This window comes from Lontra canadensis, unplaced genomic scaffold, assembly GCF_010015895.1.
Source record: "Lontra canadensis isolate GAN:19392208 unplaced genomic scaffold, GSC_riverotter_1.0 scaffold38, whole genome shotgun sequence".
Classification (NCBI taxonomy): domain Eukaryota; kingdom Metazoa; phylum Chordata; class Mammalia; order Carnivora; family Mustelidae; genus Lontra; species Lontra canadensis.
This window is the reverse complement of record NW_022631032.1, coordinates 6886821-7021543: the sequence shown is the minus strand read 5'-3', so window position 1 is coordinate 7021543 and position 134723 is coordinate 6886821. Positions and strand designations below refer to the sequence as shown.

The following is a 134723-nucleotide window of genomic DNA, read 5'->3' as shown; positions in this document are numbered from 1 at the left end:
CTGCATGAATCCAATGAGCTGTATCTGTAATTAATATTCCTAACATCTAGTTTTATCTTTAAGAAAATGCTTCTGTTATAATAGTTCATGGACAATATAAACTGAAAAAAAAGTCACAGTCTGGTTAATAAAAGGCAGTATTATTGAGCTCCTTGCCCACCCTTGCCCACCCCACCGCCTTCACCTCCATGAGCTAAGACCAAGTGAGTCCCAGGGATCCAGAAATTCCCCTCATCCTGCCCCCAAGGCTTTCTGAAGCCGGATCCACACCTGACCCTGTGGAGAATAAGCTTCCAATCATTAGCCTCTACCAGTTGCTGGGGTAAGAAAGTGTGATTCCAAGAGATCTCTCATAGAACCTTAGCCTGGCACTCCCCCTCCACACACACACCAAATACCATACCTGTGTCCCCTCCAGAAATGGGGAGCTGCCTATGGGTCATTAAAGTGATTGAATGGCACAGCTTCTTCTGAGCATTCAGACTCTGGAGCCAGAGAGATCTGGGTTCAAGCCAGTCACTTACAAGTTGGGTGACCACAGGCAGGGAACCTTAATTTCACTAAGCCCCAATTTCTTTGTCTCTAAAATAAAGGTAATAATCATTCTTTCCCCACAGAGTGCTTATGTGAATTAAATGAGATAACGTATGTAAAGTACTTTAGCATGGTACCTAGCACATAATAAACACTCAATAAATATTAGTTAATATTATTACTGATATCGCAATTCTTTTTTTCACTTGCTTAGAATATAAAACAAACTTTATTTGTTTACCATTCAGATTTTAATGAAAAGTCCACTGATGATAAAAACTTCCTTCATAATAACCCCCAAGAATTCTGGGACCTGGTTCAAGGGATTGGGTCAGTCCTAGCAACACTGGTTCTGGGTGGCAAAGCCAAAAAGTCAGTCAGACCCCCAGAGGTCCCCATGCTCTGATTCTCTGGTTCCAGCACCAAGGGAAGACTGTCACCAGTTTGGCATAGTTTCTTAGATCACTCTAAATGCTGCTCTTAGGGAAAGCCAAAACATAGCAACTAAAGCTATGTGAGGCCTCAACTTCACAGCTCTTGATGACTTCTTCCTCTGACACATTCTAGGGCACCGTGTAGGTGCGTGTCTGGAATATGTTGGTGAGGTATCTGCTCCCCAAGCCAGGAAGGGCACCAGCCACAGGCCCCACCTGATGCTCCTGCCCTCATCATACCACTGAGCAAGGCACAGAGCTGAGTGAAGATTTACATACAACATTTTACTTCACCTTAAAACAAGAACAAAAACAAACAAACAAAGGTAACTGAAAAGTTTGAGGGCTTGGCTTTTATGCATCAAAATAGCCACGGAGAGACACACTTCGCTGTGCAAAATGTCACCCCTTCATCCTTCAACATGCAGCTCACCTATGTTGCTGATCTGGAGGGAGCTCATCAAGAAAACATGCAACATTTACATTAAGCTCCATTTCACCAAGTGCTTACAAATAAAACAGTATTTCCCAATATTCTTGTCAGAATGGTAGACTCGACATCATTGTCCCCATTTACATGCCGCAGGCACAACTCTCAGACAAAACAGTGGGGTAAAACATGAACTTTATTTTTCTGTAACAACCTAGTTTCTATCTCAAATTCCCATTCAGCCTAGTGACAGCCCAATTTATCTTAATTAAATTGGGGTTTTCTCAGTAACTTCAGAGTTTTCTGAATCGATTCAGAGGCCTCCCCCTTCCATGAGAAGTTTGCTATCATTGCAAAGAATGAGGTAGGGGTCAGGAATACAACAAGTACAGGGTTGGATGAGTCACGGAACAAAGGTGAATTCCAAGGACAGAGAGAAGAATTTTAGCCTTGAGGGGAGCTGCTCAGCTAGTGGTATAAGTGGAGAACAATTAGAAAAGACCAAATAGGGGCAGGAGACTGGGCAGAACAAGCAGAAAGTGTATTTAGGGACTAGCGGGACAACTGTGACCCAGGCATCAAATGGGCAAGGGGGACCACCTCCTGTGCTGAAATGACCACCATATTCGTCCTCTCCCCTGAATCATGCACAAGAGTGGGGAGAGTTTGGAATGGAGGTAAGGATACCTGTTTATATCAAGAGCTGAATTAGAGGAAGTGGGTGGGCGAGCAATAGAAATTATTACCAGCAATCTCCCTCTGAAACTGGGGCATTAGCTACCTGGATAACCACCTAGAGTAGGAGGCTAGAACTAATAAAGCAATTAACTCTACGACTGATTTCCCAGCAGATGGAGTGCAAATATTTGTGAGTATAATGGATCAAAGCCCAAGAATAACCCTCCGGGTTGGAACAGGATTTAATCCCTGATAGAATTATCAGGAAGCGTTTCTGGAAGAATGTGATTCTTGACATTAACCCAAAGATGTGGTTATTGCTCAAAATCTCCCAATTTTCTTTAAATGTTTTGTTTCTATCTGACCTATAAAAATATTCAGATGTTTTTAGACATTGCTGCTTGTGGTGGACCGATCATTTCTACCTCTTTAGAATTCTCTATAGTTCTCAAGTTTTGTATATTAAGCACAAAATTGTATCAGAAAAATTAAGAAAAGAATTTAAAATTGCCATGAGTGAAGTTTAAAGCAGATAAGCAAACTATATTAGATAAGAATTATCCAGTTAGGTCAATTGCCACCCTATAAAGTTTTGCTCAGGCTATAATTAGTTCAAGGAACTTCAGGACTATTTTTTATTGTTAGTCATGAATAGGTCGAGTACTGGAGTAGTGAAACACCAGGAGTGGAATTCTAAACAGCGTAACAGATAAACTATATATGTCCTTAGGCAAAGTATCCAATTCATTTGTCTCAGTTTCTTATGTAAAGAGGATACAATATTACCTGCCATAATTGTTTATTTGGCAAATAAAATAACTGACATAAAAGTATCCCTCCCCCCTTCAGGAGTATAGGAAAAAGATAGAAAATCATTAAAACCACAGATGACTGAAGTTTAGAAGTTTTGCTTTTAGAATCTCAAAGAGTTCAATAATGTCTTCTATCAAGTTTCTTAGTTGGACACAATAAAATTCATTCTAGCTAGTCTAAGCAAAAAAAAAAAAATCTGTTATAGGATATTAAAATGCTTATAAAATTATGGTCATCCAAGCTTGGATGCTACACAATCAGGAACAATGCAGCCAGGAGAAATACCTAATCCCTCCATGGGGTTCTTTTAGCAAAAGCCTATTTCCCCTGCCTTCCAGTTAGCACCCATGGCACAGAGAAGTGGACACTGGACTCTTCATTGCAGTTGGAGGAACCAAACTCTTCTACCACTGTGCTTGGCCCCATTCACCTCAACCTTCCAGGCCTCCCACTGGCTCTGGGAGTCTGGAAATGTGGCTTTTGCTGTCCAGCCTCTACAGTATAGGAAGACCTGCTAGGACAAGGTCAAGAGGATGATGGACAAGCCAATTTGCAGTACACCATGCTCACAAACAAGGCATTTTTAAGATCAAACAGAAAATGCAAAATACATTCTTCTGAGAAAAAGCAAGAAAAATAGGATTCCCTTTCATCTTAACAGCTATGATAGATAAAAAGTTACTACCCTGAAAATAGAGCTGCAGCTGGCATTTTGCCATTAGAGGCTGCCAGCAGATAAGAGAGAGCACGTGGGAAGTACTTCAGGTGGGGATACTGGAGGGGATGGGATGATGGGAATTATGTGCTTGATCCTAAGCCCATTAGTACTATTTGACTTTCTAAATGATAGGCATATTTTGTGTGTATCTGTCTGTGTGTATCTGTGTCTGTTTAATAGCCTGGAGAAAAATACATAATCGTTAAATAGTAATTGTGCTGGGTGTTAGAATTATGAGTGATTCTTATTTTCCTTTTAATATTTATCTGGGGTTTTCCATTAATTTCTTTCTAAAATCATGGTTTGTAGCAAAACTAGAAAAAAGTGTTCTTGGATTATCAGATGTGATATTATCATGGTCATGTTTTTGTTTGGCTGGGTTTTTTTTTCTTTCATTTGTTTTACTTTTTATTTAGAAATAATTTTTAAACTTAAGGAAAATGTGCAAAAGCAAGTACTACAAAACCACACATATAACTCTTTACCCAAATTCACTTACTGTTAATATTTTACTCTATTGGCTTTGCCATACATACTATGGTCAGTTAATAAGATGTGATGTAGGGTAAAGTATTTATGGGTGAAATCATATGATGTCAGGGATTTGCTCTAAAATATCATAATGTGTTGGGACACCTGGGTGGTGCAGTTCATTAAGCATCCAACCCACTGGTTGCAGCTCAGTTTGGATCTCAAGGTCATGAGATTAATCCCCTGCATTGGGCTCTGCACTCAGCACAGAGTCTGCTTAAGACTCTCTCTCCCTCTGCCCCTCCTCAGCCCCTACACTCATGTGCACTTTCTCTCCAAAATAAATCTTTAAAAATAAATAAATAAAATAAAATATCATAATGTAAGGAAAAAATAAGTATATAAGAAGAAAAGAAAGAACAACAGAAAGTTAATGGTTGGTGAAGCTGGGTAATGAGTACATGGGGCTCTATATTTCTACTCCTTTTACTTTTGTTACGTCTTTAAAATTTCCATAATAGAAGATGTTTTTAAAAATCATTCCAAAAAATGAGAATTCATCAGCCAAAAAGATTACACAATAGAAATTCAGTGATTTGACTGGTCCCAGTTTGTCACAAGAGAAATCAGTCCATCAAACACTCAAACAAGAACCTGGAAGTCTGCCAAGCAGCTAAAATGTTAGTTGAAAAGCAAAAATATTTAAATAAAATTAAGATATTTATAACAAATTTCAAAAAGTAATTCTTTGAAGCATATCAGAAAGGCTTTCTTGGAGGCTGATGAAGACCAGTCCCTCTGGATCTTCTGACGTCCTCTATTAGGATCTATCCTTAGGTAAATTAACTTCAGGCTGGTTTCATTTTCTGGATTGTCCTTTGGCAAAAAGTTTAAAGTTTTTATAAAGATCCTTCTCAGCCTTCGTGTCAATAGTTTCTCTTTTATGTATACACCCCTAAGAAAATAATCCAACAAGAAACAATTAATTAAGCAGCACCATATTCCAGCGATATGAGAACCCACCTGAGCCACATGCCGGGCTGCACCCAAGGGAGCACTAACACACTGCTGAGGTTCTGGGATACAAAGAAGAAAGAATCCAGATGCCCAACATCCAGGGCACGGCTAAAGAAATTACACTATAATCCCATTGCGGGAGAGCCCACAAACAACAGATAGGACAAGCGTGTATATATCAAAACACATCATCAAGTTTAGAAGTAAGGTTGGGGGGAGAGCAGAATAACACAAATGAAGTTTCATTGAAAAGGAAGAAGAGAAAATACAGGGAAGGAAAACAGAGTATTGTCTGCTTGCTTCTTTCTTTTTCAATGTTATATAACATCATTGAAAAGAGGGACAGAAAGAAAAAAGGAAGGAGGGAAATAGAAAAAAACGAGACTACATGTAGTATTTTATCTACAATTTAAGGATGAATAAACCCAAGATTATAGTGAACAGCAGATGAGAAGAAACCATTTGTGAGTTCTTGAGCTAAATCCATCAGAATTCTTGACTGGATAAGCTATGGACCATGTTAATCCATTTCCCTACATCCTGGCCCATATTAAGTGACCATAAATAAAGTGAAAGGTTGGAGTGCCTGAGTGGTGCAGTCTGTTAAGCGCCTGACTCTTGGTTTCAGCTTGGGTCATGATGTCAGGGTCATGGGATCAAGCCCCATGTCAGGCTCCATGTTCACTGCAGAGTCTGCTGGGCATCCTCTCTCCTTCTCCCTATGCCCTTCCTGTTTGTATGTGTGCTCTCTCTCTCTCTAAAGATAAATAAATAATTTCTTTTTAAAAAAGAAAAGAAAAACCTTCTAAGCTTTTTTTAAAAGTTTTAAGTGGAAGATAAAACATTCAAAAAATAATTTATTTTTTTTGAATGGCCTTTTCCATTCAATTTATTTCTGTATCAAAGAATAATTTTAAAACACACATCTTTGTTACAAAGATGTGGTAAGTAAATTTAACCCAAATATAAAACAAACAAAATATTATTAGCATCTCTCAATCTCTTTTCTAGTCTCTTGACCTTTCCTTTCTCCCTCAGCACGCTAATTATGGCACCAGACATCTATGTCCTGATATTTCACAACTCTAACAGTCCTATCAAAAAAGCAAAACTCAGGGGACATAATCCTAAAGTAACTTTATTTTTGTTTCCCTATCCACCTAAATCTGCTCCATGGGCCTAATTCTCTTTTCCCTAAGTGAAAAACTTGGGTATGACTTTTCTGGTAACTGTTAGGTGAGACAAGATCCTATTCAGTAATTCAAATGTCTAGTTTCTTGTTATAGTCAAACTCTTGGTTTAATTTAGTCCCCCTCCCATTCCCTCAGCTCCAGCTTCCTGCAGAGAGAAGCCATTAGTCAGGGAAGGGGCTCTGGTCAGCCATTTCCCTATTTATCCCACAAGTGCTCTGCCCTCTCCTCCTTACATATATGGCTATCCTCTCAAGGATGGGGCACAGAGAGAAAGAAAAAGTAAACTGGGCAGGAAAGTCCCCATACTGATTCATACCCAGCAGGTGTTTACAGATTACTCTTGCTCATGAGTATTTCCATGTGTTCCTTAGAGACCCCCTCCATTGCTGGGGTCTCCTCTCCTGCAGGTTCCTTAATGTGGGTGATGCAGTCTCCTCACTGCCAAATATTCCACAGTATCTCTAGTTTCTCTGTTTGCTCATGCAGGTGGCCCTCTTAGTCAGGATCTAAGAACATGCTGAAGATAAGCTCTAGGTTCCCATTGCCCTGAGATTCCTTCCTAAGTAGCAATGGCCACTGGGAAGAATAAATAACACAATGTGGATACACAAAAACACTAGTTTGCTAAAACTTGGCACAACCACATAGCTGAGGTTCCCAAGATGTTCTTAAGCTCACAGGCTTCTATAATAACTTTTATTTGGAATTCAAGACCATGCCTTCAAAAATCACTTCTTGGTCTACTGCACAAGCCCCTCCCAATCTCCTTCCAGACCTTCTCCAAGGTGGAGGTTGCAGATTTTCCCATTATAACATCATTAACTTAGAGTAGGCCTCAAGAGTAGAGATTTTGACTTAAACTGAAGCCTCTAATACACCTGGTTCAACTGTAGATATTTTCTTGGTTCAACAAACTGTTGTATACCCAAGATTCTGTAGTTTTTTCCTTCTTATTTTGTCTGACTGCCCCCAAAATCCATCTAAACTCACTAATTTAAAACATTTCACTCTACTAACTAAAACCTCATCATTTTTCTTTCCCTAGATCTCCCTACCTAATCAATAATATCCAACAATTTTCATTTGCCATTTCAGAAAACCCCACCAACATGAGTGGGACAGATTGTATTGTATTTAATGAGACACCAATAAGTCTGATTTTTCTTAAGTCTGAGAAAAATAGCTGAGCCAGAAACAATTTCCTTTGCATTAAGAGCTATAAAAATTATCAAAATAAGAAGTCAGCACCCAGAGAGGCCTGTAGATGCTAAGTGGCTGTACACCACACCAGAACTTCACATTTTTGTAAAGTATGAAGTCTTGACACTACATGAGTCTGGATGTTCTCATTTGAACAGATAACCCAGAACCAGGTATGTGTGACCCACCTATGTTTAAGGATTCTTTCACCATACCTTCAAGTGACAGAAAAAGAAAACTAGAATTTAAGAGGTTGAGTTGAGGTGAATTACAAGATTTGAGCCATTTAGATCCTCCAATTATAATCAGAGAAAACACTTAACTTCCTTACCAAAATAAAATAAAACTAGCAAATGAAACTATCTGACTTCAGATATATCAGGGTTCAATACAGCATCGCCTTTTATTGAATTCCAATGCAAAACAAACATATAAGGTTGAGTGTTTTGGAAAGACTCTTGAGAGTAACTAAAAATTCTTGTCAGGTCACCACCTGTCACAGAATTGTGGCCCCAAATAATGTCTTCGTCCTAACCCCTGGAACCTTTGAATATGTTATGTTACATAGCAAGAAAGAATTGTTATATATGGAACTAAGATTCTTATTAGCCGACCTTGAAAAAGGAAGAATATCCTGGATTATATTCAGGTGGACCCAGTGTAATCACAGTAGTTTTTAAAAATGGAAGAGGGAAGCAGGAAAGTCAGGGTCAGTGTCAGAGAGATATCTGAAGATGTTACACTACTGGTAACATCTTGAAGATGAAGGAAGGGACCAGAAGCCAAGGGATGCCCTAGAGAAGCTGGAAAAAGTGAGCAATAAAGCTTCCCTTAGTCTTCAGAAAGGAATTCAGTCCTGCCAACACCTTGATTTTAGCCAAGACCCATGTTGGACTTCTGACCTCCAGAACTGTAAGGTAACAAATCTGTGCTGTTTGAAGCCACCATATTTGTGGTAACTTGTTACAGGAGCAATAGAAGTCTATTATATTTAGCCTTTTTAACATGTCAGTTGGGACTGGCTCTCCTGCTCTGACATTCTCTGGTTACAAGGCTTCCAGAGTGATAGAAGAGACAGTAAAATCATTTTGTGGCTTCAAACCACTGCAACTTCTGAAAACTTTCACATGATAATAGGAATTGGTTGTCATCAAATTAATTTGACTATATACTCTTAAATTCAAGTGACACTATAAAGAAAAGTTAGACAAATTGAAAATATTGGACATTCTGTAAGACAACTGTCCTGGTCTCTTCAAAACATTAGTATCATTATTTTAAAAAAAGTTTTAGGGATGTGACAAGATGGTGAAGGAGTAGGGGACCCTATTTCAACTGGTCCCTTGAATTGAGCTGGATATCTACCAGACCACTCTGAACACCCACAAAATTAACCTGAGCTATAAGAAGGTATATCTGGATCTCTACAAACAGAATATCTCCGGCAGTTGGTTTCAATGTATGAAGCGGGGAGCCATAATTCTGAAGGCAGATATTGGAAGATAAATGGAAAGGGGAGAGAGCCTCTAGGATCCTGCACTCCTGGAGGGCAAAGTCTCCCATGCTGGGGACTGGGTACAGACTCACAGATGGGTAGTAGCAGGGAAAGGACTTTAGGGCAGCTCCCCAGACTGAAACCGGAAGCTGCAGGGGTATGTGTGTGAACTGGGGGCAGCTGGTGGTTTTAGAAGCACAAAAGGCAGAGATGTGCCTGGACCTAGAAGCAAGGGCTGGGAGTGCTGCCATGGGGTGCACAACCCAGGACACTGCAGTTTTTAGCAGCACAGACAAAAGCAGAGACAGTGAGGCTTGTAGTGCTTACTGAAGAACAGGCTGTGATCTCTCTGTTCTGAGACAGAGGTTTGGATATGGTCATTTCTGCTCTGACTCTCAGAAGAGACGTGGAAAGCCACCAGGAAAAGCTGCCAGAGAACAAAAGTCCCCCCAAACCGGTTTTCACTGAGCTCATCCCCCCCCCCCCCCGCCCGGCGACAACAGGGGCAGGGCAACTCTGCCCAAACAAGGTTGCCTGAGCAACAGCACGGCAGACCCCTCCCCCAGAAGACAGACTGAAAGAATAAGAGGCCAACAACCCCAAGGTCCTTATAAAACTTATAAAAGTTTTATAAGTCCTTATAAAAGTTGTGGTCAATAATTTGTAATCTGTAATCTGTACATTTCCTCAACCACCCCTCAAAAGAATGGCTAAAAGGAGGAACCCCAACACAGGAAAAATTCAGAGACTGTGACCTCTGCCACAGAACTAACAGATATGGATATAAGCAAGATGTCAGAAATAGACTTCAGGGTAACAGTTATGCAGCAACAATAGCTAGGATGGAGAAAACCATAAACAGCAACATAGATTCTCTAAGGGCAGAGAGCTGATCCAGCAGACCTTAAAAATGCTATCAATGAGATCCAATCTAATCTAGTTACTCTAACAGCTAGGATAAATGAGGCAGAGCAACAAATTAGGGATCCAGAAGACAAACTGATAGAAAAGAAGGAACAGGAGGAGGCCTGAAACAAACAGTTTAGAATCCATGAAAACAGAATTAGAGAAATGAATGACACCATGAAATAATCCAATGTCAGAACTGTTGGGATCTCTGGGGCGGGGGGGTAGGGCTGTCTAGAATATATGTTTGAGCAAATCCTAGCTGAGAACTTCCCTAATCTGGGGAATGAAACAAGCATTCGTGTCCTGGAGGCAGAGAGAACCCCTCCCAAGATGAAGGAGAATAAACCAATGCCCTGGCATGTAGTAGTAAAACTCGTGAATTTTAAAACCAAAGAAACCATCTTAAGGGCAGTTAGGGGGAAGAGATTCCTTATGTACAGAGGGAGGAACATCAGAATAATGTCAGATCTGTCCACAGAGACCTGGCAAGCCAGAAAGGGCTGGCAAGACATATTCAGGGCACTAAATGAGAAGAACATGCAGCCAAGAATACTTTATTGGCAACACTCTCATTTAGAATGGACAGAGATAAAAAAGCTTCCAAGACTGGCAAAAACTGAAAGAATATATGACCACTAAAACACCCCTGCAAGAAATATTAAGGGGGGGTTCTATACAAGGAGAAAAACCCCAAGAGTGATGCTGAACAGAAATTTACAGAGACAATCTATAGAAACAAGGATTTTACAAGCAACATGATGACAATAAAATCGTATCTTTCAATAATCACTTTCAATATCAATGGCCTAAATCCTCCCATAAAAGGACACAGGTTGGGGCGCCTGGGTGGCTCAGTGGGTTAAGCCGCTGCCTTCGGCTCAGGTCATGATCTCGGGGTCCTGGGATCGAGTCCCGCATCGGGCTCTCTGCTCATCAGGGAGCCTGCTTCCCTCTCTCTCTCTGCCTGCCTCTCTGTCTACTTGTGATCTCTGTCAAATAAATAAATAAAATCTTAAAAAAAAAAAAAAAAGGACACAGGTTTCCAGATTGGATAAAAAGACTGAACCCATCTATATACTGTCTACAAGAGACTCATTCTGAACCTAAGGATACATCCAGACTGAAAGTGAAGGGATGGAGAACGATCTTTTGTGCCAACAGACCACAAAAGAAAGCTGGGGTAGAAATTTTCATATCAGACAAATTAGATTTTAAGCCAAAGATTGTAGTCAGAGATACAGAAGGATACTATATCATTCTTTTTTTTTGGGGGGGGGGATACTATATCATTCTTAAAGAGTATACCCAACAAGAAGATCTAACAATTATTAATACTATGCCCCCAACATGGGAGCAGCCAACTACATAAGCCAACAATATTAACCAAAATAGAGACATATTGATAATAATACATTAATTGTAGGAGACCTCAACACTCCACTCTCAGCAATGGACAGATCACTTAAGCAGAAAATCAACAAAGAAACAGCTTTGAATGACACACTGAACCAGATGGACCTCATAGACATATACAGAACATTCCACTCTAAAATAATAGAATACTCATTCTTCTTGAGTGCACATGGAACTGTCTCCAGAATAGTCCACGTACTGGGTCACAAATCAGGTCTCAACTGATACCAAAAGATTGAGATTATTCCCTGCATATTCTCAGACCACAATGCTTTGAAACTAAAACTCAATCACAAGAAAAAGTTTGGAAGAAATTCAAACACTTGAAATCTAAAGACCATTCTGGTCAAGAATGTTTGGGTCAACCAGGAAATCAAAGATGAACTTAAACAATTCATGGAAACCAATGAGAACCAAAACACATTGGTCCAAAACCTATGGGATACTGCAAAGGCGGTCCTAAGGGGGAAATACATAGCCATCCAAGCCTCACTCAAATAAATAGAACAATCCCAAATACACTAACTAACTTTATACCTTAAAGAACTGGAGAATCAACAACAAATTAAGCCTAACCCATGCATGAGAAGGGAAATAATTAAGATTGGAGCAGAGATCAAAGAATTAGAAACCAGAAATACAAAAAAAAAAAAAAAGAAAGAAAAGAAAGAAAGAAACCAGAAATACAGTAGAACACATCAACAAAACTAGAAGTTGGTTCTTTGAAAGAATTAATAATATTGATAAACCACTGGCTAGACGTACCCAATAGAAAAGAGAAAGGACCCAAATTAATAAAATTATGAATGAAAGTGGAGAAATAACTACTAACATTAAGGATACAGAAACAATCATCAGAAATTATTATCAACAATTATATGCCAATAAGTTAAGCAGCCTAGAAGAAATGGATGCCTTCTTGGAAACCTATAAACTTTTAAGTCTGAAAGACGAAGAAACTGACAACCTGAATAGACCAATACCCAGTAATGAGATTGAAGCAATGATTAAAAACAACAACAACAACAACAAAAACCTCCCAAAAAACAAAAGTCCTGGGCCTGATGGATTCCCTGGGGAATTCTACCAAACATTCGAAGAAGAAATAATACTTGTTTTCCTGAAGCTGTTTCAAAAATTAGAAACAGAAGGAAAACTTCCAGACTCTTTCTATGAGGTCTGCATTACCTTGATCCCCAAACCAGGCAAAGACCCCAGCAAAAAGGAGAATTTCCTTGGTGAATATGGATGTCAAATTCTCAAAAAGTTCCTAGCTAACAGGATCCAACAGTACATTAAAAAGATTATCCACCACAACCAGGTGGGATTTATTCCTGGAACGCAAGCATGATTCAACATTTGCAAATCAATCAATGTGGTAGAACACATTAGTAAGAGAAGAGAGAAGAACCACATGGTCCTCTCAATTGATGCAGAAAAAGCATTAGACAAAAACACAGCATCCTTTCCTGATTAAAACTCTTCAGAGTATAGGGATAGAAGGAACATTCTCAATTTCATAAAATCCATCTATGAAAAACCCACAGCAAATACCATTCTCAATGGGGAAAAGCTGAAAGCCTTTCTCTTAAGATCAGGAACACAACAAGGATGCCCACTCTCACCACTATTATTCAACATAGTACTACAAGTCCTAGCAACAGCAATCAGGCAACAAAAAGAACTAAAACGTATTCAAACTGGCAAAGAAGAAATCAAATTTTTCTCTTCATAGGTGACATGATACTTTTTTTTTTAAAGATTTTATTTATTTATTTGTCAGAGACAGAGGGAGAGAGAGTGAGCGAGCACAGGCAGACAGAGGCAGAGGGAGAAGCAGGCTCCCTGCCGAGCAACGAGCCCGATGTGGGACTCAATCCCAGGACGCTGGGATCATGACCTGAGCCGAAGGCAGCCGCTTAACCAACTGAGCCACCCAGGCGTCCCGGTGACATGATACTTTATGTGGAAAACCCAAAAGACTCCAGCCCCAAATTATTAGACCTCATACAGCAATTCAGTAATGTGGCAGGATACACACTCAATGCACAGAAATCAGTTGTTTTCTTATACACCAACAATGTAACTATAGAAAGAGAAATTAGAGAATCGATTCCATTTACAATAGCACCAAAAACCATAAGATACCCTAGAATAAACCTAACCAGAGAGGTAAAGGATCCATACTCTAGGAACCACAGAACACTCATGAAAGAAATGGAAGAAGACAAAAAAGATGGAAAAATATTCCATGCTCATGGATCAGAAGAATAAACATTGTTAAAATGTCTATGCTTCCCAGAACAATCTACACTTTCAACGTCACCCTGATCAAAACACCACTGGCATTTTTCAAAGTGCTGGAACAAACAATCTTAAAATTTGTATGGAACCAAAAAAGACCCCGAATCGCCAAGGAAATGTTGAAGAAAGAAAAACAAAGTTGGGGGCATCACATTACCTGATTTCAAGCTCTATTACAAAGCTATGATCACCAAGACTGCATGGTACTGGCACAAAAACAGACACATACATCCATGGAACAGAATCGACAGCCCAGATATGGACTCTCAACGCTTTGGTCAACTAATCTTCGACAAGGCGGGAAAAAATATCCAATGAAAAAGACAGTCTCTTCAATAAATGGTGCTGGGAAAATTGGACAGCTATATGCAGAAGAATGAAACTGGACCGTTCTCTTACACCATACTCAAAGATTAACCCAAAATGGATTTAAGACCTCAGTGTGAGACAGGGAATCCATCAAAATCCTAGGGGAAAACATAGGCAGTAACCTCTTCGACACTGGCCACAGAAACTTCTTTCAAGACACGTCTCCAAAAGCAAGGGAAACAAAAGTAAAAATGAACTTTCAGGACTTCATCAAGATAAAAACCTTCTGCACAGCAAAGGAAACAATCAACAAAACAAAGAGGCAACGCACTGAATGGGAGAAGATATTTGCAACTGACACTACAAAGGGCTGATATCCAAGATCTATAAAGAACTTCTCAAACTCTACACCCAAAAAACAAATATTCAGGTAAAAAAAATGGGCAGAAGACATGAAGAGACACTTTTCCGAAGAAGACACACAAAAGGCTGATAGACATATGAAAAAATGTTCATCATCATTAGCCATTAGGGAAATTCAAAGCAAAACCACATTGAGATGCCACCTTATACCAGTTAGAATGGCAAAAATTGACAAGGCAAGAAACAACAAATGTTAGAGAAGCTGTGGAGAAAAAGAATTCTCTTACACTGCTAGTGGGAATGTAAGTTGGTATAGCTTCTTTGGAAAACAATGTGGAGGTTCCTCAAAAAATTAAAAATGGAGGTAACCTATGACCCAGAAATTGCACTACTGGATATTAACCCCAGAGATACAGATGTAGTGGAAAAAAGGGCCATATGCACCCCAATGTTCACAGCAGCAATGTCCACAATAGCCAAACTGTGGAAAGACCCAAGATGTTCTTCAACAGATGAATGGATAAAGATATGCTCCATATATACAATGAAATATTTCTCAGCCATTAGAAAGGATGAATACCCAGCTTTTGCATCAACATGAATGGGACTGGAGGAGATTATGCTAGGTGAAATAAGTCAAGCAGAGAAAGCCAATTATCATGTGGTTTCACTTATTTGTATAACATAAGGAATAGCATGGAGGACATTAGGAGAAGGAAGGGGAAAATGATGGGGAAGAATTCGGAGGGGGAGAGGAACCATGAGAGACTATGGGCTCCGAGAAACAAAATGAGGGTTTTAGAGGGGCAGGGTTGGGGGATGGGTTAGCCCGGTGAGCGGTATTAAGGAGGGCATATATTGCATGGAGCTCTGGGTGTTATACACAAACAATGAACCATGGAACATTGCATCAAAAACTATACTGTATGGTCACTAACATAAATAAATAAATAAATAAAACTTTATCTTACACACACACAAATTTTTTAAATCTTTCTAAATTATAATTATAATTTAGAAAGATTTTAAAAATTAAATTATATTAAAAAATTAAATTATAATCTAAATTATAATTATATAATATTCTAAACAGCACCTAAAGTAAGTGTTAAATTTGAACTTGAGGGAAATTTGGGAAGTATAAATATGGACTGGTTATAAGATAAAATTAAGGAAGTACTGTTAATTTTCTCAGGGATAATAATACAGTTATGTCAGAGAATGTCCTCTTTTTTAGGGATACTCTTTAGGGGTAAGTAAATGATCACAGTATCTGTAATTTTAAAATGTTTCAGCAAAAAGAAATATATATTTAAATATGTGGCAAAATATTAATTATTTAATCTGAGTGGTGGTATACAAGTAATTTATTGCACAATTTTCCTGTATGTTTAACAACTTTGTAATAAAAAGCTGGGAATGTTTTTTGAAATTTATTTTTTAGAACTGCTTTTAAATGTTTGTTGAACTATTGCTCAGAAACTTTACATTTTATCTTAACATGCCTTTTGTGTATAGAACTTTCTAAAATTATTTGTAGGAACTTAGATTTGTGGCGAGGCTATGGCAAGATAAGTACTATCATATGTAAAGTAGTTTAAATGAGTTTCCAGTTAGAAAGCTGATGGGAAAAAAGTGATGTCATTCTATGAATCAGTGGAAAATTACTGCCCTGTAATTGAAGAAAGTAACCTGGTAGAATGGGGATTTTTGGTCTCAGTAGTTCAGAGATTTTCATTTCTTGCTTTTGCCAAGACAAGGGATAAAAATGAAACTCTGAAAATAAGAAATGGAAACTTATGGAAAGTTAAAAAAAAAAAAAAAGACAAACACAAAAATTATTCCCTAAACCCAACATCCTAAAACCAGTAGCAGAGGGAAACTACAATAAATTTGTGTTATTCAATTTAGCTAAAGTCTCAGAACTGTGCCAGCCATTTCCTATTGACATATTACTATAAAACGACATCAGAGAGAATTAAGAAATACCATTCTAGTCAGTATAGAGATAAGTACAGGATTAGTTAGCAATACAATAAAAAATACTTCTATGTAGTTTGTCTTTTACACTTTATTTAAAAATACGATTGATAAACATTTCCTTTTTGTATTAAAGCAATAAAACTTTTTATTGAAATTCTCAAATGAGGGGTACCAGGATGGCTCAGTTGGTTAAATGGCTACCTTCAGCTTGGCTCGGGTCATGATCCCGAAGTCCTGGGATCGAGCCCCATATCCAGCTCCCTTCTCTGGGGAGTCTGCTTCTCCCTCTCCCTCTGCTGCTCTCTCACGTGTGCTCTCTCTCTCTCCAAATAAATGAATAAAATCTTTAAAAAAAAAAAAAAAAAGGTCTTTCCTAAAAAAAAATATTCAAATGATGTTGTTAATTTTTTTTTAAAGATTTTATTTATTTATTTGACAGAGATCACAAGTAGGCAGAGAAGCAGGCAGAGAGAGAGGAAGGGAAGCAGGCTCTCTGCCAAGCAGAGAGCCTGACGCGGGGCTCAATCCCAGAACCCTGGGATCACAACCTGAGCCGAAGGCAGAGGCGTTAACCCACTGAACTACCCAGGCGCCCCATGGTGTTGTTAATTTTTATTTGAAAAATGTACAGCTAAAATCTACAATGAAATCTGAGCAGAAAATTAAAATTTGAGCTCATGGATAGCATAACCAAGATATCTGGTGTCACCTAGTGGAGAAATGACTGAATTACAGGAAAACCCTGCGATAGGTACGTAGGGGAGATTACCAATATCTAGTTTAAAGCATGAAAAATCCTTCTAAATTTTCTATTCCAGAATCTCTGTTTCTTATATTGACGCACAAAAAAATTTAACTTCTCCCATTATGTTTACCAAACAGACCCGGTTTATTGCACATTCTAAACACAATAGGCCACATACTCAAATAGCTTTGCTTTTCTCCCATCCCTCACTATCTTTGACCAGGCTTTGCTGAATCTTTTTTTCCCGTCCCTTAACAACATTTTGGACAGAATCTGTATTTCCAGTCACTTTTACTTATTAAAAATTCTAGTATTAGTAACATTTGAATTTCACATCCAATTTAATGATCACACATTTTCCTCATCCCATCAGCAGGCCAACCTTGGCTTGAGAGATTCAGAATGAGAAATAGCTATGGTCTGTTCTTTCACTCCTACCCTTCTCCCTCTTCTTGATCTGAAAAGTGAAAAGTAACAAGTGTCTCTAACTTATCTGGCCACTCGTATCATCCTCTCTTGGCTGCCTTCACTTATCTGGCTAAAGTGACTGTCAATGTCAATAAGTGGATAATATATACCAATAGCATTTAGAGCCATCAGCTGTCCTCAGAGGCAGGCCATTGTCTTTGCCCCTGCATAGGTAAAGAGGAGTCAGAAATTTAAGAGAGCCGGTGATTCATTAAAGTTCATACGACCCATAGAGTGAGCATGAGTCCCCAGGTCTTCCATCTTGTTGGTACCAGGGCCCTTTTTATATAGTTTTTGTGGTAAGTACAATCTGACTACAAGGGTATCTAAGTGGCTCAGTTGGTTAAGCGTCCAACTCTTGATTTCAACTCAAGTCATGATCTCAAGGTCATGAGAGCAAGAACCCCATAGGGTTCTACACTCTGTTTGGGATTCTCTCTCTCCCTCTGCTCCTTCCACCTGAACACTCTAAATAGATAGATAGATAGATAAATAAAATCTTTTTAAAAATCTGACTACATGAGGAAGATAATAGGCAAGATATAATAATGTTACTTTAAATAACTATAGATTATTTCTTAGCTCTGATATTTAAAAAACAAGCCTAATTAAACACCATTAGCTTAAACAATATAAAAACATTAATTAAATAATGTATGTCATTAATGTATACCATTAGTAATGAACCAATATATCATTTTAGAAAGATTAAAAATGAAAACATAAAGAAAAGCTTATAGAAAAATGGTTGATTCCAGGTCTGTGGTAGAAAATATACAAGATCAATCTATGACATCTTTTTGTGCCAAAAAAGCAAAGAAACTATTAAAGACTACTGAAATTCCATCAAAAAGATATATGTGGCATAACACAAGCACCAATAAAAAGATAATGATGGTTACTGACTGAAACATTTCAGATACATAAAAATGCATAAGTTCATAATAATACCCTTCCAACCTCCCCCCCCCCCAAAAAAGGCATTGGGGAAAAAAAAACTAATTGTTACCAGTGGAAGTTTCCAGGGCATCAAATCATTATCTGTTAACTGATAAATTAAGGGAAAGAATCAAGCATTTAGTTTGACTTTTCCTATATGAACCAACCGAATTTCAGGGTAATCTAATAGTGAAAAATAGTTACTGAAAAATTCTTCTTTATAAAACAATTTAGTTATCAATATATAATAATGCATTATATAATCATCAGTGTAAGTATATAAGTACATCAAAACTAATTAAATTGTATACCTCAAAAATGTACATTTTATGATATATCAATTAGACATCAATAAAGTTATCAAAAAATAAACATAATCACGACCAAAAATAGCAAAAGAAATGAGAAGAAAATCATCGTTTTCCTACACCCAATAAATTAATAGGTCAAGGGTACAACATCAGTGAATGTTAAAACTATTACACTAAAGCTTGATAGATTTCTAATGGAGAACCAGGCTTACTCACCTAAACCCAGAGAATAATGTCTGTATCACGAAGTGGAACAAGACATTACATGTTTCATGATCTATTGCAATGGGAAGTATATAGCATCCCCATGAAGTATTACTGCATAAAACATTGAGCCCAATCTAATCAAGACTGAGGTGTAATTAGCAATTTACAGAAAATATGGAATATAAGAAAGTAGGTTAAATGACAATATGAGGCAGCGAGCAGCCAAATCCTAGATATGTAACATCATATGAGATAAATAACCTGGTTTCTCCAATAAATCAATGGAGAAAAAGAAGGATACTATTTGAAAAGAGATTTAAAATAATCACAATGTAAGTGCCTCATTAGCGCAGTAGGTAGCGCATCAGTCTCATAAAATAATCACAATGTAAAAAAACTAGACATTAATGACAAAACCAAATATAAAAAGGCCATTCCACCTTGAAGTTAAGAAGCCTTTTATTAAACAGAGCAGAAAGAGAAATTAACAAACCCATTTACAACTGTACCAAAAATAATAAAATACTTAGGAATAAACTTATCCAAGGAAGGGAAAGGCCTGTACTCCAAAAATCATAAAACAGTGATGAAGGACAATGAAGATGGATATAAACAAATAGAAAGATATACTATGTTCATAGATTAGAAGAACCAATATTGATAAAATGTCCATAATACCCAAAGCAATCTACAGAGTCAAAACAACAATTTTGCACAGAACTAAAACAAAGAATAATAAAATTTATATGGAACCACAAAAGACTCCAAACAGCCAAAGCAATTTTGACAAAGAAGAACACAGCTGGATGTATTACACTCCAAGATCTCAAGGCATACTACAAAGCTGTAATAACCAAAAAATCATGGTACTGGCACAACAGACACACAGGTCAATAGAAGAGAATAGAGAGCCCAGAAATAAACTCACTCTCATGGTCAATTTATCTATGACAAAGGAGGCAAGACTATACAATAAGGAAAAGATAGTCTCTTCAACAAATGGTGCTGGGAAAACTGGATAGCTACATGCAAAACAATGAAACTTGATTACTTTCTTACACCATACACACAAATACACTCAAAATTAATTAAAGACCTAAATTCAAGACCTGAAGCCATAAAACATTCAGAAGAAAGCAGAGGCAATAATTTCTTTAACATTGGTCGTAGAAACATTTTTCTAGATGTCTCCTTGAGGAAAGGAAACAAAAGCAAAATTAAACTATTGGAACTACACCAAAATAAAAAGCTTTTGCACAGCAAAAGAAACCATTAAGAAAACAAAATGGGAGAAGATATTTGCAAATGATAAATCTGATAAGGGATTAATATCCAAAGCATATAAAAGAACTTACAAACTCAACACCAAAAAAAACACAAATAATCTGATTAAAATGAGCAGAAAACATGAATAAATACTTCTCCAAAGAAGACATCCAGATGACCAACAGCCACATGAAAAGATATTCAAGGGGTGCCTGGGTGGCTCAGTGGGTTAAAGCCTCTGCCTTTGGCTTGGGTCATGATCCCAGGGTCCTGGGATCAAGCCCTGCATCAGGCTCTCTGCTTGGCAGGGAGCCTGCTTCCTCCTCTCTCTCTCTCTCTCTCTGTCTACTTGTGATCTCTGTCTGTCAAATAAATAAATAAAATCTTTTTTAAAAAAATACTCAATATCACTTATCCAGGAAATGCAAATCAAAACCACAGTGAGATATCACCTTACATCTGTCAGAATGGCTAAAATAAGAAGGACAAGGAGTAAGAAGTGTTGGTGAGGATGTGGAGAAAAAGAAATCTTTGTGCACTGTTGGTGGGAACGCAAACTGGTATAGCCACTGTGGAAAACAGTATGGCATTTCTTCAAAAAATTAAAAAGAGAATTACCATATGATTAAATAATTCCATTACTGGGTATTTACCCAAAGAAAACAGAAACACTAATTTGAAAAGATATGTACCCCTATGTTTACTGTAGCATTATTTACAATAGCCAAGATACAGAAGCAACCCAAGTGTCAATGAGTAGATGAAGATAATGTGTCATACACACACACACACACACACACACACATATATATATGTATAGATACACATATTCAGCCATTAAAAAAAATGAATGCAGTCTTGCCATTTGCAGCAACATGGCTAGGGCTAGAGCTAGAGAGTATAATGCTAATGAAATAACGCATTCAGAGAAAGACAAATACCATATGATTTCATTCATATGTGGAATCTAAGAAACAAATTTACAAAGAAAAAAGGAGACAAACAAAAAACTCCTAAATACAGAAAACAAACTGGTCGTTGCCAGAGGCAAGGTGGGTGGGGAAAAGAGTGAAATAGATAAAGGACATCAAGAATACACTAACCTTGAGCACTAAGTAATGTGTAGAATTGTTGAATTATTATGTTGTATACCTGAAACTGATATAACGCTGTATGTTTGAAAAAAGAAAAGAAACTTTCTATTAAACACCTTTTGGGTGGAAGGAAAAATATTAATAGTTTTCCCTGAAATTTGCTGAGTTTGCAAAAAATAACGAGACTGAAACACTACATATTAGTATCTATGAGATCCACTTAAAAGTGATCTGAGGAAAATTCATAGTCTTAAACACTTACAGTAATTACAATTAAAGAATGACAATAAGTGAATTAAATTCACACTCAAAAAACTAGAAAAATATAAACAGTAACCAAAAGAAAGGATAAAGAAGGAACTAATAAATCTAAAAACCAAAATTAATAAAGTAAAGAACAAAAAAACTGCAGAACTAATAAACCAAAATTCTGGTTCTCTGAAAATTTTTAAAAATCAGAAAAAGTAAAAATAAATTACCAGAAGGGAAATAACCATTAAAATAGAAAATATTTTAAATCGTAAGCTATATTTTGTACCTCACTATGCAAATACATTTCAAAAGCTGGATGAAATGGAGAATTTCCTACTAAAATACCGTCTATCAAAATTGACTCCAGCAGAGATAAAAAGCTTTAACAGACCAATGTCCATATTTTAAAAAAGAGAAAGTTGCCAAAGAACTACTCACAAAAAAAGTACTAGGTTCTGTTTCTCTTTTTCTTTCTTTAGTATTTATTTTAATTGCAGTTAGTTAACATACAGTGTAATGTTAGTTTCAAGTGTACAATATAGTGATTCAATACTTCCATACATCACCCAGTGCTCATCACAGTAAGTGCCCTCCTCAATACCCATTACCTATTTAACCCACTCCCCCATCACCTCCCCTCTAGTAACCATCAGTTAGTTTGTTCTCAATAATTAATAATCTGTTTCTTAGTTTGCCTTTCTCTTGTTTTCCCCTATAATCTGTTGTTTTGCTTCTTAAATTCCACATGAATGAAATCATGTTGTTTCTTTCTCTGACTTATTTCACTTAGCATAACACTCTCTAGCTCTAACCATGTTCCTGCAAATGGTAAGATTTCATTCTTTTTATAGCTGAGTAATATTCCACTGTGTGTTTGGAATATTATCCATTCATCAGTCAATGGACATTTGGGCTCTTTCCGTAATTTAGCTATTGTTGATAATGCTGCTATAAACATCAGAGTGCATGTACCCCCTTCAAATTAGTGTTTCTGTATCCTCTGGGTAAATACCTAGTAGTGTAATTGCAGGACGACAGGGTAGTTCTATTTTTAACTTTCTGAGGAGCCTCCACACTGTTTTCCAGAGTGGCTGCACCAGTTTACATTCCCAGCAACAGTATAAGAGGGTTCCCCTTTGTCCACATCCTCACCAACGCTTGTTTCCTGTGTTGTTAATTTTAGCCATTCTGACTGGTGTGAGGTAATCTCCTTGTAGTTTTGATTTGCATTTCCCTGATGATGAGTGATGTTGAGCACCTTTTCATGTGGCTGTTGGTCATCTGCATATCTTCTTTTAAAAGTCACCAGCTTGGCCAGGGCAGAGCCCAGAGGGCACTGTGCTGCTCCTACAGAAATGCTGGCAAACACCTCAGACCAAGAAACAGCAATCTGAAAATTACCTGGGACACACATGGGGAGATTATTTGTTTTTCTCAAAGTGCTTCGCTGAGAGGCAGTGTACATGGAGATGCCTTGGGCCAGACACAAGGGAGTTGGGTGGCACCATTTCTCTCTCCCACCCCTCGGGATCAGTTTCAAAGAAAAATTATATCGGTCTTCTAAGACCAAATAATCTTAATACAACATAAATTGTTCTAAAGAAGAAAAACATCCAAATTATTTTCGTGAGCTGAAGCATAACATTGACTCCTAAACCTGACAAAAAATTGCATAAAGAAAATGACAGTTGCACCTGGGTGGCTCGGTTGTTTAAGCATCTGCCTTCAGCTCAGGTCATGATCCCAGGGTCCTGGGACTGAGTTTTGCCTTGGCCTCCCTGCTCAGCAGAGAGCCTGCTTCTCCTTCTCACTCTGCCCCTCCCTGCTTGCGTCCTCTCTTGCTCGCTCTCTCACTCTCTCTCTCAAATAAATAAATAAAATCTTTATTTTTAAAAAATGAAAGAACTGGGCGCCTAACTGGTTTAGTGGCTAGAGCATGTGACTCTTGATCTCGGGGTTGTAGGTTTGAGCCCCATGTTGGGTATACAGATTACTTAAAAATAAAAATTTTTTAAATCTTAAAAAAAAGAAAATGACAGAAATATACAACTTATGTATATTGATGCAAAAATTCTAAAATAAAGAATCTAATGCCACATTAAGAAAATAACATACCATGTCCAGTGGATTTATTTCAGGAACTACAAGAGTGGTTCATTATTAGAAAATCAATTACTATAGTTAACCATATTAATAGATCTAAGAAGGAAAATCATATGATGATCCCACAAAAGCCAAAAAAAAATTTGACAAAACTCAAAGTCTATTCCTTAAATTAAAAAACACCTGAAAATATAGGAATTAATGGATATTTCCTTCAGATAATAAAATGTATACACCTCAGTCCTGAGCCCAGCATCCTACAGGTGACATTATTACATATGCACAAAATTTTACAGAATCCATGGTAAAACTAACCAAATAATAAAAGAATTCTAAAGTTAGCAAGATATAAAACTAACATACAGATATACTAGCAATAGATATACTAGCAATAATCAGTTTCAAGACATAATTGAAGGAAAAAGTCTTTATTTACAACAGCAACCAAAAAAGATAAATTCTAAAGTATAAACATAACAAAAAATATGCAAAATCAACATGAGGATATACTTTAGATATACTAACAATAATCAGTTTCAAGATATAATTGAGGGGGAAAAGGCTCTATTTACAACAGCAATCAAAAAAGATAAATTTGTAAAATCAACATGAGGAGAACTTTGAAACATTCTTGAAACACCCACAAATAGACTTGAACTAATGGAAAGACATTTTATATCCTTAAATATGATCACTCATATTAAAAAGATGTCTGTTCTTCCTAAGATAACTTAAAAATTAAATAAGATTCTTCATAAGTATACTAATAAGCTTTTTTCTAGAATTAGAAAGCTGATACTAAATTTCATGTGGAAAAATAAATATGCAAGAATAGCTTTTTTAAAAAATGAAAAAGAGGAGCTAAAAGGGAAAAGTAACTATACTAGATAACAAAATATAAAATTTCTATAATTATAGTTTGGTACTGGCACATAAATAGATCTATGTTATGGAACACAAAGTCCAGAACATATGGAAATTTGGAATGTGATCAAAGTGGTATCAAAAAAATCACTGGGGCATATATAGGGTGTGAGAACAACTTGATAACCATTTTGAAAAAGATAAAATTGACCCATACCTCAAATCATACACAAAAATAACTACAAATGGATCAGAAGTTCTAAAACTAAGAAACAAGATCAGGCGAGCCTGGGTGGCTCAGTGGGTCAAGAGTCTGCCTTCGACTCAGGTCATGAACCCAGGGTCCTGGGATCAAGCCCCACATTGAGTTCCCTGCTCGGGGGGAGCCTGTTTCTCCCTCTCCCCTGGCCTTGCTGATGTTCTCTCTCAGATTTAAATCTTATTTAAAAAGGGGGGGGGTCATATAAATACTATATGAAATCAGTGGTAAATTCCTTTATAACTTCAATATGGGAAAAGGCTTTTTCTGATTCAAAATCCAGATTCAGTAAAAGAAAATACTGATAAAGTTGACTACAAAAAAACTAAAGACTGTCATAAGAGAACACCAAAAGTAAAGTCAAATGACAAATAACTCACTGCAAGAAAAATATCTGCAACATGTATCACAGATAATGGGCAATACTCCTTACATGTAAATTATTTTTATAAATCAAAGGAAACAGACCAAAAACCCAATATAAAAATGCGCAAAAAGTATGAATACATAATTCACCATCATGTCCTAGAGGAAAAGGCTGTGAAGGTGAACAGGTTCCTGTTCTGTTGGCCATACGCAGTTACAGAAGCCACCAACTTCACTTTTAAAAGAGGGATAAATACTAGCAAGCCACAAGGGTTGCTTTAAATATCAGGCTGTTTTAAAACACCTCTGAGGGCCATTTAATTAAAAATAATAGAATGAATTAGAAAGTTGTCATTAGTCTAACAGCAGGGTCAGTTTTATCTATGATTAATGACAACTGAGGACTGAGGATAGCACCAAAGTACATCTGCATTTTGCAAGTCTTTATATCTGGCTTTAAAAGTGAGTAAGTAGGGGCGCCTGGGTGGCTCAGGGGGTTAAGCCTCTGCCTTCGGCTCAGGTCATGATTCTAGGGTCTTGGGATCGAGCCCCACATCGGGCTCCCTACTTAGCAGGGAGCCTGCTTCCCCCATCTCTCTCTGCCTGCCTCTCTGCCTACTTGTGATCTCTGTCTGTCAAATAAATAAATAAAATCTTTTTTTTTAAAAGTGAGTAAGTAAAAATAAATAAATAAACAAAATTTTAAAAATATAAAAAATTTATTTAAAAAGTGAGTAAGTATGTATGCTTACCTTTTTTAAAAAACTACTTTTATTTCTAACAGTTGACTAGACAGCGTTATGATCTCCTTAACAATTTATTGCTAAGTGGTTGGAATTTCAGGTCTCCTCCAGCCATGAGAACCTGTGACACTGATAATTCTATGATTGCTCAGTTTGGCAAGCATAATCAATATGCCATTGGCCACTTGGTGGCAACAGACTCCTAACTGCCTGAAAAGTTCTTAAAAGGTACAAACAGCTTTCTAATTGATTTAGAAACTAATTTATAAAGACATTTCAGGCAGGTCACAAATTGACTTAGTTGGAGAGGTCAGCTGAATGCTGAATATCCTTTAAAAGGGCATTAGAAGCAAAGCAAAACATGTCCTGTCTTTGTCAAAAATATAGTTGTGGATATGACCTAGAAAATTCTGTTAGGAAAGATCTTTGGAGGTAGAAAAGGGTAAGAGGAGGAGAAGTGTTGACATAGTAATGATAACTAAAAAGATATGCTGAAAAGAGATATGAGGAATATTAAGAACCTACTACTGTTTAACCATCTGAGTTTGAGCAAGCCAGTTACTTTTACAGAGATTTAATTTCTTTCTGAGCAAGATCAAGAGGATCAGCAAATATTTTCTGTGAGATGTCAGATAATAAATGCTTTAAGCTTCATGGGCTATACATTGTCACAACTACTCAACTCTGTCCCTGCAGCATAAAAGCAGCAAATAAGAATACATAAATAATTAAGCTTTGTTCTGTTCCAATAAAACTTTATGGACACTGAAATTTTAATTTCGCATACTTCTGACATGTCATGAAATATTCTTCTTTTGTTTTCAACCATTTAAGAATGTTAAAACCATTATTAGCTAGCAGGTCATTAAAAAATCACCTGCCAGCCTGGACTTGGCTCCTGGAGCTATGGTTTTGGCAATCCCTGTGCTGGATGGTCTATCCCTCAGGTCTGGCTAGGTCTCTATTAATTAAACTTCTATTGATTCCCTATTTTAACCTAACTCTGGGGTTAAACTTCGTTTACACCTTTTGGCACCTTCTTTTACAGCCTAAAGCATTTTCTCAAGCTGTATTTACTCACATACCCATTAAATAAGAATTAATTAAGGAAGGCACGTATTGCATGGAGCACTGGGTGTGGTGCACAGACAATGAGTCTTGGAACACTGAAAAAAAGATTATAAAAAAAAATACTACCTCTCTTATGAAACTCATATTATTTAAAATAGTAATGCTTGGTGTTCCAAACATATATACAAACATGGGTTTTCAAACTTTACATGTCCTTCTCCTCCTCTTACCACAAAGAGATTCCCAGACTTGTCTTCACACATCTGAAGATCACTGCCTTTTAGATGCTTAGACTTGAAAATTCCAAGTTGGAAAGCCCTCCAAAAACCTCACTTCTCTTTTCTGCTAGTAAAGAACATCAGTTTTCCACGAACACTAAAGAATGGTGCTAAACGTAACACTTACTTCGTGGAACTACCAATTTCAGGTATGACCTCCACTTGACTTCCTCTCAGTCCTTTCTTCCATTGGTCAGAATCCAAAGTATGAGAGGGAATAAGAATTCCTGTATTTGTCCTTCTCCCCTATCCACCAAAGATCATGAGACCAGATATGATCAACTTCAAACTATATAATTGGTTACAATAGCTCCAAGAACAAAACTTAGGGAACCTTCAGTATGGTCAGTCTGTGCAAAACATCTTGAAACTGGCGGTGCCTGCGTGGCTCAGTCGTTAAGCGTCTGACTTCGGATCAGCTCATGATCTCAAGGTCCTGCAATCAGCCACCTTGGGCTCTGGGCTCAGCAAGAGTCTGCTTCTCCCTGCCCTTCTCCCTTTACACACCCCCCCCCCATGCTGTCTCCTTCTTTCTCAAATAAATAAAATCTTTAAAAACCATATCTCCAAACTGTATAGAGAAGGAAAGAAAGAAGCTACCTGCTTTTAAATCCATACATGACTAGAAGAAGCCTTGAAACGTCTCCGGAGGAACAGCAATGGTCCCTGGGCCACAGCGGGGTGCCTGAGCGGCCGGGAATGCCCGTGAAGCACACCCAAGCCATGCAGAGCAGCATACGTCTGCGGGGAACCAGAAAGGCTCTGTCTGGCCCACGTGACACACGTGCGTAGCTCTGAAAGGCGCTGTGCGCCTGCGCACCTCCTTCACTGCGCCACACTTGTACAAGAAGGTCATCAGGAAGGACGTCATCCACACTGCAGGCTGGGGCACACTTGATGCTAAAGGGGGTCCTCCAGGATCCCTACCCTGTGAGAAACAGAGCTGTTCTTCCCGGCTGAGGGCATCCACGTTAGCTAGTTCGTGTCCTGCGGCAAGAAGGCCCAGCTCAGCATGGGCCATGTGCCCCCAGTGGACACCATTCCTAAATGCACGATTCGCCATTATGTGTTGTCTGGAGGAGAAGCCTGTAACAGAGGCAAGCTGGCCCAAGCCTTCATGAACGACACCATTGTCACCTACCCAACCTGAAACCAAGGAGACCCAAATGAAGCTGCCCTCGGGCTCCAAGAAGGTCATCTCCTCAGCCAGCAGAGCTGTGGTCTGTGTAGTGGCTGCACTTAAAAGCCCATCCTGAAGGCCACTGTGCCTACCACAAGTGTAAGGATGCACCACGCATGTAGGATGTGACCATGAACCCTGTGGAGAGTCTCTTCAGAGGTGGTAACTACCAGCTCATGAACAAACCTGGTACCATCCTCAGAGACACCCCCACCAGCTGCGAAGTGGATCTCCTCACTGCCCAGGGGACTGGGCATCTCAGAGAAACCAAGACAATGCAGGAGAACATGAATAGGATTGAGGAGGCTCAATAAAGTATCTTTCTGCCACATAAAAAAAAAAAAAGAAAAATAACAACAAAAAACACACTTCTGGGAGGAGACAGGGATTATAAAATCGCCCATCTACCATGTAGAAGTATTTCCCTGATAAGGAGCCTTAGAAGAAAAAAGAAAGTTCCTATTCATCCTCTGAAGTCACTAGAGACTATTCACACCCTTGGGGTATATGAGGAATTGGGGCCTAGAAGTTTAATCCACTTACCCCAGGTCTCTTAAGTCCCTTAGATACCAAGGTAAAGCTAGGACTCTAATTCAGACCTCCCGAAAAGCAGTTATCCATTTATCAGTTCATTCTGTTTGTCTGTCTCTCCGCCTCTCCTATCTATCTCTATTTCTCACTTCCAGATCTCTCTCCCTATAAAGCATTAGGTCACTTATGTTTGAATAATTAAAGTCCCCTGAGAGTCAGTTCGCCAATCAAATCAGATTGAAAGGCTTGAAAGTGAAAGGCTTGCCCACTGAGAATTTACTAGGTAAAATAACCTGCAGTGTTTTCTGCCTAATCCTTAGCACAAATCCAGTTATGAGAAATGTGATTTTTGAAGGATAACCAGAGATAATAGAGCTCATGCTCTAAATACCACAACCTTAACTCTTAGATTAAGATTAATTAACTCTTAGATCTAAGATTAATTAACTCTTAGATCTAAGATTAACCTAACTCTTAGATTAGAGACTCAGCCTCTGTTTGACTTTTCTGAATTGTAAAACATGTGACGTCATTAATCTGCCCTGAAAGCTAATATAAAAAGCTAAAGTCTACTTTTAAAGTTCTCAAGCAAAATCTAAAGTTCCTAAATACTGTAAATCAATTCCTAAAGTGCTCAATTCACTACTTCGTTCCTTTGAAACAGTATGAAGAAATTTCAGGTATTTCTAAATAATTCCATGATACTATCAGAATTTACATGAATTATATCCTACAACTCTGCTCCATAAAGCTTTATGCCTCATAAAAATATATACCTTAATTTGAAGCAATGTAACTAAGAATGATACTGTTTCCCATTAGTACTCTTGTAAGGATTTTTGAAAATTTTATTAATTTCTACAGAAATTAGAGAAATTCTAGTGGGTATAAATCTCAAACTATAAGCACAGGATGACCACTAGCTTGAATAGGCAGGGGAAAAGTATAAGAAAAGTAAAAATATAAGTAAGTACCTGAAATATTATCTGGCCACACTTTTATTTTTCAGTATTTACATGGGTTCTCAGATATCTTCCAAAACATTTTTGTATCTGTTATTAGCATCCCTATTAAAATAAATAAATTCATTTTTACCTCTAACCCCACTTTCCTCAATTGAGTATTTCTCTGCTGTGTCCCTATGTTTCCATAATACTGAGAATCATAGGACTTGAAAAGATAAATTAAACCTGACCCACAAAATCAGGGCATCTGATCATCTGCACTAAGGAAACTGGGAATAGTAACATCTTCTAATCATTTATTGATTTATCATATAGGTGGGCAGGAGCCTAGATAGAATGATGTTTTTGCTCCATTATTTATATTAGCAAAAAATTAGAAACAACCTGAATGTCCAATTATAGAGAATTGTGGTTTGTTGGTTTTTTTATTAGGATTTTATTTATTTGACAGAGCCAGAGAGCCTAAGGAAGGGGAGCAGTAGAGTGAAAGGGAGAAGTATGCTCCACACCGAGCAGGGAGCCCGATGTGGGGCTCAATGGGGGGCTCAATCCCAGAACCCTGGCTTCATGACATGAGCCTTAAAGGCAGATGCTTAACCATTTGAGCTACCCAGGCACCCCAGGAATTGCTTAAATAGTGTAAGATCACAAGATAAAGTTTAATGCAGCTGTTAAATGTCAAAATGTGGAAGACTATCTGATGATATAGGAAAATATTCACAATAAAAATAATAAAGCTAGTACAATCAATGCAATTACAACTTTATATAAAGTACATACTTGAATAGCACCTATAGAAAAAGGTTGGAAATTTCCTTACCAGAATGTTAAAAATGATCCTTGTGTGTTGGTATTATGAGTGAGATTATTAATGATAATTATTTTCTTTCCATATCTTAAAATATCTCTAAAATGTGCATATATTTTTTCATAATCAGAGAAATAATGTTATTTGAAAAACCAAAAGCATTTATTGAGCTTATTATTTGTGCACCATCTATATGCTATATATCAACAAAAGGAATTTTTTTTAAGATTTTATTTGAGAGAGAGAGTGAGCAAGAGAGAGGGCACATGAGCAGGGGCAGAGGGAGAGGAAGAGGGAGAAGCAGACTCCCCAGCTGAGCAGGGAGCCTGACTTGGGACTCAATCCCAGGACCACGAGATCATGTCCTGAGCTGAAGGCAGATGCTTAACTGACTGAGCCACCCAGGTGCCCCTACAAAAAGATTTAAAAAAAAAAATAAAATAAAATAAGAGTAGGGGCATCCAACTCTTTGATTTCAGCTCAGGTCATCGTCTCAGGATCGTGGGATCAAACCTGGGGCTCTGCACTCAGCACAGCATCTGCTTGTCGCTCTCCCTCTGCTCCTTCCCAACTCATGCACTCTTTCTCTCTCAAATAAATATATTTATAAAAATAAATAAATAAACAAGAGCAGAGATCTTCAACAACAAGAGTAAGAAAGAAAAGAAACATTTGCTGAGATAATCTTAGCCCTGGTTAGGTTCCTTGCTCACTAAAGAAATGTTTTACAATAATTAAATTTCTTAGCTAGCCCATAGAAAATATAGTACTGATTTTTTAAAATTCTCAGATATTAATATGCTTAGTAAAACCATTCTGCAATTCGTGGGCACACTAACTGCTGATCCAAAGAGACTGTACTACAAGAGTACTGTCTCTCCACAGTTCACTTCAGAACTAGGAAGTAACTTGAATATGTCATACAGATTTCCAGTGTGCTGGTTCACAGGTTAAGTGAGTCATCAAGAATCCGTTGAGTAAAATTCTGGTCTGACGACTTGTCTTGGACTTCATAACTCCTGACTCCACCCTTTGTTTCCAGGCTCTGCTCTGGCTGTTCCACAGCCCCACCTACTCACATAGGCTTGCAGGTTAGATGAGGAGGAGCAATGGTATTTAGAAGGAGGATTGGAATTTGATCCAAGCATGTCTAGTGAAGAATTATGAATGTGAAGGATAAGAACCCACCTGTCACCCTGAATCTGGGTCTGATTTCAACCTACAGCCACTTTATTTTCTTCTTATATCTGAATTAGTTATCTTTAGCTCCCTTTGAAGTTATTAAGTGGTTTGCTTCATTCAGCGATGTCATCTTCCGCTGTCTTGTTTGATTTTAGCATTGCTTTGTAACTAGAGTGGTAGAAAGGGGATGGTTTCTATCTTTGTGCTGAGAACTGTACCATGGTTAACATTCTTTTAATCAACTCCAACACTCAAAATTACATCCCAGGTATTTAGGTCTAGTTGACCTTTGGTTAACATTAGTTTAACCTCCAGGATTTTGATTATCCTCAATTCATTCATTCCTTTCATTCACCTATGTATTGAATGCCAGGAAGTTTAAGACTATGTGAGGCACCAGGGAAAAAATCTTGAACAAAGCGGACACAGTTCCTGCCTATGAAGCTTTTAGTTTAGACGGTACAGACCAAAAACATAAAAGCAACATAAATGATTTAAAAAACAAAAAAGAAAGGAAAAACACTGTATTATAATACATTATAATACACTGTAGTAAAAGATCTGATAGAGAAATTACAGAGTGCTACAGGAGTAGGTAATAGTTTGGAGGTTTGAGATCAAGGTGTCAGCAGGGTTGATTTCTACTGAGGCCTCCGTCCTTGGCTTTTCTATGGTCATCTTCTCGGTTTGTCTTTCCATGGTCTTCTGTCAGTATGTTTGTGTCCTAATTTCCTATTCTTGTAAGGACACCAGTCATATTGAATTAGGGCCCACCCTAGTGAACTCATTTTAAATTAATCACATCTTTAAATGCCCAATCTTCAAATACATTCCCATTCTGAGGTACTGGGGATTAGGGCTTCAACATGAATTGGGAGGAAGGGACATAATGTAGCCCATAATAGGCCTGACAGATAAAGAGGAGTCAGACAGGCAAATGGAAGCACAGAGGGGGGTTCCCAGCATAAGCAAAGAGGCAAAGAGAAGGGTACCTTAGGAGAATATAGCAAGAACCAAATCAGAAAGTTCGTATAAGCCATGTTAAAGGGAGACAAGTGTACCCTGAGAACAATAGAATGTTATTGAAGGGTTTTAACTAAGGAAAAAATATGATCAGATTTGTTTTTTAGAAGACATATTTGGCTATTGTGTAAGAATGGAGCATTGTCAAAAGGGGAAGACTGGAGAAGCTACTGCAGTTATTCCAGAGAGACATAATCATGGCCTGAATGTGGGTGGTGCAATCCAGATGGAAAGAAGTAGATGGAGTCCATTGTAACCGACAGTAGATGGTGATCACTTCAAGAGGGGGCTGAGTGTGGGCAAAGAGTGAAGAGTGACACCCATCTTTCCAAGTTGGGAAATGAGAGGACCAAGACATAGGACACAGAAAGAGAAGAAACAGAAAATGAAGGGGGTCATCGGAGGTAGATAGACCCTGCAACCAAGAGACCATCCATCATTACCTACCCAATCGCTCCACTAAGGACCACACATTATATCAGAAAAAGAAAGAAAAAAAATACTTAGGTACTCAGCCTGATATGGTTAATGATAATGATGAGGCTTTTTATTTTTTTTATTTATTTTTTTTTAAAGATTTTATTTATTTGTCAGAGAGAGAGAGGGAGAGAGAACGAGCACAGGCAGACAGAATGGCAGGCAGAGGCAGAGGGACAAGCAGGCTCCCCGCCGAGCAAGGAGCCCGATGTGGGACTCGATCCCAGGTCGCTGGGATCATGACCTGAGCCGAAGGCAGCTGCTTAACCAACTGAGCCACCCAGGCGTCCCATGATGAGGCTTTTTAATCTCACCAATCTCAAATATAAAAAATTAATCCAAAACCCAAATGCATTATTCTAATATGTTTTATTTTCTTTATCTCTCTGTATATTTCTAGATCCTTCAAAGATGCAGTTGAGGATGCAAAATGTAAGGATGCTTGCTAGGCTATCTGGAAATGAAAATATAACTAGCTTCCATTTATGGGACACTACATGCCAGACACAGGGTGAAATGCTCCACACACATTCTCTATTGAACCTTCACAGCCCTGTGAGGTGGTTATGATTATTTATATTTCATAGACAATTAAACTGGTGCTCAAAAGGGCAAAGTCACATGCCCAGGGTTACAGAACCAGACAGATTCTTGAGCCCAGCCATCTCTGACTCCAAAGCCCATTGTATTAACCACTATGCTTTCTACCTCAGTGACTTCTCCCTTGAAAACACGAATGACTTTTTTTTTAAAGATTTTATTTTTTTATTTGAAAACATGAATGACTTTAAAGCCATCTCATAAAAGCCTTCTTGCCCACTATGTACATTTTTACTGAAAAATAGGAAACTGTCCTTAGTAAAAACATCCCACAGACTAGAGCTCCACTTTAGAATATAGTGCAAAGAATGCCCCTGGAATTGTGTAACCAAATATCTTCATATCTGTACCAGCTTAGATCAAACTACAAGGCCTTCAGCTTAAATTCAGAACAGGCATACAGACTGCCAAGCAACTCATTTATAAGAACAGATTAGATGAGTGACTGAGCAAACTGTCGAAACATCTGGACCAGCCCTTGGCCAGCAAAGCAGAGAATCTGAAGCCCAGCTGATTGTCAAGGCTGCCCATTTGTGAAAAATGATTATGGAAGAATGTTTAAAGGAGATCCAATGAATCTAGTGTTCTGGATACTTTAGATTTTAACTTTGAATTAAGTGAGCTTAAGGGATTTTCATGTTGATCATTTTTTTACTCAAAATTGATTTTGCTGAACTGCCCTTCAGCCAATATAAAAGAAACAGAATTTCTAAGTCTTGTGGAACTTGCATGTGCCATAGTGATATGTTGAAGGCAGCTCTGTCACTGCTTTCCATCTCTCCTCTTGTAGGACTTTGGAAGAAATGTCCATCAGGCCTTGCCATCAGGGAATAGATGTGCTAATCAAAAGAAACTGGTTTGTTTTTATTTTCTCTTCTGCATGAATTGTTTAACTAATCTTGTTTTCCCTCTCTGCTTTGGCTTCAAGGACCTTAAAATCCAAATCTGTAGCTTGCCTCTGACAACTAGCCCTACCTTAGAAAAGCCACCATTTAGTGTAAAAACGATACCTTGGTTTCAATTTTTTTTCTTCTTACTTTTATTTTCCTTCTCTCCTCCATTCCAGATTTCCCCAATTACATACGGTACAAGTTCATTTTGTTGCTGTGTTTGAAGTACCTAGGCATGCTGATTCAAATCCTTTTTAGAATATTGCAGGGTAAAAATAGAAAATGCTTTCAAGACAGAAAGTCTAGGTTGTGTGAATTATATTTAAACCCAGACATTAAAGAAAATAACCAGAGCCAAATAATGATTCTGTTTGCAACTATAAACCCCTCTTTAGTTGTTTCACAGGTTTCTCAATTCTGGCCTGGTCCCTGGCTTGTCCACAGTTGTTGCCCATAACAGAGATTGCCAAGGTTCTGGCTACCCACCATTGGCAGGGATGCCCTGTTTTTCTTGGCAGGAAGCTGCTTGTCTCTCTGGAGCACAGCCATTTTCTGTCTGAAAATACAAGAAAATATTTCTCAACTTATCTGAAAAATATAAGCCCAGGTATCTGTAGAAAGAAAAGGAAAGCGGGGAAAGAAAAGAAAAATGTGACCCTTACCATTCTCCCATCTGTGAAATTGTATTTTATCATTAGAGAGACGCAAATATGCAGATGGACTCCAGAAGGAGTTCCAACCTATTGGCAAAGTGATTGGGTAAACCACGGGAAGTTCCCAAGTTGTGCAGCAACAATTTTTTTTTTTAAGTATTTGAGAAAGAGTTTGGTTTTCTGGAGGAGCTGGAAGGGTGGGATCCAATCAGGAAGTGTCAGCAATAATCTGGTAAGAGTGTGATGAAAGCTTTGTTGAAGTGGCACCTGTGAAACAGCAAGGAAGGGTGAATTTGAGAGACTTACGAAATCAGAACTGCAGTATATTTGAGCAATATTGCCCCTGGATTTCTATACACTGAGCCTTGAGGTTAGAGTTTTCTAGTGTTTCCAAAGTATAATGCCAAGACCTCATTTATTCAGTTTAATGTAAGTTTTATATTACTAATATTCTATTTCAGTCTTTAGAAGGTTATATAAATAGAGTATTTCCAAATTATCCATGAATGTGACATAAGAGTTTTAAAGTTTAACTCTGCCTTCCCTTCCTTCCCAGGGTGGCTGGTTCCGTGGAAGGGAAAAGGAACACAGGAAAGGTTAAAATGGTGTAATTTAAGCCCAAGGTAGGTTTTTCTTTTCTGTAGTGCAAATGCATGACAGAAGCTTTGATTGCCGGGACATCTACTTCAAAGAAGCATCCACTTCAGAGATGGCTATCTTGAATAAACTCATTGCCAGCCACAGGAGTAGATAAAGAGCCAGGCCACTCCTCCCCCTCTCACCCACACCAAGGCTCCTCTGTTTTAGAGATCTTGGTCGGTTTCAACAACTGAGCGTTTGGGCTATTTATTTTTTTCTCTTACCACACTTTAAATTCCTGCTCTTATGTTTTAAATTCACTAATAAAGAATGACTCTGTAAAACCTCACCCTCGACCTTAATAAAAGCAGATCCGCAGGCACATGCTTGCACTCTCTCAGGCTCCCTCTCCTACCTCTCTACCTGTGACTTCGCTGTGTGGCCCCACGTGCATCGTGTAATTTCCAGGACATGTAAATAGTATACTCCCCCCCGTTCAAAATATACTGTTGCTGAAGGTGTCTTGCAATCATAATAAAAACCACAGGCTGAAAAAAAAGAAAAGAAAAAAGAAAAAGAAAACCAAGCACAAGGCTGGTCCAGCCACACATTGGTTATCTATAGGGCACAAAAACAAATGGAAATGACACAGAAAGCAAAGGGACTCCACAGGTTGTGTAGAAATATTGATCAGCTTGGTTTTCAATAGATGATGTTGTAGTGTTATACTTACCATCTGTCCCCTTCTGATTAAAGAGCTCCACCTGCCCAGGCACAGAATCCTCAGCTACAACAGGGGGTGTGGTCACTGAGCTAAGACAAACACTTTTAAGTACCAGCCCATTACATGGTCCGCATTGGATGTTCCACAACACAAACACAGAACCCATGCATGTAATTGAAGTAAATACCACGTGTTACCAGCATTTGCTTTAACTTTCCTTGGGCTGTTTTCATTTGTTTTCTCTTTGTAAAAATGGCTGCCTTCTAGCAACGAACTGCTCTTCCAGACTTCCAATTGCACCTCCCTAATTTATCCATAAACTCAGGACTCCAACATTATAAGTTGCTAAGCCTCTAAATTTAGTAGTGCAAGAATCATCTAGGGAGCTTCTTTAAAATGCAGTTTCTAAGACTCACCCCCATGGGATGTGAATTTAATAAATATGGGATAGAGCTCAGAAAGCATCCCAGGGGATTCAGATCATATGTTGGGAAGTACTGCTAAGTTGAACCCAGCAATACAATCCACAAAGCTAAAACTCATAAATTACCATTTCCCAAGAATCCTTTGAGAGCATGGCCCTATGCTTATGCATGAGTCGATTTTTCCCAGGGTGTAAACTGACACAAAGTCATGTTGGGAGATGCCTGTGATCCCAGTTTGTGTTTGGGCAGGGGCAGAATTTTCTCCCTAGGGAGAGGTGCAGCAACACTGATTGCTTAATATTACTCCACCCTGGCATTTATTATTAGTCATATAAATTAACTGAGCCAACTCCAGTATTGCCAGTTTGTTTTACAAGCATTCTCAGTGGGTAGACCCTACAATTCACTTCCCTCTCCACTCCGAGTAAACGTGCAACCCAACTCATAGACCAGGCTACTGAGCTAAAGTCTGAATGATCCCTAAGGTCATACAAGCTTTTCTGCATTGTTTTGGAGACTACCCAAAAGCCACCAGGGTTGCTGAGAACACCAGTTACTTTATCAGGTAGAGTAGGAGGCGAATGATTGCTGTTACACTCACTTTAGAATTGAGAAAAACTGTAGGTTCCTGAAAGATTTATTCTTGAAGGATGACAACCTGGTTGTTTCTACAACCCTCCAAACTATGTTCCCAACCTCACCTAGTGTCCTGGCACCAAGAGGGGTGTCCTGGGGCCAGCATGGCACCCAGACTTATTGGCTTTAAGTACATTAGTCCCACCTTCAGTCTCAGTATACATGGATAAATCTCCTCAAAGTTAGGCAAGTCAGGGACCATTAAAGCAGCTGTGGGTTAAAAACCACCTTATATCCCCATCCCAGCCTTCCCTACCCCTAGTGCGTCTCCATGCCTAACCACCGCAAGGTACGCACCTCTAGCTCATGAAGTTCAGAACTCACCTTTTGGGAACATCATGAACATGCTATGAAGGCACACACATGAGTTGTGTCTCTCCACAATGTCTCCTTTATTTAGTCATGAAGCAAAGTTGACAGAATGATTAAGCAGGTCAGGATTCTAAACTCAGGGACATTTCACTACGTGTTTAACTTGGCTTCCTACATGTCGCACAAAGCAAAGCACAAGACAAGTCACACAACAAACAAGATAGAACAGAGGGTAGGAGGTTAACAAATCAAACGCAGTCAGTCTGTGAACATGCAGTTGAGGTAATAAGACCTCAGTCCCGTACGGATCAGGTCTTGGCCCTTACTGCTTCTTACGTTCAGGCCGTGAAAGATCTTTGTTCTTTTCAGAGATTGATCAGGCAGAGCCTTTGGCAGCATCTCCCTTTCTGAAGTGGTCAGACACAGAGGGATCAGTGTCTGAGGAGTCTGACTTGTAAAAATCCTCTCTTTTTATTTTTTTAAAGGGACTTAATCAGTCTTGGGCCTTTGCAGACCTCCTCTGTTTCTGCTGGTTATCAGTTCTGAGAGTATCATCAGCTGATGCTGGTCTCAGAGATATCTGGTGTTAGCTGCAATGCCCTTAGCTGCCTGAGTCATTGCTTGACACAGGTCCCTGCTTGACCATAGTGACTCCATCTAGCTCTCTACAGGGGATCTCCTTGGGGGCTTCACTCTCTGCTCATTACTGGCAATCACCCCAATGGAAAGCCAAAGCCCTCTGTGGCCAGAGGTTTTTTTTTTTTTTCCTTTGCCTTGTCTTGGCTAGAATTTTTGTTACCTTTTGCAATGGAATGATTTTTCTTGCAGTTTCAAGAATTTTCCATGGACAGAGAAGACAGGGATGTCAAGGAAACTCCAAGAAGCTAGAATCCCATGAATCCAATAATTAGGATGTGGTTGGCTAAAGAATGCTTTCATATGTACCTTCTACTTTTTAAAAAAAATATTTATTTATTTGAAAGAGTGATTGAGCAAGAGAGAGCAGGGGGAGGAGCAGAGAGAAAGGGAGAAGCAGACTCCCTTGCTGACCAGGGAGCCTGATGATCCTCAGACTTGATCCTGGGACTCCAGGATCATGACCTGAGCCAAAGGCAGACGCTTAACTGACTGAGCCACCCAGGTGCCCCTGTACCTTCTAGTTTTTAAAGGAATTACTATCAGCTCAATTAATGATAATCCTTTAACATCATACTTAGTGGTGAAAAGCTGAAAGCTTTCCCTCTAAGATCAGGAATAAGACAAGGGTATGTACTCTCACCAATTTTTATTCAATATAATCTTGGAAGTCCTAACCAAAGAAATTAGCGGGGTGGTGGGCAGAAGGCCTCCAAATTGGAATGGAAGAAGTAAAATTGTCTCTCTTTGAGAATGAGCAGATGATAGGATATATAGGGAAAATTCTTAAAACCCCATCAAAAAATGTGTTACAATTAATAAATTCAGAAAAGTTGCCGGATTTAGCATCAATATACAAAAATCAGTTGCATTTCTATACACTACCAATGAACTCTCAGAGAATTTAAGGAAACAATCTCATTTACAATAATATCACACAGAATAAAATACTCAGGTAATGATTTAACCAAGGAAGTGAAAGAGCTGCACCCTGAAATGTATAAAACATTGATGAAAGAAATTGAGGAAGACACAAATGGAAAGATATCTTATTTTGATGGACTGGAAGAATTAATATTGTTAAAATGCCCATGCTATCCAAAGTAATCCACAGATTCAATGCAACCCCTGTCAATATTCCAATGGCATTTTTCACAGAATTTTTTTAATCCTAAAATTTGTATGGAACCACAAAAGACCCCAAATTGCCAAAGCAATCTTGAAAAAGAAGAACAAAGCTGGAGGCATCATATTTCCTAATTAAAGACTATATTGCAAGGCTAATAATCAAAACAGTATGGGATTGGCATAAAAACAGACACACAAATCAATGGAACAGAATAGAGAGCTCAGAAATAAACCCATACAAATATGCTCAATTTGTTTTTTAATTTTTTATTAATCCTAGTTATTTAACATACAGTATAATATTAGTTTCAGATGTATATGGTCAATTAATTTTTGACAAAGGATCCAAAATATACAATGGGAAAAAATATTCTCTTCAATAAATGGTGTTGGAAAAACTGGAGAGCCACATGCAAAAGAATGAAATTGGATCCCTATCTCTTACCATATGTGAAAATCAAATCAAAATGTGTTAAAGTCTTGAATATAAGACGTGAAGCTATAAAACTTCCAGAAGAAAACACAGTGGGTAAACTCCTTGACATTGGTCTGAGTGATGATTTTTTTAGATTTCACACCAAAAACAAAGGTTAAAAAAGCAAAAATAAACAAGTAAGACTGCACCAGATTAAAAAGCTTCTGCACAGCGAACAAAACCATTATCAAAATGAAAAGGTAACCTGTAGAATGAGAGAAAATATTTGCAAACCACATATCCAGTAAGCAGCTAATAACCAAAATACACAAGGAACTCATACAACTTAATAGCAAAAAAGGGCAAATGACCAAAGAAGACATAGAAATAGCTGACAGGTACTCAAAAAGGTACTCAAGATCACAAATCATGAGAGAAATTCAAATCAAAACTACAATGAGAACATCTCACACCTGTTAAGATGTCTACTATCCAAAAAAAAAAAAAAAAAAAGAGAGAGAGGTACCTGGCTGGCTCAGTCAGTAGAGCATGTGACTCCTGATCTTGGGGTCATGAGTTCAAGCCCCATGTTGGTCATAGAGCTTATTTTTAAAAAATTTTTAAAGACAACATATACAATAGAAAAGCCATAAAAAAGAAGGAAATCCTGCCATTTGTGACAACATGGATGGATTTCAAGAGCATTATTTCACTAAGTGAAATAAGTCAGACAGAGAGAGACAATATATGTGTAAACTTAAAAAAATAGAACTCATTAGAAACAGTGAATTAGTGGTTGCTGGGGGGAGGAGTGGATGGATGGGTGAGAGTAGTTAAAAGGTATAAAATTCCAGTTATGAGATTAGTAAGTTCTGGGAATGTAATGTACAGCATGGTGACTATAGTTAATAATATATTTGAAAGTTGCTGAGAGTAAATGTTTAAAATTGTCACCATAAAAAAGAAGTAACTATGAGAGGTTTTGGTTGTGTTAACCTTACTGTGATACTCAATTTGAAATATGTATATATGTCAAATCATCACACCTTAAACTTACACAATATTATATGTCAATAATATCTCAATAAAGCTGAGAGAAAAAAGAGAAACAATAACAAATCCTGTCTAGGATGTGAAGAAAAGGAACCCTGTACAGTTGGTAGGAAGGTAAGCTATCAGTTGGTAGGAAGGCACAGCCACTATGGAAAACAGTAGGAGGTTCCTCAGGAGATTAAAAATAGAACCACCGTATCATTCTGCAATCCAACTTCTAAATATATATCCAAAGAAAACAAATCACTATCTTGAAGAGATACCTATGTTCCCATGTTCATTGCAATAATACTCACAATAGCCAAAGTATGGAAAAAATCTGTGCTGGTTGACAACTGAATGAACAAAGAAAATGTGAACACACACAGGAATATTATTCTGCCTTAAAAAAGAAGAAAACCCTGCACATGGCTGAATTTGGAAGGCATTGTGGTAAATGAAATAAGCCAGCAGAGAAAAACAGATACTGCAGAGTATCACCTATATGTGGAATCTAACAACAACAAAAAGTCTAATGTGCAAAAACAGAGCAAAAGGATGGTGGCTCAGTTGGTTAAGTATCCAGCTCTTGATTTAGGCTCAGGTCATGATCTCAAGGTTGTAGGACCAGGCCCTGAGCCCAATAATTAGTGGCAAGTCTGCTTGAGATTCTCTCTCTTCCTCTCCCTCTGCCCCCCACCCCTGCTCGATCTGTCTCTCCTCTCGCTAAAAGAAATAAGCAAATCTTTTTTTTTAAATGATGGTTGTTGGAATTTGGGACTGGGAAAAATAGGGAAAGGCTGGTAAAGGGTATAAATTTTCAGTTATAATATGAATAAGATCTGAGGATCTAATGAATAACATGGTAACTATAGTTGATCATTCTATACTGTATAATTGAAATTTGCTAAGAGAGTAGAACTTAAGACTTGTCATACACACAAAGGTAACTATGTGAGGTGATGGAGAGATAGATGTATTCATTACCTCTGTGAGAATTCTTTCACAATGTATACATACATCAAATCATAGTGATATATACTTTTTATTTATTTAAATTCAATTAGGCAACATACAATGCATCATGAGTTTCAGATGTAGTGTTCCATAATTCATCAGTTGCATATAACACCCAGTACTCTTCACATCACATGCCCTCCTTAATGCCCACCCACCAGTTTATCCCATCTCCCCACTCATCTCCCCTTCAGCAACCCTCAGTTTGTTTCCCAGAGTTAAGAGTCTCTCATGGTTTGTCTCCCTTTCTGATTTCTTCCCATTCAGTTTCTTTCCCTTCCCTTATGATCCTCTGTGCTCTTTCTTATATTTCATATATGAGTGAAACCATATAACTGTCTTCCTCTGACTGACTTATTTCACTTAGCTTAATACTCTCCAGTTCCAACCACGTTGATGTAAAGGGTAAGTATTCATCCTTTCTGATGTCCATTGTATATATGGACCACATCTTCTCTATCCATTCATTTGTCAATGGACATCTTGGCTCCTTCCACAGTTTGGCTATTGTGGACATTGCTGATATGAACATTGGGGTGCAGGTGCCCCTTCTTTTCACTACATCTGTATCTTTGAAGTAAATACCTAGTAGTATAATTGCTGGGTCATAGGATAGCTCTATTTTTTAACTTCTTGAGGAATCTCCATACTGTTTTCCAGAGTGGCTGCACCAACTTGCATTCCCACTAACAGTGTAAGAGGGTTCTCCTTTCTCCACATCCTCACCAATAATTTGTTGTTTCCTGTTCTTGTTCATTTTAGCCATTCTGACTTGTGTAAAGTGGTATCTCTTTGTGGTTTTGATTTGTATTTCCTTGATGACAAATGATCCAGTCATGAAGTAGGTAGAAGACATGAACAGACATTTATCCAAAGAAGACACACAAATGGCTACCAGACAAGTGAAAAATGCTCAATATCACGTCATCAGGGAAATACAAATCAAAGCCACAATGCGATGTACACTTTAAATATATTATAATTTTGTCAATTACACCTCCACAAGGCTAAAAGAATCATTAAAGAAGATTTAGTGCAGACACTTACCAGTCATTAAAGTGTATATTTAAATAAAGTTTATAATCTAGAGAATATGTAAGTAAATATAAACACCTGGGTACAATTAGATACATTTTTCATTAAGTTTTCAACTATTCTATAAAATTATTTAATCCAACATTGTTTTTTTTTCCRTAATATAAACCTACCTCCTTCCTTGTGAGCAACTTTTGCCAACTTTAGACTGTTGGAATGGATAGAGATGGGTCCTTGAGGAAGGATGGAGGTAGAAGAAACACTTGGGGTCTAACAAAGTTAGAACAAGTTTTTGAAGCAAGGCAACACCAGCTTTAACATGTCAACAGGTAGGTGAACACCAAACTGGTGTGATCGATAGGTACTATGAACACTCTACTTCCTATAATTTATTTGTTCATTGCATGCATAAAACTTCACCATTACATTTCTTCATCTCAGCCAAATGTCAACACTCATGGGTGATTTTTGTTAGTCATCTATACTTTTCTGTGAAAGATTTGCAGATTCTTTTGTAAGAGTAAGTTTTAATAGATGAGATAGGAAAAATAGGTGAGTACAGTAACCCCTAAGGGTATTGGGGGAGGGACGGAAATCTGAGAGCCTCACAATTTTGGCTACAGCTCTTCTTAATTTAAGCTCATGTAACTGGTTACAAGCAGCTGGCATTTAGGGCCTTTACCAACAGCAGACATATATACACAATAGGAACATTGTTCTTAGGGGCAATAGAACAAAGTTAACAGCCATATACCATTTCCTTCCACATTTCTTACTCTTTGGATCTAGATTTCCTTGGCAAGATACCTGATATTTGCTGTCCTTCCCCATTCTCTTGGCTTACCAGACCCTGACAGGGAAAAGGCCTTAATAATATGTGCATAAACCCATGTTTACATAGTCAACTTATTTGCATAAGATCTCAAGAAAATTCAATGTGAAAGAAAGATGGATTTTTCCCCCAATAAGTGATATTGGAACAACTAGCTATCCATAAAGAAAAACAAAGGAAATTTGACCTCCCTCACACACCATACAAAAATAACTTTGAGATGGATCATACATTTAAATGTAAAAGCTAAAATCATAAAATATCTAAAAGAAAATGTAGGAAGATATATTACTGAACCTTAATGTCAGTGAATATTTTTTAAACATGACATAGGCAATAACCATGAAAAAAGTGGACTTCATCAAAATTAAAAATGTCTACTCATCAAAAAACATCCATTATGAAAGTAAAAAAGACAAGCTATAGACTGGAAGAAAATTAACAATATAAATATATACATGTGTGATGAAGAACTCACATCCAAAATACATAAAGAACTTTTCCATAGAGAAAAAAAGGAGGAGGCAAGACTTGAAGAGAGGCGTCATGAAAGAAAATATCGAAATGATTCTTACACCACATACAAAATAGATGGAAGACCTAAATGTGAAACAGAATGCTGTAAAAATCCTGGAAGAGAGGACAGGCAGAAACCTTTTGACATCAGCTGTAGCAACTTTTTTTTTTTTTGATATGTCTCTTAAGGCAAGGGAAACAAAAGCAAAAATAAACTATTGGGACTATCTAAAAATAAAAAGCTTCTGTATAGCAAAGGAAACAATCAACAAAACTAAAAGGCACCCTACAGAATGGGAGAAGATATTTGCAAATGACATTATCTGATAAAGGGTTAGTATCCAAAATGTATAAAGAACTTATACAGCTCAACATTCAAAATACACATAATCCAATTAAAAAATGGGCAGAAGACATGAACTGACATTTCTCCAAAGAAGACATCCAGATGCCAATAGACACATGAAAATATGTTCATCATCACTTACCATGAGGGAAATGCAAATCAAAACTACAATGAGATATCACCTCACACCTGTCAGAATGGCTAAAATTACCAACACAGGAAACAACAGGTGTTACCAAGGATGTGGAGAAAGGGGAACTCTCATGCGCTGTTGGTGGGAACACAAACTGGGGTAGCTACTCTGGAATACAATACAGAGGTGCCTCAAAAAGTTAAAAATAGAACTACCCTACAATCATAGTAGTACTGGTACTACTTGGTATTTACCCAAAGAATACAAAAACACTAATTCAAAGGCATTTGGAAGTAGCCCAGTGTCCACTGATTGATGAATGGATAAAGAAGATGTGGTATATATATGATAGAAGATTATTCACCCATAAAAAAGAATGAAATCTCTCCATTTGCAACAACATGAATGGAGCTAGAGAGTATTGTGCTATGCAAAATCGGTTAGTCAGAGTAAGACAAATGCCATATAATTTCATTCATATGTGGACTTAGAAACAAAACAAATGAGCAAGGGGGAAAAAAGGGAGAGAGAGAGAAATAAAGAAAAAGACTCTAAATTATAGGGAACAAAGTGATGTTTACCAGAAACATCACTTAAATAGGTGATGGGAATTAAGGAGTGCACTTGTCATGATGCATACTGGGTGATGTATGGAACTGTTGAATCACTATATCATACAAAGGAAACTAACATAACACTGTATGTTAACTAAATGGAATTAAAATATAAAAAGGAAATATCCAAGTGATTGCTAAGCACATGAAAAGGTGCTAAAAATTATTACTCATCAAGGAGATGCCAATTAAAATCACAGGGAGATACACTATATACTCACAGAAATGTCTTAAATTAAAAAGACTAACATAACAATACCAATTTTTGAAGTGGATGATGAAACCAGAACTTTCATGAATTGTTGATTGGAGTTTGAAATGGTAAAACGACATTGGAAACTTTTTGGCAGTTTCTAATAAAGTTAAACATACACCTTCCTTATATCCCAGGATTTCCACTCCTAGGTATATACTCAAGAGAAATGACTTATTTATAGTAGATTTATTCAAAATAAGCAAAAATAGAAATAACCCAAGTGCTCATCAGTAGAATAAACAAACATGGCATATGCATATAATGGAATACCATACAGAAATAAAGGAGTAAACTATTTGATAAAAGCAACAGCATGGGTGAATGTCAAAATCATTTTGCTGAGCTAAAGAAGCCAAACACAAAAGAATATCTATAGTATGAGATTTCTCTCATATGTGGAATTTAAGAAACAAGACAGATGAACAAAGGGGAAGGGAAGGAAAATAAAATAAGGTAAAAACACGGAGGAAGGCAAACCGGAAGAGACTCATAACTATAGAGAACAAACTGAAAGTTGCTGGATGGGAGGTGAGTAAGGGGAAGGGATAATTGGGTGATGGGCATTAAGGAGGGCACGTGATATAAGGAGCATTGGGTGTTATATGCAACTGACGAGTCACTAAATTCTATCTCTGAAACTAATAATATTCTACATGTTAACTAAATTGAATTTAAATTTTAAAAAAGAAAATCTATAGTATGGCCCACTCATATAAAATTTAAAAACTGGAAGAGTACTGGTTGAGCAGGCTGTAGTGACTGGGAAGGGATATGAGGGAACTTTCTGAAATGATGAAAATATTCTATAACATTATGTGGGTGTATACAACTATAAAAACTTAAGCACCTATTATTGAGGTAGACATTAAAAATGTGTTCATCTTGTCACATATAAATTGTACTTCAATTTAAAAGAAGTGTGGGAGGGGGGAAGAATCCCACATGGAACCCCAAATATATGCAATCCAGATGGGAACTAGGAACTACCCAGCCAAAGAGATCAGTTTGGAGAGGAGGAAACTCTATGCCTCCCCAGGAGTTTGGCTGAGCTCTAAAGGCTCACTCTCCTTATTCCCTTCTGTCCGCTCTATTTTGCTACACAGCAACTCAGGCATGAAACTCTGACAACGAGTTCCCTTAAAAAAAAAAAAAAAAAAATTCACTCCTACCAAGCATTTTGTAAGTTTAGTCAACTTTTTTAAGCTTGAGGTTCAAAGTCACAGAGAACAGTCTCATCTTAAAGACCAGGCTGGCCCTCTTGAAACCTGGCTAGCTGAACTGTCTCCCCTTCTCTCCAAATGCAGAATAAAAACTGCTTTTCTCGAGACAAGATGCCAGCCTTCACACCCAGATCACAGAGCCACAGCTTTCTCCCCAAAGGCCTGGACAAGGAAGTTCTTTCATAAGAACAGAGCACTCCTTCTGAAAGGAATTCTTTCAGAGAACTCCTTCTTCTCTGTGCTTAGCCATACCACTCTGGCTGAAGCAAAGAACGGAGGCAAAGCTTTGCAGCTAAGTCCTCTTTCCCCCTCCCCCATTTCTTCTCCCCCTCCCCTCCAAGCCCTGGGGGAGCTCTGAGAAACCTTTAGAGCCCTTGAGGGCAATTTGAAAACTACTGTACTAACATGGGGGGAGGAAAGACTGACAAAAGTTGAGTTTGAGAAAGGAGCCCTTTGTCCCGTGTATGGAGTTGGAGTAGAGCGAGAGCAGAGATTCTAGTTCCATGAGTGTTGATGGCACTGGGCCCTTTGAGGTCTGCCATGGTCACAGGCTGCCACCCACCAACTGGCTCAACAGCCCACGTGCATCTCTAACATAATATCTGCTGAACAGGGGCTGTTGACCCCCAACTCTCCTCTCCTCCACTGATGCTTCCTCACCTTCCTCTGGGCTCTTCCTCCCACCTCCCACGGTCTTAGCCCCTCCCCCAGGTCTACCATGATTTTAGTTGGCAGGACTGACATGGCTTTCCTCAGTTCCAGTGTTGGCCAACACCTCCTTGAAGGCTGGTTCTGCAGTTCTCTGCAGTTCTCCGCAAGGCCCTTGTCCAGCGCTAATGATGACAAGGGAAGCCCGAGCTTCGTAGTCCTCTGAAAAGTATGAGAAACTTATTCATATCTTTTATAAAAAGTAGCTATTTTATGAGAAAATAATTGGGTTTGCCAAACAAGTCTTACCCCTGTCAAAGTTCATCAGAAATTTGTTTAAGTATGTTATCAAGAAAGGTACTTTCTTCTCAGAAAGAGATTACAAATTATATAATACAAAAAGAGTTCTGTCCTAGACCATATTTGAAAAATAATTGTATTTCATGGAAGCTAACATCTGACTTCTACAGGAGAGACTCTTGTGCTTCTTAGTGAAGTAACAAGACAGAAGTTTAAATTATTGGTGACTAAGATGGAATAAATTCAAATTAAGCAAGATCTTCATATACCCAGCACTCCTGTTTTGTGCCAGAGATCATTGGTATGTTAATGTTCCCTACTCTTCTCTCCTTTCTCATTTTCACAGATTTAGAATGTCCCGTCTAGCTTTCTTTTTTATTCCACAAGACTTTTTATGAAATATGATTGAAAATCAAATTTTTATAACTAAGGCCTCTGAAATATCAAGACTCACTATTTCTAATTTCTGCATTACATTAGCAATCCTTTGGCTAAATTCTTTTTTTTTTTTAATTTTATTTATTTATTTGACAGACAGAGATCACAAGCAGGCAGAGAGGCAGGCAGAGGGAGAGGGAGAAGCAGGGTCCCCGCTGAGCAGAGAGTCCGACATGGGGCTCGATCCCAGGACTCTTGGATCATGACCTGAGCCTAAGGCAGAGGCTTTAATCCACTGAGCCACCCAGGTGCCCCTGACTAAATTCTTTTGCCAAGGTCTTCATTCTCCCTAGGATTTGCCTGGGAAAGGGGGAGAGGTGGTTTTCTTTTCCCAGTTATACATTTATATATTCAGTATTGACCAACTTGTTTAAATATGTTTTCATTCCTATATATCCAAATTCTATTTAATGGTACAGTTATCTTCCTGGTCATCCAAACAAAATATCTCCATCAAACACTGATTCCCTTTTTTCTTGTCTCTGCTTCCCTCCCAATACTCTTTTTATAAATTGTCATACCCATTCCTCTCCAATTCACTTGACACAACATTGGATCAGGATTAACTTTTCATTGTTCCACTTCGAAAACTCCCTGATCAATCTTTCTGTCTTTAAGATCTTGTCCCTCAATCCAGCCTACACATTGCTTCCAATTTTATCTTTCTAAAGCACACACGGTTTCTGTACAGCTCAAAAATTTTAGTGAACGCTGTTACCTGACAATTAAAGTTTAAAATCTTTCACCTGTTTTTATGACCGATCTTCAATCAACCTTACCTCTTACTTTTCGCCTCACCATGAGCATTGCCAGGAGGAATAACTTTGTACTCCTTTGGGGCACACACTTCAAATGGGGTCTTTACAACCATTTTTAAGGCAATGTGTTGATGCAGTGATAGCTGAGACTCTAATGGAAGATATTAGAGGAAGCAGTATAAAATATAAAAGCAAGGGGCACCTGGGTGGCTCAGTCATTATGCATCTTCTTTGGTTCAGGTCATGATCCCAGGGTCCTGGGATCAAGCACCACGTCAGGCTCCCTGCTCAGCGAGAAGCCTGCTTCTCCCTCTTCCACTCCCCCTGCTTGTGTTCCCTCTCTCACTGTGTCTCTCTCTGTCAAATAAATAAATAAAATATTTAAGAATATATATATATATATATATATATATATATATATATATATAAGCAAGAATAAGAGACATATAAACAAGGTGTTTAAAAGGTAGTGCTTTTTTTACCTCAGCTTTTTTTTGGGGGGGGTGTAACTTACATACAATAAAGTCCACCCATTTTAAGTGTACAATTTCATTAATTTGGATAATTGTATACCATTGCATAACCACCACCACCATCCAGATATAGAACAGTACCATCTCCTGAAAATATTTCCTGTGCCTTTTTGTATTAGATCCTTTCTCCCACTTCCAGCAGAGGCAACCTCTGATCTGTTTTTGTCACTTTAATTTTTAGTAACAGAGATATTAATTTTTGTGCTTTCCTTTTCTGCACTTCCGTGTGTGTGACTCTTCCCTATCAGAGGCATCCATACTACCTTGAGAAGAGCTAGGACATAGTAGAAATGTAAAGACAAAAGCAATATTTACTTTGTGTCAGTTTTTGCTTCTAAAAGAAATTTTTGAGACTCAACAGGGAATACCCAAGAGTAACAGGCATAGACTCTAGAAAGAGAACAGAAGATATGCTGCTTACCCATGCCTGACCACTGGGGAGATTAGGTAAGTATCACCTGAACTAGTTGGTAAACAGAAAGGCAGAAATGGACATGGCCTTGAGAAAAAGTTGAAGGCCTAGATATGAGAGGACCTGACTTAGAAAGGTCACAAGAAGATGTGAAGGATTATCTATGGCCAGAGCTAAGTCTTCAGATGAACCGTGGCCTCTTGAGTGAGCACCATGTCATTCACATTTGCTCTTTCTCTCAATACATGGATGAGGGCATTCCATGGACATCCATCTGCATAGCAAGCCTTAGATTATCCTGTAAGACACCCACCTACCTCCAAAAATTTGTCAAGCACCTGCCAAACTTTATAAAGAATGAAGCACCTTTCTAATATATAATTCATATAATATATTACACATCAATTATAATATGAAAGTATTAATGTATAATATAATAATATAATACAACCTCCAAAATATATTGTTAGGGATAAAGCAAAGCATATAATAGATTATGCGGTAGGGTACCATTTGTACCATTTATAGAAGAAAAGCATATACACACATATATGTATGTGTGTAGTTAATTATTTACATATTCGTACATATAAAGAATATCTCTGAAAGATACAGAAGCTGATCACAGAAAATAGAAGGGTGGCTGAGGAATAGAGTGGGTGAAGAATTCCTTATACTGGAAACTCTTGTGTTCCTTTTGAACATTTTTATCATGTGTGTGTTATATACTCTAAAAACTGAATAAAATAATGCAGATAAATATTCACCCAAAACAGCAATTTTGCTTCAAGATAATTTCCCTCCAGAAGCTGTCACATATGTACAAAAGGGAAAGATGCAATATTGGGTGTTTTTTAAAAGATTTTATTTATTTATTTGACAGACAGAGATCACACATAGGCAGAGAGGCAGGCAGAGAGAGAGGAAGGGAAGCAGGCTCAACGCTGAGCAGAGAGCTCGACGAGGGGCTCGATCCCAGGACCCTGGGATCATGACCTGAGCCGAAGGCAGAGGCTTTAACCCACTGAGCCACCCAGGCGCCCTGCAATATTGTTTATAAGGGTAAAAAACTAGAAACAACCCAAGTCTTCATCAGTAGGGGAGTAAGTATGTAAAATGTGGAATAGCATATAGCAGTTAGATAGAATAAATGATGGTAGATAGGTAGGTAGATAGATAGAGATCGATCAATCATCAAGTAACAATTAAAGGAAATAAGCCAAATTGATCTACCTGTGTGTCAACACGGAACATCTCAAAAACATGCTGGACAGAAAAAAGTATATATAGAGTACATGTTTATCATATAACAGAAGTAAATATTTTTAAAAACACACTAAGTAAATGTATTAAATGGTCTAGAAGGATACCAAACTCACAGTGTAGTTTATCTCTGCAGAGGGCAAAGTTGGGGAGTCAGGGGTGGGAATGGGAGACTGGTAATACTGTATTTCTTAACAACAACTACGAAAGAAGAAGGAAGGAAGGAAGGAAGGAAGGAAGGAAGGGAGGGAGAAAGAGAGAGAGAAGAAGGAAGAGAAGGAAGGAAAGAAAACAGGGAAAGTAGGTAAGATAAAATGTTAAAAGTTTTAAATCTGGGTGATAGGAATACAGGTGATTGTTGTTTTACTCTTTGTGCTTTTCTATAGTTCTAGAAGTATAAAACAAACACAAAAACAAACAGTAAAATTCAAGTATCCAGCCAAGGTTCTCCACACAGACCCTTTTACTTTCTTTATAAAGTCAAGTAAATTCTAAACAATCAACCTTGACATTATTAATACATATACCTTTAAAGTATAAAACTTTGTATTAGAGGTTTTACACATTGGGAAACTCTGGTCGTGGCTCCAGATTTCATTCTTCAGATGCAATAGGATGGAACCAACGTCAAAGAGAACGCGGGGAAGTCTGACTCTCTGTGAGGACGTGACTCGCCGGGCACACCCATTTGTTCATCCTCAGCCCTCAATCTCCCCAATTCCTACTGGCATATTCTGTTGAGGAAGCAGCATGGCTTGCTTTGAGAAATATTCATTTTCCCTGTGCCTTTTTGCTCTTTGTGAAAAAGAGAACCTTCTGGAGGCGGAGCTTGTTGAGCAACACCCTCTTTATAAACCAGAGTCTCCACGGTTCCTTGATCACTTCAGTTCCAGCATCCTGCCTAGCAAAGAAGCAATTAGCCAAAATGATACCTGGAGGCTTAACTGAAGCCAAACCGGCCACTCCAGAAATCCAGGAGATTGCTAATGAGGTGAGTTGGTATATCTCATGAAGAGGATTGATCCAAAATCTTGGTTCCTAGGGGGGCCGTGTTAAATGTGTGGGTGAACATGAAAACCAGCAGAACACTGGGAAATGTGCGGTTTTGTTCAGGCTTCCTTACAACTAAAAACCTTTTCAGCTGAAACCTCTAATAATCCCAACCATGAGAGTGATCTTGAACATGCAACATCCCTTCTCAGAGCCTCAGTTTCCCCATTTATAAAAGAATTTATATTGGGTCATTTTATAGGCTTACAATGTATGATTCTAGGATTACTAATTCAGTTTCTGATGAAGCTTCTAATCTTACCAAATGGAGCCAACATGTAATTAAATCAGCTTTTTAACAATTTGACAAACTAGACTTCACACGCTCTGCAGGGAAATTTTTTTAAATGGGTTAAATGAAGAACAACATTGCAAAGACAATCTACTTACACACTTCCTGCCAATTTGACTACATAGAAAAAATTATAGTCTCATCATATTTAGAATATGATTAAACTAGAAGGGAGGAGAAGTGGCATAGTCTATGATGATTCTGAAACTGATGATGGTGAAAACAGAACTCAATGTTTTTAGCAAGTTGATACCTTTTTTAAGTTTTTGATTAGCTATCATCTATATGATAAAATTTTATTATACTGCTTATTTTATGAAAAGGAAATACATATAAATTACCATTTTAGGTTTGTAAATTGTTTCCCCATTTTCTTGTATCATTCCTTGTTTTTTTCTCTCTGAAACTTCTTTCTATGACCCTGGCAAATAAGACTGGCTTCTTGTGTAAGTGAAAGAGATAGGATTTCTATGTAAGGGCTCTGGAATGCTCTCTAGAGATCCGATGCCTGGATTTCTGTCAACTCATTCTTTGGGGATAAATGTTTCCCTTTCAAGAGTTCTTTTTGAAAATAAATACTTTTGTAGCTTTTCTTCTTCCAGAAGGTAATGTTAAGTCATTAGTACCTTTATTTGAGATCAGAATTCTCAATCTTCAATGTATAGGTCAGTATTCACAAACTTCAGTGTATACATATATTACCTGGGGGTCTTGTTAAAATGGAGATTCTGACTCAGAATCTGGGGTAGGGTGGGTCTGAGAGCCTGAATTTCTAGCCTGCTCCCTTGTGATACCCAGGCTGTTGTCCATGACCTCACTGGCTACAGATCTGGAGATACATATATCCAAGAGGCCTATGGGAGATGGGTTTTCTAAAAGCAGAACACTGGGGGCACCTGGGTGGTGCAGTCTGTAGAGCCTCTGAATCTTGGTTTCAGCTCAGGTCATGATCGCAGGGTCTGAGATCGAGCCCTGCGTCAGGCTTTGTGCTCAGCACATAGTCTACTTAAGACTCTCTCCCTCTCCCTCTGCCCCACTCCCTGCTCTCTCTCTCTTAAATAAATAGATAAATCTTTTTAAAAAAATAAATAAAAAACAAAAGCAGAGCACTGCAAAAAAAAATTCTTAATTCTATTTGTGAGATGAAGATCACACCTCTTGCTCTGCTGATCTCAGAGCTATAAGGACTGCATAAGGTGATGTGCATAAAATGACCTAAAAACAAGAAAAAAATATGCATAGGTGAGGCTTCACGGTTATTTGCTTCAAATCTTTGCCCAAAGTTACCCGTGACCTTGGAAAATCCCCCTGAGACTTTCCAGGAAACAGAGCTATAAGGGAAATGGGGGAATAACAGAGATTCCACATAGAGAGAGTATGCAGAAAATTTCAATGATTTTTAAAAAGCCTATCTTGGTTAGTAAGAATAATTTTTTTAGTAAGAAGCTATAAGAAGGCCTTGCATTAAAAAAACCCATCTGTGAGCCACATCTTAAATTATGAAATTAATTTGGAAGTGTGTTTCTTGCTGCTTACCTCAGGCTCCAGCCCTGTCAAGGAGGCAGAATGAGAGATAGGTATGTACAATAGTTATATCACTCTAGAAAGGTGCACTGTGGTTTTAAAAGCCTTGTCCTCTATTTGACCTCTCATTTGGTCTTTATAACCCCTGGCACAGGGAAGGAAATCATCATGTCCATATCTCAGATGAGATTCCAAACTGAGATTCAAAGAGGTTAATATCTGCCTAGTTAAGAAGCTAGCCTATCTTCAGATTTTTGACCATTTGCCTTTTCCACTATACAGTGGCAGGAGCATGGAGAAGCATGGGGGTTGAGGGAAATATGTGGTATGGCAAATTGCCTTATCTGTGTGAGCAGCCAGCCTCAGATTTCAATCAATTTGAGAAATGAATATCAATGAATCATTTCTTGACTATCTCTTAGGTGTCCAGCATTGTGTTAAATGTTACAGAAGATACATAAGGACTTTAAGACATGGCCTCTGTCCTCAAGGGGTTTAGAGTCCATTTAGAGAAGCCAAGATAACTGGAACATAATAAAACAATCTCCAATTAGGAACATTGTTTAAATCATAGGTTTGGGACCAGGAAGGACATTGGAGTTTGCTCATCAAAGCTCCTAACTTTCAAGTGAATAATTACTGTGTAGTAGTTCAGCTTCTCAGGTATTAAGCTCCAGTTATCATTTGGCTTCCCTCTCCCAGAAGAACCTTAGGGTGCAATTCCCAAATAACTATTAGAAGGCAGAAGAATGGGCAGTTTAGGAAGCACTTTCCCATGAAGGATAAAATTAATCTCCCCACACACAACCCCAAGAGGCAGGTGTTACCAAAACCACCTGTAGGTGAAGAAATATAATCAAACACCTTCTCCAAGACTGCAGTTAGCTAGGTGCCCAGTCAGAGTCAGGCAAATGAGCAAGTGTTGGGAGTCATATGCTTAGTATGATCTGAGGTGGTCCAGGAAGACCACCACTACCTGTCGTTTCCCTTGTAATTTTATCCCTTTGTTTTTTAACGTATTCTAATTTTTTTAAAAATCATTTTTTAAAATGCAGGTATTCTTAGAGGAGCTTAAGTTTATCAGCTCTCGCTCTCCTTAACAGAGAGTTTTCTTAGTGGAATGCCAGCTGAAGGAAGAACTCCATTTGGTAGAGAAGGGAAGGATGGGGAGGCCATCTCACAGAGAGGCGAAAGCATCAAAGGAAAAATGAGAACTGCAGGTTTAAGGAATTGACGTCAAAATGAAAAAGGGAGGGATGCCTGCATGGCTCAGTCAGTTAAGTGTCTGCCTTCAGCTCTGGTCATGGGATCGAGTCCCACATCAGGCTCCCTGCTCAGCGGGAAGCCTGTTTCTCCTCTGCCTGCCATTTCAATTCCCCTGCTTGTGCTCCCACTTGCTCTCTCTCTCTGATAATTAATTAATTAATTAATTAAATAGCTTATTTTTTAAAAAATTGAAAGAGGGATGTTGGTTGAGGTCAGAAAGAGAAGAAAATCAAACAAAGAGTTCCAGGTTGAGGAGATTTGAACATTTCTGAAGGCAGGAGAAAAGAGTCCCCATTCTGAAGATGAAGGAGACTGAATGGTAGTTATGTATCACGTATCACTACGGGATGCAAATAGAGCTTAGGTCCCAAGTACACATGGAAGAAATCCCCTTTCCCAGGATTCTCTGTATTAGTTGAGCGTCTCTGCTATCCCCTTCTATCCTCTTATCCTTTCTAAGACGACAAGGTGCCATGAAGAAAAACAGCCCTGGTTTCTTCATTCAGAAAACATTATGTACACAGTACTGTGTGAATTGCTATAGGGACAAAAGGGACACAAAGATGGTTCTTGCCTTCAGAGAAATTTAGAAAGGGGATACACTCGAGGCAATAAGGGCTATATTTGACCTGAGAATTGGGATGGGAATTCTGAGTATGTTTATTTCAGGAAAGAACTGTTATTTCAATAATTACTCTTGGAAATGAAGGCTATTGTTACGCACTCACAGGTAGATACGGACACACACACGCACACGCACACATACACACACCCTTACGTCAAACCTAATTGCTGAATGCCATTCCTGGCATCCACACAGACCATAATACCATACAAACACCCCCTCTGCATACCATCATGGATACCACACCCCAGAGCTTAGCATGTCACCACTGTCACTCACCCACACATTTGTGTTCTCCTCTCTGACCGCAGCCTCCCCATCAATCACCTCTCCCACTGCCCCACACCCAGAGAACCTGCCATTCAGCCACACCACAATCTTTCAGGCCCTCACCCTCCCATCTTCATCATCAGAACATGCTCAGGCCCACTTGAGTGCTCATCCAGCCTGGACCGTGATTGGCTTCAGGCCTTCTTCCACCCTTGATTGTCCCTGTGAAATTCTGGCATTCCAGTCCTCAATTAGAGATCACTCCCATTGCCACCACTTCCTCTTCAGCTTCTGCTCCAGGTTCAGAGAACTTTGCTCAAGGAAGTTGCAGAACCACAGAAACTCGCTCAGTACAAATTTATGAATGTATGCCAGCAAACAACTGCAACAGGAAACTAGGGCTGCCGGAACATCCTTTCAGTCACATCCTGTTGGCCCTTTTCTAGATCCCCAGAGAGGCTTGGCTTCTCTTCTCTTCTCTTCTTGGCTTCTCAATCTCTCCCATCCCCATGGCTCCTCTAGCCTGTGTCTCAGTTCTGTCTCCTAAAGATTGCAGTCAACTGGTACAAGAACACTCTCAATTTCCATATCCCTTGTTGGATCTCATTCCTCCCTCTAGTCAAAGACTGCCCTTCCTCTCTTATCCTACCATCATTTCTTGCATACTAGGTGCCTTGCCCCATGCTTGCCCTTCCCTCAAAAACAGTTAGATGACAAATGTCTGTAGGTCATTTCTCATCAGCCCTGCTATACTTTCATGCTATACCCAAACTCTCCTTCCTTCTCTGTAAAACATGCCAAAATATGGCCTACCCATGTTGCCACTATTAACTTTCTATCCATTCTTCCCTATTTTATGCATAGTCCAAAGTTTCTGCAGAATGATTATAGATAGGGAAAATGCCTAGGTGTGTTGGGTGCAACATGGCTCAAATCCTCAGATCCCAGAGGACTAACAAATCACCAAGATTCATTCTCTACAACAATAAAAATATATGAACAACCTTAAGGTAATTGTATTTTACCAGCCACTCCTCCCTGAGAGCATCCTTCTCCGGGCTGGGGCCCGAGTGACAGTGGCTGGGCCCATACTGTTTCTTCCATCATCTCAGCCACAATTGTGTATGGCAGGCTGGGGAAGGAGAACACCAACTGTGTTCAGCTCAAGGTCTGTCTGTGTTCCAGCAGGTCCCAGACCACCACTCCCAGCTGACATCCACCCTCCCATCCACCCATCCCTGGAGGGTCTTTCAGTACAAAGCTTGCCTTCTGAAAATTAAGGTTTCACTGACCAGTTCCTTCTTATTCTGCCCCTTTCCTGCTCCTCAGCTTAGACCTCAACCTCCACCCCTCCCAACCCTGGTTCATAGCATCCAACATTAGAAGAATACCAGCCTGTTCTACTGGGAAGAAAGAGCAAGGCTACAGGCTCTAAGTACCGTAAAGCTGAAATCACGGCACACGGTCTGACAGGTGCCCGTGCACTTACCAAAACAAACCAGGACACTGGAAATCAGCTCTCTTATGGAAAACTCTGGACTTGTAAACTGCACAGATGCAGTGAAAATGTTATAGATTTTGTACGTTTTTTAAGACAAATAGAAATAAAATTTTCTGATATGTGGTTAAAAAAAACAATGGCCAAAAGACTGGAAACCAGAAGGAATACAGATCATTACAACAGGTAAATCAGATACTTAAGCTGTCAGGCAAGGGATTGAAAACCTTAAGTAACTGTAATTAATAATTTTTCAGCCTTAAGCAGTCATGGTCTCCTCATAGCCTCAGGTCCCTCATTTGTAAAATGAGATTTAACTTGATAGTTTTGGGTTTGGAGATTAACCCTTTCCAACTCAGCTTCTAACTTGACCAGTATGCAGCATTGACTCAGAAGTGTTAGATAGGAAAAGCAAGAAAACAGTAACTCTTCTCCTTACTTGACTTCTCTCTGCACTTCTGTCTACCTTTTCCCCCCTCTCTCTTGCACCCTGCCTCTTCCCATTTCTGATTTTTTTCCCCCTCACAATTTGTCTTCTTCCTTTCTCCACTCTGAAGCTTCATTTTCCATCTCAAGAAAGCAATAACACATTCTTCCCATCTATTCTGAAGGTCACAGGAGAAATGGGTGGTGGTCCATGAAGTGTTTTACCCTCAAAAGTGGTCTAAGAACTCAAAAAGTTGGGAAACATTTACATCTTTGAAAACCAATTCTGGCACCCAAACCAAGGGGCTGATAGAAAAGGAATTCAATATGTCCGCACACTGAAGGGAAGTCCTGAATGGCCTTGGGAGAACCTAGATGCGTGGGAGACCTGCCTGAAACATGTAAAATGCTTTAGTGAAGAGCAGGGAGGCAACTTTCCAATAAACAAGGTATATTGAACATACACATCTATTTTCTTTTCCCTCTAGATGACAGGAAATAATAAGGGGGAAAAGAGCACAAACCTACACATAGAAAGACAATGGAGATAGGCAAACACCACCTCAAAGATACTGACCAAACCTTGGAAGATGGGAAACAGATGAACAATGGAAAATGACTGGCCACCTAGATGGAGCCCAACCCCAGATGGAAGTGATGAGCCAGCAGCAAGCAGATTCGTGGTGCAGAATTCCAAAATGGCTCAAACATGAGCAATGCCAGAAATGTATGACAATGAGAGTGAGGCATGGGGCTAAAGCCAGGAAAACTGAGAGCAGATCTGTATGAGGAGCAGTTAGGCCACCCCCAGATCTTTCCCTTTCATTTATCTCAAGCTCTGGCAGAATTCTGGAGCCCTACTCTTCACAGAAAGTGAGTCAGAGAGAACACAGTGGAAACTAGCATATCAGGCTCAGCTGAGAGAAGGAATGAAGGACCAATACTGAAAACTGGTAAATCCAGTAAAAGTTCACATATTGAATTTGAGACACACCATTTCCTTGTCATGTCAGGTTTAGGCATGCTGCCACCAAAGTTTATAATCCCTCTGTGGTAGACAGAATGGTGGCCAACATCTTAATCCCTGAGTCTTGTAAATGTGCGATCTTACATGGCAAAGGAAATTACAGATGTGATTAGATCAAGGATCTTGAGGAATACTATACTATTTTTGTAACTTTAGAGTCTGAAATTACTTCAAAATAAAAAAAAATCAGGTGAAATAGTAATTATTGCTCTCCCATTTTTATTAATCAAAGACATATATATCAGAGTTCTACTAGTGAAAATATTACCATGTTGCCATATTACCACACTGACTTGATGCAAATTCAGCCGAAAGCCACAAAATTTAACATTTTAGTTAGCTCATGTAATCTTATTAAAGGCAGATCTTTTCTTTTCCTTGAAATACTGAAAATAGCTCTTATTATGATGTTTGAGGACCTTTAGAAGCATGAGTTTCCCAGACTTGAAAATCACATAAGTGGAGTCCATTATAGCTTTGATATAATGTGTTTCCTTTTTTCTCCTCCTAAGGTTAAACCACAGCTTGAAGAAAAAACAAATGAGATTTACGAAGAATTTGAAGCTATAGAGTATAAAACTCAAGTAGTTGCTGGAATAAATTACTACATTAAGGTTAGAGTTCAACATCCTTACTGGGTTCACATCAGTACTAAAAGACACTGCATTTCCCACTTTGTGTGATGTTCCCTGTTACCCCGACCATATATTTTGTCCCTTCTGGTTGTCCTAAATGAAATTTCCCAAGTGTTAGACTCTCAAATTTGGCAGATGATGATATATTTCCACCATCTGTTTCCTGTGAATTTAGAAAGCTTTCCAAATTGACTCCTTCCAAATTACAATTAGAATTTACAAATTACAAGTTTTGGAAATTGTATAGAAAGAAATTTCATAACGTTTCCAAGGATGCTTAGTTTGTGGCCGTGGTGCTTTTTGTGTGAAATGAGAGGATATCTTGGTTGCCTGAAGGCCTGGAGCTGGACCAGATGCTATCTTGAAACTTATTCCACTCTTTATGGAATCCTTGTGAATCTATGTGTCTAAATTAAATGGATTTTAGGAATGATTTAAAGTAATTTTAGGTGGGAAAATAACTGAAGCTACTGTTGTTCTTTACACAACATTTTGATTAATAAAATTAAAATAATTTGGCAATTCAAGTAAGTGGATTCGATTTGTGACACTGTAGGTATAGTTTAAAACAGTGGAGCATTTAAAATAATTTTAAGATTAATTTTATAACTATATCATTAAACTAAATGATGCACTATCCAGTTCTATTTGAAGAAAATGGTTGTGAAGTTGAGAGGGAAACAATTCAACTAGTCAACCATCGATATTTGAGACCCATCTTCATGCTTTCACACTGAGATGATAATTCTGATTTAATAAATCAGATAAATAAATAATAACAACAGACATTCAAACATATGTACTTGAGATTTACAAAACCATTTGACCAAGGCACAGTCTGGCTTATTCCTCTTTAACAATTAGCTACTTAAGAAATTAAATGTTAAAAAAATGTTTTCAGGGACGCCTGGGTGGCTCACGTCTGCTGTTGGCATCTGCCATGGTCTCCGGTCATGATCTCAGGGTCCTAAGATCAATCCTGCATCAGGCTCCTTGCTCAGTGGGGAGCCTGCTTCTCCCTCTGCCTGTTGCTCCCCCTGCTTGTGCTCTCTCTTTCCCTCTCTCTCTCAGACAAATAAATAAATAAATAAAATCTTTTTTTTTTTAATGTTTTCTGCAAAAAATAAAGTAAAATACAATAAAGTAAGAGGTCCTAACCACCTCAGCATAGGAAAATTACAACACTGGGTCATGTAAACGGATCAGCCCAGTCCTACCAAATTTGAGCTCCTAGTATATGCCAGGTCCTGGGGTGGCTCACATGAATGAGATCCTGCCTGATACTCAGAAAGCAGCAACATTGTTTCCCCCTTTCTCAATCTGCTTTCTTCACAGCTGAAAAACATTTTTCCAGTTAAGAATGATTTTGTTCAAAGACAAGAAACATTCCATCAAAATTGGGATCATTATTTTAATAATTTACAATTAGTCCAAGTTCATAAATTTCATATAGTAACCAGCTGATGCATTTCTTTAAAAACTCGTCAGAAAACTTAAAAATTTCATCCCTTAAGACCACCTGCCTGAAAGGATTTAAAAAAAGAGAGAGAGAGAGACCACCTGCCTCGTCAAATTTCTCCTACTGGATTACAACTCCTAACTCCTCCAGTTGCCTCATTATTTCCTGGCTGTCTAGTTGATCTCTGCTCTGAACCGCTCTCTACATTTAAGGTCTTTCTGGTGAAGTGACCTTCTGTGTTCTTTCCCAAGTATCTATCTATCAAGAGGCAGGTGGAGGAATGGAAGGGCTGCAGGCTTTCTGATGTCAGACAGTTCCAGGTTGAAACCCTTATTCAACTTGTTCCACTAGGCAGTGCCCGTGTGATCACAGTGCCTCATCTTCTCTGAGCCACAATGCCCTTATCTCACGATGCAGATAAAAACCTACTTTGCGGTGTGCCTGGGTGGCTCAGTGGGTTAAAGCCTCTGCCTTCGGCTCAGGTCATGATCCCAGGGTCCTGGGATTGAGCCCCCCATCGGGCTCTCTGCTCAGCAGGGAACCTGCTTCCTCCTCTCTCTCTGCCTGCCTCTCAGCCTACTTGTGATCTCTGTCTGTCAAATAAATACATAAAATATCTTAAAAAAATAAAAATTAAAAATAAACCTATTTTGCCAGGTGTTGTGTGAAATAAAAGAGCTAGAAATTTACTGAGCACTTAACAACGTGCCAGACTCTAAGAGCTGAGCGTGTATTATCTCTTTTAATCTTCTCAACAAATCTATGAGATAAGTATGATCATTTCCCTTGTGTTACTGATGAGAAAATGGAGCCTCAGGGAGATGAAGTAACTAACAAAGGTCATACAATTATAAGAGCGGAATCAGGATTTAAACCCAGGTGGTCTGATTCTTATCTATTGGCTGTGCTGCTTCTAATAATGTCTGCAAAGACTGATGTCCTGTCCAAACGCAAAATACTTTTAAAACATTAAACTGTAGGGGAATCTGGGTGGCTCAGTTTGTTGAGCATCCAACTCTTGCTCTCAGCTCGGGTCTTGATCTCAGGGTTGTGAGTTCAGGCCCCGCACTGGGTTCCATGCTGGGTGTGGAACCTACATGAAAAAAAAGTGGTTACACTATAGAGTGAAAAGAACATCGATGTTGGACTCTAGATTTAGGTTTTGACTCTGTTGCTTACTAGCTGAGAGATTTATGGAAAATTATTTAATCTCTCATAATCTGCTTCTCCATCTGTAAAACTGTTATTTTTCTACCTTTGTTCAGGCCTATAGTAAGAAGTATATACAATGTTCATCATAGCCTTTGAATCATAGTAAACATTTGCTGAATGGCAATTGGTAATTAGGAAGGGACATCAGAACATAAAAAATATTATTCTAAGACAAAATTTTTATTATCCCAACCAAAATCAAAAGTAGAAATTCTCACCATGATTTTCTAGGTTTCAGATTCATGCCCTTACTACCATTTCAATTTTCACACCAATGACTAGCCAGCAAGATCTCTTTACTTTAAAGGGACACTATAGACTGTCCATCCCCTGCTGTCCGCTCAGTCCTATCAGTGGGCTTTTATAATGTAGGTGCTAATATAGATATGGGAATCACACCTCCCAAATTTTCTAGGACAATTCTGATTTTCTCCTCCCTTTTCAAATCATGTGGCTAATAAAGTACCCCAGTTTGGAAGTCAGAAAACAGAATCAATAAGGAGACTGTCACTTGTTTTCTTGCTTTGTGCATCTTTGAAAATGAAATGCACTTTCATTGTGCCCAAGCAATAGGAAATTATAAAATAAAATAATGAAATAAAATAAAGGCTTATGCCTCTTGCCATGCCTTTAGCCTGTCCTTTCTCATAAAATAAGGTGGTAGGTTTATGAAAATCAAGGTCTAAGAATTCTGATCTAGAAATACTGTTCCTGAAAAGCTTATTTCACTTGGCATAGATCCATCTGAATGAATCTCCTTTTCATTTTTTTCTTTTTTTATCTTTTAGGTGCGAGTAGGTGATAATAGTTATATTCACATGAAAGTATTCAAAGGCCTTCCTCAACAAAATTCAACTTTGACACTTACTGCTTACCAGACTGACAAAAGCAAAGACGATGAGATCACAGGCTTTTAGCAGCATGTTCCTGAAGTGGTCTGATATTTTCCACTGGCTACTGATTAATGTTCCCTGCTAATAAATGTAACTATCAATAAAGAAGCATTCCTTTTCAAATAAATTGATTTCTTCAACCATATCTCTTTTATTGTACTAAATAGTATTTACCTTTTCTTTCTCAAAGTCAATGTTATTGTTTTAGAGAAGAAATTCCATACAACTTAATGTCAATTGGAAATCTTACAGAAATTGGTCAGGCCCAATGCAAACTGCTAAAGGATAAGACCACCACCATGACCATTCCCACACACCATAGGCAGGCTAGATCATGCGCTAGCAGTGCCCCGCAGTTGAGGAGAATCCAATATTCCATCCCCTAGCCTCACATTTTAAAATTAAATCAGGAATTTTACAAAATATATTTATATTTTGAAATGCCTTCAAACTTACAGATAAGTCGCAAAAAAACTTTTTTCCCAGACATTGAGAGTAAGTTACCTACAGTGATGACCCATCACTAACAAATACTTCAGAGTGCATTTCCTACAAACCAGCATTTTCTCCTGAGTAGCTGAAATACAACCATCAAAATCAGGAAGTTAACACTGATACATTTACTAACATTTAGTCCCCAGACACCATTCAGTTTCCCAGTCATCCCCAAAATGTCTTTAATTGCTAAGAGCTCCAGTCCAAAACATGTTTCATTTAATTGCTATTTTTCTTTTTTCTAACACTCCATTGAGAAATAATTTATATACCATATAATTCACCCAATTAAACTATACCATTCAAAAGTTTTTATATTTAAAAATGTGTGCGACTGCCACTTAGCTAATTTGATAACATTTCCATCACCTCAAAAAGAAACCCCATACCTTATAGCTATCATCCCCCATCCTCCTCCACATCTTCACCCCTAAGCAACCACTAATTTACTTACTTTCTATGTGTCTCTGTAAATTTGCCTATTCTAGGCATTCCATATGTATGAAATCACATATGGGTTTTTGCAACTGGCTTCTTCCACTTGGCATGTTTTGGAGATTCATCTATGTTGAAGCATGTGCCTATATTTTATTCCATTTTATGGTAAATAATATTCAGTTTTATGGATATTTTGCTCATTCACTTATCAGTTGGTGGCCATTTGGTTTGCTTTCACCCTTTGACTATTATGGACAATGTATAAACATTTGCATACTTTTCTTTTTTGCCCGTACATGTTTTCATTTCTCTTGGGCTGATACCTAAGAGTGAAATTGCTGTTTCATATGGCAACTCTGTATGTTTAATTTTTCAAGGAACTTACAGACTGTTTTCCAAAGTAGCTGCACCATTTTACATTCCCACCAGCAGTGTAGGAGGGTTTGGATTTCTCCCCATCCTGAACACTTGTTATTATCTGCCTTTCTGAGTCTAGCCATCAAAGTGGGCATGAAGTGCTATCATAATATGGTTTTGATTTGTATTTCCCTGATGACAAATGATGTCAAGTACCCTTCATGATCTTAATATCCATTTGCTTATCTTCCTAGTTGGAGAAAGGTCTATTCAGATCCTTTGCCCATTTTTAAATCATTTTGTCTTTATTATCGAGTTATAAGATTTCTTTGCATATTTGGGATACAAGTCCCTCATCAGATATATGATTTGTAATTATTTTCTTCTCTTCTGTGGTTCTTTTTACTTTTTGATGCTGTCCTTTGAAGTGTAAAAGTTTTTGATTTTAATGAAATCCAAATTATGTTTTTTTCTCTTAAGTTGTGCTTTTGGTGTCAGATCTAAGGATCCTTTACCAAATCCAAGCACATAATGATTTACTCCTATGTTTTCTTAAGAGTTGTATAGTTTTATTTTTTTAAGAAAACTTAGATAGTTGTTTATCTTTTTTTTTCACTTTTAAAAACATTTTAATTTTTTTAAATTAACATATAATGTACTATTTGCCCCAGGGGGACAGGTCTGTGAATCATCAGGAGTTGTGTAGTTTTAATATTTACCTTTAGGCACTTGATCCCTTTTGAGTTAATTTTTTATCATTGAGTTAATTTTTTTGAGTTAATTTTTATAAATAGTATGAGGTAAAGATCCAACCTGATATTTTGTAAGTGGCTATCTAGTTGTTTGTGTGGCTATCCATTTGTTGAAAAGGCTATTCATTTCCACATTGAATGGTCTTGGCACCCTTGTCAAAACATCACAGTCACATAAATTCATTTCTGGACCCTCATTTCTATTCCATTAATCTACATGTCTTTCTTTAGCCTGTACCACACTTTTTTTTTTTTTTTTTGAGAGAGAGCACAAGCATGAGCAGGGGGGAGGGGCAGAGGAAGAGGGAGAAGCAGACTCTCCACTGAGCAGGGAGCCCAATTTTCGACTTGATCCCAGGACCCTGGGAATATGACCTGAACATGACCTAGGCAGATGTTTAATTGAGTGAGCCACCCAGGTGCCCAGTACCACACTTTTCTTGATTACTGTTGCTTCTTAGTAAGTTTTGAAATCAACAAGTTGGAATCCTCCAACTTTGTTCTTCTTTTTCTAGAATGTTTCGGTTCTTCTGGCCCTTTGAAATTCTGTATGAATTTTAGAATCAGCTTCTAAGCTTCTACAAAGAAGTCAGCGAGGATTCTGATAGGGATTATGTTGAATCTGTAGATTTGAGGAATAATGCCATTTTAACACCATTAAACCTTCCAATCCATGAATATGGGATATTTCCTCAAATATTTACATTTTCTGTAATTTCTTTCGACAGTGTTCTTTACTTTTCAGAGTATGTTTTGCACATATTTGTTAACCTTATTTCTAATGATTTTATTCTTATGGATGCTATTGTAAATGAAATCATTTTCTTAATTTCATTTGGCTTGTTAATTGCATATGTATAGAAAGGCAATCAATTTTTGTATATTGGCCTTGTATTCTTCAATCTTGCTGAACTTGTTTATTGGTAGATTTCTCAGGATTTTCCTATACAACAAGGTCATGCATCTACAAAGAGAGATAGTTTTGCTTCTTCCTTTCCAATCTGGATATCTTTTATTTTGTCTTTACTATCTAGAACCTCTGGTATAAAGTTAAATAGAAGTGGTGAGAGTGTGCATTGTTGTCTTGTTCCTGATCTTAGGGATCAGGATCACTAAGGGAATTCTTAGAGAACAGGATCTTAGCATCCAGTCTTTCACTATTTAGTATGATACTAGCTGTGGGGTTTTTGTAGATGCCCTTTATCAAGTTGATGACATTTTCTTTTAGGTTTTTTTTTTTTATCATTATTATGAAAGACTATTGGATTTTTTAAAAGATTTTTTTAAAAGATTTTATTTATTTATTGGACAGAGAGAGAGATCACAAGTAGGCAGAGCAGCAGGCAGAGAGAGAGGGGGAAGCAGGCTCCCCGCTGAGCAGAGAGCCCAATGCGGGACTCGATCCCAGGACCCTGAGATCATGACCTGAGCTGAATTCAGGCAGAGACCCAACCCACTGAGCCACCCAGGTACCGAAGGCTATTGGATTTTGTCAAATGCCTTTTTTTTTTCTGTGTCTTGTAAGATGTTCATGTGGTTTTGTTTTTATTCTTTCACCATAGTGCTTTATGTTAATTGGTTTTTGAATGTTAAACCAACTTCACATTCCTAAAATGAATCCCATGTGGTCATGGTGTGTAATTATTTTTTATGTGCTAGATTTGGTTTGCTAGCATTTTGTTGAGGATTTTTACATCCATATTCATGAGAGATATTGATCTGTAGTTTCCTTATGATGTCTTTGGCTTTGGTATCTATGTAATACTGGTCTCATTGAATGAGTAGGAAAGTCTTCTTCTTCTACTTTTTGGAAGAGTTTGTGTAGAATTGGTATTTATTCTTCTTTAAATGTTTGGTAGAATTCAGCAGTGGAGCTATCTGGGCCTGGGCTTTTCTTTATGGGAAGTTTTTGATTACTAATTTAATCTCTTCACTTGTTGTAGGTCTATTTAGATTCTTAAGATGGTTTTGGTATTGTCTTTCTAAAAATTTATCCATTTCATCTGTATTATCTAATTTATTGGCATATAATTGTTCATTGTATTCCTTCCTTGGGCCTACCTAATGGATTTTGGACTGAATTGTTAGGAAGGAGTATAAGGAAGAAGTAGAAGGAATGGGACAGAGAAATGAGAGGAGGGCAAAGAAATTCGTTTTAAAGATGCCCTAAATAGGGGCGCCTGGGTGGCTCAGTGGGTTAAAGCCTCTGCCTTCGGCTCAGGTCATGATCTCAGGGTCCTGGGATCGAGCCCCGCATCGGGCTCTCTGCTTGGTGGGGAGCCTGCTTCCTCCTCTCTCTCTCTCTGCCTGCCTCTCTGCCTCCTTGTGATCTCTGTCTGTCAAATAAATAAATAAAATCTTTTAAAAAAATAAAATAAAGATGCCCTAAATAATGTCTCCCTCTGTGTTCTGCACTATGATCATCACCCTATTAGTGCCACTTGTTAATTCCCATCCCCAAATAATAATAGTATATATTAAGTGCTTATTATATACAAGGTAGTATTCTAAAGACTTTACACCTACAACTCATTTAATTCCCATAACAACCTCATGTTATTATTCCCTCTTTACAGAAGACTGAGTGTAGAAAGGTTAAGTTTCTGCCCAGGGCCTCATGGCTAGTTAATAAAGTGAAGATATAATCCCAAGCTATTTGCCTCCAGGACCAATGTTCTTCACTCCTACACTCTACTAACACAAGCTCAGAATTCATTTGCTCAGCTTTTCTGACCCCTGGAGGAGGCAAGGGAGAGCTTGAAATAGTGTAGTGATATATATGTATGTAATGACCCCTGCTAGATACTTCATAATAAAGAAACTGTCTTATTCATCTGCCTTCAGCTCCTAGCACATAGATATTAAGATCAATCAATGAACTAAAAGATCTCTACTGGCTGGCTAATATTAATGCCATAGGGCTCTTAGGTAACAGAGACTACCAGAAATTATCTCACTGCCTAATAATAAGAATCCTTTTTTGAGCAATGCAAACATGGACACAAACATCTGTAGTTATAAACTCAGAGCAGGATACACAAAACTCTATAATCAGATTGATTAGATTTATTTGTACTTTATCCTGATTTTGGTATAGAAGACTGAATATAACACATGTTTAAGAATTAATCTAATAAGGGACATACAGAACCTATGCAAAGACAATTACAGCACTTCACTGTCAGAAATAAAAGACTTGAATAAATGGATAAACATATCCCATCACTGGTTAAGTAGACTTCCTGTTAGCGAGAACATAGTAGCAAATAGGAATAAGTAGGAAAGAAGATCAAGTAATGTGTGCAGTGATTCTCAATCATCCCTGCATATTAGGGTCACTTAATTTATAAATTTTTTAGAGGTCCCAAGTCAGGGGGCATCTGGGTGACTCCATCCGTTAAGCATTTGCCTTTGGCTCAGGTTATGATCCAGGAGTCCCAGAATGGAGCCCAGAGTTGGGCTCCCTGCTCAGTGGGGAGTCTGCTTCTCCCTCTCTCTGCGCCCGCCCCCACCCCTGCTTATGCTCTCTCTCTCCCAAAGAAATAAATAAAATCTTTAAAATAAAATAAAATAAAAGTCCCAAGTCAGGCCCCACGCAGATTTTTTTTTAAAGATTTTATTTATTTATTTGTCAGAGGGAGAGAGAACACAAGCAAAGGGATCAGCAGGCAGAAGGAGAAGCAGACTCCCCACTGAGCAAGGAGCCTGATGTGGGACTTGATCCCAGGACCCCAGGATCATAATACGAGCCTAAAGCAGACGCCCAACCAACTGAGCCACCCAGGCGTCCCAGGCCTCATGCAGATTAATTGAATAAGAATCTGAAATAGATTCCAGATGATTCTAATATCACCCAGGGTTGAGTACTAGAGTGATAGAAAGGAAAGGGGAAAAGGTTTAATGGAAATACTTCCCCTAATAGAATTGAAAATATATTTCAAAGCTTAAAATATTACAAAAAAATTCTGATAGGTTAAAAACAGAATAGGTGTGTAGGGTAAACCCAGTTATTTGTTTTGCTTTTGTAATACAAGTGCCTCATTTAAGCTTTGGTGAGGCATCCACTTCAAAGACCTACCCTCTTTGCAGGTAACTATCTCAAATAAACACAGTGCCACCCACAGACCAAGTGAAGAACCAAGCCACCTCCCCCAAATGTGGGCTCCCTTGTTTTAGAGATCTTGGTTAATTTAAGTAACTAACCATCTGGGCCACTTCCTTTTTTTCTCTCTTCCCATGCTTTAAATTTCCACTCTTACATTTTAAATTCACCAATAAAGAGTGAGCCTGCAAAACCCTAGGTTCCCCCACCCTCTACCCAATAAAAGCAGAACTCCTGGCCAGTACAATCTCTTTCTCTCTCCTTGTGACTTCACTTTGTGGCCTCGGGTGTGCTTTGTAATGTCCAGGTCTGGTAAGTAATAATGCCCTTCCAACATTTCTTGATAGTTATTGCTGAAGGGCTGAAGGGTGTCTTGCATTCATAATAAGAACCTCAAGTGCTGATCCAGCCACATTGGTTATTTATAGGCTGAAACCAGCCTAAAACAAGATGATGAAAACAAAATAAAACAAAAAATGCATGTCAGAAAATGTAACCCAAATCTGTTTAGTCCTGGTAAAATATAAAGTGTGAAAATAATTTTTCATTTACTAAATGTTATTGAAAACTACACTATTGTTGAAGATTTACACTATGTTGAAAAATTAAATTATTCCTTTTAAAAACAATTTTAACATGGAAGACAACTTTTTAAAGGGAGTGACTTATTTTAAAAAATAAGGAAGTGGTATTTGAACAATTAGACTTGTTTTCTAAGAACTGTTGGGATTCCAAGAAAAACAAAAAATAGATCTAGAACTGGATAATTGTAGGCCATCCTGTTGATGGAAAGGGTGTTTAAAAGTTCGTTGGTCATTGAGGGCTTATCCAGATAAAGGAGCAATTTCTCCAAAAAAAAACAAACAAAAAATCCTTGCCTTCCTTTACAGTACCATTGCAACCAAAGGCAAAATTGCATTTCTGAAGCATTCCCCCCCCCCATCAAATTTGAAATGGAATCTGGGAGCAAGAATTGTACTCTACTGCAAAAATTGTCTTGTTTAACCCAAGAGAAAAACTGGAAGAATGTACCCTTGCCTTGCAAGGGTGAAGGACTCAACCCCAGCGTCTGTCAAGCCCTCCCAAATTCTCTGCCACAGACTGTTTCTAAATGAGCAGTATTGGGCCAAGTGACAACTCAGAGGGTGTGATTCTGCTCAGCGTTGTAGGCAAGGCCTTTTCTGTTCTGTCTTGGGAAACAGGTTTCTTCACTTGCCTGAGGGACTGAATCTATGATTTTCTGCCTGGTTTCTTATTTTAGGAGAGAGCCAAAGACTCATCCTGGACCGTGGAGGCTTCTGAGGCTTCCTGCTGGAACTTGGTTCAGACACAGTGGGGAGTTTTTCCCAAGGAACTATCCAAGCACATACCTGGTGCTTTAAATGACATGAGGAGGTATTGGATGAGGAAAAATGTCCTAATGTCAATGGATAGTTTAAATAGGGAGATACTGCTTGGTCACCTGACTCATTGGGAATGTTCTTGATAGACTCCTCTGGTTGAAGAGAACTTATTTTACATACTGCACAGATTTATCACAAAGACGCATCTGCTTAGGAATCTAGGAAATGTCCAACAACCAGGCCTTGCCAAGGCCATACAGACGTGGGTCTCACAGCTGGAGACCCAAGTACCAGAATGCAAGGCAGCTCTAAGAACCTGAGGAATTGTGGGTGTGGGTTTTTACTCTAGAGCTCTATTATTAATGGACTCAGCTATTCCCCCAAGCAGCTATCTGCATCTCTATTTCTGCCCACTTTTGTGCCAGCTCCAACTGGCATTCTTTCTTCTGTATAATTTTCACTGCTTCATGGTGTGTCCTTGTGGGTCCTGCTTTCTCAGAACATTGGACTGTCATGGTCCCCTATTGCATCTCATTGGCACTTTCCTTCAAGCGTCACTTTCCACTGCTAATTATGTCATTTCCTCAGTATTTCTCGGTTCAAAGCCTTAAAGAGTTTGATTGTCCAGATTATCTTCTTGCCGCAGGACATGTCCTAAGACACTGGCCAACTTAAGGCTAGCAGTTCTCGGGCAGTTGCCCAGGCTGGTTGAATGAGCATAGTACAAATGGGCTACCAAGGGGTGTTTTTTCAGTAGGAGCTGTGAGCCAAAGAATCTTTCCTAGAAAGAGCTGTGGTATGGCCGGTATCTGATCCACATGACAAACATATGGATGGAGGAATGGGTAGATGGATGGACAGATAGGAATATTGTGCCCTTAGAGAAGTAGGGCATGATTGATTAGGAGGGAAAGATTTAATGTAGGTTTCACAACTGAGCAAAAAAACCAAAACAAAACAAAAACCCTCTGCATTTTTTCATTGCAATATTTGAATGAGATATGATCCACATTCTTAGGAGCCAAGAAATGAAAAAAAAATCCTAGCTGACTAGCTCTTAAAGCTAAGTCATTTTTGGAGAAAGATGAATCTCCCCCAAATTCCTTCATACCCTTCTGGCCTGGTCTTCTCTAGCCTTTGCCTATTAGACTTTCCCAAATTTCAACTCCCAAATATGGCAATCACGCAAATACTTAGAATGTTACCTAATTTGTAATAAGCCCTGAAAAAATGAGCTATTAGTAGTATACTGTTCATTGAACACATCATTTGGCTCCATGTAACAGAATCCTAAACATACAGGCTTAACCAAACGAGTGAAACAGTCCTACTATATCCCTGAATGAATAAATTAAAAATCCCTGCCCTCACTTAATAACAAGTTTGGAGACAGATAGCCCAGGGCTGGGATGGCAAACCTCAATGCCATCAAGGGTCCAGTCTCCTCCTGTCTTTCTGTTCAGTCATCCTCAACATGTGGTTTTTGTCTCAGTGAGCAAACAATCCGCATCCTTCTTGTTCCTAGCAACCCTAATCACTCCAGGGAGAAAGGAGGAAAGGACAATGCCCGTACCAGGAAAGTTTCCCCAAAATGCCCCAACAGTCTCCTGCTTATATCTCATTATCAAAAACTACCTCACTGCTAATCTGGGGCTGCAAGGGAAGCTGGGCACACTGCTACTATAGACAAAATCAGGGATTCTATTGACCAGGAAGAGGAAAATGGATATAGGGTAGAAAATTAGCAGTGTCTCAGACTTAACTATCCCAAACACTGAGTACCCCATAGTGCCAGCCCTCAAAACCTGGTGGGGTAAAGGGAAACCAACAATTGAACAGCATGATAAAGAACATGAAAGAGGTGTTTATCATGTGGGCACATAAGGACATCTAATTTGTATTTGAAAAGTCAGGAAAGGCTTGCTGAAGAAGTAATAGCTGAGATGTGAAGGATGGGTAGGAGTTGGCCAGGGAAGAGACTGCATGTGCTGAAGTTCCGAGGTAATGCTGGGTCTTTTAGGAAACAGAACTAGTTTCCTAGTGGGGAGCAGAGTACTTTGTAGAGAGTGATGAGGTTGGCGGTAAGCAGGAGCCAGAGCACAAAGGACTTCAAACATCATTTTAAGAACTCGGTACTTATCCTTGGGGAGAAGCCAGCAGGAGTCAAATTTTGCCTGCTAGTTTTTACAATTAGAGTGGAAAAGCCACTCCATCTGCAGCAACTAAGTGTCAGTGGATTTGCTATCCTTTCTTAATGCATCAGGAGATCCACAAACTCACCTCAGCTAAGTCCTCTTCCCTCTTATAGGGATTACCCTCAGCAGGCCACTGCATTCAGAACCTGGGAGCTATCTTCGCTTAAACCTCACTAACATTGCATTTCTTCCCCCCAAAATAATTCCGTGGGGACAAATTAGGCTTCTCCTAGTAATGCTGCCCTCATCAGAAGAATCACTTTTTTTTTTTTTAAGATTTTATTTATTTATTGGATAGAGAGAGATCACAAGTAGGCAGAGAGGCAGGCAGAGAGAGAGGAGGAAGCAGGCTCCCTGCTGAGCAGAGAGCCTGATGCGGGGCTCCATCCCAGCACCCTGGGATCATGACCTGAGCTGAAGGCAGAGGCTTTAACCCACTGAGCCACCCAGGTGCCCCAGAAGAATCACTTTTTGACTACTTTCTTTATTCTTCAACATTCATGCTCAACTATGTAAGAAGTAGTTTTTTGGTGTTTTTTTTTAAGGAACAATCAAGGCTTAACTTTTAGGCTAAGTATACAGAGATATCATGAGTAACCTAAGTAATCTCTAACATTTGATTAGTTCACATAACTCCAGGCAGAATATTCATTTTTCTTGGTTTGCAGTGAGACCACATGTTGGACTAATCCTCCAGTTTACAAGTTATCCCTGGATGATCTTAAATAGGTAGCATGGCACAGAAGAGACTACCATACGGCACTGGGTACAATATTGCACCATTTCCTAAACTGGTATCTTTGAAGCACGACTTAGAAAAAGAGAATGACCAGAGCGCCTTGCTGACTCAGTTGGTAGACCATGTGGCTCTTGATCTTGGGGTTTTGAGCCCCACGTTGGGTATACCGACTACTTTAAAAAAAAGAGAGAGAGAGAGAGAGAATGACTTACTAGGACACTTCCTTTTTATTACTGCATTTATTTTGTATATTTGTCTCTGTTTAGGGTTTTTCAAAGGTGAGGGCATTATAATATTCTCTAATCAGCTGAAATTAGTCATTTGCCACCCACTCTCCAGTCCCCATTCCAGATTCTCTTTTTGGAGTGTAGCTTTATTACCTTTTAGCATACTATATGCTTTACTTCTTTACGACTGTCTCTCTTCACCACATATAAGTTCTTCAAGAGTAGATTTTTTTTTTTTTATGTTTTGTTTAGTGATGTATTAGTATTGGGTAACAGTGCCTAGAATATGGGAGACACTCAAACGCTTGTTAAAAATCAGTATTTCTTCTATGGCTATCTTCTGCCCTGCCAAGGAAGAGCCAAACTCACCTGTGAACTTTTGTATTCTTCTTCTTCTCCCTCTCCCTGACTGTCCTTCAAGCCAACAAAATCAACAATTATTGTTAAGGCAGCAAGTATATGCAAGACACTTTCCAGAATCAACTTTCAATAGTATGCCCTCCCCTTCTCTTCATATGTGAGGATTTAAATGCTATTGATCACAAACTAAATATATTAATATTCATTATACTAAAAGTCATTGATTGCCACAATCGCACCTTTTTCATGTTACATTGGGATGATTCAGGCATCCTACTACCATAATTGGATTAGCTAGATAGTATTTTAGCAGACCTGAAATTGTGGAAAAGCTATTACAAATCCTTTCCAACGACTGTTTTTCAATTTCCTCCTGTTCATCAGGAAGATTTTTATTTATTTAGTCTTTTTTTTTTTATTGAGTCCTTTCAACTGAAAGGACACATGCAAGAAAAAAAATATCAACTTTCTGTCAGGCACCATTCACTTTAAGTCCTATAGAAAATCTTTTTTACTGCTCACCCTAAGAGATTTTTCCTTTTTTAAGAAGACTAAATTATAATCTCCACAGAAGTAGGTTTTATGTACCAATATCCCCAACAACTAAGACAGTACTTGACCACAGTAAGTGCTCAGAAGATCTGTTGAAAGAACGGTGTACATTTTATACTTTTATTGCTCACTTCTAAATGCATAATCTGGTGAGGGTTCACATACTGAAACATAGGCCAACCTATGACCCAGTTGGTCAATCTAACTGTGCCAGAGCCAGGTGGCTTGTTTAAATCATCATGGTAGGCAGAATCCTAAAATGTCCCACTGTAATCCCTTAGACTGTGACTAGGAGACATTTTATCTCTGATGTTACCTTACCTGGCAAAAGGGATTTGCAGATGTAATTAAGGCTATCATCATTTGACTTTGAGTTCATCAAAAGGAAGACTGTCATGGTAGGCCTAATCTGATCACACAGATTGTTTGAAAGCAGAATTTGTCTGGTTTATAGCAGAAAAGGAAGTCAGATACCAAGCATGAGAAGAATCCAATACACTGTTGCTAGCTAGAAGGAGGGGGCCATGCGCCAAGAAATGTGAGTAGCTTCTAATTTAGAGTGGCCTCTGATTAACAGCAAGGGAATGGGCACATCAGTCCTACAACCACAAGGATCTGAATTCTGCCAACAAACTGAATAAGCCAAGAAGCACATTTTTTCTATTGAGGCGCCAGACAAGAGCCCAGCCTCGCTGACCTGATTTCAGCTTATGAGACCCCAAACAGAGAACCCAGTCTTGGACTTCTGACCTACAGAACTGTAAAACAATAAATGTGTGATTTTAAGCTGCTCAACTGTGGTAATCTGTTAAGAAGCAATAGAAAACTAATATGATCATCCTGTACTAGAAAGTACTTTCTCTGCAATGACAGAATTCTGCAATATGTTTTTTACTGACTCATTTGAATACTATCATCAAGCCCTCCTCTGCCTTTCCCAAATTTATTTTACTGTTTTCTTTTTCACTGTCCATGGAAACATTGTCCAGGAAAATTCCACCCAAAATTGGTTTTTGCATATGAAAATAAGATAAATTAAGGTACCAAGAGAAAGTTTCTTTGGACAGTATTCAGCTTATATTATTACCCTCCTACTTATTAGGATCAATAAACCCCACAAAGATAAATAAAAGGATAAAATCATCAGTGACCCAAAAAGGTCCACGTTCCTACCAATAAATCTGTAAAAATCAGTAAGATGTGATACAAATCAAATCAGATACTGAAACTATATTCGAATTTTGTTATAAGAACTTATTATCTCAACTTGGAAAACAATCAAATAAATATGTACACTGAGTCAGAAAATTATTTTAATAGTTACAAAACATCTTTTTTTTTTACAGAATCAGTATAAAATAGCAGTTGATTTCTCCATAATTATCAGAATTATTTGTACTTAAGGTCTTGGCTAAGTGGGGCTGAAATCAACAAAAGGTCTTGGACTGTTGGCTCAGAAATCATCCTAGGAAGCCCACCTTGTTGATGTCTGTCATGCTTAGCTCTTATGAGATGTCCCGGTCCTTTTTTTTTTTTTTTTTTTAAGTATCTTTTTATTCATTCTTTGGAGGCTTGAAGTGAATTCGACAGCGTTCATTAAACACCTAAGGTATTTGAACAGAAATAAATGTTGTTGAGTCATCTTATATAAATCGAGCCTGGAACTAAACTAAATTTAGCATGGATCAGGAGGATATAATCATTTTTATCCCAAGTCAACAGATTTAGGGAACAGAGATTTTTCCTCAGGAGTTCAAACTGACTTATAGGCACTAAGAATAAAGAAGACTTTGATATCCATTTATAAGACAATTTTGATTTTTCTAATAAGATTTATATTATTCAAGGAAAAAATCATCACAAGCTAGCTTATTTAGTAATAGGAACTAACAAACATTTTCATTATATAGTCTGGAGAGTTAGACAAAAATATCTAAAATGGTTTAAGATAAAGCTTTTTTCCCTCTTTTTATAATGTGGATTTTATTTAGATACCTGTTGTGATTTTCTAAATGATTACTGGATCCTTTTCACAAGTAGGTATAGTTGAAGAGAGATCAGGTCTTTGCTAAACTGTGTAAATTTATAAAATGTTTTGTGCTATATATCTTGCTTCCTAAAAATCTAAACAAATAACACATTATAAATGTTAAAAGAACATTCTATTATTCAGTGTCTGTCAGTATGGGACTGTGTTAAATAAATATTTTGATATAGCCCTTCAATGGAATATAATGTAAACATAAAAGAATAAGGAAGCTCTGCATGTTCTGATTTGGAAAGTTCTCCAAGATATATTAAAGAAAAAAAAAAAGTGTGGATAGTATACTTTCACAGATGTGATAAATGGGAAACACACATACATAAAATCAGAAAAGGTGCAAATATCTAAAAAAGCATGTACCATCATTTTAGAAGTAAGGGGAAGGAGGTAGCTGAAAGGGAGGAGTAAGAAGTAGAATTTTTACATTTTAATATTAAAAAAAATTTTAATCATTCCTAAAAAATTTTAAGTGTTCAAAATAAAAATCTGAAAGTATTTCTTCTTAGAATTTACCCTCATACTTCACTGACATAAGGAACAAACCATTTTTAAGGTTAAAAAACAAAACACAAAAAACAACCTATATTGGCCACTGTGAACTATCATAAGAAAATAAAAGAAAAATCTACACAGGGAGCTTAATATTCCTTAAATTCGATATGTTGCATACTCTTTGATATGTGCTATCTCATAATTAAAAGAAAAAAGTGTAGAAATTATACAAGACTCTTTCTGGCCCTTCTATCTTATAGCTCATCTCTTGTCAGTTCCTAGCCCTGATATCTCCCTTAAGTTCCCAATGCTCAAATTGGGGAAGGCTTCAGATTAGTGGCCTTGGAACCCTGGGTGGCATGATACATATGACTTGGCCGAACTTCTCCAAATCCTTTTCCTAAACGGCTTCCTAACCACTTTTGCTGACCTACTGTACCACAGTCACATTTTCTTTTTATAATATCAGGTAGGAAACCTGAGTTTTTGTAGACTGGATGAAGCATATTTTCTTTAAAACTAGATCAAATCTAAAAATGCTTCCCTTGGGGTGCCTGGGTGGCTGAGTCAGTTAAGCGGCCAACTCTTAATTTCAGCTCAGGTCCTTAGTTCAGGGCTGTGAGTTCAAGCCCCACTTTGGGCTCCACACTAGTCACAGAGCCTCCTTAAAAATATTTTTTAAAAATAATAATAATAATAAAATAAAAATGCTTCCCTTGTCCCACTACATTTGACATGTGTCAACCTCTCCATTGGGCTTTTTTCTTTTTTTTTTTTTTAAAGATTTATTTATTTATTTATTTGACAGGCAGAGATCACAAGTAGGCAGAGAGGCAGGCAGAGAGAGAGGAGGGAAGCAGGCTCCCTGCTAAGTAGGGAGCCCGATGCGGAGCTCGATTCCCAGGACACTGAGATCATGACCTGAGCTGAAGGCAGAGGCGTAACCCACTGAGCCACCCAGGCGCCCTCCACTGGGCTTTTCAAACCAGATATTCATTGTACTCCTCCCCTATCCCATCCCATGAGTAAATATTCTCTCTCTGGAGAACATAAATGAACAAGTAACACCAGAATCTTTCAAGTAGCAAACACCTCCTCACAATGGTAGAAAGGGCAGGAACAGGAAACACTGGCAAAGTGGACAGAATAAAGAAAAGTGATAAGGCAAAGAAAATCAATTTGTACCTTGCAATTTATTCATAGCTCTGCAAGTTGAGTCATTCTAGTTTGTGTTCAATTAACCTCTCTCTGTGTTTAACCTCATTCCATTGGTCAATTTCAAAGGATGAAACAGAATTTTCTGTTCATTCCTTCAGATTTAATAGATTATTTCCCTTCAGAAATCTCTTAACTTTTAGAGAAGGGTATAAAAATACACCATTTCATACAACTAAAGTCAGCATTTTATGATTTTTAACTACAGGTAAAGTCCTGGAATCCTGGTCCCCCAATCTCATTCCTATTCAGAACTATGCAGGTGGTAATAAGGAACATGTGAACCTGGGAGCCATAAGAAGCCCTATTGTCAGATATGAGAAAAGTTATATGCAAACAAGTCTCATGATCAATGTTAGAAAGCAAGCAACTGCAAAGGGTAGCTAATGATATGAAAATTTATGCAAAGTAATAGGGCTCAAAAAGTTTAATTTTAACAAGTAACACAACTGAAGGTTCTAAGTTAACTAGTAATAACCCTAATAACAAATAAGCCCATAATTAGTATTAAGAAACATACAGAATGTCTCCAGTTCTGTTACCATGACAGGTCATACAATCTACCATATGACTGTAAAGCTGGTTTTTATAAACTGGCTCTCTTCGGATGCCAAGTGCGCTCCTTCTCAAAGTTAAAGCCTTCAGTTACTTATAAATGAAACGTGTCTTTTCTTAAGAGGCCCAAGGCACTCCTTACTCCCCCTCCCTTGGTTTCCCTTTGCTAATTCACTTTCCTTCATAGTTCTCTCCAAGAACCGGCATTATTTTATACCTTCCAGCTCCTGTCATTTACAACTTCTTCAACATTCAGTTCTGACTGCATCCATTTCAACTGTAAAAAGGAAAAGAAAAAAGTCAGAGTAAGGAAAATTCAAATTAAAGAACTAAAACCAAATTCTATTTATAGTTTCCTAATAAAAGAACTCCTGCCGCTACACTCTTTGTTAATGGTATCACCTGGGCTGGATCTTGGATATAGCCCATTCTCCCCATATCTAATCAGCTGTTAAACCTTCTGAAGCCATGGTTCTCAAGCATATTATAATCACCTTGAAGGGTCATTAAAAAGAAATCAGATGTCCAGGAAGTTCACAAAAAGAATACAAATGGCCAATAAACGTTTTTTAAAATGTACAATCTTACTCGTATATAAAGAAACACAAATTAAGCCACAATATGACAAAAATTTTAAAAAATGAGTACATCTGATAAAACCTACTACCAGTGAGGGTATGGAAAAAGATACACATACACATTTTTAGCATGGAAGGCAATTTGGTAAGATTTATAAAAACATAAATTCACATGTCCTTGAACTCAATAATTTCAGTTGTAGTTACTGATTCTATAATAGCGATTTGCAAAGACAGCACAGAGGAATAAAAAGAAGGAGGTGGCAATCTAATTTGGATGAAGAAAAAAAGAATCAGGAAGAAAAACAGAGAAGAGAAGGGGAGAACATAAGGCCTAAAAGATCTAGAAAGGCATGAGCTTTCCACACCTTGAGCATACAGGCAGAGGTCTGAGACTAAAGATGCTAAAGTCTTTCTAACTTTCTTGATAACTGCCAACCTAATTACACCACCAGAAAAGTAGCCAATTCCACTGCCAGGCCCAGATGGCAGGGCCCATCATACTCATAGTCTCTTCTAGTCACAAAAACTTAAAAGAAGCTAGCTAGTTCCAGGAAGGAGGCTTGAAAATATTCAGGAAAATAAGGAGGAAAAAAGCATGAGCTATAGGTCAAAGCAGCCAAGAGATTAAAACTAGGATGATCTCCTTAGGCTCAACTCTCAGGCCAGGAGACTTGGGAACAAAATGCCAGAGAAATAGATAAGATCTAGGCAACCATGAGTTAGGCACCCAGACCAAAGGACCTGACAAGTCAGGAGCAGAGCCCAGGGGATGTTTAAGCAATGAGCATATAACACTAATTAGACAGGAACTTGGTATTGTTCCAGTGGCTCTTTGTAAACACCCTTGCTAGACTCAAAAGCAGTGCCGGGGTATAGACAGGCATAAAAGACTCAAACGAGAATGAGAGGAAGAACTGCATTTCTGACAACCAGTATCATGCTATAAAATATTAACACACCTGAAGAAGCCCCCCTGCTTATATCAAAGCAACTGCAGTTTCAGACTGTGATCAGCTACATGCACCAGAAATCAGTAAAGTTTCACTGCTTTCTGTCAAAGCCCGAACTGAATGCAAAAAAAAAAAAAAAAAAAAAAAAAAATTAACAAGCTCAGTCAAAAAACAGGGTCATGAGACGCCTGGGTGGCATAGTTGGTTAAGCCTCCTCTGACTCTTGGTTTTGGCTCAGGTCATGAAGTAAGGGGTGTGAGATCGAGCTCCACATCAGGCTCTGCACTCAGCGCAGAGTCTGCTTGGGATTCTCTCTCCCTCTCTCTCCCTGCCCCTCCTACTCATGCTCTTTCTCTCAAATAAATAACAAAATAAATCTTAAAAAAAAAAAAAAAGTTTACAACATGCCACTAGGGCAGTCTTCATAACTGCTCTCAAATATTTAAAGGGAGGTCATGCAGAAATGGGTTTCAACTTATCCTATATACCCGCAGAGGGCAGATTAAGGAGCAGTAATCACATGTTACAGGGAGGCAGATTTTCACAATACATACGAAAATCTCTGAATAATTACAACCATCCAAAAAGAGAATACACTGCTACAGAAGATTCCAGTATTCCTCCTCCCCTGCCCCCTTAAGTAGTAGCTAAACAAAAGGTAGAAACCACTGGTTGGGAGATACTGTAAGGAGGATTAATGTAACAAACATGGATCCCAGAGACTAAAAAAGGAAAGGAAAGCAACTACTAAGTATATCAGGGATATGCGAGCTCTTACACACATTATATAATTTAATCCTAAACCCTAAAAATGAAAGTGTAAAAGTCTCGATTCCATTTTACAAACTAAAAATCCAATTACTTCAGGGCAATTAATTAATAAGCGTACAAAGCCACCACGTGGTGGATGGGATTTATTTCCTTTGAGCTAGCTATCTGCCTTTATAACCCATGTTTTCTCTATTCTTGAATGCTGCAGATATTACAACCAACATCTAATGCAATTTCAGTGCTACTGACAAAATGTTACCTCTGAGATGATTGTTTTTGAGGCTCTAGGTCTTAAACTGGTAAACCTCCTTTCAAAGGCCACTAATAGGTGACAACAGTAACAGAGTTTCAGCAAGGAATGTTATTTTTTCTGCATTAAGAACTCAGGGAAAGAACTGGGACTTTTAGACTGGTGTTTCTGCACATAAATATGTTCACTTAAGAATCAGAATTTGACTATCAGTAACAATTTAATGTACAAACACTGAATCCAGAGTCAGAAGAGATGGGTTAAAGTCCCAGCTCTATCACTTCAGGTATGTCAGTATCTCTGAGTCTCAGTTTCCCCATTCAGAAAAGGAAGAGGTAGAGCTGGATCATCTCTAAGAGTTCTCTTTCTGATTCCTTAAGCTTCATGACAAACTTGAAAATTTAAAAAAATAATTCAACTTCCTTACTTGGCTAAGTACTATTCATAGTCATCCTCCAGTTCTATAAAGTATCAGTCTAGAAAGCTACCTTTTATAACTTGCTAACTGATTTTTAAAATTACTCCTTGCAATGGTCATCCTGGTGATTCTCTCTGGGCACTAAAGGTTAAAGGGCAGAAATGACGGTGGACCAAATTATTTGATATGTCACTCCCAAGTACTCAATGGTTTCTGAACTTTGCTCTCCACTAATAAGAGTCATTCTAGTCTTTGTTGGACTTAACATGCAAATAGTGAGTTTTCCGTTTCAGATATAATATGCCTGCCCTGCTGTTTCCTTTGTCAATACCTTCAAAAGTCTGTTAAAATACAAAATCCAAAATAACTAGATTTTATCCCGCTTTATATAAATTATCTATAAGACTTCATAAACACTGAGTAAGATGACCATTACAGCGTAAGTTCACATGAGGAACCCTCCACTGACTGGTGAATGGAATACAGGACTGAAGCAGACATCATGAACAAAGAACAGTGAAGACTGGGGATGAATCCCACACCCAGCAAGACATGCTGTATCAGTCGGACGACTGAGCAAGCGCGCATACTCACTGGTGGGCAGTTACAAGAATAAAGGCTTAAGAGAGAAGATAAGGTCCCCTTTTCAAAGTTTGGCTACATTACTAAACAAGGGGCAGACTTCATGACTGTTTAGTAATGATAAATACTGGATTTTCAATCACGTGAAAGGTGACTACATGCAAGGATCAGTAAGTCACCTATTGTGCCATTTAAAACACAGACATCATTTTGATAATTGCTCAGTGGTCATGTAGAAAAAAAGCCCCTCTTCTTAGGTAATGACAAACATATGTAAGGGGCAAAGGAACATGTATCCAACATTCTTGCCAAACGGTTCAGGAAAAAAAATGCCTACCTGTAGTAGGAAGTGGCGGAAAACAGGGAAAGGACAGAAAAAGGAGGGAGAAGGAGGGGTAGAGAGAATATACTGCAAAGCAGGGGGGGGGCAAAATGTAAACAATGGGTGAATATAGGTAAAGGGTACATGTGAGTTCCTTGTACTATTCCTGCAACTTTTCTGTAAGTTTGAAATTATACCAAAATAAAAAGTTACTCTTTAAGCACCACCCCCAAAAGGAAGACAGCAATGCATTCCACTTAATAAAATATGGTACGCATCTCAACTGTTTTGATATGTCACCATTAGGAGCTATAAACAAACCGTTCTTTTCCATTTATCATACTCTAAGGTCTGTCTACACCCTATCTACATTAGCTGACTTTGGGAAAATACGGCTTCCTCTGACACATCACTCAGTGGACACCTGTTTTCTTAAAAGCAAAAACTGCACGGATGGGAGATGAAGTGGAAACAAAAAAGTGTCCAAAAAGGGCCAACAACCCACAGCAACTTCTCTGCAGTAGGGAAATAAATTATAATGAGGTTCTAGTGTATCTGGTTATATTCGAATAGTACTGTATTTTTATGGCTGAAGAGGGTACTATTCTGAAATATCTGTATTGCATTTCAGCAAATTCCTACACATGAAACCTCAAAACTATCTCAAAATGTAAATATATTTTTAAAAGTTTATTCTCAAGTCAAGCCTTTAAACATTGATACAGATGTATTTCCCTAGATTTTCTGATGTAGTGTTGGGTCAATACTAATCCTTTTATCTTTAACAGTATAACATATAAAGAAATGGAAAGAAAATATGACTACATGCTTCTTTAAGCTAAAGCTACTACACTGCATATATGCATGAAATGCACATTAACTTACCAACTAATATCTAAATGTAATAAAATAGAGCCCACTAAAAATAAAGTATTACTCTCCCGGTCACTTTTGAAAAAAAAGTAATGACCATTTCTTACTCTAAAATTTTCATTTTAAAAACCGCCTTTATAGAATCTTAAAAAAAACCTGACTTCATTAAATTTGGAAATCTTTGGTTCAGAAATATAAATCTTGTTCAACTTACCTTTGTCTGTTCTTTTCTAAGTTGCTTTAATAACGTTAAATCATCCAAATTCTTTTCTCTCTCTTCTCGGAGCTGTTTTACTACTGATGAGGTCTGAGCTATACAATTTTTTATGACTCTGTCCCTGCTGGCATGAGCCTCCCTCAACTAAAAGAACAAAGGAACAAAAGAGAAAAATCACACCAATTTTTTACATTTTAGTTTTTTTTAAAAAATCCTATTTTTAGGTTACAGAAATGTAATACTTTCTAAGCAATTTTTAAAAATTCAATCTTTGGAAGCGAAGATTTTGCTGAACCAGCTAAACACCTAAAAACAGATCAAAGGAAGCACCTCTCCTGGTGGAAAGTATGTGGTTATGTTGCCTTCTTCCTCAATATGCTTCCGGGACTTATCACTCCCCAAAGGGCTTTTCATGTCAGTCCTTTCTCCCTATATTTCATGTCAGTCCTTTCTCCCTACATTTCTCTCCCCAGTTATCCAACCCTGTGTTGTGTTGTTCTACCCTCCATCCACCCCCACACACTTCCAGGGCCATTACTGCTATTCTTCCTCTCTTTTTTTGTCCCTTCGTGGTTTTTTTCAGCCCCACATTGTCACTAGGTTTAAGAAATTATACAGTAAGTGATGTAGAGAAGCAATTCACTACAATGAAGAAAAACAAAGAATGCTACATTTACCTATGCAAGACAGAGCCCTTTCCAAGATTTCAAAGTTCAAGTATTAATATGGAAAAATTGTGTACGAGTGACAGACTACTGGTTCCGTGAAAGGACATCTGGCAGGGCAAGTCTTTACTAAACTTTCATCTTTATATAACAAATCCAATACAACAATTTGCATCTATTTTCTTCCTTGATTCACAAAATATGATGGCCATGACTCAAATACATTCCCATGATCATAACCAAATTCTGATGACAACACCCCAATAATCTGTAGGGGCGGAGGAATAAAAAACTACTAAAATATATGTAACGGCCATTATAACTAATGGAGCATTAAAAAAGGTGATTCACCACCAACTAAAATTTAGGTATTAACTTGCTCCAAGTAATCATGTTAAATCATTCCTCCTTCCCTCTTAAGAGAGAGTATCTTAATGCTACCCTAGTGACAGTTATACTAGGGATAACCTAACCATTATGCATATATTTATACAAAATTTAGGACTAAACCATTCTATAAGCATTCTTCATAAGTTAGCTGAAACACATCTCTTAAATGATCATCTCAGGACCCTGAAGGTAAGAATTACTGGTCTAATATGCACCAGGAAAAAAAACACCTTTGCATTTCTAGAGTGCAATACTACTAAAAGTGCATTGGTTATAAACCATACTTATGTGAAGAGAAGGAAATTAAAACAATAGACATTAGCCCCACTTACAGTACATTTCTCTAATATGCTAATTTTTTTCATCATAATAGTTAGGATTCACAAGGACAGCCCAAGGCCTGTATTTCATTGGCTAATATGCTGCTTCTGTTACTTGTTTCCTCCTTCAGGTATAATTCCAGAAAATGGAAGGAGCCACTGAGGGTAGGAAACTTCCCTAAATAGAGTAAAAACCATCATTACAGTTAAGAGCTCTCCCTGTGTGAGACTGGCTAAATAATTAGTATTTCCAGGCTTCAGCTTCCTCTTTTGCAAAACTATGGATTATGAGTAAATCATCGCTAACATCTTTTCTACCCCTAAAATTTAAGGGTAATTCAACTCAATGCACTGCTCACATGACTGATATTTTGTCCAAACCCCCAACAATTGGTGAAGTCACATTAACACCAACTAGGAGTCTGTCACAGTATTTTCATTTTTTTATCTGCATTTTAAAATCAAATTCAAATTGTGTACATTTTGTTAGAATGTTCAAGGTTTTCCTTCTAGTCTTTCTCACCACAGAGCTTCCTCCCTTAGCTGGGCTTTCATCCACTGTTCCCCTCTTTAACTTGGCCCCTTTCCTGTGGATACACTTCTAGCTAAAGACCACCCTCCTACCCTCGCCTGCATAGTTTTCCTTCAGATTAGCTCCACTGTGAACCCAGAAGTTACTGATCAAATCATCTTTTACTCAGTATTATCAATTATTTTAGTCTAGCGGTCATGACCATCCTTCAACAAAATTCAGAATTAAGAGCCATTGGCAAGAGGATTATGCATGGACTTTTGTGCACATATGTCAAAGAAATGAGGACGCTTGATAACTAGTAATAAGACTGTGTGACATAAACCTACCAGAGAAAAACAGCACAAAATCAGACTTACTAGCTCATCAGTAATTCAGATGTTTCAGAAGTTGGGTCACAGGAGAATTGTTTCTGTTATACAAAGTGCTTGTCAAAGGAATGAAGATAAAATTTATCAAGAAACTTGGTAAGGTAAAAGGCAAGGCCTTTGGTTAGAGGAGAAAATTCCTGAATGATAACCATTATCATAACCAAACTTCCTTTGATTTGGGGTAAGCAATCTGAAATGAAGGCATTTGGGATGGGGCAGGAAAATGATTCAAAACTAGTCTAACAGGGGTCTATCTAGGACTTCCCAGTTTTATTTTACTTTACCAAAATGCTAAGAACTTCTTTTAGTCAAATTTTCACCTATTTTATCTTTTAACCACTATTTTAAAACAATGCCTTTTGCCTTTAAGGGAAACAATGCCTAGAGTTTTTCTGACTGTAGTTTTTTTGGTGCTTTTCTTTCCAGAACAAAGGTTGATTCTAAATTAACTCTGCACTAAATTCTAATTTCCCAAACATCATTTGTTTTAGAACCCTGACAATGATCCTTGGTTTAACTATCATTAAAAACAAAATAAAAGGGGCGACTGGGTGGCTTAGTGGGTTAAAGCCTCTGCCTTCGGCTCAGGTCATGATCCCAGGGTCCTGGGATCTAGCTCCACATCGGGCTCTCTGCTCAGCGGGGAGCCTGCTTCCCCCTCTCTCTCTGCCTGCCTCTCTGCCTACATGTGATCTCTGTCAAATAAATAAATAAAATCTTTAAAAAAAAATAAAAACTACTAAGTTTTGGTCATGGCACTTTGTTTTAAATCTTCCTCTAGAACTTCTGACAAAAAGATGCAAGAGGAAACATACCATTTAAACATAGTTCCAAAAATTCATTATATTAAAGAGATACCTTTAAGAATTACCCTAAATCAATCACTGTGACACCAATAATAGTTTTGCATTTGTAAAGCACTGTTCCAAGTTCATAGACTTTTTAAGGCTCAGTACTGAATTTTATATTTAACTTGAGAATAAACAATAAACAATGTACAACTAGGAAAACTTCATAGATTCAAGGGAATATGCTCTATTAGGGGTGTCTCACTAAAATTATTTTTATTAAGAGTATACTTTTAAGATGTGGAATTTCTACAATTAGTGCTTCATAATAACTTTGCTGATCATCTGCTATGAAGAAGTATTATCATTAGAAAGTACAAATATTCCTTCCTTAGCTATGGAAGGAAGGGTTGGGGCTAAAGAAAGTCAAGGTAACCTTAAGTAACCTGGACATTTCACAGAGTTCAAACTCTTAACTGCAACAATATTTAAGGGAACTCAGTGAGACTTCTTAGCATGGGCATTCTGCTACAGGCTCGATCACAGGCACAAAACTACTAGACAAACAATCCTTTCTCTGATGGTCATGTCACTGGAGGCCTTTAGGGTTCAGACAGAGCAAAATCCAAACACATACATAATATCCAAGACAGAAAGATCCTAAATATCCAAAACAAAAGGTTCTAGTGTGCAAGATTATCCTCATCCAACAAAGCGAAAAGAAATAACAACAACAGTAACAGAAGCAGCAAACATTTATATGTAAGACATTTAGTACAGTAAGCACTTCACATTACCTCAGTTAGGCCTCTAACAACCCTATGAACTAGGGACTATTATGATATTATTTTACAAATAAGGAAGCTGAGGCAAAAAGTTTTGTAACATGTTTAAGGTTACCAGCTAGGAAGTAGCAGAGCTAGGATTTAATCTAGATGCAGAATCCATGTTGTTAATCTCTACACTACAAAATTTTCAAGTTAATAAAAAGATTGTAAATGGAAACAACTGAATAGATTATAGAGATTATATAGTTAGCGAGATCATAAATTTCCTGTTCTTCAGACAGAGCTACCCAAAGAAACTAAGTGAAATGTCAAAACAATCTCAAAATAAACCAGGGTTTGGACTCTGGCTCCCTACTTCCAATACTGGATTCTACTCATTAAAGCCTACAACCCTGGAATTTTCAAGCCACAAGAATTACCTGACTACTCAATGAAGTAACATACTTTCACATAAAAGCAGAATAAAAATATCAGCAATTATTAACGCTTTGAATTTAACTGATATGAATAAGCTTATCCAAAACTTTTTTTTCATAACCGACAAATTAAAAATGTACGTTTATATAATATCTTCTTTACAAGAATCCAAATAGTAATCTTGTGCTAAAGAAGCAAATGCCATTTGAACATTAGCTTCCGAGTTAACTAAAAGATGTACGTAAATTACAAAAAAAAAAAAAAAACAAAAAAAAAACTTAGCTACATTACTATTTCCTTCTGCTTTTGGAAATTATAAAGAGACATAAAGGGGATCTTTAAGAGGCACTGAAAAAATATGTACTTGAGAAACCAAAGCCTCAGGAAAGGACAATTTATCTGTGGCTTCTCTCCCAACTGCTAAGTGCTTCTATTCCCCTTCCTGATGATTGAGGGAAGAAAAAAGATATGGAAAATGTGAAACCTTTTAATTCCTCATTGTATCAGGTGTCTGGGTTCCTAGGATTGATTCACTCGAAGCCCTTGCTCTTGTTTCACTGTTTTACTTGACTATTTCACTCTCTCCTTCATTGCCTGGTGCATAAGATTTCCTTAAGTTAAAGGCCACCCTGGATGGAGCCAAAACAACTACTGCTCTCATTCCTTAGAATGGTCTCTTCACAGACTTGTGCATAAGATCACATATTTTCTTTAAGTTTGTAGCAACCAGATCAAAATTTATACACACCCCTAGATGCAGGCAAGAAAACATGAAGATGTCATACTTTTATCCAGTTTAACTGTATGTCAGTTGGTTTATGATTTTGCCTGCAAAGAAAGGCATAAAGGAAGCACAAAAGACTCAAAAGATACACTTACAGACTCATAAAGTTGTTTACAGGTTTGGCTTGCATCAATTTTCCCTGCAAAGGAAGCTGTTGGAACCGTAGTGTTTAATTCATGTACTATTCTGTCATCAATCGTCCTCATCACCTTGAGTAATTCCTATATATGTTTAAAATAAAAGAATAATAACCTGAATGGAAAGTTAAGTGATTAAAAAAAGAAACATGTAAACAAAAAAAATTATAAAGCTCTTGGATATTTTACAACTTTCTAAGTTAGGAATACAGAAACCATGCTAAATTTAGTGCAACCATAGGAAAATCTTTATTACAAGAATAGGTACGTTATGTAATAGTAATTCTAAGAATGGGCACCAACACTGTTTCCTCAGCTCAAATGTGACCATCTCAAGGGTCAAGAATGTTTTATTCACTTTTAAACCCCACCTGCTAACACAGTGCTTCCCAAACTGTGTGTGCTCTTTCCATTCCCAGCACACAGAAAATAAAGGGTTCTACTGAACTCAATTACCTCAAATTGTCCCAGACAATCCAGCATAATTGCTTGCTTTGTCTATTGTTCTTTGTCTATTGTTCTAAAATGTGGTGGTAGATAGAAAAATTCTGTAAAGATATACAAGAAAACTCAGTTGTGGTTCACTTGTAGAAATTAACCTATAACCTTTTAGACTTTTTGTTTTTCTTAATTTTTTACTATGATTGTGCATTATTTTTGTAACAAAAATAAGTAAAACAAAGCATACTGCTTGAGAATGAATCAAATCTCTTCATGGCTTTCTTGTTCTTAGAACAAACAGCAATTAGTTTTACCTTTTCTTAATGACCCTACTCAGATTTCCCAAGGATCTGCCACTCCTGAAAAGGCTCCAATTCTCAAAAAACCAACCAAAAGAAAAATAATACCAAAAGGGCAGAGGACTTGGAAAGACTCTGGTAAGTATACCTACATAGGCTAGCCCCTTTGCTCTCTACATTTTGATTAGGGTACTTCTTTTCACTCGTCACTAGAGAAAGGCTGGGCATCAGCTACACTGTCTCCAGAAAACACAAATTCTACAACCAGTTTCTACGAGTATACCATTTTCTTTTCTTTTTGTTTCTTAAATTCTCCTCTCTGCCTCCGAGCCCAGCAAAACATAATGACTGAAAAATCTTAAGGAAAACTGAAGTATATAATGCTAGGAATATATCTATTAAAAAGCCCCAACAAGTTAACAGTCAATATTGAAGTGTATTAAAAGCCACTTTGCTTGAACCTCTGCCTCGCCTCCTTCAACATACCAAACCATTTCTTTCCTTTGCCAAACTGAAATCCATGACTGAAACCAACTTCTTCATTTCTTTCTTCATCCGTTTGTTAAAATAAACCCTTTTATTATGATTAAACTATTACACAGTCATTTTAGGAAAATTAGAAAACTTACAAATAAAAATCATCCACAGTTAACCACTATTAATATTATAAGATGTACCTTTAGTTTTTTCTGTACATATCTATCTTTTTATAAACTTGAGGTCCTTTGTAACACTCTAAAGTCCTGCTTAATGACATTATGCCATTAGCATTTTGCCTTTCTTACTAAAAGTGCCGTGAAGACATTTTTAACAGTTGCATGAACATCCTGTGGAGGTGTCACAACCTGTAAGACCACTTCCCCAATAATGAATACTTAAGTGTTTCCAATTATAATAACTATTTAAGCCAGCCAGTCTAAATCTGCAGTTTAGATTCTGTTCCTATTGGTCTATTAATCTTTAATTAGTAATTTAATGGCCTTTTTTAGATCTCAATCTAGAAGTTAAACAGCTTATAGAAGGCTCATAATTTAGACTAACAAACATATGCAAATGTCAGGTCTAAAACCAATTTCACTATCTTACCCCCTCTTCCTGTATCCTTCTATTTTTGTCAATAGTAGTATTATTCTCTATAAATTGGAATTCTTAAGGGCTAATCTCAACATACTCCTTAAGAAACCACATTAATTGTATTTTGTACAGTGGAGGATATGTGTCTGAGTGGCAAATTCCAAACAAACAGTGGCAGCACCACCATTTGGTGTCAAAAACCAGGTAAGTAGCGGTATTAGCAGACAGGGACCTTCCTTGAAACTTCAGCACCTACAACCTGACTATTCAAAAAGCAGCAGCAGCAGCAGCAGAAGCTGCTGCACCACCTCTTTTAAAAATCTCTTTTCCCCTATCTAAATAGAAATGATCTTCTGAGACTGAGGCTTAAGTTACACTTTCCAGATAAAGCTTTCCTTGGCTGAGTCCTCGCAATCTTTCTTTAAACATATGCAGCAGTTAGAACATAGCACAATTCGTGTACTAACTCACACTTCATTCAAAAAACATTTGGTACTGTCTAGTATGTGTCAGGCACCCTTCTAAACACCAGGGCCACAGTGGTGACTAAAACAGAAAAGGTCCTTACTCTCTGGGAACAAAATTCTCATATGGGGAGACAGACAACAAGCAAGTACCTCAATAAACAAGATAGTTTTAGTACTGAATAATACTATGAAAAAGAAAACAAACTGAGGTAATGGGATAAAGAATGACAGTGGGGCTGAGAGGCCAGCACTTAAGACAAGGAGATCAAGAAAGGCCTGAGGATGCAGCATCTGAGCCGAGAACTGAATGAGAGGAATGAGCCAACTTAGAAGAACACCTGGGGAAATAAGTCACAATGAGGCAAGAACAAACTGGAGTCTATGAAGAACTAAAACAAGGCAAGTGGACTGGGAGTGAATCTGGGAGAAAGTGGTGTTAGGTGAGGTCAGAAAGACCAGAAAATGAGGAACAACAGACACCAGGAAAACAATTAAGGATTCTGTTCTAAAGGAAACGGGGTTTTAGGCAAGGGAATGCTGTTAACAAGATTAATTCTTTAAAAAGATAACTTCGCCTCTATGTGGAGAATGGACTATAGAGAGGAGAATGGAAATATGGTGACTATATTACTATGGTGCTCTAGGCAAGAGATAAAGATAGTTTGGGAGGTAGCAGTAGAGTTAGGGAGAGGAAGCTGGATTCTGGATGTATTTTGAAAATAAGAGTAGATAGGACTTGCTGATGAACTGGTGGTGGGGAATGAGAAAAGAAAACAAGATGACTGTTAGGTATGAGGCCTGAGCAACTGAATGGACGGTAGTGCCATTAACATCTGTTGGGGAGAGACTGGAGGAGGAAAAGATTTGTAAGGAAAGAGAAGATCAAGGTTGTCATGATGCACAGGATATTTGATGATACTTACGATTACTGTTAATTGTATGTGATACTGGTATTGTGTTCAAAATTACAATCTTTTAGAGATACAGACTAAAACTATTTACAGAAAAAAGATAAGATATCTGGGGTGTGCTGCAAAATAATCTGGATAGAATGGGGTGAGTGGCAGAATATAAATGAAAACAACTGTGGCCATGAATTGATTGTTGAAGCTAAGGGTTGGGTACATAGCAATTCATGGCAGGAACTCTCCTTTTGGACAGGACTGAAATTTTGCACACAAAAAAGTTTTTGTTTCTCTTTTTAAAGGTTCAGTTCTGGACATGTTAAGTTTGAGATGCTTATTAAATATCTGGTTGACAAGTTGAAGAGAAAGTTGAAAATACCGGTGTGACACTGAACCAGGTTAGAGTTACATTAACACACTGATATTATTAAAAGCCACGTGATGAGAAGAGATCACTGAGGGAGACTGTAGGGACTGGGAGGGGGGTATCAAGAAAGAACTCTAGCAATTAAAGTACAGGAGAAAAACTGTGATATCGAACAAGTCAGAAGAAAGGCTGCAAGGAGGGAATGGTCACTTGTGTTGAATATTACTAGGAAGTCAAAGAATAATGAGAACAAGAATTAACTTTCAGATTTAGCAGCACGGAAACCTGGGTGATCGTAATAAGAGTCATCTGAATAGAATGTTTAATGGACTGAAAGTTAATGTGGCTTATGTACAGACAGTAAGAGGAAACAGGGTATAAAATGAAGCCCACCATTACAGTCACATTATAGGATTTTAATCTTTTTTCTGAGAGAATGGAGAACCAAATAAATGTTTAAGTATGGTGGGGTTACATGATCAAGTTGGTACTCTGAAATGATTGCTTAGGTTAAAGTATTAAAATACAGAAAATGAATAAGAGTAAACGCAAAAGGACCAGTTAGGAGATGAATACAGCAATCCAGGTAAAAGATTATAAAGCTTGACATTCCATGGGATTTTTATTTACTCAGAACTTTAACCAGTTTTGAGTCTGAACACTGGCTATATAGCCAAATTCCTCTACGTTAAAACAATGTGGACATAACTGTTATGTTACTTTAACATAACAGTTTAAGATAAATTTAAGATAAATTATGAACTTATCTGCATTAAACTAGGTAATTTCACAGTCATACCAATGGAACCTACAACTGTGGATTTTCAAATATACCAATTCTCAGTGTTCTAGAGAATCATCAATATATGATCTAGAGATTGACTTTTAATATGACAGACACTAGCTATGAGGTTATTTTAATTAAAATTAAATAAATTAAAATTTAGTTCCTCAGTTGCACTTGCCACATTTCAAGTGCTCAAGAGCCATATATTGCTGGTGGATGGCACAAATTTCCACCACCACAGTTCTAGTGGACAGTGCAGAATTCAAGAAAATAGAATGACAATTTCTGAACTGATAATGCACGTGTCCAGGGATTGCTGAAAACTATAAGCTATTCTTAAATGTCTCAGAGAAGATAAAATAAATATAAAGGGGAAAATAAAGATAAAGGGGAAAAGGGGGGAGGTAAGATTCAGAAAGGAATTTCTTTCAAAACCACTAAGGGAAAAGGAAAAGAACTATAAACCACTTCACTAGGTACACATTTTTTAACAGTGTAAAAAGTGCCAGAGCTCTTAAGGCAGCTGCAGAAGGGTCTAAAGAAAAGCTTGAGTGGCCCTCACAGACTGAGAGCGAATGAAAGTTAACGCTGACACCACAATGCCGCCATTAAATCACGTGTTATTATTCATAAGGAATTACTGACTACCTATCTGATGCCTGGCTCCAATGGCACCCACCCCTCCCTTTCTCTCACAAATTCACTAAGAAAATATACAGAAAAAACCCCTGAGTAGACACCATACACAGTAAACCAGGTTCTGATAAATCATGAATCTCTAATTTTAGGCTGGCCCTTAAAAATTATTCAGACACTTATCTTAGAATTGCATTTTATGTCTTATCTGTCATTGTGGGGTGAAAATCTCACCCACGAGAAGCCAATTTTGGTATCAAAGGAATGTCCATATTTAGTAGGGAGGGATACAGAAAACTTTCTATTGCCCCTATAATTATACTACAGCACTACCCCTAGGGTTAATCCTCCGGAAAATACCTTTTGTTATTTGGGGCAGCTTTTAGGGTATACAGGGAGTGGTAAAAGGTCTATTACATGACAGTAAAATAAAAATGTACTTCAAAGAATGCCCCAAATACATAAAATACATAAAATTTTCTGCCTACATACTACTATTCCTTCTACCTAGAATTCCCCTGGTCCTGCCCACCTAAGGCCCAACTTAATTGCCACCTCTAGATTTATTTCTCCCTGACCTGTTAGAGCACTTTATTCACATTCTCAGTATCTTCTGCATGTTTTGCATCCTTGCTTGCATTACATTCCTTATTTTATATTCTGTCCGCTCCGTCTTCCCAAGTGCCTGGTACCTAACAGTATCTATTATGAACAGACATGTGTCCTCCCACATACCAGATTCATATATTGAAGCCCTAACCCCCAAAATGATTGTGTTTGGAGATAGGGCCTATAGGAAGGTAATTAAGGTTAAATGAGGTCATAAGGGTGGAGCCCTAATCCTACAGAACTGGTGTCCTTATAAGAGGAAGAGACACCAGCCAACTCTCTCTCTCTCTGTGCACAGAGGCCATATGAGAACACAGCAATGAGGCTGCAATATGCAAGCCAGGAAGAGACGGTGAACCAGAAACCAACTCTGAAAGGACTTTGATCTTGGACTTTGAGCCTCTGGAACGGAAGTGTGAAAAAACGAATTTGTTGTTTAAACCACCCAGTTTGTGGAATTTCTTATGGCAGCCCTAGCAGACTAATATAATATCCAATAAATTCTTGCTAAATGAGTGTTCAAATGGAATCCTAGAAACTCAATTTTAAACAACATTTTATGGATTTTATGTCATTTTAGAAACAGTATGTTTTCCAGGAGTATTAAGTCCAACTTTTATAACAGAAAAATAAAAATTGTAAAAACTTAAAATAACTTAAAAATTCTTAAGCTTTAAAACATGCACATGGAAAGAAATCAGGAAAGTAGTTCTAAGAAGGGAGGAGGAGGGATATATGGACAGGGATTGACTGGGAAAGGGCATGAGAAACTTTTGAGGGTGACGGTATTACTCTCTCTGTTGATGGAGGTATATGCAAATGTCAAAAGAATGGTGTCCATAAGATTAGTGCATTTCACTGCATACAAATTTTATAGAATGAATGTGAACAAATATTGAACTACAGTAAATGATATGAATAGTGACATGTTTAGGAGTAATATGGATGTTTGCAACCTATTTTGAAATGCATCAAAAAAATAAAAAGGCGGGGGCATGGTGGCTCAGTTGGTTAAGTGTTTGTCTTGGGCTTAGGTCGTGATCCTAGGGTCCTAGGATCTAGTCCTGCATCAGGCTCCCTGCTGCATGGAGAGCCTGCTTCTCCCTCTGCCTCTACCTCCCTCATGAATGAAAATAAATCTTAAAAATCTTAAAAATAAAAAAAAATCTTTTAAAATTAATAAAATAAAAAGGCAGGGCGCCTCGGTGGCTCAGTCAGCTAAGCCTCTGCCTATGGTTCAGGTCATGATTCCAGGGTCCAGGGATCGAGCCCCCTATAGGCTCCCTGCTCAGCGGGGAGTCTGCTTCTCCCTCTCCTCCTACCTGCCCTTCATCAGCCCTTCACCCATGATGTCTCTCTCTCTCTCTCTAATAAATAAATAAAATCTTAAAAAAAAAAAGTGTGAATTGATGACTATATTGAGAGAGGGATATGTGGTAACGGTAAATACAGCAAATCACTGATTATAGAATCTAGATGTACAGAGGTGTTCATTGCAAGATTCTTTCAAGTTTTCTATAGCGTTTGAACATCTTCAAAATAAAATTCTAAAATACCTAAATCTTTATAATAAAAATACATGATTTCCTGTTTCTCTTCCACAGTATTCAGTGCACTGCTTTTCACATTTAGGGTACTTACATACAAAATGTAATGGTTTCATAGCTTTAAAAAAATACTAACTTTAGGGCGCCTGGGTGGCTCAGTGGGTTAAAGCCTCTGCCTTCCGCTCAGGTCATGATCTCAGGGTCTCGGGATCGAGCATCATCGGGCTCTCTGCTCAGCAGGGAAGCCTGCTTCCTCTTCTCTTTCTCTGCCTGCCTCTCTGCCTACTTGTGATCTCTCTCTGTCAAATAAATAAATAAAATCTTTAAAAAAATACTAACTTTAATTGATAATCTGTGAGTATGTCAGTTAACCACAGCTTATAATTTTACCCAATTCACCTAAACCTATATGTTATACTAAATTTTTAAGTTTTACAGCACCTTCACTTATGTTCACGTGTGTCTGACATAGTTGGGGCAAATATTCTTATACTTATTTACAATGAGATTAAATGATATGCCAAGGCAGCTCTGGAAAACCAGATCTGACTTTTAACCCATGTTATTCTCCATTATAAACCATGAAACTCACTTTATGATCTTTTTATTTACATTTTTCTGTGAATGGAATGGTTCTACAATCAGAGTTTAGCTTTTCTTCCCCTTATATCTTATGTGACTTCCAAACGAAAAATACAAGTGTTTTTTAAGCACTGCTGGGTATTTTAGCAGAGATCCTTTTTTTAAAAATGTATTTGACAGAGATCACAGAGAGAGAGGAGGAAGCAGGCTCCCCTTGAGCAGGGAGCCCGATGCGGGGCTCGATCCCAGGACCCTGAGATCATGACCTGAGCTGAAGGCAGAGGCTGAACCCACTGAGCCACCCAGGCGCCCCAACAGAGATCCTTTGAAATTTAGTTTTAGAGGGGCATCTGGGTGACTCAGTTGCTTAAGTGTCCATCTTAGATCAGGTCATGATCAAGATTTCGGGTCATGATCTCCGGGGGGTGGGACTGAGCTTCCCCATTGGCCAAAGCTTGTGCTTAGCGCATAGCCTGTTTGTCCCTCTCCCTCTGCTCCTTCCCCCACTTGTGCACAATCTCTCTCTCTCTAATAAATAAATAAAATCTTAAATTCAGTTTTAGAGATTCAAATAATTATAGAGATGGAAGCAGTTTTAAATGTTACACAACAAAATCTTATTTTACAGATTCAAAAATTCCTAAATGTTAAGCAATTAGCTCAAAGTTCCAAAGCTGTTAAAGACAGAAGCAGTACTAGAACCCAGATCATCTAACTCCCTAACTAGTGTTCATTCTAATAAACCTTAAAGCTATCACTGCTCAGTTATCTGAGCTCATTAACTCAAATCAATTCATAGTACTAATGTGAAAAACCAAGGCCACAGACGGGCCTGTGAACCTTAAATATTCCATACACTTTATACTCTAATGGTCTTTTTCCATTTCATTTAAGATTTTTACAAGTATCTGTATTTGTAAGGCACTTTGATCACATGTGAAGGTGGCTGCTGTTGTCCTGATCTAATCTGAGGAGCAGCTGAAGGGTGAAGAGGGTGCAAGTAATGGTGGAAAGACCCCATATAAATTTCTTTGGCCAAACAGTATCTGTCAAATAATTCGGTCTGTTGAGGTTATCTTCAAGAATACCACTCTCTACAAAATGGCTCACATCACAAAACTTCCTACAGATAGATCAGCGTTACTTTAAATTATTTTTCATTATCTTTAATTAAACATACATTTTAAGGTCTTTTTTTTTAAATTCAAGTCTTTATCTAGACAGTAGCACATTTATGCCTACATTGGAACAGAAAACTTTTATAGCAACTTAGAATCTAGACCCTTGTTCTTTAATTTATAGCCTGATCTTAGCCCTAGTCCTCTGGTATTTGAATATAAAAAATAAGCCTTTTCCTTACATGTTACATTTCCTCTAATTGTTAAGAAGGCAGAAGCACTACGGCAGGTACTAAAATTAATCGCCCTTCCAAGGCTCCAAACGTTCTGCCCCACTAAAATAGTAAAACTTTTACCAAGTTCGTTTTGTTTTATCAAGCAAGTAAGTTCTTCACTTTCCTCTCTCCTACCAATGCTCAACTTAAGTAGGAAGGGTACCGAAGAGGCTAGGAACTGGGTTCAGGGGGTGGCTTAAAAGGTGGTTACAATCCCTACCACCTGGCCCAAGCTCGGTTTACCACCTCGGAACGTTACTCAAGGCCTGGGCGCTGCAAAAAGAACCATGACCCCCACGGAGCTGCCTCGCTCTCTACGGCCAAGCCCGCGCCCCCGTGACCTCCAATGGCTGGAAAAAGGAGCCTTGAACTGCCCGCTTCTTCCACAACTGGTCCGCACTCCCTCCCAGGCCACAGCAGGGAATAGAGTACGGGGACAAACGGAGGGACACGCCTGCCACATGAGGAAAACCCCATCACCTGGAACTCGGCGAACTCCTCACAGTTCACACCGCCACTGGGCGCCGCCATATTGGACAAACGCGAGGCCCCCGCCGCGAACCAATCACCACTGAGCAAGGGTGTCCGCGCGGCCGCCTAACAAAATTTATTCCGAAGGCAATCAGCGAGGAACCTAAATAAAGTAAGCTTAAACTAAGGTTTGTCTCTCCCTTGGTCCTTATCTACATCCAAACCTGTAACCCTGCTGTCCTTCCTTTCGCTCCTACCCCTTTAACACGGCCTTCTGGAACCGGCCTAGATGTATCGGAGAGTCTTAGAACTTGAAGGAAAGTTTTACTCCAATCCCATTTTTTTTTTTTTTCTTTTACACAAAGGGAAACGGTTTCTTGGACGCAGCTACCTGGTCCTTCGGGTAGCAAATCTAGAGTAGAAGGGAGATTTTCTTAACCCTCCCACTTCATTATTTACCAAGCCTTTGTTCGTCAAGAACTTGGGACAACTAAAAGTTTTTAGAAAAGACTTTGGGGTAAGAGTTGAATAAGGTGTTCAGGTGTGGAAATAAAATGTTTGGTTTATAAAAATAGGCAAATTAAAGAAATAGGAAAGCATGTGTGAGAATTTCTCAGATAGAATGAGAAATACTCTCAAAGCCAGTAAGACGTGGGGCCGCTCAGTTACTAGGAGCCCGACTGTGTGGTTTTGATAAAACTGATACATATCCATTGAAAATGCTGGAAAAACAGTATTGAAATACTGGTTTTCTAGGCAGTGCGATTCCAGGGTCTACAGTTCACAAAAGCTCTACAGAGAGCACATTTCTTCTATTTTAAAAGGGCGCTTTCTGAGATGCAGGGAATGACTGCAAAGGCCGGGATACCCACATCCCACAAAGGCATTCTTAAAGACTCATCAGGCACTGTGCGGGGCTGAACCGGGCTCACCGCCCGCATAGTTCGCGCGTCACGCACGTCCCACACGCTCCGCGCCACGCAGGCCCCGCCCACACGCCCCGCCCACACGCCCCTCCGCGTCACGCCCGACCCGCTCGGTCCGCCCTCAAGTAGCCCAAGTCCTGCCCGCCTGCTCCCGCCGCCTCTTGCCCGTTGCGGGCGTTTGGTGACATTGAATGCGCCCGCCCTGTCACCGCCCGGGAGGCGCTGTCGGGTCAGCGGAGTAGGCGGCCATGGGGAGCCTGCGCGGCCTGCGCCAGGCAGCGGGTGAGACGCGAGCCGGGCTTGGGGAGGTTGGGAAGCCAGTTTGGCTGCTGGAGATTGAGGAATCCTGCAGCTTCCCCAGGTCTGGTAGTTGGTCGGTTTTACCGCACACTCCGAAGTTGTTCGGAGTGACGGGAGAAAGCAAAGGCTGAGCGAGCAACTGCTAAGCAGGTAGTAGGGGGTGGCCCAGAGTGACCGTCGCGCCGGGCCCTCCATCCACCCACCTCCCACCAACTTAACGAGCCCTTGCTCCCCGATCCTTATCGACCCCCCATCCCCACTGTCCTCTGAGCTCAGTGCTTAATGCACCTGCCATCCCTAGAACTCCCCCGTTTCCTGATTGATTCAGCTTTCCACCCTGATTTCTCCTGTCCGTAGCTCTACTTGAGTCTTGAGTCTCCCCTACCCCCACCATCTCAAGAGCTTCTTATACCTGCTCTCAGAGAAAACTTAGAGTCTAGAATGTCCTACTCAGTATCTGATTAGGAAAGGGATTTAAAGTATTACCGAATAGTACTAATTGTTTTCCTAAAATGGGGGATACATTTCTTTTAAACAATTCGACAGTTAAGTGTTATGTAGAATCTGCAGTTTATTTTTCTAGTAGACATTGGTATAATGAGTATTTGGAGTCCGAGCTTAATTTGTCTTCTTGGGGAACCAGCAGAGCCTTTGCTTAGTAGGGGCTGAGAAATCAGAATGTTTGCCGCTTGGCTCTTTTCTAGGCACCTGGGCGAATCACTTTTGGTCACCTTTATGAACTTTGGTAAGGAGTAATGACTCATCTTCTATTTCTGGGTAACAAATTATTAAAAAGTTGTTTATTTCAAATTTTAAAGGAAGAATCACCCCATACTTGCCTATTGAAATAATGTAAATGTACACTGCAAATGTAAATGAATTATGTAAAGTTGTGTAAAGTTACCTTTTATATCCTTATTTTGTGTTCCAGTGGAGAGTGGACTGGAAAACATGTCTCAAACTGGAGAATATTATTTACTTCCTTTAAACATTTCCTCTGCTAAAAGAGATTGATTTCATTGATTTGTTTAGCTTCTGTTGAACTAATTTACCCTAAAATCTTTTGTGTACATCCTTTTGACCTGTTAGCTATTACAAGGTAAATCAAAGAATCAATGCTTTGTAAAAAAGCTAAAATACATTGAGTGGAAGGGACTTTGACTATAAAGGAACTAAGACCCTATGGTTTTAAGTAGTTTATCTTCCTGCCTTGAAAATATATTTATGCATTATAAAGATTCCAAAGCCTCTCTGCAGACTTTTGATATTTAAGAACCTCACTTTTGGGCACTCAGTCAAAACAAAATCCTTGAGCAATTTAAGAACAATTTATTTTATTCCAGATAGATCCACTAAGAATGTTTTATGAAGAACTCTTTCCAAAGGAACTTCTTTGAATGTCTGATGTTTTGTGAGCAACTCTAAGCAATCTGCCCTTTCACCTACTTGTGTCCGTTTTATAGCTAAATACTTTGACATACATTATTTTACTTGGTTGTTTTCTTATAGTACCCTTCTTAGGTAAGTCTTATCATCCGTTTTCCAATGTACAAGTGAATAAATGTAGGTCAGATGGTTAAATGACTTGTTCATGATCATTTAGCCATAAAATGTTAGAGCCAGGAGATGAGTAAGTGCCTTCTAATTCAGGAACTTGTGTTCTTTATTTCATTCAAGATACTTATTCAGGATATGTGTGTATTGTGTATGTGTTTGTCATGGTTAATTGATTCTCTCTGATATGAAATGGAAGAGTCATGAAATGCAGATGTACTTGTGAAATGCAAGCACATATTTATGTGCAAATGGATTTTCATGTAAGAAGACTGATTTATCAGGCAACCTTAACCAAAGGAAAGGCAGATCAAATAGAAACCTAATCTAGGCATGCTTCACTTATCCAGAATATTATATGGAATAAGATACTCTAGGTGAGTGAAATTTCAAATAGCCAAAGCTTAATCCCTTAAACAATGGACCTTTTTAAAAATTGTTTCTGTTAGTAATCTGTGCTGTATTTTTTTAGCAAACAATACAGGTTTTTATGAGCTTGGATTTGTTTCTCATTTTGCGGCTGTAGCTGGAGATACAGGTCAGAGTTGTTAACTTGTGGTTCTTGGACACTTTCACAGATGAGTGGTCCTGTGAACCTCTGAAAATTGTATTCATTTTTTATGTTTTGGGAAGAGAGGATCCATAGCTTGCATCTATTCCTTAGAGCAGTCTGTGCTTTTAAGTTAAAAGGCACTGATACATGATTTGGACCTAAATGGCTACTGACCCATACTCCTGTGGGTTGCATGAGGGTAGAGACTAAACTGTTTTCACTAAATGCTTAGCACTTAGTGTCCAGCTCACAGACAGGCAGTTATATTCTATGGAATAATTATTATTTTTTTAAAGATTTATTTATGAGAGAGAGAGTGCATGTGCTTAAGCAGGAGAGGTGGGTATAGGGAAAAGCAGACTCTCCACTGAGCTGGAAGGCCCCTGCGGGGCTCATCCTAGGACTCTGGGATCATGACCAGAGCCAAAGGCAGACGCTTAACCGACTGAGCCACACAGGCGCCCCTCTTTGGGATAGTTATTTTTAATTATTTTAAATAATTGATAATTTTTTTAAAAATTAACTTAAAATTATTATTTTTAATAAGTTATTACTTTCTACAGAATAATTATTAAGTCAAAATAATTGAATGGCTTTACAAGAATGTTTCTTCACACCTTCAGAAAAATTTTGTTGTCCTAAACTTTGCTGGATTACCAACAGATTTTTTTTTTAAGATTTTATTTATTTATTTGACCAAGAGAGATATCACAAGTAGGCAGAGAGGCAGGCAAAGAGAGAGAGGAGGAAACAGGCTCCCCACTGAGCAGAGAGCCCGATGCGGGGCTCGATCCCAAGAGCCTGGGATCATGACCTGAGCCGAAGGCAGAGGCTTTAACCCACTGAGCCACTCAGGTGCCCTCCAACAGATTTTTAAATGATTTAGTTATTATCATTATTATACCAATACAGTGGACCATAGACAGCGTCCTTGTCAATTTAACTGACATTCCACAGCATTAGAATCAGGTAACATTTAAGTCTTGTAGTCTAGCCCCCTACTTTTATAGGTGAGGAAACTTAAGGCTTCAGAGGGAAATTAACTTGGCTTCAGAAGAGTCATACAGGTACAAAGCTGGGACATAACCAATATCTCTTGACTCCCATTATGATTTTATTTCACCTGCATTCTACTCCTTCATTGACCTTTCTATTGGTTCTTGCTAACCAACCCTAAATGAGTACATGCCCATTTTTACTGCTCTTTGGCTTTCACTCCCACCAGGTCTTGTCATCAGGTTTTTATTGAACATGCACTATGTGCCCTATACACTATGAAAGCTCTAAAATGAGTGGACTCCCACTCTTACTAGAGCTGGAGTTTGTTGCAGTGAACAAATATACCTGTATAATACATCTGGAGAGCTTATGCATGACAGTATATTAAGTTCTGGATTGCAGAACAGATTTTAAGTGCTGCTCTGGTGCCTTGGAGCCAATTCCTGTTGGCTTTGTGCACATCTTTTCCCAATTAGTCATGTTGTATTGGTAGCTTAAAATCTACTGTGGTGAGGGTTATTGACAAACACTACAAATCAGGGCTTTTCCCACTGAGCTCCTCCTCCCAAGACCCAACATAGCACTGGCTTTAAGAAAGGAATTGAAGTATAGGTTAAAATTACCAAAGGCTTCGTTGAAACAGAAGGCATGGGAGAGAGACAGGAGCAAAGGTAGGGGCAGTAATGAGTCTGGAGAGGATGTGGAAGGAGAAAAGATAGTAAGGAGGAAGGGTTACCTTGGATTTCAGTCAGGAGGTAATAGATAAGGTGTGGCCTTTGAGGGTTTTGAACCACTTGAATTTGGGCAAAAGGAAGTCTTCCAGTAGAAGTCATTAAAGAAACATTTTTGGAAAATTAACATGGTTGCTACGTACAACATGAATAGCTACATCCTGTGAAGATATTACAGAAATCCATGTGTGAGTTGATGATGGAAGTGCCAGAAAGGGAATATATCTACAAAGTGTTTTTGAAGAAATCAGTGCGGCTTTGTGAGACATAGGGTGATTTAAGGGAGACTGAAGTTTTTGAGTGTGGAGAGCTAAAGGAGTATTGCCCTGTTGTCTGAAGTAAGGAAGGTAAGAAGGGATACTGCTGTGGCAGAGAGGGTCATGAGTTACTGAGTGGTAGGTGGCACTGAGTTATAGGTGAATATGGGACCTCTTAGTCAAAGACCAGGGGACAAAGGAGGGAGTCTTCCCCGAGGCAGATGAATGTGGGATAGAGGCAAAGACTGAGTCTTGGAGGCCTGTTATAATGTAACTCCCTTCAGAGTTGAAGGGAGAGAATGTGGCAGTAAAATTTTAGGAGAGACAGAGGCCTTGCAGAAGGCTGAGGTCATTAGAGTCAAATGGCTTTAAAGATGGGAAGAGTAGAATCAAATGACCTAATGATGAGATTCTAAAAAACATAATCATGGGACTAGAAAGAGATCACTAATGTTAGAGCAATTTTAGTAAAATGAGTGGGGGAAGAAACATAGTAAAATGTGTGGGTAGTGAGGCCAAGGTAATAAGTTAAATACATGCCACTTACTCAGTCATTTGAACTTTGAAAGGAAGGAGATTAGTATTTTATTTATAGAAACTGTTGAGAACAAGTGTTTTTTGTTGTTGTTGGTTTTTTTGTTTTGTTTTTGTCAAAGATAGCGTGCCCTCAGTGCCACCGTGGTATAATGAGATAAGAATTCTCATCAACTACAGGTAAAAATGTAAATCCGGTTCTGCCTTTCTGGAAAGCAGTTCTGTTCTTAAAAAGGTTCATATTTGCTAACCCTTCACTACCAGGATTCTATATAAGAAAATAATCAGAAACATCATCAAAGATTTATATAGTGATATATATACATCACTACTACAAACTGTTTATATAGTGATATATATACATCACTACTACAAACTGTTCATTTGTAGTAATGAAATTGGGAAACATAAAGTCAAGGGAATGATTGAATTCAGCTTATATCCATATGTTGGATGTTATATAGCTGTCAAAAGCAATTTTTAATTAATATCTTGGAGAAGTATTTTGACATAAGCAAGATGTAGTAGTACTTATTTATGAAAAATGTGTATGTTATATGTAGGCATAGGAAAAAGTCTGGGAAAGATATATCAAGTTGTTATCCCTGGATGATGTGATTATAGGTGTTTTTATTTTTCTTCATACCTTTTTTTAAGCTTCTAAATTTTCTGTAATGAGCAAGTGTTACTTTTGTAATTTAAAGTTTATTTTTTTAAGGTCAGGGAGACATTTGGCAGGAAAGGGGCCGAGGGAAGGATCTAGAGGTGGCAAGATAAGTTTGGTACAACATCCCTTAGTAAGAGGGATCACAGATGGAACAGTTCACTAGTTTAGAGTGAAGGAAAGCCTAGTGTTCTTATAAACCTGAAGGGAAGGATGAGAAATAGATGGAGAAGGGAATCAGTTTCTGTCAAAAAGCAGATGAGGTCAACGGCTAAGGCCAAGAGAGTTTCAAATAACCACTCTTGGGAATGGGCTGGAATGTTAATGGGAGTGAAGAAAACCACCAAGAAATGGCCCCATCTCACTAAAGTTTGGCCACCAGATAGTTTCCTCCCCACTTAAAAACTGGCCAGGTTCCAGAGGTTTATTTTTAAATCTATTTTTTGAACTCTAAATTTTTTTCCCATAGAAGAAATGTTACAAATGGTGATTAGGGTTCTGTTCAGCCCACAAAAGTTCGTAATGTCAATCTCTCTTGCCATTTTTCCTCCGTAGTATTTTTGTCATTTGTTAGGTCCTCTCTGTTAGGACCTATAGCTGTCTTATTTCCTTTATACAACCCACTTGAACTACAGTGTTGTGACACCACCAAAAAGGAGATTTCCATAATTATGTCTTGCTACTCCTGCTCCCTTTACCCCGACTTGTCCCTCTCCCCTGGCTCATCCTGCATCCTGCACTTAGATATACTTTATGAAATCACCATTGTTAGTGTTTTTTTCCTGCCTAAAACTGCTCTGCCTGTTTCCCAAATCCTTTTGGGAGTTTGGAAGACAAAAGGAATCTTACTGTGGGGGAAACATGGATAGGCACAGTACCCAGATTCAGAGTGAGTTAGGCTAGAGTTAATTTAAATTCGAAGCCCTAGAACATCAGCAAGGACCTCATAGAAGAAGGCAGGTTTGTGAGTGATGGGAGCCTGGCAGACAGATTTGGAAATCTTCGTTGCATACAAGAGCTGGGCAAATGAGAGTGTGAAGCCAAAATATTCCATCCTTTTCAGAATAATTGCAGATAGGAAATACCAAACCTGATCATTGAAAAGGCTCAGAGTAAGTTAATATCTCAGGTTCATTTGTTTGTTTTGCTGTGGCCAGCCTTTAGAGTAGCCCAGTTTTGTTTATAATGTGGAAACTAAATCAGTGGTTCTCTAATTTAAATGAGTTCTGAGTAGGGGTAAGATCTGTAATTTCTCTAAGCGAGGTAATTACCCTCACTTAGTCATTCTTCCTTCTAGGTCTACTGAGTGGCTACAAACATTTGACATACAGTTTCATTGTAATGATATAAAATATAGTATTGATTAAAGGGCGTATGTGTATGTGCTTTGCAGTTGTCAGGATAAGCATACATTTAGCTTTGTCCTCCTGACACTTAAAAATGATTTGATTCTCAAAACAACCCTTCAGTTTTCCTTCCTCAGATTTGCCCTTCCCTATCATAGCAAACATTTTAAGACTAGCAATATCGTATTTGAATTCTAGGAGGATTAAATAGGCATTTGTGGGCTAACATGAGAACCATTCACCTAAGTATTTAGATTAAAAAAAATCTTTCCATAGGACATGAAAAGGGATCATTGCTCTCCAGAAACAAGCTGTTTCTCCCAGCAGGGTCATGTAGCTCCTGGCCTTCTGGTACACTAGGAAAAGAGAAGGTGGTTGGGCAAACAGTCTCATAGCAGCATAGTAGGATCAGCCTGGTGGGCTCTGATCATTCACTGTGAGATAGTCAGATAGTGGTCTTTTACCCATGAGGGGTAGTCAGCTGCTGTGGAGTCTGGAGGAGGGATGTGAAATAGAGCCTTTTCCAAAGGGGATGAGGAGGTAAGGCAACTGTAGAACAATTGACAGTGCATGTCGTTAAGTACTGAGTAGTGTAGAAGTCTACATGCTCTTGTAAAATCTGAAAGTTGGGTATACAACTCTATGGAGATTCCAAACTTGGAATGTAGTGAGTTATATGTTACTGATCTGCAGAAGTTAGAAATAAAACAGAACTTCTTTTCAGTAAATGAGTTGTTGAAAAGGGGGATTTTGAACTCTTGCCAGAGACCAGTATTGAATTCTGGAGGTGCCGTGGTCATCCATGTGACCTGTGCTCCAACAGGGACTTCCACCGATTGTGTTGAAGAGCAGTGATTCTCAAACATGGCAGCACATTAGAATCACTTGGAGAATTTTAAAAAATATTTATGCCAGACTCCTACTCCCAGACACTGGGATTTAATTGGATGGCTTTGTGCATTTAAAAAAAAATTTTTTTTTAATTTTTAAAAGAATATTTAAAAAAAATTTTTTTTTAATTTTAAATTTAAAAAAGTTTTTAAAGCTACTTTGGTGATTCTTCTATGCACAATTTGAAATTCACTTTTCTAGAACTTTGGTGATTCTTTTATGCATGATTTGAAATTCACTTTTCTAGAACACTGCTTCTTAAACTTTAGTATGCATAAGCATCAACTTAGAGGGCTTATTAAAACATTTTCCTAGGCCATACTCCAGGAGATTCTGAAGGTTTGGTGTGGGGTCCGAGAACTTGAATTTCTATGAAGCTCCCAGCTGAGGCTGAATAAATAGTACTGTTCTAGACTTTAGAATATGTGGTATTAGTCTCCATGTTTCTGGCACATAGTGAGTACTCATTAACTGTTGAATGAATATGGGTATCTATTTGCTTCTCAAAATTTAACGTTCATATGAGTCATTTGGATGTCTCACTGAAGGGTGTATGAGCTTTGCAATTGTCAGGATAAGCATACCTTTAGCTTTGTCCTCCTGAGACTTACAATTGTTCTGATTCTCAAAACAAAAGTAAAAAATACAGACTCAGATATTGTATGTCTGGGGTGGGGGCCAAGAATCTGCATTTCTAACAAGCTCCCAGGCAATGTCAGCCACATTTGAGAACAGCGAGGTGTGACAAGATACATACCAACATGTATAATTTTCTCATCTCCTTTCTACCAGTGTACATTAGTCAGATGACCTTCATTTTCGTCTACCTTGGATTGGGCACATTCCCAACTATACCCTATTTTTTCTTTTTCTGTCTCCTTCCAAAAGCATATTGGAGTGCAAGTGAGTGAGAATGACATTTTTATAGAGATAACATCAAATTCTTGCTAATTTTAAAAAAGAATAAATATCAACTAAATAATAAAATATTTATAAAACATGTAAAAAGTAAAAACAAGATATACTAAATAGCCAAGTACTCATGTTTTTTTTTTTTAAGATTTTATTTATTTTATTTGACAGATAGAGATCACAAGTTGGCAGAGAGGCAGGCAGAGAGAGAGAGGAGGAAGCAGGCTCCCTGCTGAGCAGAGAGCCCAATGCGGGGCTGGATCCCAGGATCCTGGGATCATGACCTGAGCTGAAGGCAGAGGCTTTAACCCACTGAGCCACCCAGGCATCCCAGTACTCATGTTTTTAAAAATATTTTTATTTTGGAATAATTTTAACTTACAGAAAAGTTGCAAAGATAGTACAAGAGTTTTGTATACTTCTCACCCAGTTGCCCCTAATGTTAACATCTTGTAAAACTATAGTGTATTTGTCAGAACTAAAAAACTAACATTGGTATATTACTGTCAGCTAAAGGACAGACTTTATTCGGGTCTCACTGGTTATTGTACTGATATCCCATTTTCTGTTTCAGGATGCCACATCACATTCAGTTGTTATGTCTCTTTAGCCTCCTCTGATCTGTGACAGCTTCACATTTGATTGTCATGATCGTGATACTTTTGAAGAATACAAGTCAGATATTTTGTAGAATGTCTCTCAGTTTGGGTTTGATGCTTTCTCATGATGAGACTAGGGTTATGGGTTTGACGACAGAATAACTAGCACAGAGGTCAAGTGTCTTTCCGACGGTACACAGTATCCAAATGATTCATGACTGGTGATTTTAACCTTGGTCAGTTTGTTCCTTCCTTGTAAAGTTACTGTTTTTCTCTTCCCATACTCTGTTCTTTGGAAACAAGTCCCAAAGTCCAACTCGTACTTTCCCACAAGGGGAAAGGAATCCAGGAGGAAAGAGAATCTACTTGTATTTGGGATTTTTTCCCAAAAGGCAGGATTTGTCCCTTCTCCCTCATTTATTTATTCAGTTATTATTTATATTAATATGGATTCGTATATTTTATACCTTAAGTTGTAATCTATTACTACATTATTTTGTTGCTAAAATTATTCCAGGTTAGGCTGTATCAGATCAGCTCTTCTGTCCCTTTGCACGCCCCTATCCAAAAACATTCTTGTGTTTTTTGAATATTTCCTTTCTGGCATTACAGGGTATTCTAGATTCATCTCATATTCTCTCTGCTTCAGCCTAGAACCAGCTATTTTTCTCCAAGGAGCCCTAGTTCCCTTTATTAGATAATGGTATTTAGAAATCAAGATCTGGGCACTGAGTGTGCTTGTTCCCACTGAAGTGTCACTGATTCCAAGCCCTCCCACTGGGTAGAGCTAGGAAATACATGTATGTATACTAACCCGTGTGTACACACATACTTAGGATTATGTCTGTATCTGTATTACATCTATCAACTCTCCATATACATACATACATACAAATAACATGTAATCTATAAATAAATATGTTTATTTATATATGTTAATAAACAGCAATGTAAAACTGTTTATTCTGAATTCTCTGACTGATCCAGCACCTCATTCATTCTAGCCTTCTCCCCTTGCTTTTAGAACTTCTTTCTCTGGGCTGTCATTATCTACCGCTTATTTACTTATTTGTTCAGTAGTGGAATACTTGTAAAGTAGTTTCAGGATTGTTAACCCATACTCCTGTAAGAAACAAATTGCCGCCTAGAGTGCAGTGTTTATGTATACTTCTTTTTGTCTTTAGTCTTAAAGTTTCTGGTCAAAAGGATATTTCCAAAGTTAACTTAGGTCAGCTTCTTTTTTCCCACCTTGAAGTTTGTGGGGTTAGGTCATGTTTACATTTCTAGTACAGTTTGATATATTTGTCACAATCTGCATTCCATTCTGGGATTCTCCCAACATCCTGCTTGATACTTAAAAATTTGCATATATTAAAGCTGTCTGTGATATACAGTTTTATGAGTTTTGACAAATGTCATGATTTTATTTTTAAGCAAATCATTAGGGCCTTCATAGTTAGCAACGTACTTAAAACACACTTGGCAACTGGTCTTCACACAGGTTATAACACACTAAATTAGATCATCTAAAAGCCTCTTTCTCCCATAGCATTCATTGAACCTTGATTTATCAATTCTAAGGTCACATCACTGATGATTCTCTCCAGGAGTGTTGAAAGATTCTGAGAAAAAAAGCATCTCCACCTCTCTGCACTGTCCATCATGAGGTTGGAAAGGCTTTTTATGGAAAGGGAGGGGGGCAACAAGGCAAAAGCCAGTACTTGAACCAGACTCATCCCAGCTGACCCATTTCAGTCTCCAGCTACTGGGAAAACCTGTAAGATACTGGTTTTCAAATTGTGAGCCCCCAGAACAATAGTAGCAGCATCACCTGGGAAACTGTTAGAAATAGGAATTCTCAGGTTCCACCCATACTCACTGAATCAAAAAATCTGGAACTGGATTCTGGTAATCTATTCTGGGTGATTCTGAGGCACAATAAAGTTTGAGAATCTCTACACTAGGTTAACCAGACATTCCTCAGTCACATCCTTAGAGGCAGGAGTGAGGGTTCATCTTGACTTCCTGTTAGGGCCCTGGGCGATCCAGAACTGGTCAGCCTGGGGCAGGCTGCAAGTGCAGCCATAGGGTTAAAGGGCTGTTTCTCTTTTGGTTTATATGTTTGTTCTTAATTGTGATCCACCAAGGATGGAAAATTTCTGTCTTGGATGTCTGAAGGGCAGTATATGTTATCTCTTTGAGACAGAAAAGGAAGTCTTAATGATACTAAAACTTTTATATGCTTTTATTTTTTTGTAATTGGAAAATAACTGAAATCACATTAAGTACTTCACAATTTTCTTTAGTGATTTCAATTTTTTAAAATTATTTTTTACATTGGTTATTTCTAATATATATAATATGACCATATTTGCATGTTTTAATTAACCTTTATTCTTTAGAGAGGTAAAAATTATTGGCATCCAGTATGAAGTTGTAGTAAGAAAAAAGTTGGGAGATATTTTCTGATCAAGGTAAACCTCTCATGCCTTCAAGTCTTTAATTTCACCTCCACTCCAGATACTTCAGTGACTTCAAATCTTACTCCCCTTACTCTGTTCCAGCCACACTGGCCTCCTCTTTGTGGTTCCTAAAATATACTGTAGGGCCTTTGCACTTAACAGTTGTTTCTGTTTGGAATATCCTGCCACCAGATATCTGCATAGCTAGTTCCCTCACTTCCTTTGACAGTGGCATTCTCAAGGAGAGCTCACCCTGCTAGTCTACCTAAAATCTCATACACACACCCCATTCCAAGCACACAAACACTTCTGCATGTCACGTTCCCAGTGTTCATTTTCTCTCTCAGTCATTTATTGTCTAACTGTATGTGTGTGTGTGTGTGTCTGTATGTGCATATATGCATATATGTATATATGCATGTATGTGTGCATATGTATGTATATTTTCTCTCCAGTAGAAAACATAAGTTTTACTAGCATAGATTTTTATCTTTTTGTATATTGTTTAGAACAATGTCTGATACATAGTAGGTACTCAGTTATTATTTGTTGAATGAATATCTCCAAACATGCATTTATGTGACTGGTAGTAATTAGGGGTACACGATAGCATTTTTGCCTTGTCAGTATTACCCAAACTGACCTGAGAGGCATCTTGTCTTCTCTCCTCCTAAGCTGTCTCTGTTCTAATTAAGGGGGATGGGGAAGGGCAATACCTAAGGAAATAATTCCTGATTCTTCTTGCTTCCTGTGGACCTTGCAGCTCACTGCCAGTTAACCTTGTTCCTTTCTGTCTCAGTGCCTGCAAGAAGGGAATGGGGCAGGCTGGTGCAAGATGGGGACTTGTAGGTCACAGTAAATAAGGGGTTCTTTGGGGAGGATGAAAAAGTCCTGGAGATGGATGTTGGTGATGGTGTACAACATTATGAATATACTTAATGCCACAGAACTGTACACTTAAAAATGGTAAAAATGGTAAAATTTTTGTTATGTATATTTTACCACAATTAAAAAAAAAAACGGGGGCGCCTGGGTGGCTCAGTGGGTTAAAGCCTCTGCCTTTGGCTCAGGTCATGATCTCGGGGTCCTGGGATCGAGCCCCGCGTCGGGCTCTCTGCTCAGCGGGGAGCCTGCTTCCTCCTCTCTCTCTCTCTCTGCCTGCCTCTCTGCCTGCTTGTGATTTGTTTGTCAAATAAATAAAATATTAAAAAAAAATAGTGGTTCTGAAAGGGTAGTGTCAAATCATTAGTAGCGGCTTCACCTAGGAACTTGTTAGAAATCCAGATTCCCAGCCTCCACCCCAGAACTGTTGATTCTGAACAAGCCATTCAGGTGGTTCTGGCACACACTGACGTTTGAAACTCACAACATTACAGCATTTTGTTTTAATCCCAAGAGCTAGGAAGAACTGTTGTAAAGTTTTATAGAATATCTTCATGCCCTGGTAATTGCATAAAATTACCTTGGTGAGAAATTCTGATCACTCTAAAGGTAAAAATTGAAAAGTGCTATGGAAATGTTTTGAAAATTACTGGTTTAAGTCATGCTTCAAAAACACACTGAAAATTTAGAGGACCTGCCGTGTTTTAAGCATCTTGCCAAATGCTCTCATGGTCGTTTTTCCGGTTATCCCTTAAATCAGTGTTGGAGCAGTAAATACTACATTATCCACATTTAAAATGAGGAAGGAATCAGAGATGATTACACTGTGATTCATCTACTTTCTTCCTGGTGCACACTTACTGTCACTAGGTGGCAGTGGTGGCGTGGTTACCCAGACTGGGGTAAGGCTTTTTGGGATTACAGACTTAGAAAATGAAATAAATGTAGCCCCTTATGAAAGAAATCAGATGACAAATAACCACAATCTTTATATATAAACAGGTTCCAATTTCCAGTATGTAAGAGGACCTCTGAAAATCCACTCCTATATAAAAACAATGAGGGGTACCTAAGTGGCTCAGTCGGTGAAGTGTCTGACTTTTGATTTCAGCTCAGGTCATGATCTCAGGGTCGTGGGATAGAGCCCTGTATAGGCCCGGTGCCGAGCGTGGAATCTGTTTCTCCCTCTCCCTCTGCTCCTCCCCTGCTCACACACATGCGCTCTCTCTCACACTCTCTCTCTTACTCTCAAGTAAACAAGTCTTAAAAAAGTAAAATCAATGAAAACACTGCCAAAAATCCTTAAAATCAAATTTTTTCAGAACTAGGAAATAACCAGAGGCTTGACAATCTGAGTAGCATTTACCCAAGAAAAATGACTTAATCATGGTAAGAATAGCAAAGTTTATAATAGCTTTAACAGTTTTCTGTCACCTGTCAGCTTCCCAGTAGCTTGAAAATGAATAGCCTCTCAATGAAAACCTGCAGTTCTAGCAGGCACTGAAGAGGGCAGAATGGATTTGGAGCTCCCTAAAGTCCCCACCCCACAAGAATTGTTATAATTAGCTTGTCTGGCACTTCCCTGGAAATTCCCACTCACCAGGCTTGCCTGTTTTTCACCTGACTCAGCTAATTCAGTGGAAACAGCTTCTCCCCGACCCACCCCAGAGCATGCTGCAACAGGCACATGAAGCCCTTTAGCAAAGGCTGGCAAACTTCTTGGTGGAAAGCATCAGAGGACATCTCTGTCCAATGACTAGGTAACCACTAAGCTAATACATCATAGAATAGAAGGGAATATAGATTAATGAAACAGAATTGAGAGTCCAGAAATAAACCCTCACATTTGTGGTCAGTTGATTTTTCTGTATTGTACCAAAATAATTCAACAGGGAGAAGAATTGTTTGGTTTTTTCTTCAACCAATGATGATAGGAAAACTGAATTTTGAAAACCTGCAAAAGAATGGAGGTGGATCCTTTCCACACATAATATACCAATATTAGCTCAAAATCGATCAGATCTAAATTTTAATAATAAAACAATAACATTCTAAGAAGGTAACATAGAAGTAAGCTTTTGTGACCTTGTGTAAGACACCAAAAGCTCAAGCAACAAAAGAAAAAAATGGTTAAGTTGGACCTTGTCAAATTTGGAACATCTTTCTGGGATGATGAGAATCTTTTGGAATTAGATGGTGGTGATCAGTACACAATTTTGTAATTAAGAAAAATCACTGAATTGTATACTTTAAAAGGACGAATTTGGGATGCCTGGGTGGCTCAGTCGATTAAGCATCCAACCCTTGGTTTCAGCTGAGGTCATGATCTTAAGGTCACAGGGAGTCTGCTTTAGATTCTCTCTTTGCCTCTCCCTCTGTCCCTCCCTCCCCCCCAATTAAATAAATAAATCTTTTTTTTTTTTTTTTTAATAAATTTTAGGGGTGCCTGGGTGGCTCAGTGGGCTAAGCCTCTGCCTTCAGCTCAGGTCATGATCTCAGGATCCTGGGATCAAGCCCCACATCGGGCTCTCTGCTCAGCAGGGAGCCTGCTCCCCCCACCCCCCGCCTGCCTCTCTGCCTATTTGTGATCTCTGTCTGCCAAATAAATAAATAAAATCTTTTAAAAAATGAATTTTATGATACAGAGTTACATATCCATAAGTTATTTTAATCTTTATACAGATATAAACATATGTCCATATAAAGTCTATAGAAATATCTTTTAAATTGAAAAAAAGTGAAGAAATCATGTTTCTCACCAGCTTTGGGAAGTCTACCTCTAACCATATTTTATTCCTATTCCCTCTTTTGCCTCCCTTTATTACTCCAACTCTGAAGCTACAAAGATAATCCAAGTTGGAGTTTGGAACTGCAAAGGTACAGACTATTTGTCTATTAACAAATGGATTTCAAAAACTACTTGAACTTTCCTGTGAGCTTTTATCCACATAGCTGTGAGAGCACATTCTTGTTGCATTGAAGGCAAGTCTTGGGCATTCCTTTTTTGGTTACACGGAGCATCAGGCAGTGCCAAGACGGTAATCAGATTTATCACTGGTGCCTTTCCAACTTTCTTTTCTGTTCCATTGTACTTCATAGTGCTCCACTTTTTCCATGTTCTAGGATTGTAGGGCAATTCTGATTCTGAATCCTATACCAGCCTTGGTCTCTCCATACCATGACTCCCATACTTAGAATCACACCCCCCCTTTTCTTTCATCCTCATCCAAACCATTTTTGGCTGTCTGTGCTTTGAAATCTGATTAATTATGACTGATTTAAAAATTTTATGCTAAGGCTGAAGGTGAAAATGGCTAACAGAAACTAAATTTTTTTTTAAACATTTATTTTTATTTTAGAGAGCATGAGCAAGAGGGGCAGAGAGAGGGGAAGAGAGAATCTCAAGCAGACTCCAAGCTGAGTGCAGAGCCCAACACTGGGCTCAATCTCATGACCTCGGGCCAAAACTGAGAGTTGGTTGCTTAACTGACTGTGCCCCATAGCCCCCAAAACTAAGTTCTTAAGCATACCTTTGTTTGAAGAATGAATTAATTTCCTAGTTTTGCTCACTGAGAAGGCATGGAAACAATGACAAACTCACTAATAATGAGCCTTCTAAGGCACCTCTAAAAATACTTCCTCTTTAAAGGAACCAGAGCACACTAAAGGAATGTCTGATTCCAAATCAGGGGCAAGAAGCATTCAAAATGAATCTGGAATGTCATGTCAGAAAGTAAGGAAGGTATCAATGATCACTGAGCACATGTTGAAAGTACTGAGGAGCCAACATAGAAGGGTCCCTAGTGACTAAAAATGGGATTATCTGAGCATCAAAAATAAAAATGACTCAAATGTGCTGGGGAACATGTGTTAAAAATGCAAGAGTTCCTTATGTTGTTTTTATTTGTTTTCTTTAAAGATTTCTCCACTTAATCCGAGAGAGAACACGCATGTACAAGCTCATGCATAGTAGTTGGGGGGGAGAGGCAGAGGGAGAGAATCTTTAAGCAGACCCATCCTCTGCTGAGCATTGAGTTGGACATGGGGCTCAATCCCACAGCCCATGAGATCGTGACCTAAGCCAAAACCGAGAGTTGGAACCTCGACCAATTGAGCCACCCAGGCCCCCCACCTTTATCTTATTTTTAAACAAATTATCACCTGTGGAGGCTACAAGGAAAGCAATCCATTAATTTGAAAACTGGCAAATTGGAAGAACCAAGCATTTATTCCACATTTCTTGTGGACTTTTACCTTAGAATAATCAAATAGTTAATGTAGAATATGACCATTTTACAGTCCATTTTGAAATAATAGATCTAGGTAACATCATCAATGTCTGCTAAAAACATCAAATGAAAGGTCAACAGTGGTGGTGGTCTTTATAAGGTATGAGGAGTCAGACTGATACAGTTGGATCAGTACAGTAGGATACAGTAGGAATACACAGTACTGCCTATGGTATATTCTTGCTAAAAATTCAAAATCTGATGAAGCCTCAAAAATCTGTTTATAAGGAAAAGAATTTAGAAGAATATGTTGAACAACATCAAGGGGACACCATCAGCAAAATCCCAAATGAGAGAAATTCTGTAGAACTAATTACCTAGCTTCTTCAACAAATGACAGGAAAGGAGGGGGAGACCTACACGGGACACATCAACCATATTCAGTGTGCACCTATTTAGAGTAAGCCAACTATTAAAAAAAATTATAAGCCCATTGGGGAAATTTATTATTTGATCATCACATGCTAATATCAAGGATGTAATATTTTTAATTAAGCTAATGGTATTCTGGATAATGGTTTTGAAAAGTTGCTGTTTTGAGATGCATACTGAAGTATTTATAGAGGAACTAATGGGATATTTGGGATTTGCTCTAAAATAATTCATCAAAGGTTGCCTGGGTGGTTCAGTCAGTTGAGTGTCCAGCTCTTGACTTTGGCTCAGGTCATGATCTCAGGGTCGTGAGATTGAGTCCTGGGTTGGGCTGTGCGCTCAGCACAGAGTCTGAGGATTCTCTCTCTTCCTCTCCCTCCCTCTCTCCCGACTCTCTCTATCTCTCTCAAAAATAAATAAGTTAAATCTTTAAAAATAAAATAATCTAGTTGGGAGTTAGGGGTGTTCAGATGAAACCGTATTTATTGGCTTAATTGTTGACACTGGGCGGTAAGTACATGGAGATTTATAATACTGATCCCTATGTGTACTTAGATTTTCAAAATTTATACACACACACACAGAGTTTTATACAGTTTTAAATACATAGTTTTAAAATTTTACACAATTCATGACTACACCTAAAGTTGATTTCCAGTTGGAGAATTACAGCTTGGGTGGAAGAAGGCTTTCTAGAGCCGCTTGCTGGCCATTACAGGCTACCCAGAGTTTACCAGAGTAGTACTGGCATTTTGGCATCTGGTTTAACTGCCCAGGGCTATAATATGTAATATTTCCACCAGAACCATTGTCATGACAAGATACATGTGAGAAGTACTTTTATAAAACTTACAGCTGATAAAATGTTTATAGTATAAATTGCTAACGTATAATATAAACATGTATAGTTTAAAACAGCACCAAGTACCATATCTTAAATGTTTGTCTTACATAGAGAGTAGTATATTCACTTTTTAAATGAGTTAATTTTTATAAGTGAAATATATATTCTGTAGGCATTTTTCATTTTGAGACATTAGATTTTCTTTCTCTGAAACATTTCTCTGTCTTTTCTAGGAAGTTATTTTAGGTTATATGAAAGAGGTGCTTCCTCATCTCTAAGACTTACCAGAAACTCTGATTTGAAGAGAATAAATGGATATTGTGCCAAGCCACAAGAAAGTCCAAAAGCTCCAGCCTGTAAGTTTTTATTCATTTTTCCAGATATCGATGAAGCAGTTCCCAAAGAGTGAAACAACTTGGAATCAAAAGACCCTAAAAGACAGGTTGTTCCAGGGGTTCCTACGTCCTTCCCTATCTTGTAGTCCATGCCTCCCAGATTGTACTTACATTGGCTCACATGAAGCAGTGCTTTCTTCATTTTTCTCATCTGTCATTTTTACCTCTTATTTCCAGGGTTAGATTGGAGCTTTTTGTTGGAGAATAGATGCACCAAAGTAAATAGAGATCTCGAAATGGTCTTTTAAGGAACCCCAAAGATGAACCAAATTGGGAAACGGTATTTTAGGTACAATAAAACTAGGGCTAGCCTCTGGCTTGGGCATTAATTTCAGCCATCATTAGTCTTATTCTTAAACACTTGTCACTGTCCACTGTGGAAACAAGGAGTATTATATATATACTGTAGGGTCCCATGAGCTATTTGCTTATTACTTCTTCATGGGACTATACTAGCGTCAGGCAGGTCTTGGTAAACAGAAAAGAACTGTCCTCAAAGAATATTTATCAAGAGCTTAGAAATGTTTATACCCTTCAACCTGGTATTTCATTTCTGGGGATCTTTCTTCAGGAATAATCCCTATATATGGAAAAAAGCTCTGAATATAAAGCTGTTCCCATATTTTATATATAATAGGAAAATGATAACTGATCTAAATGTCAGATAATCTGGGAATGATTAATCCGTATGTTAGATCTACTTGATGAGATTGTGCAGCTGTAGGAAATGGTGCTTATAAATACCATGTACTGGCATGGGAAATGTTTGTCATAATGTCAATGAACAAATCAGGATACAGACTTCTATATTGTGTGTAAGCGTAGCATGATACCCATATAAATATGTAAATTTATATAAAGAGACATATAAACCCCCATACTTATGGGGCTAAGACTTAGGAAACACTACCAAAATAAAAATACAGTGATTCTGCTATGGCAGGAGAATTAGGGATAGTTTTTATCGTCTTTTTTTTAACATCTTTACTTTCCAAATTGTCTTTAATGTACTTAAAATGAAAACAAAAAACAGTAACTATAGAGCTGTGCTAAGTGCTGGAAGGGTTAAAAGATAAAACTAGAGCAATACTATTTCTATACTTTTAAACCTCTTTTCTCACCTTCAGTTCTTTATGGATTTTTCTCCTAGGGACTTTCCAGCTCCTTTGCTGTTGCCTTCTGATTAAGCGAAAAGAACCGCACAAGTAAAGGTGTGGAGGTGGGCATGAGTGTGTCATGTAGTCAGCAAAGTCAGGGAGATGGTCTGTCTGCAGGAGATTTAGGCAGTACATGGAAGTTGGATAAAATTATCTTCAGGGTTCCTTCTAATGCTAACATTCTGTGACTCCCTAACTTTTTCTGTTCCTTCAGTGACATCTCCTTTTTTTGAAAGACTTTCTCTTACAGTCTGTGGTTGTGTGCCTTTCTTATTCATCTCCCTCTTTTGCCACTGCATTTTCCTCTGCTGCCCCTTTCTCCTCTCTTGGGTCTTTATCACCTTCACTGGCTCTCCCTTTGCACCGTTGATTATCTCGACTCTGACTTCATTGATGAGACCTATTCAGATGGCATAAATTTAGACTCAGTATTATATAAAAAGGCATACATGCTTTTTCCTTTCTCTAACTGGTTCTTTTCACAGTCTCCTTATCTTGGTTAACAGTACTGCTGTTGTCTTAACTCATTCACGTTTGAGGTTCTTCTTTGATCCCTTCCTGGTCTTGATTTAATCAGCCTCCAAACCCTTTCAGTCATCTTCAGATAGACTTTTTTGTCTCTGTTCCTACCGTTACAACTCCAGTTCAGAACATATCACCTCATTCTCTTTACAGCTTCCCATTTGAACTTGTTGCCCACTCTATTCTATCCTTCTTTTCTCTCTTCCGTCTATTATGCAGATTAATCTTCTAAAACATTAACTTCTTCTTTGCTTCAAAGTGTACAGTGGTTCCCAAATCAGGTTTAAAAAGCGTAGCCTGCATTCAAGGTCTCTTGTGATCTTATTTTACCTTATAACCTTTCTCTTTTTCTACTGAAGTCAAATAAGCTTCTCATTTTTCCCTTCTTAGTTCATCTTTACCTTTACGTTTGTTTCTGGTGTTTTTTCAACTTTCAATGGCTAGGAAATATTTTTATTTTACCTCAGTCCCCACAGAATTTTGGAACCTCATTTGAGAAATGAGGCATCCTAAGAAATCCCATTTGAATAAAGCTCAAATTAGCTCGAGGTTTCTCAATGTTTCTGTTTCATGAATAGCTAAAAAAGCACAAATAGCATTTTTTAATTGCTAAATTTGAGAGTCATAACCTCAATAAGATACCTTGTCTTGTTTTTTCTCATAGACACTTACAGCCACAGAGTGCCATTACACAAACCTACAAACTGGGAGAGGAAGATCCTGATATGGTCAGGCCGCTTCAAAAAGGAGGATGATATCCCAGAGACTATCTCGTGAGTGCCGAACATAGGGGTTATAAGCAGCTTTTCTTCCTTGCTGATTTCAAAGGCAAAACATTTCCTTTGAATTTGACTAAGAACTTTCACCAAATTTTAGAACAGTTGTCACATCTCAAAATGTTTCCTCTTTGGCAAGTACCTGCAATAAAAACAGTGCTGGAAGATCTTGTATCTCATTGATATGCTGTGTTGTGCCTACTGGAGAGCTGTTGGGTACTCTGAAGCCAATTGACTGATTTCTTTCCTGAGCTACAGGAATGTGACTAAGCAGTGATGTTCATTGTTCTTAGCTTATTTTTAATCTGGGTGTATCAGTTAGGTGCCATTGACAATAATTAATAGTTATATTCTATAAAAGCCACTCAGGTATTCAACAATACTTGAATAAAAGGTTATTTTTTTATTCATAATAGCATAAAAGTATTTAAGAGTAATATATTCTCTTACTGAGATCCCAGAAAGCATGCTTTGCTATCCCTTTGACCAACTTCCTTAAACCCAGCCCTCCCAGGATCCTGGGACTTTTTCAGAGTCTGTGGACGAGTATAGATTCCTCAAACCCAGGGTTTCTCAACCCCAGTGCTATCAGCATTTTGGGCCTGATAGTCTTTGTTGGTGGGTGCTGTTGTGTACATGGTAGGATGTTTAGCAGCACCTCGCTTGGCCTTTTCATTTCCCGGATGCCGGTAACACTCAGTGAAAAAGGTCTCCAAACTTTGTCAAATGTCCGGTGGGAGGACAGAAAAAAAAACATGATTAAGAACCATTGCTCCAGCCTGATGTTAAAGACCCTGACTGATTTGCATCTTGGCCAAGAGAGATTCTGAGAAGCAGGTGCCATCTCCCCTGTGGGGCACCATCCTCTTCGGAGATAGGGACTTGGGACAAAGCTCCTAGACAGTTCCTTCTGGTAAGAACCTATTCCTTGAACTTCTGGCTTCTGGTTTCAAGGCATGATTTTAAATGATCTGAGTTTTTTCAGGGTTATCTTTTCCCAAGAAGAGAAGTGTTAATTGCTTTTTTTGTTTACAATGGCTTTAACAGCCATTCTACTTCTGCCGGTCAAAATGACAGTGTACTCTCCTGGAAAATAAGAGCAAGCTAGAAATAACAATGATATTAAGGTGGGTTTTTTTTTTAAATATTATTTATTCATTTGAGACGGAGGTACAGAGAGAGAGAGAGAGCAGGAGCAGGGGAAGAGGCAGAGGAAGAGGGAGAAGCAGACTCGCTGCTGAGCAGGGAGCAGGACTTGGGGCTCCATCCCAGGACCCTGAGATCATGATCTGAGCTAAAGGCAGATGCTCAGCCGACTGAGCCACCCAGGCACCCCTGATATTAAGTACTTGCCTGTGTCTTAATTTCTTCCTTAGTATTCCAGGAGAAAACAAGCTGCTGCATACCCATGGCCCTAATAGGTGCTATATAGATTTTTGCCATGGAATACCTTCCTCAGTCTGCCTTACGGGTGGTTCCAGGATCCCCCTCAAGCCTAACATACTACCTACTGAGTCACTCTAGAATGTTCTGCTGTGAGCCTGGGCAAGTGTTCATCCTTATGCCGGTAGTTCTGAACAGGCACTGCTTAACTTGCCCATTCTGATTGCTTCCTATGGAATGGAGGGCAATCTCATGACCTTATTTAAATGTATTTTACTTTTATAATGTAAAATATTTTTAATGTATAATACTTTAAAAAAAAGATTTATTTGACAGACAGAGATCACAAGTAGGCAGAGAGGCAGGCAGGCAGGGAGGGGGGACAGGGAGCAGGCGCCCCACTGAGCAGAGAGCCCAACACAGTGTTCCATCCCAGCACCCTGAGATCATGACCTGAGCCAAAGGCAGAGGCTTAACCCACTGAGCCACCCAGATGCCCCTAATACTTATTTGTTTAAATTTTTTAGAGAGAGAGCACGCTGGCGTAAGAGCAGGTTGGGGAGGGGCAGAGGGAGAAAAAGAATCCCAACCAGCCTCCAAGTTCTGTGAGGAGTCCGACTCAGGGCTTGATCCCACAACCCTGAGAGCTCATGACCTGAGCCAAAATCAAGAGTTGGCTGCTTAACCGAATGAGCCACCGAATGTAAAATACTTCTAATGAAAAGTAAAATATATTACTTTTCAGGAATTTCGCAGCACTTTAGTTGGAAATGCCAGTTCACATAAAATACTGTCAACATGGGTAGTTTGTGGTTGGTGGACTCTCAGATGCTCTTAACAGAGCAATCCATTGTCCTTAGCAATTGTCCCTAGTTCCTCTCACCCTGCTACAGGCCCAGCTTCAGTGCCTGGAGAACTCCGTTCACATGGCTGCCTCCCTGGGTCCCCTCTTACATCACAACATCTATCCTTTCAGGCTTCTCCTACCACCTGCAATGCCTGGACCCTGTACCTCCTTCCAAGCAATTTTAAAGTACTTTTTCCCTCCTGATTTGAAAAGTATTGTGTGTTAAAAATCTGGGGGTAAAAAGAAAGAAGGAAGTTAGCACTTTAATCCCATCATCTCGAGACAATCACTTCCTATCCACACCCCTACTGAGTAGGCTCGTGCTCTCTCAAGGGTCCATTTGGAGGATCTGCCCTGAGGATCTGCAAGACTCACTGGCTACAGACAGACTCACAAGGGTGCAGTGGCCTTCCCTTTAGACTCTCCCTTGGTGGACCTCTTCACTTCCACACAAGAACAATAATCCAACCCTCAACTTTCTGTTAAGGCACACGGGTGTCTATTCAGTGGGCAGTTTCAAAGAGGAACTTTCCAAAGAGCACAGTCTCAAGTTCACTGTCATGCAATTTCAGCAAAATGTAGTTAAAAGGTAAACACTGAGGAAGTATTGCTTAAAGAATCTTTCTGCTGTTTCAGATAGTCTCTGGAATCTATACCTGGTTCTAAATCTAAGTATTAGATTTAGATTATTAAAACTATTCCTGCTTCAAGGCAGAGAGCGAAAACTTAGGTATAAAGATCATATTGTTTGACTTTCTCCCACATTTGTTTTCTGAACTGTGATTTGTGTTGAAATGTACAAAACTCATGAAGTTCATTGCAGTATCTCTTATTATTAAACAATCACTGTATCATGTAGCATCTTCTTAAGAACCCCACCGGGAGAAACAGCTCCTGTTTTCACTTTAGCATTGGCTGCTAGTGTGAAACTTGGAAGCCAAAATTGGCTTCCAAGCCAATAGCAAGCATAGAGTAATACCCCTTGCCTTTTTTCCCCCTTTGTTCCTCGATCCACTTCCTGTCTTCATGCTTTCTTCTCTTTTTCTTACTTTAAAGTTTGTGCTATCTTACTGGATTTTATTAATAAGTTTAAGTGAGTTGTGAAAATGCCTCATCTTCCCCCTCACATTCCCCCAAATCCTGCAAGATTTCCAGGCCCGCATCTTTTTTTTCTATTTGTGGTACCACTCCATTTCTGATTTGTGTTACACAGAGTTTTATTTCCTACTGGCAACTTCAGAAAGAGAAAAGTTAACTTTCCTTCGTAATCTCATTGTGTTATTAGGTTTGAGATGCTTGATGCTGCAAAGAACAAGATCCGAGTGAAGGTCAGCTATGCAATGATTGCCCTGACAGTGGCAGGATGCATCTGGATGGTTATTGAGGGCAAGAAGGTGAGCATGGACTTCCTCTCTGCTGCTGTATTCTACAAAGGATCTACAGGAAATCAGGGGTTGACCCTTTTATTTATTCTCTTGAGAAGAGGGGGCTACTTTCTACATGAGAAATGATAAGAAACAAACAGTGATAAGAAATGAGGCACAGTAGAGGCAAACCTGGGTTGTCATGCCTGGGGATAAATAGCAAATCCTAATTTTGGCAAGATAAAGGACTAAATTAGTTTCACACAAAGTAAAAAGAAAGTGTTTAGTTATCATAGATGTCGTAAGTAATGTGAAACCAGAAAAATGTCCGTGGTGTATCTAATGATGACACCGGCATGTCTGTACAGCACTCCCAGTAAGTGAGCGTCTTTATCCACGCTCCAGCTGCCTTAGCCCTGGTGAGCATTCTAGTCACTGTTCTGGACTTGAAGCTTGGCCACACGGGGCCATATGTGTAAGGACAATAGCTCCTAAACAAGTACATAGGCATTCAAGTCTAGAAATCTTTGTTTTAACCTATCATTAATTTAATACTCACTGTCTTCTAAGCACTTGGCTTTTCTTTCATTTGAACCTCACAGCAGCATGACAAAATAGGTACTATTATTAGGACCTCATTTATAGATGAGGAAACATAGCTAAGAAAGCGCTGCTAATTTGCCCAAGGCCACACATCTAAACGGCAAAGCCGCAGTTTGAAACTAGACCTAACTGAGGTGATAGTAAAATTGCTCCCACTTACCAAGGGCTCATTATACAGCAGGCACTGTTAAACTCACCACAGTATCCTAAGAACCTAAGCAGTAGGTTCTCTTATTATCCATACTTTATAAAAGAGGAAACTGAAGCTTAGAGATACTAAGTCAATTTCCCAAAGTCACATAGCTGGGTAAGTGGCAGGATAAAAATTTAGAGCCAAGTTTGCAAGTTCCCAAACTCTCATAATATTATCTTGTGCTTAAAATATAGGGTTTTTTTATATGCAGCAGCAATGGTCAAACCCTTATTTTAATACCATGTCTAATTTTATATATCACAGCTTCCATGTGCAAAGAGATGTCTTGTGTCTATTATCAGATATTAAAAAGGTTCTACCAACCTAGCAGTAACTGACTTCCCTTATTTCCAGTGAGTGCAGAGTAAAAGGAAATGAACTTCTGGCTCTCTTCAGACTTCAGGAGTGGAAAATACTGACCAGTTAGATTGACCTTTTGGGAGCATGAAAGACAAGTGTGCAGGACTGGGTGAAGCTCTTTTGACATCTCTATTCTCCCCCACTTCAGATTTTCTTCTGGCTTCCTCTTTGACTTCTCATGCTTAGTTCTCAGACTGAAACTTATAGAAGCATGTGGACAGGACACAGGGACTTCTAGAATTCCAAGAAGTCTGCATTGCTTTTGTATACCTGATTATCCTAAGCTGAGTCTAAATACTCTAGAAACGAGTTACCCCTTGGGAATTCTTCTAGCCTCATCTAACGGTATATACCATGAACTTTAAGAGAGTTTCTCTCCTTTACATGCCAGAAAACCATCTCATTTGTTTGACGTGGAACTATCCATTCCTTACAAGTTGGGAAATGCTACTAGAGTGGAGAACTTTTAGACTTAGTGCTATTGAAAAGAGAGGAATTAGCCATTGTATGTTTTGTCCTCACCATCAATTTACCATTCCCTTTATCCTCTCCCTTCCCATACCTAATTCTTTATATGTGAAATTACACAGATAAGAAAATCCCACCTTATATATAGGGTGCTAGTTTCATTTATTCGGTATGAAACTTTGGAAACTGGTCTGCTTATGTAAGTTTTACAAGCATGTAACAGGTCACATGGAGGGAAACAAGGGAAGAGGACGGTTGGCTCCTCCCCACTGCAGTTTGCTGTCAAAGAATGGAGTAGTGAGATATAGATACTGTGGAGACTCATTAATCACAGTATTTGGTAAAGTCTGGGATCCCAAAGCTGAATATTTTTGGTAAAAGAGGAATAAGGAGTTAGAAGGGTATGAAAGTATACAAATGAGTTGGGGAAGGAGAAATGGTAGCAATAAAGAACAGGGAAAGGAAAAAAAGGATAGAAATAGAAACAAAAAGGTATTCAATACTAAAGAGCAGAAAAGGGAAAAGATAAGGGAAGAAATTATAAGGGAAGAGACTGGATTTAAAGAAATAGGCCAGAAAAAAGGTAGAGGGTATGGCATTTCTCTTGTGCTTGACTGGATGGGCTATTGGACTGTGAAGTTCTAGAGGAAGCAGAAGGCACACAGAGGGGGCTTCAGTGCTCAGTGTGCCCACGGTAGAGCATTTTGGGACTGCACTGGCTTAGTTAATCTGCTGACATCAGTGTGGGGTAATGACATCCTCCCCAAACCCTTTTTCAAATTTGTTTCATTTTAGGCTGTCAAAAGAAACGAGTCTTTAACAAGCCTGAACTTAGAAAAAAAAGCTCGCCTGAGAGAAGAAGCAACTCTGAAGGCCAAAACAGAGTAGCAGAGGTATCTGTGTTGGCTGGATTTTGAAATTGCAGGAATAATGTTGCAGCAATTAGCCTGTATTAAAAAATACGGTATGAGGATCCATTTCATGAAAGTATGGTTTGCACAGATTTGTAATTTCCCCATTCCTGAAATAGTGGGACAAATAAATTTCTTTAAAGAAACGACTTGTCTATATTTTTGTGGCTGTGATCTAGGTTAAATGCAGCCTTTCAGCTTTTTGGAGGAAATGAATGAAAAATGGGGCAAATTATTTAAACCTTAGTATTAACTCTTTAGAGAGATACCATATCTTTAATTTCCATTACCAAAGTGATTTTCTCTGCAGAAGCTAAATGGCTTGTAGTTCTATATTTCTGTGTATTCATTTCTAGAGAGATAAGGAAGGCCAGCTGCGTACACTGCCTAGGTGCATCTTGGAGAGCGTACCTCCCCAAATGTGGTGGTGCTTCTGAGAGTCCTGCAAAGCAGCCTGGTCAGACTCTTCCATCTTTGGGCATGCTGACAGACAGAGGCTTGTCAGAGAGCAGTCTTGTAAAAGGTTCCTTTAAGGTGATGAGAGTGGTCTGGCCACAAGTTTCTGAGAACTCAAATCCCAGCACCATGAAGTTGCTTGGGGCCATCAGTCACCTTTTCTACTCCATAGCTTAGAATTCCCAATTGGTCCTTTTCCTTTTGCCTTTACACTGAATTTCTCAATGATGAGTATCTTTCAAATACATTTTCTTACAAGTTTTGAAAGATAAGCATTTGCACGTGGTTATATATTTCATTTACATTTTGGGATGCCAAGCCATTTCATTTTTAGATATTGGATGCTGGATTCTATTTTAAGTATTTCATATATTCTCACATGCCTCATATTAATGGATGACATGGACAAGTTTGCATAGCCATCCCAACCTGCCAGTTGTCTCCAGAGGAGTATAACCGATAGAAAGTAATATATGCATCTGCATTAGAACTTGACTTAATAAACTACTAAGTGAAATGGAATATACCACATTTGATTTCATTATCTGATGATGTTGGAGATGTCTCTTGATACACTTTTAGAGTAAATGGACCTTAGCTTTTTAGATACCAACTTCTTTGATTTTAACCTATTTCTTTTAAAAGTAAGTAATTTTTCTTCATAGAACACTATCATTTTTAACTTCTAAATAAGTATTTTAAAGTGTTATCTTGGAGATTTATTGCAAAAAAAAAAAAATGTTTCATTAAACCAAAACTCACAAATGTTACTGTACAGCAAGAATTTTCATGATCATTTTTCATTTTGTCTCATTCTCCTATTCAGTTACTTAGAGTAACTACTTCTTTATGGGTTAAATATAAATTTCTTGGCCAGAATTTTGGACTGGTCTCTGTCCAATCCAAGTTTTCTCACTACCGTCACATAATACCTTCTTGACAGTCATTCCTTATTAATAACTCTAATACCTTATATTCCTCAGAACTTGTCAACAAATCAGACTTAATGAGCGCTATTTTAAGATACTAAAGGATACAAAAAAAGGCAGTTTACCCCTTTTACTTTCAATTATTGTTTTACTATTTTTTGCTTAATTTCTATATTTTTTTTCACGTTTATCATGTCTCTGTAGGTAAAGTGGGCAGAAACCATTTCCCACTTTTTATTTCCTATAAGCCCTGTCTGAATAAAGTTAATACACAAGCCTATGGTCAGATACTTTTTTAATAAACAAAAATAGTATGGGGACATGATTCCAAACATTTATTGAAAGTAGGCAAGGAGTGAATATAATTCATTGTCATTCATCAAACATTACCTTAATCCCTTATATATATAAATACTGAGAATACAAAATGAGTAAAACATACTTCTTTACAGAGCTCATAATTTATGGAAACATGGCCCATGAAACGGCTACAATACAAACTGGTAAAAGATATATTTTGAACTTTATATAACAGTCACTATAGAAAGAAACAAAACCTAACTCAGCTGTCAGTTGTGGTTCCAGTCAAGCAGGCAGTGCTGGTCCACAAAGTGGTGATTTCTGTTTGAAGCATGGGTAGGAGTTACTAGGTCAGACACATGGTGAAAGAGAACAGCCACACCATTTAGACATTTAGTTTGCTTGATAATCATGAGGCACAGTCTGACCAGGGTAGTGAGAAGTCCCTCAGCAAAATGCCATTTATAATGTTTTGGTTTACTTTCAGTTTTTATCTCGATACAAAATTTAAGATGTTTAACAGACTGAACCAATGACTTATTTTTCCCAATTTATGGACTTGATTCCATGGAACCATTTCATGTGTGAGTGGCCTCTGCCATACATCTCCATTCCATCACTATCCCAGGATTATGTTCTTAACTCATCTGATCTCCCAAATCAGGGGCACTCGAGTTATGCCAAACTCTGGCTCCCCTCACTTAATCAGTCATCCTGTTTTGTAAACCTTACTTTCAAATATTTCTCAAATACACTCAGAGGAACAGAGTGGGAACCTATTCAGGAATAGACATGAGTTAATACCAGACCTGAAGATTAAAAGTCAGAAGCCCTAAGTTCTAGACTTGCTTTTCCAGTTGTCTTGCTTTGTAAATTTAGGTTATAGGTCTTAAATCTTTTAATCTAAGACAATGGGTTTTTTGGTTGTTTTTAAGATTTCATTTATTTGTCAGAGAGAGAGAGAACACGTGAGCACAAGCTGGCTCCCTGCAGAGCAAGAAGCCCAATGCTGGACTTGATCCCAGGACTCTGGGATCATGACCTGAGCCGAAGGGAGGCACTTAATTGAGCCGCCCAGGCATTCCACCACAACCCCCCCTCCTTTTTTTTAAAGATTTTATTTCTTTATTTGCCAGAGAGAGTAAGACAATGTTAAAAAGAAACACAAAACCATACCAAAATTAAGAGAAACCATCTTTTTAAATACCTTTTTTTTTTGCCAATTTGGCTCTACTAGTTGATTTCTAAAGGGTTTAGTAGTTACTCATCCACAGTTTAATTGTTTTGTCATTTCCTAATGCTGCTGATGCAATGATGTTTTCTGTAGGATGACAAGCTGCTGAGATTACAACATCTGTATGACCCTGTAATTTCTGTACAATCTCTTTAGTCTGAAGGTTCCAAATGTAAACCAGATTATCTTCTGATCCAGACACAATCCATTTTCCACCAGTAACTGAAAAATTGGCAAATATGCAGTATTTCTCATTCTTATGACCAGTGTATGTTTTCAGACATCGGCCTCTGCTATAATCCCACAGTTTAAGAGTATTGTCCAAAGTTGCAATTAGAAGATACCGTCCGTTTGGAGAAAATTTTACAAAAGAGATAGGAGGGTTATCATCACCAACAAGTGTTTTTAAACACTGACCTGATGCAGCATCCCAAATTCTACAGACACCATCATAGCTACCTGACACAATCAAAGACCCACTACAATTAAAATGAACAGCAGAAACTGGGTCAGAATGAGCAGACAAAGTCTTAAGGCACTTTCCTGTTTTCACCTCCCATATTTTCACACTCTCATCAAAAGATCCTGAAATGATGAGATTGGATGGTGGATTGAAATTACAGCAAAAAACATAATTACTATGCCCCTTCAGCGTTTTCAAACATTTTCCAGATCTCACATCCCAAATCTTTAGCGTCTTATCATCTGAGGCAGAAACAAGGCGACTGGAATCTGATGACCAGGCAACATCCGATATTTCCAGATTGTGACCATGAAGTGTTTTCTCATACTTTCCATCATAGGCTCCCCAAATTATAATTACTTTGTCAGCAGAAGAACTTGCTAGCCATTCTCCATTAGGACTAAACTTAACCGATGATACTGCTTCCGTATGTCCCACGAGAGTAAATTTAAGAGCATAGTTTGGTTTTTCAGACATTTGCTTGTTCGGGTTGGCTGATGAGGGGAGAAGGCCCAACTCTGCTGCTCTAGCATCCCCTGCCTCCTTTGTCCCCATGGTTGTGAAGCTCCCAATTCAGTAGGTTAGGTAAGCGTCCGGCCCTGAACCAGGAAGCTCGATATTCTTTCTGCCCAGCAAAATGAAGATAAAAACATCAGCCTCAAAAATTAATAGCCTTTTAGTGATTATAATTTCCGGACTGTCTTTAAACTTCTCTATACAATGATTCAGCAGCACGGCTTGGACCTCTTTTTCCTCACTTCCTCCTTTGTGAACAAATACTTGATAAAAACATTAAAAGGGTCCAATGCGCTGTCGGCAAGTGAGGTATGTTTTGGATATTTTGTGAACGTGTAAAGCCGTGCAAAGTGAAGAGAGGCGTGGGTGACCTACAGGAAGTATTTTCTCCCCTCCCCTCCCCCTACCCCGAAACGTTTAGAACACTAAGCAATCCTACCGTAAGTCAGAGAGACTTTCGGTACTTGAGCATTAATGAATCACCGGCTTAAACGATTTCAGAAAGTTAAAAAAAAATAATAACTACAAACAAAAAAACCTGCGTAAGGATCATGAACTGTGGCCCGGCCGGCCGGTGGCCTGCAGTCGGCGGATAAACACTGGAGCACACGTTCGCGTCAATCCAACCCAGCCGGCAGGACAGCGGAGCGCAGGGGCACGTTAACTTCGAGCTGAGATGACCAATGGGAGAGGTCGGCCTGCGCTTGCGCAAAGGAAGGCGCTGGCGTTCCTTCCGGTCTTCTTCGCCGGAGGCTACCGCACGCAAACGCAGGACTTCCTTGTTTGGTCTGTGGGTAGGTTGACTGGTCTTATCCCAGACCTGACTGACTAGCGTCAGTAGCAGTGAATGTTTCAAAGAACATTCATTTCTTTTTGGAAGCCGTGTCACAAGAAAGAACTGAATTTTCCGATTCCGTTAGTGGAAAGTTAGCTCACATTTGGCACTAGCTAGTCGTCGAGTCCCCCTCCCCCGGCGCCGGTGACTGAGCATCGGCTTCTGCTCCTCTCCACTCTTGTGGTACAGAGCTGGTGGCGTGTACTTGAGATTGCAAATAGGCAAGGGGCAGCTTGACTGAATTTATGCCCAGATTGTAAAGCTTCTGGTTTAAAAGTTTGGGGTAAACATTTCGGGAAGGAATGTGTTGTGGGCCTCCAGAAGCCAGTGCTTAGGACGTGGTAGTGCCAGGGAAACGAGCAAACGTTTGTTTTAGCATTTCCTTGCGCTTTCTTAAACTTTTTAAGAGAACAGGTCAAATCTGCATAGGTGCTTGAGACCGAAAAAGAGAAGTTGGTGGGACGTGGTTGAGAAATGTGTAAAGTTATCTCGTAATTGGCTGTAGAGAGTCTGAAGTTTTAAGACCTGTTTAATGGCCCTGAGAGTGCTATGCAAAGATGTATACTTTTCAGATACTAAGTTACGGTCTTTAAAGAAGAATAGGTTTACTGCGGTGTCTGGTTCAGTCCCTAGAGCATGCAACTCTTGATCTCCGAGTCTCGATTTCAAGCCCCACCGTGGGCGAAGAGCTAACTTTAAAAAAAAAAAAAAAAAAAAAAAAAAAAGTTTACCAAAAACATTGGAAGCCTGATGAATTTCTACTTACCTGTAATTGCTCAATAAAGAGTGCTCAAGAATGTTGTTGTTTACAAGGTTTCCCCTTTAGCTGAGCTAAAGTCTAGAGGCAAGTATCTCTTTTGCCTTTTTTTTTTTCCTTTTTAACGTAAGCTCAAGAGTTAACGTGCTATACCACTTAGCCAGCCAGACGCCCCGCCGCAAGTATCTCTTGATGTTTTCTGTTAGCCAGCAGTTAAAAGCATTTGGGAACGAATTCTCTTAAGCCTATATTTATTAGGGATAATTGAAAGTCTGGCCTTTAAATGAGGCACAACGACATAATTAAATCACCTATAACAATCGTATAATAGTATAACCTCATTACCTTAAGACCCTACTACTCTAGTTTGGAATTTGGACAGGAATTGGACAAAAGCTTCAGTCTTAGGTAGTGCAAATTAACGGTGTAATGATCACGAGATGCTGGAAGTAGGAAGAGGATCTTTTAAGTGGTTTGGAACATCCATTTATATACATTAAATTAGGATTCTTCTTAGATCTTTTTTAAGGCAAGGCCACCATGGACCTTTCCCTCTAACATTTGAAAAAGAACTTTTCCCTTTTATGTATCTTAAAGGTCAGTTGTTACTAAACTCTGCCATTTCCCTCTCCTTTCTTCCTGTTAGCCTGAATTGGTATGATTTTTACTAGGAAGCTTAGAAACACTCTAAAATTCTGCATCAGTTGAGACTATTTTCATTTTTATTGACTATTAAAAAATAGGGGCACCTGGGTTGGCTCAGTGGGTTAAAGCCTCTGCCTTTGGCTCGGGTCATGATCCCAGAGTCCTGGGATGGAGCCCCGCATCCGGGTCTCTGCTCAGCAGGGAGCCTGCGTCCCTGCCTACTTGTCACCTCTTCTGTCAAATAAAATCTTTAAAAAGAAAAAAGAAAGTGCTATAGAGAACAAAGTGTAGGCTTTGTTTCAAATATTTTAATTTGTATTTTTCCAATAACTGTTCTATACAGTAAGAGAGTAAAGAAGGAAATTAGACAATTTGTGAGGTGAGGGCTAGGACAGGGTATTGGTGCTGGGGTATGTTTTAGTAACCCACTAGAAATACCACACGAATGAGAGGAACAGTCAAGAATGTCTTGGTAGGTGGCGCTTGGCTGGCTCGGTCAGTACAGCATGCCACTCTTGATCTAAGAATGGTGAGCTCAAGCCCACATTAGGGGTAGAGTTGAGTTTACCAAAAAAAGAAAAAAAAAAAGTGTTGATAGGAATAACTAAGAATTTTTCCTCCAGATTTTCCCAGAATGTGAAATTTCCACTGTTAAAATCCATTTCTAGATGTCAGAATTTTTTGTTTACAAATAGCATCAGGAATTTGTGTAAAGAAATTAAAGCTCTGAATATAAAATCTTTTTATCATGTTCTAATATGTAGTCCTGATACTGTAGTCCTTCTAAATTGGGCCTAAGAATTTTGTGGCATAGATCCTTGGGAGGAGGGGAGCATCAGCAATATGGAGTGCATAGGAGTAGGAAATACTGATATGAGTAAACCTAAAGTGGCAGAAACCATAATTAGAGCTTTGCATTTGCTGCTGTCAAGCAGAGTTCCTCACACGGTCCTGTTTTTAACTATTTCTA

The 134723-nt window shown here is 38.4% G+C and overlaps 4 protein-coding genes across 6 annotated transcripts; 2 read left to right on the top strand and 2 right to left on the bottom strand.

Annotated features, from left to right (window-relative positions):
• The first annotated feature begins 52491 nt into the window (after positions 1–52491).
• CSTA (cystatin A) lies at positions 52492–64067 on the top strand. Its single transcript, XM_032869534.1, has 3 exons — positions 52492–52738; positions 60238–60339; positions 63820–64067. Exons 1-3 carry the CDS (start codon positions 52673–52675, stop codon positions 63946–63948), a joined length of 297 nt encoding a protein of 98 aa, XP_032725425.1. The 5' UTR covers positions 52492–52672; the 3' UTR covers positions 63949–64067.
• A 12960-nt stretch (positions 64068–77027) lies between these two features.
• Positions 77028–99599, bottom strand: CCDC58 (coiled-coil domain containing 58). Of its 2 annotated transcripts, none has more exons than XM_032869532.1 (5): positions 99534–99599; positions 89905–90030; positions 84752–84898; positions 80008–80067; positions 77028–77088 (listed from the first exon to the last, which is right to left on the bottom strand). In XM_032869532.1, the coding sequence occupies exons 1-5, from the start codon at positions 99582–99584 to the stop codon at positions 77038–77040; spliced, it is 435 nt and encodes a 144-aa protein (XP_032725423.1). In that variant the 5' UTR covers positions 99585–99599; the 3' UTR covers positions 77028–77037. The 2 variants fall into 2 exon arrangements, with proteins under 2 accessions (XP_032725423.1, XP_032725424.1); XM_032869533.1 differs by lacking the exon at positions 99534–99599 and adding an exon at positions 90403–90438.
• A 956-nt stretch (positions 99600–100555) lies between these two features.
• On the top strand, positions 100556–127764 carry FAM162A (family with sequence similarity 162 member A). Of its 2 annotated transcripts, XM_032869531.1 has the most exons (6): positions 100556–100732; positions 101455–101495; positions 118873–118995; positions 121378–121486; positions 125005–125113; positions 127503–127764. In XM_032869531.1, the coding sequence occupies exons 2-6, from the start codon at positions 101486–101488 to the stop codon at positions 127593–127595; spliced, it is 444 nt and encodes a 147-aa protein (XP_032725422.1). In that variant the 5' UTR covers positions 100556–100732; positions 101455–101485; the 3' UTR covers positions 127596–127764. The 2 variants fall into 2 exon arrangements, with proteins under 2 accessions (XP_032725422.1, XP_032725421.1); XM_032869530.1 differs by lacking the exon at positions 101455–101495 and having other exon boundaries at positions 100591–100732.
• A 2747-nt stretch (positions 127765–130511) lies between these two features.
• Positions 130512–132009, bottom strand: WDR5B (WD repeat domain 5B). The gene is made up of 2 exons (XM_032869529.1): positions 131956–132009; positions 130512–131625 (listed from the first exon to the last, which is right to left on the bottom strand). Exon 2 carries the CDS (start codon positions 131553–131555, stop codon positions 130557–130559), a length of 999 nt encoding a protein of 332 aa, XP_032725420.1. The 5' UTR covers positions 131556–131625; positions 131956–132009; the 3' UTR covers positions 130512–130556.
• Between the last annotated feature and the right edge of the window lie 2714 nt (positions 132010–134723).

Coding starts and splice junctions, on each gene's coding strand:
- CSTA (XM_032869534.1), top strand. CDS start 52,673: ATGATACCTGGAGGCTTAACTGAAGCCAAACCGGCCACTCCAGAAATC. Junction 52,739..60,237: donor TCCAGGAGATTGCTAATGAG/GTGAGTTGGTAT, acceptor TCTCCTCCTAAG/GTTAAACCACAGCTTGAAGA. Junction 60,340..63,819: donor GAATAAATTACTACATTAAG/GTTAGAGTTCAA, acceptor TTTATCTTTTAG/GTGCGAGTAGGTGATAATAG.
- CCDC58 (XM_032869532.1), bottom strand. CDS start 99,584: ATGGCGGCGCCCAGTGGCGGTGTGAACTGTGAGGAGTTCGCCGAGTTC. Junction 84,899..89,904: donor GTAAACAACTTTATGAGTCT/GTAAGTGTATCT, acceptor TTGTTCTTTTAG/TTGAGGGAGGCTCATGCCAG. Junction 77,089..80,007: donor TAAATGACAGGAGCTGGAAG/GTATAAAATAAT, acceptor CAAATACCTTAG/GTGTTTAATGAACGCTGTCG.
- FAM162A (XM_032869530.1), top strand. CDS start 100,699: ATGGGGAGCCTGCGCGGCCTGCGCCAGGCAGCGG. Junction 121,487..125,004: donor GATATCCCAGAGACTATCTC/GTGAGTGCCGAA, acceptor TTGTGTTATTAG/GTTTGAGATGCTTGATGCTG. Junction 125,114..127,502: donor TGGTTATTGAGGGCAAGAAG/GTGAGCATGGAC, acceptor GTTTCATTTTAG/GCTGTCAAAAGAAACGAGTC.
- WDR5B (XM_032869529.1), bottom strand. CDS start 131,555: ATGGGGACAAAGGAGGCAGGGGATGCTAGAGCAGCAGAGTTGGGCCTT.